Source organism: Amblyomma americanum, chromosome 8, assembly GCF_052857255.1.
Source record: "Amblyomma americanum isolate KBUSLIRL-KWMA chromosome 8, ASM5285725v1, whole genome shotgun sequence".
In the NCBI taxonomy this organism is placed as follows: Eukaryota; Metazoa; Arthropoda; class Arachnida; order Ixodida; family Ixodidae; genus Amblyomma; species Amblyomma americanum.
The window spans coordinates 96,787,745-96,931,767 of record NC_135504.1 but is presented as its reverse complement, the minus strand read 5'-3'; the positions used below and the strand labels follow the sequence as shown (position 1 = coordinate 96,931,767).

The following is a 144,023-nucleotide window of genomic DNA, read 5'->3' as shown; positions in this document are numbered from 1 at the left end:
GACTACAAACATCGGTACAAACTGTCTCCGAGCCTGGTACACAAGTATGGGGGGGGGGGGGGGGGCGAAACGCGTCGAAAAATGTTTTGATAACCTCACCTCATGCGGACCTAATATGCTGCCCAATGCAAATTTTCCACACAAGCTGCTCTTGCACCGTTAAAGATGAATTTACATCTTCAGGACGAAAGTTTTGACTCAAAGAATCTTAGTGACTGTGTACTGTTTCATTTTTCTTTAAATACTAAGTACGGGGACTGCAAGAAGACCAAAAGCGTTTACAAAGTTGATGAAATATTCATTATCCAACGTAGAAAAACCTCGCAAGCAAAGTTGTGCCGGGTGAAAGATTTCGGAAACCGTGGCGATCAGATGTAAAAAACGTATTTGTTTCAAGAGCTTCGTTCGAAAATCAATTTTGAACTGAATGCTTCCTGCTTTTACTTGATCGCCAATGGAAAAATGCAATGAGCAATAAAAATCTATAGACTCTAGAAGCAAACGTTATTTTGGCGTTTTATAAGAAACCTGGTAACCCCTGGAAAACTAAGAACAATTAACATTTTTCTTGGTCGCATTGGGACCACCACACGACTCTTACATTTCTCGCGAACCAGCTTCTCGGAGTTCAGTTCTGCTCTAGGTAGACTTTCTGGAGTTTTATGGTAGCTGGAGCTCCGCCTGTTAAGCAGGATGCATTATTTTAAGAGTGCAAACCTCCAGCTGCGTGTTGTGCCGGTATGGTCGTGGTTCGTAAACTTCAACGCATTGTTTTTTTAGACTTCTCTAGTTACGGCTTGACTTTCTTCTTGCCGTCATTTGACATAGAATGCACGCGTGGATTGCACGCAGCATTATAGATTCACTAATGGAAGCGTTCCCGTTCTGTAGCCCTACAGAGTTTAGGGAGAGAAATATAGTCAGGGTTGGAGGATAAAGTACTTCGATGGGAGATCGTAATAGAAAAAGTTGGAAGCAATGATTGCTTTGATGCAAAAGCACAAGTACTTAAGCCAACCTCGAAGTTTGTAACCATATAGAGAAATTCTTGGGGACCGCATTTTTAAAACGAAAAATTTACGAACGCATTTTTTTGAGCATTTAATAAGATTACACCACAACAATCATTATATCTGCAGATCACACATCGGGATGTTTGTAGTTTTCTGCTGCTTATTCTAAAAAACGCACCGTGTTAGTTGTGTAAGACAATCTTAGCGACTCGATGCGAGCGCAGGACGAATTATAAAATATGTATTTTGCAACGCATCAGAGGAGGAGGGAAACACTTTTATTGGCTGTCTTAATCTAGACGCCTGGAACATCGATGGCAATCCGGACCACAGCTCCCTGTAGGTCATCGTTGGATTCGCCAAGCAGGAGACCCAGGTAGGGGGAGAGGGATTGGGATAGTGGGAAAAGGTGAGAGCGAAGGGGAAAGAAGAGACAGCATTCCATGTCGGCGTAGAACGAAGTGAGTTAGGACAATATTGGTGCTGTAAATGTTTGTGTAGGTGTAGCCTATCGGGAAAGTAATTGGAATTGAATTCTACGGTATACGCGACTTTCTCGAATCATGAGGGATGGATGCTGCACATTAAAGATAGGTGTAATCGCATGCGTGTGTAGTGCAACTTGATGACCTTCTTGATGACCAGCGCCTCGTCCAGTTTCAGTGGCCTTGCCCATGGAATCGCTGGCGCCCGGTGAAGCATTTTGCGGGTTAGCTGATGCGCCAGCCCAATACCAGGTTCCCCATATGGCCAGGAATCCAGCGAAGGGTTACTGAGTGTGGTTTGAATTGCATGAGTGTATGATCTTGGGCAGTACAGAGGTCTGACAGAAGCTTTCTAAGGTGGAAATCTCTAAGGGCCTCCCGAGAGTCCGTACAAACTACGTAGGCAATGAATAGGGGATGACAAGACCGGATAACGTTAATAAATGTGGAAAGCGTGGGTGAGCCACCGTGCGTGATTGTGGGCGCCCGCATGTACAGTCCTAACACCAGCTTCATTGAATGCCCGGTTACTGCAGCAGGCCACACCACCATCAGCTGAAGGCATTCACTAGAGCTTACAGGTTTCTCTGATGCCAGTGCTGGTGAAAAAAAGCAACAGACAGCAGGCAACTCCCCAAAGCGTTACGAAACACTCCGACTATCATCACAATTTCGCACCACCCCATCCGTCTCTAAAATCAGCATTTCCACAATTGTAATGTTGTCAGTTTTACGGCGACAGCTCGTGAGGCCACGGTTCCCGGCTACACGGTACCGACAGCGGCGCAGTAACACGAAGTAATGCCAGTAAAAGAGGTTAGAAGAGACAAAAAACAGAGGTGCGGCACAGCACGCTGATTTTCCGGAAAACTCTCGCCTGTCGTTAAATAAGAAAGGCATCAAGCGTTTCAAGCACAGCGAGCTAGAGTTGCGTGACGGTGGCCGCAGACGTGCGTGCGTCAGGACTACCATACTTTCCTAAACCAAGTCCTTAGCCCCATAGTCCCCCTCCTCCAGTGGCAGGTTACACGCTTGGTTATTCCAAACCACTCACTGAAACGCATTCAATAGGCGTTAACCATCGGGGTGTCGATGCAAGAAACGTTTACACCCCTACCGATAGTTGCTTAGCACCCTGACATGTGTCGGCATTTACCACCTCTCGAACATAAGGATTAACACAGCGGTATAAACGCCTGGTAGAATTTTTATTAATTCACACTGCCAACGCTGTAAAGAGGGTCCTTACTAGAAGGAGCAGAACAAGAACATATGCAAAAACAACCAAGGGCACTAATGTTAGGCTTCACACTCTGCAAAGCACATATCTAAAAATCACACTTCATAGCTACCAACCTGTATGCGACACTCTCCAAAGAACGCATCTAAAAATAACTCTAAACCTAAACCTAAAAAAAGTTTTGAAAGTACAAAACAAAAAATCCCACTTTATATTGTCACAGGCCAGACGGAGAACAGTCGTAGACGTAGAGGGGGACCGCAGAACGGCCGAGGTTTTTTTTTAATCCCACAGAACAGAGCCAGCTCGAGCGCGCCTCACGCGAACGCGACCACTTCGTCCTCGTCACGGCTTAGCGCGCAGGTAGCTCGAGCCAGGTCCGTGGCATTAGTCCCCCGAAAAAGAAGAGCATCGTCCCGATGCGAGGGTATGTACAAAGCAGAAAACGAACAGGAAAAGCAGGAAGACAATGTTTAAAAAAGAAACGAACAAAAAGAAACAAATTAAAACGCAGAACCCGAACACAGTTTAAAGTGGAGCGTCATCGCTCTCACGCGAGAAGTATGGCTTAAGTCGCATTACATGCACAATGTCAGTCCGTGGTTGCCGACGACCGGTAGCCACAGTTCCACGTGGAACAACCTCATAATCCACGTTTCCAACACGACGGAGCACCTCATAAGGTCCGAAATATCGGTGCAGCAGTTTTTCGGACAATCCCTTTTGGCGGACAGGGGTCCACACCCACACACGGTCACCGATGTTGTAGGTAACCTCCCTGTGGCGCCGGTTGTAACGTCTGGAGTCCGTGTCTTGTTGAGCTGTGATGTGCAAACGAGCAAGCTGGCGAGCTTGCTCGGCTTGTTCGATAAAGGAGCCCGCATCTGGTGTCAAGTCATCATCCACGCACGGGAGCATGGCGTCCAGCATCATCCGCACTTCTCTGCCGTAGACTAGACGGAATGGTGTAAAGCGGGTTGTTTCTTGAGTCGCAGTGTTGTACGCGAATGTGATGTAGGGGAGTATTTGGTCCCAGGTTCTGTGCTCCACATCCACGCACATGGAAATCATGTCGGCCAGTGTTTTATTCAGGCGTTCTGTGAGCCCATTTGTTTGGGGATGGTATGCTGTCGTTGTTCGATGGCTGGTGTGACTCAGCTCAAAGATGTCGTGGACAAGCTGAGCTGTAAATGCCTTCCCTCGGTCTGTGATGACGACGGACGGAGCGCCGTGTCGAAGCACTATTGCACGCATAAAGAAGTGCGCAACTTCGAACGCTGTGCCTTGAGGGAGAGCCTGCGTTTCGGCGTAACGCGTCAGGTAATCGGTTGCAACAGCTATCCATCTGTTTCCTCCCGACAAGGGAAATGGTCCGAGGAGGTCCATGCCGACTTGTTCAAAGGGTATGTTAGGAGGCATGATAGGTTGCAACATGCCAGGCGGTTTCAGAAGCGGCGTCTTCCTACGCTGGCACTCACGGCAGGTCCGAATATATCGCTTCACACATGAGGCAAGGTTGGGCCAATAGTAGTTCTGCCGCACTCTGGCAAGTGTGCGCGTGAATCCAAGGTGCCCAGAGGTCGGCTCGTCGTGGCAGGCGAGGAGGATCTCGTGGCGGAGGGCGGCTGGTATAACCAGAAGGTAACTCTTACCACTGGAGGCGGAGTTTTTCTTATACAACACTCCGCCTCGAAGACATAGGGATGGCAGCCTACGAGCCAGGTGGGAGGGTATCGAGGGATGGTGACCTTCTAGATGCTCCATGAGCAGCTTCAACTCGTCGTCCGCACGTTGTTGTGCGATGATGTCGGACGACGTGACTGCACCAAGGAATGCTTCGTCTTCTGCGTTACCTTCGTAAGGTTGCACGGGTGAACGCGACAAGCTGTCAGCGTCGGTGTGCTCGCGACCAGACTTGTAGATGATCGTGAAGTCAAATTCCTGTAAGCGTAATGCCCAACGTGCTAGGCGGCCACATGGGTCCTTCAAGATTGTCAACCAGCACAATGAGTGGTGGTCAGTAATAACCTTGAACTGCCTACCATACAGATTAGGGGCGGAACTTTGTGATGGCCCATACTACGGCCAAACATTCCTTCTCAGTTAAAGAGTAGTTACACTCTGCACGGGAAAGTGCACGGCTAGCATAAGCGATTACTTTTTCGACACCGTTCGGACGCTGGACGAGAACCGCTCCAAGACCGACGTTGCTGGCGTCCGTGTGAATTTCAGTGGCGGCATCATCGTCAAAATGGGCTAGTACTGGTGGTGATTGTAGCCGACGTCGTAGATCGTCAAATGCAGTTTGCTGCTCGGCACCCCACAAAAATGGCTCCTCATCTCGTGTCAAGCGCGTCAGAGGACTGGCCAGCTTAGCAAAGTTTTTATGAAACGTCGGTAGTACGAACAAAGGCCTAGAAATCGTCGGACGGCTTTTTTATCAGTGGGAACCGGGAAGTCCGCGACGGCAGAAATTTTGTCAGGGTCTGGCCGGATGCCCTCGGAGCTGACGACATGCCCGAGAAACTTCAATTCAGTAAATCCAAAATGGCATTTTTGCGGCTTTAGAGTAAGATGAGCTGATCGGACGGCTTCTAATACCACTGTGAGCCGCTGCAAATGTTCCGAAAACGTTGTTGAAAAAATGATTACATCATCCAGGTATACTAGACATGTTTTCCATTTAAGGCCGGTGAGCACGGTATCCATCATTCGCTGGAACGTTGCTGGAGCACAGCAGAGTCCGAAGGGGAGCACACGAATTTCATAGAGGCCGTCCGGGGTGCAAAGGCGGTTTTCTCCCGGTCCCTCTCATCAACTTCTATTTGCCAATATCCGCTGCGCAGATCTACCAAAGAAAAGTATTTTGCTTGGCGCAGTCTGTCGAGGGAATCATCTATACGAGGTAGCGGATAGACATCTTTTTTTGTTACGCTGTTAAGTTTTCTGTAATCCACACAGAAGCGCAGCGTGCCATCCTTCTTTTTTACGAGAACGACAGGAGACGACCAGGGACTATTCGATGGCTGGATTATGCCGTCATTGAGCATCTCCTTCACTTGCGTTTGGATGGCCTCCCGCTCTCGGGGAGATACGCGATAAGGCTGTTGATGTATTGGGCGCGCGCCATCGTGCGTGACTATCCGATGCTTAGTGATGGGCGTCTGACGTACCTTAGACGACGAGGTAAAGCAGTCCTTAAACTGCAGCAACAATTCTTGCAATTGCTGCCTTTCTGCGGGCGGGAGGCCCTCGTTTATGTGAACGGCGCGTACTGCCTCTTCGTCAACTTCACCAGGCGTGTCTTCTAGGCATGCGAAACACTCAGCCACCTCTTGGACGGGGTCGACGTGGGCGATGGCTGTGCCACCAAATAAATGGCGGTGTTCATTACTGAAATTGGTCACGAGGACTTCAGTGCGACCGTCAGATAGAAAGGCGAGCCCTCTTGCTACGCAAACACCCATGGTGAGCAAAAGAGAGACATTTGGCTCAACAACACGTTGTCCGCAATGTGGCGCGTCGCAAGTGACCCTAGCCAGAATACTCGCCCGTGGAGGCACCGTTACGGCATCGTCGGATATACGCAGTGCGGCTCTGCAATTCTCGGGGGCGGGTTTGGTGGCAGCGAGTTCAGTTGAAAATGTAACCAATCGATTTAGAAGGTCTATAGTCGCACCATTTTCTCGAAGAAAGTCGAGACCGAGAATCACGTCTCGTGAGCATTCAGGCAAAATGAGGAACGTTGCCACGAACGTGCATCCGCGCACCGTAATTCTTGCCGTACACATTCCGAGCGGCGTAACCACGTGGCCACCAGCCGTACGTATCTGTGACCCTGCCCACGGCATCATAACTTTCTTCAGCACCTTAACCATCCTACCGCTCATTATCGGGTAGTCCGCACCCGTATCCACTAGTGCGCTAACCTCCTTAGAGGTTATGTCACGGTATGTCAAGGGAGACCTTGGTCTTACCAGATCCAGTCGTCGGCGCCGTCTTCGTCGTCATCGGTATCGTGGTCGTCGATTCGGGAAGGGTCAGTCGGCGCGTCGGTGGAAGCTTTTCGGCAATACGGCGTTCGGCGGCCTCGCCTCCAAAGGTCGCCTGTTCTAGTTTTCCCGGTGCGGGCTCGAGGACCCACGCTGTGCACCAGGTCCATAACCGGACTGATGAGGCGACGGATGGCGAGGTGAGGGCGATCGGGACGTTCGGCGCGGAGGAGGTGGTGAACCACGCCGGCGGGTGACGTATTCGTCAAACTCCTGAGGCTGTTCGGCATGCCGCGGACGGGGACTACCTGCAGACAAGCCTCGCAATCCCAGAGGCCGATATGGACACCGCCGGAAGATGTGACCGGCCTCGCCACAATGGTAACACAGGGGACGTCGGTCTGGCGCACGCCAGATATCGGTCTTCCTCGGCGCCTGTCCTCGAGCTTGCCAGTAGGGAACCGGCTGCTCGGCGTGTACTGCGGCTACCGAAGGGGCATACGGTGGCGCGCAGGGAACCGGCGCAGGACGGCGCAGCACGTCCGCATACGTCGCTGGCGGCCAAGCAGCTGGCTGTGGTGGCGGCTCTACTGGAGCGACGGGCGATCTGAGCGCCTGCTGAACTTCCTCCCGAATGGCGCTAGTCAGAGAGTCCACAGGAAAAATCCCCTGAAGTTTCTGCAGCTCCTCACGGACCACAGAACGCACGATGTCCCGAAGGGAGCTTGTATTGGCCCCCCGAAGCAGCATCCAGGGGTGTAGAGCCGAGATAGGGTTTAGCTGCCGGTCGTAGAAATTGTACCGTTGCTGGAGCGCCCTCTCCATGAGCACAGCCTCGGAGAGGAACTCGGCGACTGTTCTGGGCGGGCTTCGCACAAGACCGCAGAACAATTGCTCTTTCACGCCTCTCATCAGGTGTCTGAGCTTTTTCTCTTCCGTCATGGTCGAGTCCGCTCGGTTGCAGAGGCGCGTCACTTCCTCCACGTACATCGCTACGTTCTCGTTTGGTAGCTGAATGCGAGCGGTCAATTCACGCTCGGCCTGTTCACGGCGATCGCTGCTGGTGTAAGTCTCCAACAGCTGGCGACGAAAGTCCTGCCACGTCGTTAGACTCGTCTCGCGGTTTTCGTACCAGATCCGAGCGGCGTCTTCTAAGCTGAAGTAAACGTTCCGGATCTTAGCACTGTCGTCCCAGCCGTTGAAACGCGCAACGCGCTCGAACTGATCAAGCCAGTCTTGGGCGTCCTCCGAGTATCCGCCGTGAAAGGGCTTCGGGATCCGGGGATTTTGCAGGCTCACAAAAGAAGCAGGTATGAACGGGGCGCTGTCTGACCTTGCTGCCGTGGTCGTAGCCATGGGTGCGCTCTCTTGAGGCTGGAGTCCGAATTCTGGAGACAAGCCGCGGAGCCTGCGGCTGACACGATGGACGGGGGTTCGCACAAGAGGCACCGGGCTTGTGCTTCGGCTCTCCGAGGAAGGATGGAGCATCAGCCGAGAATACCCAAGCGACCTCCACCAGATGTCACAGGCCAGACGGAGAACAGTCGTAGACGTAGAGGGGGACCGCAGAACGGCCGAGGTTTTTAATCGCCCAGAACAGAGCCAGCTCGAGCGCGCCTCACGCGAACGCGACCACTTCGTCCTCGTCACGGCTTAGCGCGCAGGTAGCTCGAGCCAGGTCCGTGGCAATATGGGCAAATCTACACACGGCACTGCGAAAAGTGCACATCTAAAAATCATACTTGATACATGCAAACCTACACACCACTCTCTGAAAAGCACGTATATAAAATTCATCTAAAATCATACTCGATACATGAAAAGCTGCACACCACACTATGAAAAGTGCGCATTTAAAAATCATCCGATAATCATACCGGACATATGCAGACCTAACACCAGGCTCTGAAAAGTACGTATCTAAATATTACACTTTTTATATACTGGTTTACACATCGCACTTTATAAAACACACGTCTGGTGATCGCTGAAGAGCACGGCATTCCTAGCTTTAACTGCCCAATATTCAAGCTTCTAATTTGATTGCACCTGAAAACAAACTATAGATATCACATAGTGAAACGCGACGCGGGGCAGAAGGATGATTAGTTCCAGCAATATTACCGGGGGCTAGTGAATAAATAGATGTGAGTCTTTGTAATAATAAAAAAATTATACCTGGTCGTTTTTCCATCTTTAGGTACTTCTTATGCCTAGGCCACACGATAAAATTCATATTAAAATTTTATTCACTTCGTTACACATGGTAATGGTGTGCAGTTAATATTCAGTAGAATGTCCCAAGGTACAACAAACCGTAGGCGGCATTTCCCACCTCAGTGACATGCGAGAAGCAATCAGCCTATGCGTGAATGAGATTTGATAAGATGCGATTTTCATCGTCTTTGTCGGGGAGACACTTTCACGCATTTAGAGCCAATGAAATGGTCAGCTTGTCTGTAAATTCGCTCAAATTTTATTTTGAAACAGGGTTGTCTGGGCTACAGGCAAAAAAGGCAGTTCCAGCACTTAGCTAAGAGATACGCAAATAGCTTTAAAATGAGAGAGTTTTTACTCCTCTGTGTCCATACAAGCGCAGCTATCCTACTACTAAGTGAAGATTCACAACTTTCAAGAAAACTTTAAGATTGATGGACAAATTTTCCGGGCTCAGGGATTGACACAGACGCCGCCGCTTGTCATTGACAGTGACTTTACCAACTAAACTGAGCAAAACGGATAACAGATGGCGTGGTGAGGCCGAATAGATCAGCAACTCTAAAAAGAAAACGCGATTACTCCAAGGAGTTTAGGACAATTTCCTAGTGTGTAGTAAACTTCAAATAAGGACGACATTACACTTCAGCACTTGCATTGCTAGGGGATTCGCCCTAACTCATTTGGACGACGAAATTGATATCCATTTTTTAAGAAAATATAAGTTTTGAAACGTTCGTTAAACCACCCTCACTCTATTTTATTGCTCATGCAACTCGAAGGCTTTCAGTTACTAGCGCCTCCGTACTTCGGCTGCCATTCATGAATCAACGATTGCCATCGATCGAAGTGTCAAATAACCTGTTTCTTTTTTCACTGGGGTGCATAATATTTGACGGTATAGGCCAATGACATACTACTTGTTTTGCGCCAGGCACTCAAGGCAAGAGAGCTCTGAATTTGAATTGGTCCCATTACTTTACAGATGTCAAGTAATGGGACCAAATATTGAATGAGCGGTTCGAAGGGTCCCACGTTTGTGGCATTTTTAGGTTTGTAGACGACTTCATCGTGTTTTTAGAATGTGACAACCTCGAATTCGAGCAGCAGTTCCTTCATGTTTTTTCAGTGTTCTCTGAGTGCCTGAAACCGATGATTTTAACACGCGAAGTACCACTTAATGAATTTATCAGGTTTTTAGATCTCTCACTTAAATTCACTTCAACCCATGGATGTTGGGCTTTTGAGCCCCGTGGTCAAAAACCCATCCTGCCATAATCATCAGCTCATTCGAAGCTCATGAAAAAAGCAATTGTGCATTCAGTTTTTACAATGTTGTAAAGAAATCATGTCAGCACTGGTTGGAGAAAAGTTTCCACAACCAAGTAGACCGTTTGACGCAGGCTGGGTACCCTTCAGAAGTTCTGGTTTCAGTCGCAGGAAAATTGCAGAAAAAGTTGAGATCTGATGGCAATAGCAAAATTAACAAAGAGAAAAGGAGAAAAGTTGCCGTTGTGCCATATCTGCATCAGGTCTCACACAGCCTGAAGAGAATTGGAAAGCATGTGGGGGTTGATGTTATGTTTTCGGTACCTATTCGTTTGTCCAGCCTGGTGAAGAAAGTTAATTCGACCAACGGTGACCCACGCGGCTGATTGAGAAGGCATGCAAAACAATTCGTCCCCTGCCAGGAGGGAGTCATCTACTCTTTGCCGCTACCATGCGGTAAGCAATACATCGGCCAAACCGGCCGATGTATCAATGAAAGATTAAAGGAGCATGACTATAATGTCTCACGTGGCCCCACTGTAGGCCACGTAGCCGAACTCTACAGAAACTGCAAAAGTGATGATGATGGTGATGACGAAGATGACATTGATGATGCAAGACATTGTACAACGAGTGCGTTGTGATGGGTAGGAACCGCGACTCGCTGAAAGAGAAATTTGAGAAGCACACATGATAGCAAGGCTCCCAAAAGATTGTATAAGCGCACCCTCCGTATCGCTATCAGAAAAAGAAAAACGATACCTCAACTGCGGATCCTGACACGCATGTGCTTTATTTCGAGTTTTTATATATTTTTATGACTTGTGTGCATTGCCTTCCATTTCTGGCCGCCAGTCGGCTACTTATTTCGGCTGGCAGCTAATAATTATTTCAGTTGTGAGTCAGCGCTCTGTTGTGTCCCTGCCTGTGTCCTTCTTCTACGTCCCGTTCGTTGCGCTGTAGTTATGGAATATAGAAACCAACTCGCCCAACAACTTACATTGTTGACAGATGTGCCGTCTTGCCTTAACAAATACAGATCAACGGGCGTCAGCCTCTCATTGTGAGGGAATCAGGGGAAAGCCATAGCTGGCGGTAGGCGGTGTGCGCAAGAGAGCATATGGTGTGCAGATAGTCGGGGTCGAAAGTGGAAAGCCCCGCAAGGTCATGGCGCCAGCAGTGCCGCGACAGGGCGCTTAGGGGCAATCATATGATTGGTGTTCACGGTTACTCGCCACCAGGCGCTCGATGCTGGGCTGATGGAAAGCCGATGCGCTGTCGTGCTTAGGTGGCCACGGTTGAGAGACCCCGTGACAACCGGTTTCAGTTAACCGCCGAATACGCTGACGCGTAGTGATTATTGTGCATTTCCTTTGGTTTCAATGTGAATATGATGTAACAGGACCTTTTTCAGAACTCGAGAGTTTTAAGAGCGTAGATCTTACTCATCACGTTTCGAGATTTCGTGGGGTCTGCTACGACCCTTGATCACAGCGCCATCTGTGGCAGCAACTACTCATCACGTTTCGAGATTTCGCGACGTCTCCTACCACCCTGAGATCAAAGCGCCATCTGTGCCTGCAACTAGAAAACAGCACATCTCGCATTCAGACTTGTAGCGCCATCTACATTGTAGAAACATCCACTTGCCGCGAGCCAATGATGAGGTCACGGTCCAAAATGGTGGATAGGGGTGGAACTATGTGAGTATTACGTCAGGGGACAAAATGGCGGCATAGTTTCGGTTTCTCGAATCCAAGATGGCGGACATTAAAATTGGTTGTGCTCTCTTGGTGTGCGGTGTGGGGTATCCTCATCAACCCAGTCCCGCGGCTTCAGAGCCTGTTGTTTGCTGAGGTCTTCTGTGGAGTGCAGCTCGTTCTCACCTACCAGCATCACCCAAGCCCTACTTGACCAGATAATAATAATAATAATTGGTTTTTGGTGGAAAGGAAATGGCGCAGTATCTGTCTCATATATCGTTGGACACCTGAACCGCGCCGTAAGGGAAGGGATATAGGAGGGAATGAAAGAAGAGAGGAACAAATAGGTCCGTAGTGGAGGGCTCCGGAATAATTTCGACCACCTGGGGATCTTTAACGTGCACTGACATCGCACAGCACACGGGCGCCTTAGCGTTTTTCCTCCATAAAAAGGCCTTGACCAGATACGAAGTGCCGTTTTTTACGCCCCCTTCCTAGCCCCGACCAAAAGACATGACGATCAGAAGAAAACGCTAAATGACGCCAACACCAAGTACTGGCCCGACCACCTCACGAACCAAGACGGCTACCCCCATGGACCTCGGCGTTGGTTTTTCACGACCCGCGGCCCGGCAGGTTTCGTGGACCAGGCTTCATCCTCTCATCATCCGCTCATCTCTTTCATCGCGGCGGCAGGCTCTTCACTTTCTCTGCTTCACCGAAAGAAAAACGAGCTCCTGTCCTATACGTAGCGGGAATTAACGAGGCGCTTGCACCTATTTCTCGCAAGCACGACGTCAACAACGCGCACGTCTCCGCTGGCAAGGTGCGAACTGAACTTGTGAACATAAAGGACAAGCTCCCTCGTGAAAGATTTCCAGGTGTTGTATACGAAATTGGCCGCGCCGATTGGTCATCGGCATACATGGGTGAAACATAGGACTTCAGGTGACGCGTGAGAGACCACCAGAACGACGTCCGAAACCAAAAAGTAACAACTAACGCCATCGCCGAGCATGTGCCACGAGATTAACTGGGACGAAGTAAAGATATTGACAACAGAAGAAGAATCTTGAATCCCTTAACATCCAGGCCACGTCTAACACACTAAACAGGAACGATGGAAGTCTACATCCTATCTATGCTAAATCATTAAAAACGCTTCTGGGTGCTACAAAAGTACGGATGCGTGCGCCGGTTGCTTCATAGTGAACAAGGGAGCCGTAGTGCTCCCGAAACGCCTTTCCATCTTTATTTACCTTGGCCAGGGACCAGTACACATCTTCACAGACTGACATTCGCATAGATTTCCAACTCTTCCATAATTTTTTTTTATTTGGTTAGAAAGGTAGCTGTAGAAGAGCTTGAATCGCGAGATTAAAAAAAATATGCTACATATTGTCCTCCCATTCTGGCATCGTCCAGGTTAATTGGATATGGCCTATACAAACAGCTCTTCCCGTACGAAGGATTCAGTTGTTAGCCAGTGCCGCTAAGTACTGCCCCTTTCTTGGTGTGCCATCTTTCATGCTATTACACTACGGGGAGTACAGCTACTCAGGGCAGGCAGTGACCGTAGATCCGGACCATGACATGGAAATGACTGGAAGGATACGAATCTGGTGGGAGGGATTTCGCAGGTACCCTCAGATCGCGAATCGCAGTTTAACACTACCCATCAAATGAAAAGTACACCTTAACTGTATCTTACGAGTACACAATATTAATGTAGAAACATGGATGCTAACTGAAAAGGTTCCACTTAAATTTAGGGTAAAAATCGAAATATAGAAAGTGAATTGATATGTGTATCGTTAAAAGACAGGAAGAGAACAGGGTTGGTCAGGCAACAAAATCGAGTTATTGATATACTAGTCGAAGTCAAGAAGAAGCAGTTGACACAAGGAGGGCATGTAATGCGCATGAAAGGAGACAGGTGGCGGTTAAGGGTAACAGTCTGGATGCAAAGTGAAGGCAAACGCAGTGTGGAGCTCCTGAAAGTCTGGAAAGTGGATGAGATTATGAAGTTTTGGAGGATAAGGTGTTTGCGTCCGGCACTGTGAAGGATTGAATGGAAGGATATGGGCGTGGTTAGGCTGAATTTGATGATGAATATCGTAAACACAACAACTGCCTCATTCAACTTACCTTGTGGGAAGTCTGCCATGTGCTGCTGACCATGTAAGTCCGGTCATGAATCTCTCCTCTCCTACAAACAGTGCTATCTTCAGCCAGTAATCAACCATCGGCTTTGTACACATAATAGCGGCCGTATGTGTTCCCGACTCAATCTTTGACCGGCGCTAACGCCAGTCAGTGAACCCTGCACTTCTGCCCGCATCGACTGAGAGCTATGCTCAGTGTTTCTAAGTACGATATGTTCCAAGGTTATTTCACAATGCGATCAGCTATAAAGGGGTTCACGCATGGCGTTATCTTGTCCGCGTCGAGAAAAGCTGCCAACTCGTTCATATTTTTGATCTTGCCAGTGCGCTGAGGGACACTGCGGGATGCAGTGATCGCAGTTTGGATGAAGTTCAAAAGAAACGAAACACCGATCATCCACACAATAAGCAGGACTCGCACAGATGGTGCGCGTGGATGAAAGTGCGGAGGCGGGCTGCGTCCCAAGTAGGAGCTCACCAAGAAAGAAACGGCTGCTGACTGGCTTGCTGTTTCGTTCAGGAGAAACTGCTGTCGCAGCCACGAAACTAGAAGGAACATCATCGCCAACGGCGCCGGCATAATAGAGAAGTAAAAAACGGAGCTCCAATTACTCACGAAAGATGAACTTGGCGGGTCTCCATGATTAACCAGCATGCAGTGGGAGTTAGGAGACAGCGTAGCATGAGCGTACTCGTAGCACTCTTCCCCACACTTGTCAGTACAGCCTCACAGAACAAGGCCTACGCGTCTGTCCATGAGGGGAGAATTACTTATCCCCTCATCGCTACATCACCAAACCAATGTGTTGTTTAAATCTCGATAAGCGTATATAGAAGCGGCAACCACGTAATCATGATTTATTGGGCAAGAGCAGACAGGTCGGTCAAATATGGTGTACTGAAAGTTAGTGTGTTTAGGATATGTTCTAGCAGGCATTTCTGGCTCAGTCAGAGACGCTTCGATGGTTGAATACACACCGCGCACCTTGCATAATTTGTACCCATCACAAGCGACGTTAACCTCGCTCTTGGTAGCAGTAATTACATGGCACGAGTGACAAGACACTTTCTCAAGGACGTTTGCGTGATTCTGCACCGAATAAACCCTGTTAACATCCGAGTGATACTTTTCGAAACGCGCCACATCGTCGAACACCCTAGTGGGAAGAGTTCTGTGTGAAGGCACAGCACCATACCAGGCCTGGGAAATATTACAGGCGGAGCTACGTATCTGGAAAAGTTTCTGTAACACTCGTCTTCCTGTATGCGTGTCCATAATGTCACAGGGATGGGAAAGACCGATGTAAAATTCCCGAGGCGCACTGCTTCTTCACGAGAACTCAGCACAGCCACGCTGGTTGATGGTGAGCCAACTTTCGTCACAATTTCTACCATTAACGGGCCAATCTGACCAAATACCACGGCTAGAGAGACGCACATTATAAGGACAGCTTTGCCGTAAATGCGGAGCAACCACATCATTTTGACGAGTGCCTCTTGGGGCCACCAGATAAGAAGATGCAGCGTCCTTGAGGTAAGGTTGCAGAAACGGGACTACGTCCGCAACGAAACGTAACCTCCTAACAGTTAAGTCTTGAGACGGCTGAAAAAATTTGTAAATTGTGTTGGCATTGAAAGTGTAATGTCTCACACAGATCGGTTCCTTTCGTCTTTTTAACTGCCGGATATCATCTGGTTTTGAAGCGACGATGCAAGGAAGGCGGGTTAATTTTTATTGCTGCTTTAAAAGTCTTCTGGTGATCTCGCTTTAGTTGCTCCTACAAGCACGGAGTATCGTTAATTACAAATACAGCATAACTGTTAAACGCGTTTCAGTTTGCGAACATATTAGAGACAAGAAAACGACATTTTAGACCCCTTACTGGAGGTGTTTTCGTGTTGTTTTTCTTCTCAGTGTAGGAAGACATGGACACTGAAACAAAAAGTACCGTGTTCTACAAATAAAGCATAACTTTTAAATGCGGCTTAGTTTTCGGACACATTAGTGACAAGAAATCGACATTTCTGATCCGCTACTGGAGGTGTTTCCGTGCTACTTTTCGTCTGAGTGTAGGCACACAAACCTAATGGACTCTGGCTGATATAGTACTTGCTGAAAGACCTTAATGGCAGAAGCTCGTGGGTCTGGCAACATTGGTAACATGTGGAACTGGACCCAGAAAACATGGACAAGCACATTTTTTTTTGAACAGGAAGTTTTCATGAACGCAATCTTTTTTTGCATGTCGCAAAATTGCAGCGTAAAAAACAATAAACCGCTTATCTCGGGTGGTCACTCCGGTAGTTTTCCTCTTTTTTTTGCCAGAAACGCACCCCATTCCCTAATGCAAAAAAGAGGAAAATATGCTGCGCAAAAAAGCGCTTGGATGACATATGAAAGACAAACACAAGCGCTGACAACAACTGAAAACGTTTTTATTTGCGCGTGCAATAAATACCGTTGAATTAAGGAAAGATAAAACACGTGATAAATCACTTTGTGCTCTATCTTTCCTTCCTTCGACGGTATTCATTGCACGTGCAAATAAAACCTTTTTCACTCGGTGTCAGCGCTTGTGTTTGTCTTTCATCTGTCGTCGAAGCGTTTTTTGCGCTGCATATTTTCCGCTTCTGTGATGAACCCACAGGCCCAATTTGCCACCCTTCACCAGTTCCCTAATAAAAGTTTCCATTGGGCAAGTCCCATAATTTCATATATTTCCGCATGGATGTCACGTAGTGGTGACGGCAGTCGAAGCAGCGATGAATACGGACGAAAGGATCTTCTAAAAGAATTGTTTATTGGGCTGACTTGCACCCAAAATGGACTGAATCACTCGGCGGCGGCGAAGCGACAAGCGTGCTCGGCGGTCGTCGAACAGAATGCCCGCCGCTGTCGGCCGTGCTCAATTTAAAGCTGATAGCGAACATTCGAGATAAAGGGCGCAAAGTTACTAGAACATTCCGGAACAACGTAGAATCAGCTTTGCCTGGCTGCGATCAATCGAGATAAATCTAGTCGCGTCTTGCGTCGCAAACAAAGTGATAAGGTGGTGTCGCGGCAGATTTGAAAAACGAATAAACACTGCAAATATTCGCGGCATTACTCCCCTCTCAAAGAAGCATCGACCCGATGCATTAAAACAAATAATGCGACTAGTAAGGGAAAAAAAACGGATTTTGCGAAAATAGAGCATGGAAATGCAGCGGCCTTTAGCGCGCATAATACGGCTTCAGACGGACTACATGGACAACTTCTGGTCGTACGCGGCGTCGCTGGGATGCAGTCATTGCGTCAGGGATGACTTCATAATCCAGTTCACCCAGCCGACGAAGAACCTTGTACGGGCCGAAATAGCGGCGCAAAAGCTTTTCACTCAATCCACGGCGGCGAATGGGCGTCCACACCCAGACTTGGTCTCCTGGCTTGTATTCCGCGTTGCGTCTTCGTAGGTTGTAGCGTCTGGCGTCGGACCGATGCTGATCTTTGATCCGTAATCGGGCAAGCCTTCGAGCTGCTTCTGCGCGTTGAAGGTAGGCGGCAACGTCGACGCTCTCTTCTTCTGTAACGTTGGGCAGCATGGCGTCTAGCGTGGTCGTGGCATCCCTGCCATGGACGAGCCTAAAAGGCGTCATCTGGGTGGTCTCCTGCACTGCGGTGTTGTAGGCGAAGACGACGTAAGGCAGGATGACATCCCAGGTTTTATGTTCGGCATCGACATACATAGCGAGCATATCGGCGATGGTTTTGTTCAGGCGCTCGGTCAGTCCGTTGGTCTGCGGATGGTATGCAGTTGTCCTCCGGTGGCTGGTTTGGCTGTAGCGCAGGATGGCTTGCGTGAGTTCCGCCGTAAATGCTGTTCCTCTGTCCGTGATGAGCACATCGGGGGCGCCGTGTCGAAGAAGAATGCACTCCATGAAAAATTTGGCCACTTCTGCTGCTGTTCCGTTCGGTAGGGCTTTCGCCTCGGCGTAGCGGGTCAGGTAGTCGGTCGCTATGATGATCCACTTATTTCCAGATGTTGACGTTGGAAAAGGGCCAAGCAAGTCCATGCCAATCTGCTGAAAGGGTCTTGAGGGAGGTTCAATGGGGTTCAGAAATCCTGCTGGTCGTGTGGGAGGGGTCTTTCGTCGCTGACAATCTCGGCACGTTTTCACATAGTGTGCGACATCGGCAGACAGTCGGGGCCAGTAATACTTGTCTTGAATGCGGCGGAGGGTGCGAGTAAACCCGAGATGTCCAGCTGTCGTCTCGTCGTGTGAAGCCTGTAGAACTTCTTCGCGGAGACAAGCAGGTACAACAAAGAGGTAGGCTGTATTGCTCGCTGTAAAGTTCTTCTTCACAAGGATCTCATTCTGCACAAAGAAGGAAGACAGTCCTCGCTTGAATGAAGCAGGGGGTGAAGAAACTTTGCCTTCCAGGTACTCGATGCGGCATTTTAGGTCGGGGTCCGAGCGTTGCTGCTGAGCAAAAGAGCTGGGGCTAATGGGTCCCAGGAAGGCGTCCTCATCGTCGTCCGGCGATGGTGTATCTACAGGGGCTTGTGAGAGGCAATCGGCGTCAGAGTGCTTCCGTCCGGACTTGTAAATGACGGTGACATCAAACTCCTGGAGACGCAGACTCCATCGAGCGAGTCGGCCAGAGGGGTCTTTCAAATTCGCAAGCCAGCACAGCGCGTGGTGATCACTGACCACCTTGAACGGTCGTCCGTTAAGGTAGGAGCGGAGTTTCGACGTAGCCCAGATGATGGCAAGGCACTCCTTCTCAGTGGTCGAATAGTTAGCCTCGGCCTTGGAAAGGGAACGGCTAGCGTATGCGATGACCTTCTCCAGCCTGTCACTTTTTTGAACGAGAACGGCGCCTAGTCCCACGCTGCTTGCGTCGGTATGAACTTCAGTATCGGCGTTTTCATCAAAATGCGCAAGGATCGGTGGGGACTGTAAACGACGCTGAAGTTGCTTGAAGGCTTCTGCTTGCGGCGCTTCCCATTTAAACGGCACATCTGCCTTCGTCAGTTGGGTCAGGGGCTCGGCGATGCGCGAAAAGTGTTTCACAAATCGTCGGTAATATGCGCATAGTCCGAGAAATCTGCGCACTGCTTTCTTATCGGCCGGCGGTTGAAACTGTTCAATAGCGGCTGTTTTCTGCGGGTCTGGGCGTACTCCTTCCTTGCTAACGATGTGGCCTAGAAACAGCAGCTCTTCGTAGGCAAAGTGGCATTTCTCTGCTTTCAAGGTTAGGCCAGACGACTTGATTGCGTCTAGTACTGTTCGAAGTCTTTTGAGGTGCTCTTCAAAGTTCGAGGCGAAGACAACGACGTCATCTAAATATACCAGACAAATCTGCCACTTCAGGCCTGCCAGCACTGTATCCATTACTCGCTGAAACGTCGCTGGTGCGGAACAGAGACCAAATGGCATCACCTTGAACTCAAACAGCCCATCCGGAGTTATGAATGCTGTCTTCTCGCGATCTCTTTCGTCGACCTCAATTTGCCAGTAGCCGCTCTTGAGGTCCATCGATGAGAAATATTTGGCGTTGCAGAGGCGGTCCAGTGTGTCGTCGATGCGGGGGAGGGGGTAGACGTCCTTCTTTGTTATGTTGTTCAAGCGGCGGTAATCCACGCAGAATCGAAGTGCGCCGTCTTTCTTTCTCACTAGAACAACCGGTGCCGCCCATGGGCTGTTTGAAGGCTGGATGACGTCGTCGCGAAGCATTTCTTCGACTTGGTCCCGGATGGCTTGTCGTTCTCGCGGAGACACACGGTAGGGGCTTTGACGGAGAGGTCGGACGTGTTGATCCGTTATAATGCGATGCTTGGCAATTGGCGTCTGTCGCACCTTCGGCGATGTCGAAAAGCACTCACTGTAGTTTTGAAGCAGATTGCGGATCTGGTCTTGTCTGTTCCGGTGCAGGGCTGGGTTGATGTCGAAAGTGGGCGAGTTCTCTTGGTCAGGCGGATCTTCTGCGGAGGGGTCGGAGAGGGCGAAGGAATCTCGTACGTCAGATATTTCGTCGTAGAAAGCAATCGTCGTTCCTCTGTTAATATGCCGGTATTCTTCGCTGAAGTTAGCAGTACTTCGGCCTGGCCATTGCGGAAATGTGCGATGCCTCTTGCGATGCTGATTCCTCGGTCTAGTAGCAACTGCATGTTCCCCTCGATGATGGCTTCAGTGTTTATGGCTTTCGTGGCGCCTACGGTCACGATAACGCTTGAACGGGGTGGGACGCTCACATCTTCCAGGACACTTAGGGCAACGTGATTTTCCCGAGTTTTCATCGAAGCGATGGCTTCGTCCGTCGAAAGCGTGATCAGCTTGGATCGCAGGTCGATGATCGCCTGATGCTCATTAAGGAAATCCATACCCAAGATCACTTCGCGGGAGCATTGCGGTAGCACAACAAAGGTCGCAGGATAGGTATGTCCTTTGACAGTCACTCGCGCTGTGCATTGTCCTGATGGCGTAATGAGGTGGCCCCCAGCGGTGCGAATTTGTGGGCCGTCCCAAGCCGTTGTGACTTTTCTGAGCTGCGCAGCGAATGTTCCATTCATCACCGAGTAATCGGCTCCTGTGTCGACTAGAGCGGTAACTTTCCGGCCGTCGATAGTCACTTCTAGGTCGGAGGTCCTGGCTCTTGCATTGCATGTCGCTCTCGGCGTCGGGTCACGGCTTCGTCGCGTATGCGAGTCACGGGTTGGGCGTGTGGTCGAAGCTCCTCTGGGTGGCGGCGTCGATTTCAAGGTAGCTTGCGTCGTGGTCGAGGTTCTCATTGTGTGCGGCGTCGGTGCAGCGTCTTCATGGGGCGTGGTCGGTGGAGGATCTTCGGCGTTTAGCTCGTGAGCAACCTCACCTCCAGAGGTTGCTGCCTTTAGTTTCCCCTACGGGGGCTGGGCGACCTTCCTCGTACCGCGGCTGCGTAGCTGCGGCGTGGCGACGCAAAGCGCGAGGTTGACGGCGATGGTGAGCGCGAAAAGCGGTTCGGCGTGTACTCTTCTCGACGCAGGTACTCGTCGATTTCGTGCGGACGTTGTCCGAAGCGTGGTCGTGGGGCGTTAACGGCAAATCCTCGAAGACCGATACGTCGGTACGGGCAGTGACGAAGAATATGGCCGGCCTCACCGCAATGGAAGCACAACGGCCGGTTGTCGGAAGTCCTCCAGGCGTCGCATTTCCTGGGGCTTGAGGGTCGGTCATAGGCTGGGCGGGCGGGGGCTGGGAGGCGGCGTTGTGGACCAAGTGGCTCATTTCGGGGAGGACGGGGGGGTTGTCGTTGGGGCTGAGCAGTCCTTACTGCAGCGGCGTAGGTCATGGCCTGGGGTTCTGTGGCCGTCGGGGTGCCAAGTGCCTGTTGCACTTCTTCCCGTACCACGTCCATCAGAGTCGATGCTTGTGGCTGTGGGGAGGATGGCAGTAATCGGCGTAGCTCCTCTCGGACGATTTCGCGGATAACGTCCCGCAAGCTGTCGCTGGTGGTGGCCGGCGTGTCCGAACGGATTGCATAGGCAGAGGAAGGGCGGTTGTACTGCCGAGCTCGGACGTCGAGGGTCTTCTCAATCGTGCAGGCTTCCTGCATGAATTCCTCGACCGTTTTTGGCGGCTGACGGACGAGGCTGCCAAAGAGTTGTTCTTTTACGCCGCGCATTAAGAACTGAACTTTCTTTTCCTCGGTCATCCCGGGATCGGCGCGGCGAAATAGGCGCTTCATCTCCTCGACGTAGCTGCGGACGGGCTCATTCGGAAGCTGGATCCTGGACTCGAGGAGTCGTTCGGCTCTTTCTTTCCTCACGACACTGGTAAATACCTTCAATAGTTCTCTCTTGAATAGCTCCCATGTCGTAAGGGACGACTCGTAGTTTTCGTACCACGTGCGTGCGGAGCCATCCAATGAGAAAAAAACGTGTCCAATCTTTGCCGCATCATCCCACCCTTTCAATGACGCCACGCGCTCAAATTGATCCAACCATTCTTCAGGGTCTTCGCCTAGGGATCCATTGAAAGTTGGCGGCACCCGCGGCTGCAGCAGTATAATCGGTGTCGACATCTTCGGCGAGATTGCGGTGCTCGTAGCCGCGTCTTTTCGCTGTTACTAGAACATTCCGGAACAACGTAGAATCAGCTTTGCCTGGCTGCGATCAATCGAGATAAATCTAGTCGCGTCTTGCGTCGCAAACAAAGTGATAAGGTGGTGTCGCGGCAGATTTGAAAAACGAATAAACACTGCAAATATTCGCGGCAGTATGTAGTCAGTATGGATCGTATGGAGTAGGTATGGACATTATGGAAAGCACGTATAAAATTTTACGGACTCCACAAAACGTCATTCACATTTTATAGAAGATATATAAAAATTTATGTGGAAAGCTTATGGACTCCGTAAGAAAATGTACGGATGTTCACATATTTTTTCCCATCATAGGGACTCCATATTCCCATAATCGCATGAAAGCAACTGGTATGGGTCGTTTCAGTAGGGTTGGTTTTATGTGGCAGTCTTAACTGCTGGGTATGGGAACAGCACAAAATTGCAAAAGAACAGCTGGATGCATTGGTGTGAGAACAGCACAATGCGTTGCAAGATTTTGTAACGCATCGACGGACTAGACCGTTCCAATCAATATATTCACAACAGCATCTTACGATATTCCTCAGTTGCTTCGGTATTTTTGTCAAAGAGGCGCCAGATTGGGTTTCAATGGCCCTTTTAACTACTCGGTGTGACCAGAGGACAAACTTCAAAAGGAAAATTTTTCTACGCATCTTAAGATTAGACCCTTCCCATCAGTATGTTCATAACGGTATTATACGATATTCCCCGGATCTCTCAGAAATAAAGTTAAGTCCAAGAGAGCGGGATATGTGACTTCGTACAAGGAAGGCGTTGTACAACTTTGCGACTGACGGTTTCCTAAACTCTGCGAAAAAGAGGATAAGAAGTGGGCCGAGGGAACGAGTTCGTCGCGAAGTACTAACGCGAGAAAAAAAATTGAACTTGCACGTACAATCTGGTGTAAAAGTAGTAAAAGGACAGCTTTCTCCCGCGTTACTCCTCTCTGTTTGGAGTGGAGCATCCGCGCCGCCCGGCGCCATCAGTTACATCCTTCATCGGGTGCTCTCCTTTGAGGAGATGGTGTTGGTTTTAGCAGCGAAGTTTGGTATTACTCGCGTAGAACCTCGATGCACTCCAGAATGCAAAAAAAAATACGCCAGTAAGGAAATTGTATTTCACTTGGCTTAATATCCGACTCGTGGAGCACAGATTATTTAAAAATACTCTGAGGGCAAGTAGAAGTTTGCATGTATCGCTAGGGTACTGCAAAGTAATCACATAGGACTCTCAACAGAAGCGGAGAGTTTATAAGTTAGAAAAAAATGAAAGACAGGTGTCGCCACCCCTGCCCAAATTCGCAAATATAGTAAGTGCGTAGAGAGTACTTTTTGGGCACGGATCACTGGAGCTACACTACACCGCCATTGTTTTAAATTTTGCAGACTGTTTAGCACGGCTAAGCGCAGATTATCGTGCAGTAGCACTTGAATCGATTGTTGATTACGGTGATGGTCAAGACAAGGTTATGTAAGGAAACGTCAGAACATTCCAAGACATGCCCCTGTCAAGGTCGCGTAAAGGTCAAAGGTCGAGTCATGGTATGTAATCACATTGTATAACTGAGGTATGACATGGCATACTCTGCGATATGACTTGGTATGACTTAGTTGCAATTCGTCGTGTATCAGAGGCTTCAGGGAAAGGGTGGCCAGTAGTTATAGCTTACTAAAAATGATTAAAACCCGTCTTTTTTGGTAAGCACTTCGTGGGTTCGAATCAAACGACGGTAAAATTCCTAAATGCAGATTTTTTTGCGATAAATGCTCCTTCCGCTGCCGACACAATGTTAATGCAGCCGGAAAGAACCAGAATTTATGTTTAGGGAGGTCAGTATTTACATGGGGCCTCTCCTCTGTGCCAATTTAAGCCCGCATTGTGGTTTTCACCTTCTCTGACGCTGGCCTGCTCCGTAGCAGGTCTCTGTTCACATATGTCGCCGGTCCTTGCTTTGCGCACACAGCAGGTCCTTGCTTTGGGCATGGTTCTTGTCATGGACGGGCCAACAGAGGAGCTGCGAGAGTCGTTCAGTGTTGTGACGTTCCTTGTGTGTGCTACGAGGGTCCGTGTTCGACGGCGCGGCGTAGACAGAGCCCCTAGTGGCGGCAAAAGCACTCAAGGGAAAGCAATTCAGCTGGAAGAGAGGAGATCGGCGACAGCCGCTCTCGTTTTGGAAGCAGCCAGCACACATGTTTCTACTGTATATGGCTGCAAGCAACTTGAGTGGGATTGCTTTCGGGCCTGCCGCCATGGACCGCACGGAGAAGACCCAGGTGACAGCTGCGTCCAATTACCGAGCCATACTCGTTGAGAGTGAACGACCAAAACGAAGGGGTTTAAGCACAACCGGACCCCCTTTCCATAGTGTCGGCACGTGTCGAACGCCGCCGCCGCCGCCGCGGGGAGACGGGCGTTACCTTCCCCAATTGCCGTGACCGTGCCGGGGACAAAGCGCCTCGTTTCGGCGGGCCTGGCCCCGTGACAAGACGGCGGGCATCATCACCAACACTCCCGAGCACATCCTAGGACAAGGGACCACTTTTCCGGCCTTTTAGTGACCTCGCGTTCCGGCCTTGAGTGGCGAGTGTCATTTGATGTAGAACGGAGGTCGGTGACCCGCGGGAACCGTCAGCGGGCCAGAGACCGTCTACCACCGCCGACGCTACCTCGACGACAACCTTCTTTCCCTCGGACTCAACACGTGACGGGGGCGAGACCATAAGTGCGGTGGTGTGTTTGTGCGCCCAAGTGAAAGCCCTAGGCCCCTCCCACTCCGGCGTGGGCGTCCTCAACCTAGGGAATGTGGGGAATAAGAAGGATATAAAAATCGACATGGAGTACGGAAGAAAGAACGCTCAGGACGACATCGTTCGCCAAGGGGGGCCTTCAGCGCCGAAGCCCGACGGCGTGCAGCTTCTGCCAGCCACCGTTCGAGCTCAACTCCGGAGCCCCTCCATCGTCCCCATGAAGTCGTCGGCACGTAAGCTCGGACACCCCAGCCTCTGATGTATAATCTTAATCATGTATAATTATTGAATATATCTGTTTGTTTAAACTGAGCCATACGGTGTCTCTTTGCCTCTCCGTCCCGTGTGGACCTGCGCATTATGGGGGGTCGTCACATTGTTTTGCCAGGCTTCGCCAAGGCATTCCCCGACTCCAACAACGACACATTGGCGGCAGCCCCTGGATGGCCTAGTTACGATTCTCTTGTTAGGACTCTCCGCAACATCGTCGGTAGCAACAACAGACATTTCGAGCTACGTCTTCGTAGATTCCAGCTTCACTAGGCAAGGCGGCACCGCTGGCAACGCGGCCTTAGAAGTAGCCACTTCCTCTTTACTCTACTGGTGGGTAAAAAAACCTCACTCTGATAAGTTAAAGACGACCTTTCGCTGCTTAGGGGCGCTGCCTCGCTCATAGGCTTTCTTTCAAAGTGTCGTCGAGAGCTTTGATGTCTTGTGAATGCCAGTACTGATCCTTACTAGTGACTAAATGCGGATTTTTAGACACTAAAAATGCAAATTTTAGCATCAAAAATTGACAGTTAACAGAACATTTTAGGCAGTGAACGGAGAAAAATAGGCTGCATAAATTTTTGCAGAAGTGCAAATATTATCAGATGTGAAGAGTGGCGTGCAATATCTACGGCACAATAAAAGAAAGGAATGATTCAGGATTCCAGCAACAAAGGCGGAAAGCAGTTTTTTTTATGCCTATTCCACACAAAATACAATCACATGCTTTGGCATAGAAAACGGGACGATCGATTTCTCACTTGAGGAATCTTCGAAAAAAGCGCCACCAATTCTTTCAAAACACTTTTGACGCTCGTGGGAACAAGCGATAAAATGCAAACACAAAGGCTGAAAAATTTTAAGGTACTTAACAAAAGACGAGCTGTTCTATGTTTAGCGCCAGATTTGGTCGGCCGTACTACAAGACTAAACACAAGCAATGGACGCCCTAATAGGAGATCATGTGTTTTGAATTTATTACTATTATTGCTAATTGAAAGTACACCACACAAAAGCTCAAAACATTCCCTCACACAAGAGTTAAACATCTACTGTGGACATACACGAAGCTTCAACATTAATAAATGCGTTGCCGTTTATCTAAACAGTGTTTTATTTTTAATGTCTGAAGCCACACCGCCTTCTAATGGTGCTTGCCGTCAATAATGTCCGGAGACTGGAGATGCCAGATGCGAGAAATTGCATCCACAGAATATCCCGGTAAACACTAAAATAAAAGCACGAGCTTACGTACGTCGTTTAAGGTTCCGTGAAAAACGCTGTCCATCTAGAAATCGAGCTTAAAACTACGAAAACAGTAGCACACAAGCATTATCTCGAGGTTAATGAGCTCGAAGTTGTGCCTTTTTTCGCTTATAACAAGCTTGTAAGGTGAAAAGTAACGCTCTACGTCAGCGGATGTTACCGTAAAGTGCTTGTACCTCGAAGCATTTGGTGGCATTGCGCTCTTCGGTGTCCTAAAATGTTTGCCGGCAAGTATTCCCGAAACTTCCTTGAGGACTGGAAACTCATCGTTTTTGTCCAGGACGGACTGCAAGTTTGCGCGGATCTTTTCAGCAACAGCTCCGTGCTAGCAGGGCATCAGCTGGCTCCAGCAGCCGCAGGTTGCAACAGATATTGGTACCAGCAGCTGTTAGGAAAGTACTAATAGCAGAGCACTGTTGAAATCAGCGTTGCTGGACCAGTTGATTCCCACTTAAAAATTTCGCTTAGGATTACACTCAAGGAACAGTATAGTCAGACACTCCTAACATATATCGATTACATATGCAACAGAACATACTTTTGCTTTCAGTGACGCTTGGCAGTTGAGCGCAGTTATCCAGTTTTGACTGCAGGGATAGTGCATACGATTTTTGCCCTTAAGAAGATTAAGCTGCTGATAGCTCTTATTGTAAGAATCATACTAGTTGTAGTTCTGCCTTGTTTGAAGAATATGCAAATGTTCACATGGACACATTAGATGCAGTTGGACTGACCAATTAGATGCAACTGGCCGGACCAACTGAGCTCAACAGTTGCGAAATTCGATCAAATCGAGTGTTCATTAGCTACGTGACTTTCCAATTACACTGCCGCTGTGTCCAAATGGCGTTTTTTCACACTATCCGATTGGAGCAACTGTTTCAATAGGAATCAGCTGGAAACTCAATTTGTCCAACTGGGAGTCTATTTTGACTATCCAATTATAACACCATTTCAATTAGAACTGTTTCGAAACGCAGTTCTTCCCTCTGGCAGTCGAATTGAAACCAACCGTACACCTCTGTGTCTTACTGAAAACAGTTGGAAACGCTGGTCTGTCCTATCAACAGTTTCTTTCAGAAGCCCTTTGCGCTGTCTTTCAGACTTCCGTCACCACTACATGACAACAAGAGGCCGTCAAAAAATTAAAAACTGAAATCATTTGGAAACCCAACTCGTTTCCATTTTTATTTTTTTTTTACTGTCTCTTACTGTCATCTAGTGGTGACGGAAGTCTGAAAGACAGCGGAAAGGGCTTCTGAAAGAAACTGTTGATAGGACAGACCTGCGCCCACAAAGAATTGAATGCTCGACGATCGTCGAACAGAATGCCCGCCGCTATCCACCGTGCTCAGTTTAAAGCCGATAATGAACTTTCTAGATAGGGCTCGCAAAACAACCACCAGAGTCTGGAGCAACGTAAAATCGGCTCTCCATGGGTGCGATTACTCGAGATAAATCTAGTCGAGTCTTGCATCACAAATTAATAAAGCCACGGCTTTGAGCGCGAACGAACAGTACAAAGATTCGCGGAATTATTGTTTCTTTTAAGCACCATCGGCACTGCTGCTGCTGCTGCGACGAGGTTGCACTTTTCTCCCCGGGATTTCGAGACACTGCTCAAAGTTTCATCCCGATGGCTTGCCGGATCTCCAAACTCGCCGGGAGGCAAGCATTCAAGTCGTGCAACGGAGTCATAACCAGGACGTGCGCAAGGCTGCAGTCGCGTTCCAGTGCCTTCCAGAAAAATGTCTTTCTGTGGCGTGGTAGAAACGACCGGTGTAACTTCGACGGTATAATTAGCTAACATCGAGGTACAGCAGGAGGGAAGCGAGTAATCATATGGAAGGCATAACGCACAAAGAAAAAATGTGCAACGCTCGTAATAGTTTAATGCACACAGGTGTTCACAGTCAGCCCAGCAGGAAGGCACAATGGTGACTGAAACGGGTCGTCTGCCCGCAAGGTGTACCCAAAGGACATACCAACAAGCCTATGAGGTTTAAGCGATCGGAGAAAAACGCCTCGTAAAATTAAAACCACCACATAACCGGCGAGCGATGCTGCTTGAAGTAGACGCGAAGAAAAAGAATCTGCGCGAAGAACACGGGTATGTTGCTCAAATGGGGAAGGAACGGGAGAAGAAACCCGTCACGAAGTAGGAAATAAATAGGCAGGAGGGAAGGCGGAGCCGAAGGACTCCGGGAAGAGTGGCAGTAAGCGCAGGACTATGCGCAACAAAAGAACTTCCGTGGTCAACTAAGAATAAAAAGCGGCTTTAGACAGTTTCATTGAGATAGAGAAGAAGTGAGGTAAACGAAGAAAGAAAAGAAGGGGGCAATGAAAACATCACCATCATCATCGTCATCAGCCTGACTACGCCCACTGTAGGGCAAAGGCCTCTCCCATGTCTCTATAGTTAAGAGTAGCAAAAAATTATACCTTTCATGATATGAGAGAACCTGCCATATGCGCTCCACCCCATTCTTATCCTTCCAGTTTTTTTCCCTTTGCAGAGAAATATTTTCGTATTTGAGAGTTTCAGACCGGAAGCGGGCAGAGTGGGTGAGGTAGCAAGCGCGGGATGATGACATCCTAGTCGAAATGAGGAGATTTTAAAAATGGGCTTGGGCATGGCATGTAAAGCAAGACAACAGCTGGTCCTTGAGGCTAACTGAGTGAATTCCAAGAGGATTCAAGCGTAGCAGGGGGCGACAGAAAGTAAGTTGGGCGGATGAGGTTAAGAAGTCTGCGGGCATACGGTGGCCGCAGTTGGCAAATGAGAGGGTTCATTGAGGAGACGCGGGAGCGGCATTTGCTCTGCAGTGACCGTAGTCAGGCTGATGATGATGAAGAAAGATAATTTGACCCTGGCAAGTGTACGAAGAAGTATAACATACATATTTTACACTCGTAAATGACTTATTGACGCATCACAAAGAAAAAAAGAGGACCACGCTGATAAAAACAACACAAGCTTCAAACACTAGATAATTAACCTTCTCACGAAAATGTTAGGGCAACATTTCGTGCTGCACATTTAGTGAATCTTAGCGCTGCAAAAAAGTGCGTTGAAAACATTAGCAAATGTGCCTACTTTTTCGTTTTCTGGTCCTTTATACTCAAAATATCACATGATAAATCTTACCTGATTTCATGTTCCGCCTCCTCCAAATGTACAAATCATTATCCGAAAGTCGAGTGCTGTTCTTAGACGAAGCCGCCAACTTGCGTAAATATACATACGGTCATCAAACTTGTCATCAACTCTGGTATGTTCCAGGCCCTCGTACGAATTACGATTTTCAAACATTATATTATGCTTTCCCTACCTTGCTTAACCGGTTTGGCCTACCCAAATCTTCCGATCGTTTTCCTTCGTATTAACATATAAAAAGTTTATCTTTGTGAGAGCGCTTTTCACCGTATGTAAGTTTTTTTTTCTGTTCAGTACATAAAAGTCTGTACTGGGCTGACTTGCCCTTGCAATGTTTTGAGTGCACTTTGTGTTGGAATATATTTTTGTTCAAGAAGTACTTTGGTTTGGGTTAGTTGGTGCATAGCTTCTGGATGATGTCAGGATGGCGCGAAAAGAACAAGGACAAAAGAGGCACAAGAACAGGAACAAGAGGCACAAGAGGCGCCTGTCCTGTTGTGTTCTTATGCCTCTTTTGTCCTTGTTCTTTTCGCGCCGTCCTGACATCATCGAGAGGCTTTAATTTTGCGATGTAAAATATTATATATCATTTATTGTGCTCGTTTCAATTACAGATAACCTGAGTATACATATTATTCAATGTTTTGTCCAAATTGTGAATTGTGCAATTGATCTGTACGAAGCTAAATAGCTCTTTTTTATATCTGCCGCCGAAGTAGTTCAGAGGAAGGAAGCAGCGTCTAGCGGCTTTTTTCCTTTCACCTGAGCCAGGTGAAGCACATGCCTGAAATAAACCTGACGGCATGAAAGCAGCATGATTCGCTGCAGTATATTTCGGATCTTACGAATAGGGAGCAGGAATTACGAAACAGCAGTGCTTACGGCTGCTGTACATGCTGCCGAGAACTGTGGGCCGACGGCGCCCTTCTAGCCTGGAGCGCGCAGTCAGCAAGGATGCATCGTTAGTAATGGGAGGTAACTCAATCCACACTGTGTCTTACACTCTATGCCAGAATGTATAAGGAAGCCGGCTACGCATATAGTTTCTTTGTTCGTGTGCGGCACGTAGCGGTCAATGAAAGCAAAATAATTGAAGCAAAAGGGTGTACATGCTTTCTCATATCCCTCCCTTACTATGAGAGCCAAGGGAAATTTGCTTATAAATTACCACAAAAATGCATTCGCAAGATTTGATGTCTAAAGTTGCAGTTTTCTCGTTTTGCGTGTACAAATAACGTATCATCAAATATCCCCAACATCATTAACCGACAGTTCTCTATAAAGCCCTTCATCGTTTTCTAAATGTCAGATTTTAAGAAATCCGCTAATTTATTCACAAAATAAACAATTCGATAAAGAAATAATCGGAATTTAACCACCGCGTATATACAGCCTTCACAAATTGGTACAATCCTTACGGCTGATTGCAATCTTTAGTCCACATGCAGGCATAGCGTAATCAGGTCGTGAAAGAAGCCCAGATAAAGGTACTAGGCAGTATCTATAGCATATATTGCGGCACAGCGAGGATAGCCCTCCAAAGCGAATTCAAAAAATTCCCGAAAAAGAATTTCAGGAAGGGACACATGCTCTTCTTGATAATATTCTCTGCGTGTTTCAGGATCGACGTATTGAGATACATGGGCTGCGAAAAGTCGCGGAGGAAAGGTAAGGATTGATCCCCTGCGATTTTCCAAGTAATTCAAGGGGAAAACGGCAGAGAAGACCATAGGACCTAAAATACCAAGCATGGCAATGAGTTTTTAAATTTTAAACGAAGCAAACTAAAGTAAAGCTCCACCGTCTCGGAAAGAGATAATTCTGTAATATATTCAACTAAGTATAGGAAGTGTTAGGGAAATATGTCTGCTATGAGCAGGTAGTGACCGCAGATGCAGACCATAAACGAAAGTGACACTCTCGCGACCACAGGCTGGACCCCAAGGAGCAAAGGTAATCGGCCTAATATTCCAAATAGGTAGTTTTATATTGGTCCTTCGTAGGCTTTGCCAATACGTTCGCAATATTAGGCTGATTAGCTGTGCTGCTTGGGACGCTACTTGCGCCAGCTGCTTGGCTGCTCCTGTGCCTGTCTCCACTGCATATATTCCCCTCGTGTAAATACATTACGTTACGATATAACAAGGACAATAAGTACGGTATTTAAGAGCAATTGGCAGGTACTCCGAGGTCATTAATAAAGTAGCTTACTGATACCCCTCTAGAGAAAAGTGTATAATAGTGTACCCTGAAAGTACTCGCCCAAGAGAATGACATGGTCAGCTAAAGGGTTGAAACCTAAATTAAGGTTGGAGCAGCGAAATAAGGAACGAGAAATGAAAGGTTTCAGTTTAGGGGAAGGAAGTTAGAAGAGTGGGTTAGAAAAGGAAAGGAAGTTAAAGATATCCGTCGAAATCAAGAAATGTAAAAACTCGTGACAAGTAGTGCGAAGGCAACATAATCGATCGACTTAGAGGTTAACGAAGTGGATTTCAAGAGAAGGCAAGCGTAGCAGGGGAGACAGAGAATCTGGCGGGTTGAAGAGTTTAGGAAGTCTGCAGGGATGAGGCGGTGGCTGGTGGCACAAGTGAGAATTAGGCGGATGTAGGAGAGGCCTCTACCCTACAGTGGTTACGGTTAGCCTGATGACCTAAACCCAATCCTTGGCCGACTTGTCCCCCCCCCCCCCTACTATATATCATGAAGGAAGGAATAACAAACAAATTAGGACGAACACAAAAAAGGAGACATTACTGCAAGGATTTTTTGTTCTGTCGGACTTGTGGAGCAAGTTTTATTTGCTGCCAGGTACTGATTTACACAACATATTGCTTCGGTGGACACCGTTTCTATGTACATGCGCCATGGACAGAGCGGACGACCGGCCGAGTCAAAAAAAAGGCAGGGTGCTTAAAGTTCATCCGTTCTTGATGCGTCGGTCAGGAGTCCGGGCCCTTATAGCGGGCGATGAGATAATCTCGATGGTTGAAGGCATACTCGTATAAGTTAAGGCTTTTATGGCAGGTGTTGAGGACACGAGACATCCCACCGCTATAGCAGGATTGTGACGAACTCTGCAAGAAAAACAAATGAAAGGGAAGGGGAATTCATTGGCGGTTTACAGGCAGAAGCACCGTCTTTTGGAGTTCATCATCTCATTGGGCTCTTGCTTTTATATGTTTTACTCAGGTGGGAGCAAGAAAAGAACATATGTTGATATGCAGGCGTAATTAACTGCTGTTCCTTCTTAGCGCAGATTGCTGAAGGGGAAGCGTTAGGAGGCTAACGAAAATTTCGGTTTCAAATATCATGCCTTTCATGAGAATAATGTCACTTCCTTGGGTGGTGTGATGCACTCGCTCTCTACTATAAGCTGCGGGAAGACTGGCTGAACAGTCCAGAAAATACCCATGCAAATTTCTCTGGGGCAATATCATTCTCTTGGTTCGCTCCGATGACCAGAAAAAGTTGTACGTGCTAGAAGCGTTTGCACTTTCTTCGGAAAGAGAATGCGCCTGCTTAATTACCCCACCTGCATTAGCAAAAAAAAGATACACTTAAGAACGCTTACGTGTAAAAATGCGAAAATAATTAAAATGCTGAGTCACGCTATGTTGCAGAATAATGCGAAAGCATTAAAGAGTTGCGTCATGTTATGTTGCACAACGACTATGAATCATGAGTCATGACTACGCATACTTTGTACAAACTCTATATGCACATTACATTACGTTATTTGTGAAGTGCTGACTCATGCTACGTTACAGAAGTGCTGAGTCATGCCCGATGTATGACACCACCCATACACACACGCGACGTAGCACTTCTGCAACGTAGCATATATGACTCAGCACTTCGTAAGTAGCGTATTGTAAGGTGTACAGAGTTCGTACAAAGCATCCACAGTCATGCTTCGTAGTCGTAGGCATGGCATATAGTCATTCTGCGACGTAGCATGCGTCAGCACTTTAATGCTGTCACATGTTCACACCTAAGGAGCCTTATGTACCTCTGTCAAATTTTTTAGATAGACACCACCACCACTTCACAGCGTGATTGAGGTGTCCAATGACCCATGGCCAATTAGCTTCCTCCAAGCAAGCACTGAAGTCTGTGAAGTGTGCATGGAACGCGATCGGCCGGAAAATCGCAAGCCGAAGAAGTATGAGTATGCACTTAAGCATAGAAACGCCAAAACGGGCCTTAGAGACGCCATACCGGGCAGCCGACTGTGAAATTCTAAAATAGGCCTGCCACTCCAGACCTCTAGGCACCTCTCGGCCCGCTAATGCCAATCAGCTTTCGCTCATTAATGTGCCAAGCCAGTAAGCTTAGCCCCACAAAATTTTTTTGAATAAAAAGGAAGGAATTCGGTGCTGGAAGGTTCCCAATAAAGGTTTTGAACTAAAGTGAAAAAGAAATGGACGTTAATTGCGGGATTATGGCTTCTTGCGACTCAGTAATTTTTAGACTAGGCTTGGTCTTAAATTTGAGTTCTCGCCATAATTTATTCACACGCACCTTCGTAGTTTATCCTCCCGTCGTTGTCGATGTCAGTGGCTCGGATCATACTGTCCAGTTGCGTATCTGACATGGGCTCACCGATCATTTCCATGGCCAGCTTCAGCTCATCCTGGAGTGGGAGACGATGCGCAAAAGTTGGTTAGCGTGAGACCAGTTACCTTGAATATTTTTCGCATTTGACTAGGAGTTGTGAGGGGGGATCCAGCATGTCGCCACACAGCACGAAAAAATCCGTCTTATTATTGTAAATGTTTGTTTTTACCCCATTCATTTGTGGGACTGGTCTTTGCCAATATATTTCCGATATTGGCCCGATTACCTGCGCTACTTGGGATAGGACCAGAACTGCGACGCCAGAAAATTCTCCGTAATAAACTGGTGACGTATGATCCGGAAGTCCGGCCGAATCAGGGGCGTAGAGGGGGTAAAAAAAGACGTGGGTGTGGCCTGATTAAAGCATGAGGACAACAGCGGGAGACTGGCATTATATAGAAACAGAGCGTGGTGTAGGTGCTAGACCAGAGAAATCCTTGCTTTCTGGAAATTATGGTATGGGCTTTCTTCTGTGAACGCAGGTTTTAGTGAGTCCCTTGAAAATGACTGAAAAGCGCGCTGTAGTATTTGGCACCGACGACCTCATTTCGATTACCTTGGTGATATAGCCGTTGGAGTCCTTGTCAAACACCCTGAACGCTGCCAGGAGGTCCTCCATGACGTCATCCTTGATGCTGGTCTGCCCAGCCATCCATGCTAGGAACTCATCTTCGCTGATTAGCCCGTCATCTGCGAAGATTCAAATGAACCGATGGTAACATTTTCAGTTCAGTATACATCTGCTTCAGTAAGGTGCACACACCGCACTTACATTTTATCATCATCATCATCAGCCTGACTAAGCCCACTGCAGGGCAAATGCCTTTCTCATATCTCTACAATTACCCCTGTACTGTGCCAGCTGTGGCCGCCCTATCCACGCTTTCTGCCGCCCCTGCTACGCTTCCTTTCTCTTGTAATCCAGTCCGTTACCCTTAAGGATCAGCGGTTATCTTGCCTTAGCATTACATGCCCTGCCCAAACCTATTTATTCCTCTTGATTTCGAATAGGATGTCATTAACCCGCGTTTGTTCCCTCACCTACTCTGCCCTCTTCCGGTCCCTTAACGTTGCAGCTATAATTTTCCTTTCCATAGATCGCAGAGCTGAACCCTTTCCGTTAGCCTCCACGTTTCCAGGTTAGTACCGGTAAGATACAGCTGTTGCACACTTTTCTCTTGAGGGATATTGGAAAATTGCTATTCATGATTTGAGGGAACCTGCCATATGCGCTCCTCCCCATCTTATCCTTCTAGGTATTTCCCTCTCATGATCCGGATCAGCTGTCACTACCTGCCCTAAGTAGACGTCTTACTTTATCACTTCCAGCACGTCGCTACCAATTGTAAACTGCTGCTTCCTTCAGAGATTGCTGAATGTTGTATTGGTTTCCTGCATGTAAAATGTTTAGATACACCGTTCTCCTCTACCTTTCTAATTCATTGATCATGCTTCGCAATTAATCTCCTGCATGACTCAGCAAAGCAATGTCATCAGCGAATCGCAGATTATTCAGGTATTCTCAGTTAATTCTTATCCCTAACCGTTCCCAATTCCGGCCCCTAAATATGTCCTGTAAACAGGCGGTGAATAGAATTGGCGAGATCGTGTCTCCCTGCCTGACGGCCTTCCTTATTTAAATGCTATTGCTGACTTAATGGTGGACTGTGGTAGCTATACAGTCGTTGTAGATATCTTCCAGTACTTCCACATAAGGATCTTCTACACCGTCATTTCACAATACCTGCATGACTGCTGTGGTACACTTGAAGAGGGAACGCAAAGAAACCAGTGAAGCGGAGACAAATTAACGAGTTCGCGTAAAAAGGAAATTTGAGGAATTCAGGATATCGCTCCAGAACAGACATTCGGCTTTAACTGAGGATGACGACCCTAATGTTCAAGCAGTGAACTCAAGCAATAACGTCGCACCTATGATTACGGAGTGTGCAGTAAGAGTAGGTGCCCAAGCAGCACAGGTAATCGGCCCCATATTGCAACAGGATGGTCCCATCCTGGTCCTTTGTAGAGCCGGCCTTTGCCAATACGGCTCCAATGTTGAGCCATTTACCTGTGCTGCCTAGGCGGTAGGATGGTTCGACAGGCCAACGGCAAGCTATCTCAGGAGACCAAAGATTTGAATAGCAAACGGCAATGCATGAAAGCTTCAAAACCCACCGACAGAATAGAACTGGAAGAGCTATCAACGCTAATCAGTAATCTCAAGGTGACCGACATAATGAAGTTTATTACGCAGGTAATCAAGCAAGCTTTAAAGAACAGAGTACGCTTTCATTTTATGATCACGTATTGCTCGTAAGGAAACTCTTTGACCCGCTACTTCATATGCACGCTTAGGTCGTGCTTGCTCATGATTTTGATATAAACTTGAGCGCTTCGGAAAACGTGAACCGGAGATTTCCTCTAAACCACAGCTTTTTGCCACAAGTTGTATTTTGTAATATCATGTTCATTCCATTGTGCAGGTTCCTCACATTACTCTTGAAATTATGTGAGCACTCATCCCCACCATTTATAGATTTTACCGCAGCGCCCCCTGGAGGTCAAATGTATCTCCAATGTAAGCGTAACTAGCCATGTCCTTCACCAGCCTTGCACACTCTGCTCCCCCCCCCCTCCCCATACTTCCCGCAGCTCATCTCAACACTTAACTGAGTGCCTTCGCGCTAAGTTCCCATTACCTCAGTATCCACTGCTTTATACCCGGTTTTCTATTCTCTGCAGTATACTGCCATGTCCTCCAATATTTTATACTGCTCGTCCTAATTCATTTATTCCGCTCTATATCAGCTGCAGCATTGTTGTCTAAATCACGTTGTGTTCCATGTCGCAGGGTTAACCCAACCATTATTTCTATCCGCCCCGTTATATTTATCTGGGTGTTTCTTTTCTAGATGCGTGGCAAATTGCAGGTACAATGACTGAGCAGGGCCCGCCATTTACCGCTGCATTCGCAAGATTGTGAGAGAGATGCGGCCATTCTGCTGAAGTGTGTTAAGGTTACGCTTACGAAGAAGCCCTGAGACGTAGCTTAGTACAGCGTTCCTTGGCGATAGAACGCCGCTTTGGTTATCTCTTCAGGTGTCGTGGTGCTCTGCAAGGGCACGGTTATCAATAGGTTAAAAGCCCATATTTGCGATGCTCACTTCAGAAATGAGCGAGGAGCAGCTATTAGTATATAGTAATCCAACTGGCAAAACAGTGTGACAAGCCAGTTGGGTGGGTCCTCACCTCTGCCGGACGCCTGCGCTATGAGGTTCTGTATCATGGTGTCGTTCAGCAGGATTCCCAGGTTGTCCAGCATGTGCTTGATCTCGGCGGCGTTTACCCGGCCGTCCTGGTTCTTGTCCAGCAGCACGAAGGCAGCCTTCAGCTCTGCGTCAAAAGAAAAAGAAGGAAACACCATAAGATACACGCCATCATCTTCAGCCGCTCAACCTGACGACACCGCTCAATATAGCTTTTGCTGCGTTGGCAAACAAAGGACTATTGTTGAAAACCTGATGCTGCTGAAGATGCTTGTGCGCTGCTTAGAAACTTGCAGGACAGTGTAAAGGAGAGGATGAGGTACACTCAACGAACAGTCCTCTATTTTATGCTGTCCTGTCAATCTCAAGCTGCGCACAAATTTTTGCACCAGCATAATGTTATACTCCCTCGTGCCCTGATTCATTTAAACACAGGGTGTTTGATCTAAGACTTTACACAATGTTTAAAGGTAGGCTTTTTGTCTAGCCCCCATACACCCCTTTGTTGAAAAAATAATAACGCCCTACCACAAGGCGTTCGTAATGATTTCTCCATGCACCCCATGCCCCCTGGTACCTCTCGTAAAAGCGCCGACTTAACTGCCCACATGTATATTATGATCCAAGGTGGCACATTATTCACAGAGAAACTCAAAATGCAATGGTATATAGCTGTCACATCTTTTAGCCTGCTCCACTCACGATGAGTGGCGAGGACAGGCACGATTTTTTCCAAGTCCGCTCATAAATGCTATGCAGTGAAATCTCTTCCGTGGCTTGAGCAGAAAACATGCAGGTTGGTTCAAGCTTTGACGCACAATGGTCTCGTTGCAGAGCGGCAGGTTTTTCAAAAAAATGTACGTGTCTACGTGCAACAGGCTACTCCTGAAAATGAACACAAAGAAAGAAAAAATAGGAGCGGAAGATGGCACTGGCAGTAAGAACAAATGGGCGGTGGTCCCATATGTTCATCGGCTATCCCACAGATGGAAGAAGATAGCGGAGAGTTTTGGTGGCAAGGTTCTGTTTTCTGCGCCAAAAAATTGAGGAAGGTTCCGGCGTCAGTGAAACGCAAGAAAGAAAATGGTAACGCCACAGAAGGGTGTGGAGTTCGTCAAGGCATTCAATTTGTGCAGTGCAGAGTAGGAGTGGTATACAGGATTCCGTTCTCGTGTGGCCATTTCTATGTGGGCCAAACAGGCAGGTGCCTAAATGAACGCCTGTTTGAACACGCTAGATCTTTAGGAGGCTCTTGTTCGTCAAAGTTGGTTGCACATTGCAAACCTTGTCTGTGCACTCCGTACTTTGACAACACTGTTGTGCTGTATCATAATAAAGAGCAACAAGAACGGGAAGATGTAGAGGCTTATCATATCTTCACAGAAGGTGACTCGTGTGTGAGCAGCACTTCGATGGCCTTGTCTAAGCGTGATATATGGCTGTTGGAACAACGTGGGAGCCTGTAGGTGCTTAAGATTCAGCATTTGTTATTTCCTTTCTTTATATGCTAGTAAGTAGTTTGTGATGATGACGTGAGGATGCGACGCAGTGATTAGAGTTTATTTATATGTAGTTTTCCGATTAAAACAGTCAGTTGTAAGTCAGCGCTTGTCCATGTATCTCCTTTTCTGGTCCTTCGTTTTAGTTGCGCTGTTTCGTTCCTTAAGATACAACCCTTTGTGTCACCTGTGGACATGCTACAAAAATGTACGAAAATCGTATTTACAGCGCTGCTCAGTGTAAGTACTCAGACTTCAAGCTCGATACATTTTTCCCAATAACTGACTCAGTAATACTCCTTCCTGTTCATCTGAGAGCAATGAGATGTCTAAGTTTCATTTCTCCATACTCAAGCAAGAAACGTACAAGGTATAACTACTGACAAGCGGCTCATTTGCTGCCAAGATTCGTTCAAAGCGCCTATGACAAATTTCGATCGAAACTTATGTGGCGCTAACTAAAGCATTAGTTAGTTAGTTTATGGGGGTTTAACGTCCCAAAGCGACTCAGGCTATGAGAGACGCCGTAGTGAAGGTCTCCGGAAATTTCAACCACCTGGGGTTCTTTAACGTGCACTGACATCGCACAGTACACGGGCCTCTAGAATTTCGCCTCCATCGAAATTCGACCGCCGCGGCCGGGATCGAACCCGCGTCTTTCGGGCCGGCAGCCGAGCGCCGTAACCACTCAGCCACCGCGGCGGCTTAACTAAAACATTAGAACCCTTAGCATGAGCATATGGGATGTCTACTGGACATGAGAGGATGTACAAGGAGGATATCATCAAACATACGGAGAATGGGTTCAAAGGTGCCCTCGGCGCCAGGCTATCGAGTCAGAGCTGCTTGAGAGCATTCTGTAACCTTCGTGAGTCGTATACTGACCATTTCGGCATCATATTTAATTTAAATTTACCTTCACTGCCAGAGTTATTACAAAAGGGAGTGGTTCAAACATAATACAAAATGAATCAAAATTTAGGGGATATTGATTGGACAGATACCGAGGACATGCGGAAGAACTTTCATTTCCTAAATTATTGCAGTTATACTTCTATTCCGCTTCTGACTATATTCGAACCCTGATTGTATTATCTTTCACGAACCATTCTATTTCTGAAATTCTGATTTTATTTCACCTCCGATTCTGTTCAGATTCTGCTCCAATTACTTTCTATTCACATTCTGATTCGTTTCTGATTTCCTTCTCTCCGTAATCGGTTTTAAAACCATTTTTGGTGAGTCATTTTAGTCTCTTTCTTTTTGCCGAGTAATTCTTTGTCTGGCCTCTCCTTGCTCTCCACTCTAAGTGGAGAGAGAAAAATAACCCTGAACACTACCTGGCAGGTGTAGGCCAAACAGTTCTGCCTTTATGCCCCTCATAATTATCGCGTTAAACGCACTGAAACGTTAAGCATACAAGTTTCTCCTAATCATATAATGCTAGCTAAAATGTTTGAAAAAGTTCTTTATCATCGATCGTCGCAACTTCAGCGGGAAGGCAGCTCCATTCGCGATGTGTAAGATGAATATATGACCAAAAAAATTTGCATTAGAACGGTCAATGCCGACGTTACGAATGTGATCAATGCGATCAGGATGATCGAATCATTCTATAATTAGTTAGCTGTGGAGTACGAGATGGCGGGAAAGTTCATGAAAGGCCTTAAGCGCAAAGTTTTACGACCAGCGTTAAATAAGAAGTAGCGCAAGGCTACATTTTGTGGCTGATGTACTGGCTGTTCGGTTATAAGTGGAAAGAATCACTGAGCGAGTGTATTTTAGGCACGTTCTAGAGAATTAACGGAGAAGGATCGCAAGCTGCCGACGCTTACTTGATTTCAGGACATAGTAGTGTCTTGAAGAGTAGAAGTTTAAGAGAGGATGGATCGGTGGAAGAATTACGACGGAAATAACCTAGCACGCTATTAACGCACTGAGTAATGTAATTAAGGGGCCTCGTCCAGGATAAGTTAGCTGTTATATAATTACTAAGCTATTTGTAGAATGTATTTATTTTCTTTTGATAGCAAACGAAATAGTTTTCGCTCACAGATATGTTTCTTGAATAAGTTACGTTGTTTGATGTGACGACTATGCGAGTTTGCATAGAGACAACTATACTACTAAAAACTTTCAGGAAAATACAAAAAATTCAGCCTACGCTTCATCTTACTGCAGGCCGAACTGTTAAGCGGCCCCTCAATGTGTAGGCTCATTCTTAGGAACTACCTACAAAATCTATTTTGAATACTGCCGCTTGACGTTGGTGTAATTTCTGAGAGATCCAGCCTTTTCTTTAAGGCATAATAGTTGCCACTTGTTTTTCAATGACCTCCCCCTCCTTCTCACAAAAGAAGACGCTAAGCCTGCAATTCGGGGAAGAGAAGTGCCTGTGGTTTGAATGTGCTAAGTGACAACGCAAACATCGAATACCGGACAGAGTTACGATAAAGGCGAAGCACAAACCCACAGATACCACCACAGAATAATCAGCTACTACCTGTTTCAGATAGCAAAAGCGGTAAGCACACGGCAACCAGACCGTTCACATGAAGTGCGAATATCACAGGCATTCAGGGTCTTCACGGCCCGCCGTACACGTGCTCCCATGTATACCCAGGCATGCAGCCAGGTTCCTGGGGCGTAGCTCAACAAGCCCACAATTGAAGGGCGCTGATTGGCCCTTGCGTTTCCAGCTGGCAGCGCAACGACAGATAATGAGCTCCCACCTCCCCCCTCCCCCCCCCCCCTTCCCCCCCCCCCCGAACATGCTTACACTCTGTTCCTGGGCCGCAGTCGGACAATCGTGTCGGTGGCGAGTGGCGCGTGCCCCCCTCCCCCCGCATGCCCGCTATTGTTTCGCGCGCCTGTAGGGCCTGCGGCACGCAGACTAGATAACGTGTGGGGCGCAGTGATAAAGGGGCCCCTGGCTCTAATCGGCCCGACCCGGTTGTAACCGCATTTGCCATGTGACTCAACCGCGTTGTAACCAGGGTCCTTGATCACAAGAGCACGTGCTCGTCGACCTCTTCTTGAGGGGCTGATGAAAAAGTGACTCGGCGACTTCCGGGACTGTGTTTTCTTGAGTTAGAAGTATTTGTCCATTGGCGAAAAAAAGTGCACATTTTAAGATTTAACGAGCTAAAGCGACGTATGTGCTATGAAGGACGCCGTAGTGAAGGACTCTACTGATTTAGACTAGCTGGGGCTCTTTAACGTGATCTTGCATCACACACCGCACAAGCGTATTTGTGTTCGGCCTCCATCTAAATACGGCAGCCACTGTGGGAAATGAACCGCGACCTTGATATCAGCAGCCAAACGCAAAGCCACCACAGCGGGTTTCATTAAAATGGCAATATATTTCTTTGCTACAGTGGTTTTTCTGCGCAGAATGTTGTGACCTTGCAGAATAAATAAAATAAGGTTTCGTAATAACTTTGTATTGAGGGACTATCTCAAGCTCTATACAGAAATGAGTGGTAACCTGTAATTAGCAAGTGCAGCCTACAAAAAAACTAGAAACGAAAGAAAAATCTTTAGGTTCAGCTAAAAGGAAAATGCAAAGAAACATTTGTAAACATGAAACACTTTTTATCGACAAGGAAGTTTCCTTTGTCTGGGAAAATTTTCCTGTCTTATGAACTGGTAGCGCACTATATGCGTACAAAGGCACTCCAGACATACCACGGGATCGTGATCTTGATAGGACCCTCACGGTGACATCATAGCGTACATGTTGTCAGATCACACTCACGTTCTGCAGCACCTCTTTCATTTCGTTCTATTAAGGCACTGGTCAATAGGGCGAACATTTTTACTACAGGCAGAGGAATTCCAAAAAAATAGCCGGTAAAAACAAGTAGTGCAAAGTTGAGGAAACGTATTTCAGTCGGCTCGCAATTTATTGTGATGAGATATTTTTTAAACATAGGTTTTCTATTTTTATTTTTCCACTGCACTAATTTGATGTTCCGTAATTTTTAATGTGCGTTTATGCCTGTGCGAATGTCTGCGCGGTTTCGCTGCCTGTCGGGCTCTGCCACTCAAGCCCCATGAGGCTTTGGAAGGCCGGATTTCTGTGCATTTTTTTAAATATTGGACGCAGTGAAGTACTATTATAATTATTAATATTATTATTATTATTATTTGGTGGGTTGAGAATGAGAGAGAGAGCCGGACGGACGTGCCAAAAAATCTGTCACTTGTCATTTCGTGCGTTGGGCTCTGTTGAACATGCAAACATGCCGCAGAAGAGCACAAGCTATCAGGCAATAACGCTATCTGTATTTTACTAATCATAATTTTGGTTTCTGATTAGAAAATTGGCGAGCTAAGGTGTCCAGAGAGTGTAAATTGTTTATATGCTGTGTTTCTATATGCCGCTGTATTTTGCAGCCACTTTCATTTTCGATAAGATCAGCTGCGGAATTTCTTGATCAACAATGCATACCACATGGAGCGCGTTGTGTACTGAGACAAGTTTTGGTCCCGCACCGACAGCTGGTTTCTTAGCTCTGGTGTAGGAAAAAACGTGCCCAAAAAAAATGTCCCCTGAGAAAGTGCCCTCTAGGAAAAAGATATAACCAAGTGGAAATATCCAAAGAATTAATTATTTCGGAACCCACTTGACAAATATTGCCCTCTTTAATGCACCCTTCTTTGAATTTGAGAATAGATGTAAGCATGATGTATTTTGCTGTACCAGATCATACTACGGTCATGCAGTCTTCATTTTGTAAATAAATACTACAGTGTTTAAATCAATACAGGGACAAGTATCCATAGTACGATGTGGGTGCGGGTTAATTGTAATGCATTGTAAGACGAAAAGCGCGAAATAAAAGCACACGGGCGCAAGAAAGACGAAGGACCAGCGCTGGTCTTTCGTCTTTCTTGCGCCCGTGTGCTTTTTCGCGCTTTTTGCGTCTTACAAGTATCCATCTTTTAGCGCTCTGCATACCGTTGAAACACGTCTGCTAACCTGTACACTTGCAAGCGCAGGGCTGCTTCCTCCGGGCGCAACGCATAGGCTCCCATCTATATCACCCCCTAAGTATTGCATCGGGCGATGTGATAGCTTGATGACAGTGTACAAGACATGCGCAGTGCTTCTGTCAAGCAATCGTTAACCTATAAATAAGATGCGCAGCATTAAACGTCCTTCTCACCTAGTGTTTTACTGAAAACTTTCTGAGCCTTGAGCAATAAACCACTGCCACATTTGCGTTGCATTGACCATAAAGTCGCGTTCACAGGCCAGTGATTCGTTCCACAGTCAAACAAATTTGATCCGCCTGATGGCGTAAAGCCCCACAGGTGACACCTTCCGCATGCGAGGTGGATGCTCAAATTATCGTGGTTTACGAAACACTTCCTGACATCCGTTTTGTGGACATTTTTTGCTTACTTCGCAAATGGGGACTCTTTTTTTCGGGGACGTTTTTTCCGGAACCTGCTTAACTGAACGCGAAGCAGTCCTTTACTAAAGCAGCGTATAGGACCTGCTGTCACCGGACTGCTATTTGCCCACGATAGAAGCGGCTGACTACGTGCAACTGTTAAGCGCTACCGGCACTGAAACCGTCCAACACGCACAACAGAGTTCACTTTCCTTATCCTCGGCTTGCCATTGTTTCATAGTTAGGTGGTGCGACCTCTTCACAAGGCAGCAACGAAAGGAGTTGTTCTGAAAAAAAAATAAAAGCGCACACACATAAACATGCAAAGTGCGTATTTTCGCAAATTCTTCGCTTGCACATTGTGACAAAAACCTCACCGACTGCACAGTGGGCGCTGGAAGAGTATTAGACTTGATGCCGGAGGTGAAGCCCCCTCAGCAATGTTGCCAGTGAGTCGTATTCCTGCAATTTTATCACTGAATGCCGTTAATGCTTTAAAAGTTAAAATTACATAATCCATTCTTGTTTTGCTCTGTCTGACTGCGACAAACGCGAACAGCTGCACAGTTGTTGTTTTTTGGAATTGTGATTTTGTGTGTGTATATTCTTTTCGTTATGCTTTTGCTTCGTCTCCGCGCTACGGTTGTACCTGACCGAAAAAGCGCACGAGTCGTATGGCCGACAGACAGTCACGCACCCCCTCCCTCTCTTCAGTCCTAGCAATTAGGACGCATATCAGAACGTCGAACCCACTGTTTGCTCAATCTATTTCAAGTGCGCCCTACGGCGTAAATTTTCAAGAAAAATATTTCTACAAAGAAAATTAACCTTTAGGAGCTCAAGTAGCTGCTTTACTTTCTTCAAATAGTTTCCCACGAAAAATTGCTATCCGCTTGTCCTGAAAACTGTGATGCCATGTATAGGTTTCCACATGGGATTCTCCCCAGCTGCAACGTTTAAGCAGCCTGCAAATATCTGCAAAGTGATATAGCGGCACGGAATTTGTGTGCTCTTAGTGACAGTACGATACCTGCATAGATAAAAAATGGCCCCTACTGATGTGTGTATTTAAGTGCGACCGCCCTGTATTGGCTACTAAAATGCTTATTCTGACTGCGGCAAGGCGCTATTAACGCGGGGCGTATTTTGTTTCCTTGAGGAACTGTGTATATGCCCTCTGCGTGCAAGGCTGGAATGTGCAAAAACAAAGCTGGAGCTGAACTCGAGACCAGTCGTTGCAGAAGTAGACACATTCAAACGTGTAGCACATCTAACTGAGCTGTCCACATCTCTCTTCCCTCTTAAATTAAACAGATGCTTACATTTCTTATCCCATTTTTACTTCACCAGATAGGCTGTTACAATGTTACGCTCTGGATCCTATCGAGTGCGAAAACAAATTGCGGACGGTTGATGCGTTCCTTCCAACATCAAGCACGTCAAACATCAACGTGCTTTCGAACAACAGTGACAGAGCAAAATAGATTATTGGGCACTTCGTGTACTTTAAGTGATATTGTGGCTTGCAATTTCAATTTTCGATTGTGTTCTCTTATATAGAATGAGTGAAAGAATTTTTCTGTCATGTCTTGTGTACAATGTACTAAAAAATTTCTTGCAATTATCTGCATCTAACCTGTACATAAAGGTAGCGGGCTGTGCAGCGCGAAAGCCTACTCTGTGACCTTCCATGAATAAAAGCCGAATATTAAAATTTTGAACTAAAAATGACTCTTTCTTCTTATATGCGCATGCCTGCAATTTCACAACCGCTGAGATACGGTGCTCTTCTCAAGGCTGACATATATGATATCTGTTCCTGCTGCTTCATACATGAGTGTTCCTTGTGCAAAAATACAAACTGTTTTCTTTTGCTACTTTATTAAGCAATATAGAAAATATTTCTTGTTAGCTGGAGAACCGTGTACTGAGGGAATTATTTGCTGAAAAAAAACACAAATCCTTAGCTTAGCAGAGGGCTATTCACAATTTTATATCTGTCCTCCTAGCCATTGATCCAAAAATCTGGCAAATATGATGCCAGAAGGCGACACCTAAATTTATTGCATACACCAAAAGTATTTGAAAAAAAATCAGCAGCATTACAAGTTCCTAAGGGACATTTAGGTTTTTAAAAGGCTCTTCGGTTCGGCGTGACGACGTGAACGACTGCAGCGCGTTAGAAATCCCGCTTGACTTCCCTATGGAACTTCCGAAGGTTTGTAATTTTTGCTTTTTCATTTATTCATGCACCTACATTGCGCACTGAGGGCATTACAGCAGGGTTCCTCTTTAAGAAAAGTAACATGTGATCATTAGAAACAATGGAGCAATTTTAGGGCAAAAAAGTCAAAACATGGCAAGTCTCAAAGCAAAAGAGGAAAACACATGTAAAATGAGCAGGTGTAAAAAAATACGTGATTGGAAGCTAAGCACACAGTTAACGCGCAAGCAGTGATAGTTAAAAATCATGTGATAGTTAAAAAAATAAAAAGCATAGGAATACAATTTTTACACCGGAGCTCGTAGACGCCGCATCAGCAGAACAGGAAAAGCGGCGGCAGCTGCTTCGACACATTCTGTTAGCCGGGTCTATTAGTTTATTGAACGCAAGAACAACGACGGTTGGTGAACAGATGTGCCGCAAGCTATTTCACTTATTTTGGAACTGTGGTCTTTTTTGGCCGAGATAAACGTAGGCGTCATTAGGTAAATATTGCGGTCAATGCAAACCTTTCCTCACGCTACGCGCTTCAGCAATGTGAGCCTGGATATATAAGGAGCGGCGTGTTTCAAGAGCTTGCTATGAAAGTTCTGCCACTTCATGGCTGACTCGTGTAGCAACGGACCGGGAAAACTTCTTAGCCTCGAAACACTTCGTGGTGTTCATGAGGCAGAGGTTGTTGACAATGAAGCAGCCCATTTCACTCCGCATGAGTGTATAAAGCGAAACTGCTGTCGAGCTTCTGCCGATAAGGCGTACGGGCGGCGGACACCCTTGAAACCGGGGCGAAGGACACTAGTGCACGTGATCTGACTCCCCTCTGAAAGTGACGGCGGGGGTGCTTACGCCGCATTTTAAAAACGTGTAAGATAAATATGACTGCTGAGCCAGACGCCTATTGTCGAGGAACAACGCCTAATCTATAGTGCTCGTCCGTGCCTGAAACAATGAGGTACTCGGTGTCGAAGGCTGCGGCCCGTCGCGTATCAGCTGAGCAAGTAAAAGTTCACAATGCACAATGCAAACTTCAACTGGAGGCAGAGACCGCACAGTGGAGGCAGCAACCAATCGGCTGACGGCGTGAAGGGGGCTCGCGACAGCCGCGCCCATTACAACAACAGGGTGTGTCCTTGAAGCCTACAAAAACATATAAAAACAAATGCACACACTAGTGGACGAATGGCGGAAAACAAAGAGGAGACAAATAAGGCCGGGTGCGAGAGAGTGCTTACAACTCAGAAACAACTTGTAGATACACTTGACTCAACATGTGATGGTCCCATACGCGTGATGAGCATTTGTCGCCAGGGAGTGAGTCATACACATGGTATGACTTATTGTTGATCATTAACGACAGTGGGGGAAGAGAAAGAATACATCTAGCCGTAATTATAATGTGCAATAGCAATGCAGGGTGAACGTTATACAAACGAGATCCCGAGATGCATTATCAAATACATGTTTACTATCTCAACAACAAAAAAAACGTGTTTAACTTGGGAAACATTTCCTTTATCGGCGTTGTCTTTAAAATTCTAAGAATGCAGTTCTTTTCTATTTCCCGTTGAAGTTGTCACGACAGCTGAAAATATCGTTTATGCAGCATTAAAGGTTACAAGGAGCTGGGCTTTAAATTATCAAGGGTTGCTAGGTAACATGCCACAGCTTTACACTTCCTTTTGCAATTTCTTTACAACATCCTTGCAGAGTGGCGTGCAAACGAAGGAAAGGGCTGACTTGACATATACCAGCCATTACGAGGATCTTCCTAACTTAGTGCCTGAAGAGCTACACACCTTTAATGACAAACTCATAAAGCTTAGCGTGTCCGAGTCCCATGAGAGTGATCTGCAGTGCGTGTGTGCAAAGCCCACCTGGAACGCAAATCCTCGGGATAGGGACAATTGTGTAAAGACAGTCTTTGCTGGTACATCAGGTGCCTACGTCCGCCCGAAAGTTTCCCTGCTGATGCTGCAGTGTCGTTGTATCCATCAGAAAGTTTTAGCGTGTTCTTTGGGAATGAAACTTTGGTAATTTTCTCGGATTTCTGAGATTAGCTGTGTCTGTGACTTGTGGCGAAGCGCAGCTTGTTAGCCTTGGAGAGTCGCTTTATAGAGCCGGAAAAAAAGCGAGAATTGCTAAAGGCTGCCTTGGCTAATAGCCGCAATGGCAGTACGAAGGAGTGCGCTTTGCTCTCCTGATCAAAAGGCCTGTTTAACCTTTATCATGGCGGTCCTTACCGAAGCTGGACATCTGAACAAAAGACAGTCGCAACAGCCACACTGACGGCAATGCTGCTAATGCTCGAAGTGCTCATCTCTAACATGCGCACAAAGCTAAGGAAATGTAGCATGTTGAAAGTTTTCAACAGAGAGGAGAGATGGAAGGCCCCAATTTGTCAGCGGGTACTGTAGCGTTTTAAAAAGTTGAGCCGAGCGTGCGAAAGTTTATTAACAATTGACGTATCAGAAAGCCTCCCTTAGGCGCGCTAAGCGACATCGCTTCTTTTGTAGTGGTGGTTGTAATTGCAGCTTAAAATGCTAGAAGGTGTCGGAAAGTGTATATTCCTAGCCTATTTTCTCGTAGTGATCATCATCACTGTCAGCCTGCTAGCATCCACAATATAACAAAAGCTCCTCCCATTGATACAGAATTAGTCATGTCTAGTGTCAGCTGCTGCCTCTCTATAATTGCAAATTTCTAAACCTTATCACCCCACCTGACTCTGCACCGTCCTTTGATACACTTTTTTCTCTTTGAGCCCACTTCACTACACAAACGGATAATCGCTCAGGACTTCGCACATTTATATTGACCGCCCATGTCTATTTCTCATTATTTATTTCTGCTAGTTGTACAGGGATTGCGTCCCAGCACTTCCACAAAAAAAAATATGTCATGGGACCAAGGGACGAGGCACCGTTCATCAGAACGCTCCTAGCTGTCATGGCGCGTGAAACCTGGACCTCCTTGTCTTTTGCTACCACCTGGGGCCGCCAGGTGACAATATTAATAAAACGCGCTGATACCCTAATATAGCCCATCGTTTTAACGCAAACATCTAGGCAAATCAGCTTCGCAATGGTTGCGCAATCTAGAACACTGGCATCAACTAAGGGTTGAAAAATTACAGTGTCGGGACCAGCGCGGTTCCTTCTTCAGCGACGTCTAAGTGGTAGGTACGCAGCAGGCAGCGCACGTCCCTTCCTCACTGTTTGCCGTGTGACGTAGGCCATTAACGTAGGCGTATAACTTACACGTCAATTATAGAGTAATTATTGTGCCTCAGCATCTTACTGTCGACACACTTTGCCTAATTTAACAGCTCTACACCTGGTGTGATCCTGGGATTGGCGCACGTTATAAGGAGCATTGCAACTGTATCTTCGCACAGACCAGTGATACATACATTAATTAAGCGCGCAGGAACGTAGAACTCTGCACAGTGATTTGAAGTTTTTTCTTCATAAATCTGCCTGAAAGCATTGCATAAGCCCGCAAAAAAAGCTTGCGTATAAACGTGACAAATCATATCAGAAAAAAAAGGCGCGCAGGAGAACAAAAGCGTAGCTTTAGATAAAACAGACATCAACGCGACGGTGACCAATTTTGCCGGCGAAAGACGATTAATTCTTTTGAATTCTCAGGTTTGAAAACAGAAAATTATACACGGATGTATTGGAATTAACATTAGTAAGATTAAAAAGAAAACCATGAATGTGTTCTCGCGTTCTTGCTGGACAACACTCCATAGTGGGTGGTGGAAAAGGCCCGATATGATGAAAGTTTATCGAGGCATCGTAATCCAGTGAGAGGAATTGGTTTTGCACCAAGTTCGTTGCCCAGTGTCGTTATCAAGTCAGCCAGCTGGATTGCCTTGTGCAAGCACGGCTACTCATCAGTACTCCCCAGAAACCACAAACTGCAGCCTGAAACGCGGCAGCCAACATCCGAAATTTTCTGCAATAGCTACTTCGCCAGCTCGAACTTAAACAGTTTACGGCACCTGAACTCCAGTCCTAACATATAAAAAAAGACGGACATTTATAGTGACGTTCAAGTTTATAAAAAGACTCAAAATGTTATATAGTTGATTGTGATTGTTGCTTCTTATGAGCTGGTATTCGCGCAGAACCAATCTTTGATCTGACTCAGCTGTTTTTTTAAGAGAGAGCACTTATCTTTTTCGAAAACTTGCTTTCTCTATTGAGAGTATTGGCTTCAGAAGCCACCTACTGCTTCAGTAGCCGAGTTTGCGATTATGATTACACATAAGGTTATTATTATTATGAAGAACACCCTAAAACATTGGCCTTCAAACAAGAGACAAGTTTGACAACCGACCTTTCCTCTCCTTGTTAGCAGCGTTGTAATCAGGCACCAGAAGGCAAGTCGTGGAAGCCATGTCGACGAAAATGTCTGCAGCAGTCTTCTAGCGCGGAACCAGAAGCAGACACTACAAGACTTGGGGAGGTACTAGTATGAACTGAGTTCAGGTTAAAGGAGCGAAATATTGTGCGAAGTAGTCCTGTCAGTGAGCCATGGTTTCCATGTTTGGTCAAGCAAGTCTTCCTTGGTCAGGGTGCGGGTCCGTGAAGAACCGTCGACAGACTGCTCTCACAAGTCCGGCTGGAGTGACAGAAAGCGCTGTGGGCGCTTCGGCCGTCGGGAAGACCCGCGACTCTCACGACGTCCGCTGTGCTCAGCTCTGCCTCCACTACGCAACTGAGTTCTGCCGGCTTTCGGTCGGCGCTTATCAGAGCTAGCCGAGAAGGCGATAAGAGCTGGTCGTGGCGTGCGCATCGTGACCATCGATGTTTTTGCCGCGCCCTCACTAGGTCTCTCTCACTTGCTCTTTCTCGGTGCTTGTTGCGATACAGAAACTTCGCCTCGTGCTGTCACGTGCACTAAAGAGGAACAAAGGGCTGCTTTCTGGACGCTTCTGTTGCCACGGGCATTTGCTTATCCGATGCAGTTTTCGGACACTTCGTTTGCGAGGTTACTGTTGACGTGAGCGCCTCGTTTCACGCTACCGCATGTTTCTAAATATGTCCTGTCGCTTCTCGAACATTGTTGAGCTCGCATGGAGTTAGGTTCCGCTATTTTAGAGCCCATATGCGTGCGGCTGAGGTGAAGCCGCTTCGTAACATTCGAAATTCACTGATGGATTGACTGACCAAGCTAACTGTATCATGTTGCGGAAGGAAGACAAACATTGGACAAACAGCATTCCTCCCCTTTCAGTTGTACTGCATCCTCTTAACTTCCAGTCAATCTGGTTAACCTCCCTGAATTTACTCTTCCTCCTCCTCCTCTTAAGTTGTTATAGTTTAATAATTCCTGCCGATGTTTACAAAATTCAAACTCCCAAGCCCTTGCCCTCATTCGTTGGTGGTGTCTTGTAACGAGTCCACGTAAAGTCGACAGTTATTCTTCTTGATGTTCTTAAAAAAGAATAGATTTTTCGATAAACATTTGCTATGCGAGGAATCCTATCATCAAGAAAGAAAAAAAGACCGGTCGGTTGTGGAGTCACAAGAACAAACTGCCTGAAACCAATTGCCCTTAAAAGAAAGCATTATTAGCGAACTGCTGACTAATCCTCATCCAGTCACTGATATCCCGGTGCTGCGGTGGACTACCTTGGATGTTTTATACCTTGGAGGAGCCGCCGTGGTGGCTCAGTGGCTATAGTGCTCGGCTGCTGACCGGGAAGGCGCAGGTTCGATCTCGCCCATGGCGGTCGCATTTCAATGCAGGCGAAATGCTTGAGGCTCGTGTACTGTGAGATGTCAGTGCACGTTAAAGAACCCCAGGGGATCGAAATTATCCGCACCCGTCTAATACGATGTTCCTCATAGCTTGAGTTACTTTGGGATGCTAAACTCCATAAACATAAACCTTATACCTTGGAGGTGCTGAGATTTGCCGCACGGTAACAAAAATATGCAGGTCAGCTGTGCAGCATTGACGCATTATCGGTGCTAAGTCAGCTAAATGGTCATGATAAAACTCAACTTCTCTTCTGCTAATATTTCGTATAAAAGACCAACGAAACAAATTAAACGGCGAGTGAGATTAACTTGCATTGCTACTGATATGATGGAGTAATTACTCATTAGCACCCAGCCGAGTACTACTCTAGGGCTGCACAGAAAAGCTGTACAGCTTAAACAGAAAATTCGTATCAGAAGGAAATTGTCTCCATGGCCAACTCCTTTTCTCCTTGGAGAATTCCTATGACCGCATTGTATGGTTACTGATGTTGTTTTCAGTTGTTTTCGATCAAGCAAGAACATTTAAGATTTTGAGTCCAAACTTTCTGCAAATCAGTTTTGTGAAGTTGCGAATAATCTATAAAAACAAAAATACGAAAATTTCGAAGTTCTTGTTAATATATTTTCTTCTTAGTGATAAAATGAAAGCCTAAATAAAGTTCCTGCTTCCAACAGTAAGCACATGAAAGCAAGATCCATAAACACAATCAATGTTCAGCTTATAAATACAGCGTGTACTCCAAAAAAAGTTTCCGCGATCTCTACCAGGTCCATCGATTAAAGTGATTGGTCCAGGCTAAAGGTTCCGGAGCGATAATTATCTGCACCTCTTTTATCAGGGGCATCAGCAAATATCGTCCGTGGCGTAAAAACGTTTGAAGGTGCAATTTCGTCTCAATAACTCATTCCTGGCGTAAACAAGTAAAGCATTCTCACTGGAGTTGTCGAATCGGGATTCCTTTTTGATTCCATCTTTTGCAATCCTATTACGTCGGTTAATCTAAAGTATTTGTCGACTTAAACTGCGGTGAGGCGAAATCCTTTAGCGCGGTGTTGCTGCTTGTGTCACTGATGTTTGGTTAAGATGTTAATTAAGTACGCAATTGTTTGTCAAGCTTAAATGCTGGAGACACTGGAGGGCGTTTGGGAGGCATCCGTCTGATTCGACGCCTTTCTGCAAACACTCTCAGACAAGGAAGAACTACATATGCGTTGGCAGGAAGTAGCGTAGTCGTTAGCACGCTCGGCTGCGGAACGGAAGGATGGTGGTTCGTATCCAATCGTGCACAAAGATTTTTTTCTTATCGAGTTGAAGAGCGTAACGGACGCACGAACGCGAGCATGAGCCATTAACGGATTGCGCCTTAAAAAACGCACAGGGCGTTCTCGTGGCTGTACTGACGTCCACGCTATTTCGACGCCATTTTGACTATAATTAATTAACTAATTAATCTACAGTCATAAAAAGTGGCTTCTAGGTTCATTTTTCCTCCTCTAGCTGTAGTAACCATTGGTTTTTCTCCTATCTTTTTTTAGTTCCCGAGTTAACACATGTGACACCCGCTGTTAACGGACGGACGAGAGCATGAGCCATTAAAGGCTTTCGCCTTAAAAAGCCTATTTTTAAAAATTGTGTAAATTCTTAGGTGAAACGCCTTGTAGGCATAGGCCATGGGCCGACTCTGGAATAAACGTCAGAGTAGCTGGTGACGGAAAGTGGTTATGTAGTGAGCAGTACTTCTTAAGCCAGCGTTTAAAGATAATGTTAGTAACTTTTAATAAGCACTCCTATTAATAACTTCTTTCACAAGTCAGAGAAAGCTTATTTCTTAATAACAACACAGTAAATATTGCACTCAACTTTTCGCATACACATAAGTCAGCTGGTTAAAAAAATCAGATAAGCCTTTTTGGCTATATTGTCTTATTGGTTACAAAATGAATTCTTTAAGAAAATGAACAACTTGTGCCGCAAAAGATCAAGCAGCGGACTCAATTAAAACTCGTTTCAGGATTAGAATTACTCTTCTTTCTACTGCAATAGGTCAACATTTTTATCAGACTGCCACTGTCTGAAGAGACCGTTGACTTTGTCGCGAAACTGTCAGTATATGTATATCAGACGACATTATACGGCTGTGTAAGTTGGAACAAAAAGAAATGAGTTCATTTACACTCCAAGTTCATCAAAGTGGTGTGATGAACCTTTTTAAAAAATAGGCCCGCATCCTTTGATATAGCTTGCTTCATGGTCAGTGGAGGTACCTATCGTTATTCGCCTTATCGTGTGAATTCATATTGCAGCTGGATGGGTTCATCGCGTCTGTGCAGGCTGTCCTAGAGATAGTGGTACAGATAATTGCTTAGTTGCGGCGCGAATTGGGTCGGGGCGAAAATGTTCTACTTTGTCCCAGTCCGATGCTTTAGTGCATAGGCACTGCCAGCGAATATGAAAGGTGAAACGCACACTGACAAGTGAACGGACTGCAAATAATGACAAGGCAACCCTTATCTCCCGAAATTCACTCGGCGCAGACTCCACGCCCGCTGTATTCCAGTGGCCTCCTTGGCGCCCGGTGCAAGTGAAGGTGTTATCGTTCAAGTGCACGCAATCTCTGCAGCGCCTGCAATCGTTGCTGCGATGCATCTATCTCGACAGCGCTCCGTCTGTTATTCGATAAGAAGGAAGAGGTGGTGTGCAATCTGATGTTGTGCACAAATTTCTCAGAAAGGAATTAACCTTTATCGGGAAGCAAGCGTCATTAAGTCTTTGAGTGAAGGAACCGCACACAAACGTACTAATGGGAATCAGTTAATTATGACGCTGCAAATAAAGCGCGTCTGAATAACCCGCTATTTAAAAGGGAAATAAAGTGACAAAGTTTCGTGGAACACTAAAAAGGAAGCAGAACGAACGCGCGAGCAGTGGTGCAGCAAACAAGCAGCAGAGAGTCATTAAGTGAGAGAAGTAATTTTGGCTCATGTAAACCTAAAATCGAACAGAAACATACAGGCGCGGACTCTAATTAACGGAGCGTGTCATTGCTTTCTAGCCGGCGCGGGTGGCTCAGTGGCCATGGTGCTTGGCAGCTACCCCGAAAGACGTGGGTTCGATCCCGGCTGCCGCGTATACGCATTTCAGTGAATGCGGAATTCTAGAGGCCCGTGTACTGGGGGATGTCGAGGCGGGTTAAAGAACACAAGGTGGTCAAAATTATCCAAAGGCCACCACTACGGCGTCCCACATAGCCTGAATCGCATTGGGACGGTAAATCCCCTAAAATCAAATTAAACCGATTGATTTCTAACATTTTTTCACCCGTCGCCTAATTGAAATGATCAGTTATTTTCGATGTCTGCTGCGGCAAAATTAGGAGCTCAGGCATTCTGCCACAGGCATCCTGCCGCATATAGGTGGAAGTCAAATAGAAAAAGACTCGTATGCTGTGCAGTACGAGACCGTTACTAGGGTTTTTGCCATAGCCAAGCTGAAGTTTTGGGAAGCCAAACCCGCATACCATACCATAATATATCATACTATACCATAACATACTGATGCATATACCAATAAGTGTGTAGGAATATTGGAAATTTTGGAATAACGAAGAAATCAAATAGCGTAGGTTCAAATTCACTCAGCACTGACACCATCCCAGGTTTTAGATCGAGTTTTGAATAGCTGCTGTGAAGAAGCGTTGTAGATTTATTGGATGACTGTTTCGAAAACAGCGTTCACTCCTATGCGCCACAGCATGCTGGTGCGATCGCGGTTTTTTCGCGGGGAGGAGGCTTCAGCGCCACGCCGCCTGGAAGGCTTTGCGACACAGCAGTTTTAGCCAGCTCGTTTCGAAAATCCTGCCAGATGCCTGATCTTTGAGCCTTGGATTACAGCATACGTCTCTTATCAGCGACCCGGACCAGGAAAGGACAATAAAGTGTTTTCTCTACCTCGTCTGCCAAAGCGTAGCGCCATTTCATTTGCTCTCATCTTCTGTAGGAGAAGTCACTTTTGCTCTACGTATGGCTTCATAGAGTTGTGTCCCCTTAGTAGGGATCAGTAATGCGTCTTTTCACAGTTAGTTAAATATTCATTGCTTATAGCGACGCACCCCAGCACCGCCGCTAGCACCTCACTGTTTTTGCTACCATGCCATAAGTTGGGAATATTCGCTGCAATTAGCGAGTGTACATACGTATATTCGACTCATATTATATTCGTTACTTTCAGTATTCGATTCGTATTTGACTAGGTATTATGTTACACTATTCTAATTCGAATCGTGTTTCAATAACTGCTATTTCAAGACCGAATCGAATACTGCTCTGCCAACTTCCCTAGATTGGCTAGGGTCTAGGTTCTATCCCCAGACAAGGATGAGTTTTGCTTCAACTACCGCCGCCGTGGCTCAGTGGCTTCGGCGCTCGGCTGGTCATCCCAAGGTCGCCAGTTCGATTCCGGCCGCGGCGGCCGTATATTGATGCAGGCGAAATACAGAAACGCCCGTGCGCTGTGCGATGCCAGGGCGCGTTAAAAGCCACAGATTCTTCTAATTAATCCTAAGCCCTCTACTACGGCATCCGTCATAGCCCGTGTCCAGCTTCGGAACGTAAAATTCCCGTACCACATACCACTCTCACGAATTTTTCTCTAACTGCGAGGCTTCTTAGAAAGGTCTATAGCTGTTTTTTGTAGCACTATGGCGGCGCTCATGTGATAATGATGATGAATTTTTACCGCATAAGGACATCTGTGGTCCAAGAGCGCCACGACACAAGTTGTTTTCGTCTAATCAAGGTGTGGTGAATGACCCACTTCCCAAGGATTACATCCCAAAGAATCTGGGCACCGGGCGAGGTGAAAGCTTGTACCAATTCTATCATCGGTACGCACTCGGGCGGCGGTGGGGATGGAACCCTGCTTTTCCCGAATGCGAGGAGAGCACTCAAACCGCTAGGCCACTGATGCGGGGCTGCGCTCATGAGGACGACAGAAAGTTAGGTGGGCGGATGAGATTAAGAAATCTGTGAGGATTAGGGGGGTTACAGCTGGCACAAGACAGGGTTAATTGGAGAGAGATTGAAGACGCCTTTGCCCTGCAGTGGATGTAGTCAATCTGATGATGATGTCTCTCTACGCAGAATATATTCCCCTTTGCGGGTTTCCCAAAAATACATCAGACTAATACAGTTTCTTTCTTACAAGTAATCGAACCTTAATAATTTTGCGGTAGCTAAGCGCGCAGTAGTATGGCAAATTGGGCTAGTTGGGTGACGCTCATTTTCAAAACGCGCATTTTGAGGTTTAATTAACCGCCTTTACTTTCTTCAATCACTCTAGGTTTAACGTTTAAGGCAGCTGAGAAAACAATGTCCATGTATGTACAGCAGCAGACGTTGCAGCAGTGCCTTTGAAAGCAAAATTATTTGATATGTGCCGTGAGTCTTAGTAGCACGCTTATTATTTAAAAGATGCCCGTGAGCATCGTGGAAGTAAGAAAAGCACTTCAGCGCTACCTCACGTATTGAAAACCCTCAGCGCAGCCCTAAGAGCTTTTCTTCGGCGCTCTAATCGAGGCGTTTTCAAGTGAAGTCGCTCAGTCATTTCAACTGTGCTCACGGGGGGAATGGAATTTTAGATTGTAGTTGGGCATCGAAGGTTACCTGCATACAGGGTGTTTCACCCGAGATTTTACACAGTTTTTAAAAATAGGCTTTTTGAGTTAAAAGAGCGTTTTTTTCGGCATAGCCTTGTCAGCCGTGCTAACTAGAAGACTGGTTAACTAATATTCAATGTTAACTTTTTAACTATTGATGTTAGACTCCTTATTAGCCCAACGCAAGTAATATCCAACTCAGTTTTTATAATTTCGAAAACGCGGTTACCCTCGGCGCTGTGGCCCAACAAATTTTTGTTACATCACGCCAAAGTACACGAGCTTTCGAGACGTCTGCAGGCAAAGCAACCTCTCCAGTGCGCGGAACTCGTATAAATAGCCAAAATTTGTAGGGCCACAGCGCCAAGGATACCTGCGTTTTCGAAATTCTAAAAAATAACATGAATATTAATTACGGTGGGTTATACGCCTATCGATAATTAACAAGCCTAACACTAAGAGTTAAAAAGTTAACGTTTTAAGATTAATTAACCAACATGCTATAGTTAGCATGCATGTCTTAGCTGTATTGTAATGTACTACACCGCTGACAATGCTATGCCGAAAAAAAAAGCGCTCTTCCAACTCAAAAAGCCTATCTTTAAAAGTTGTGTAAAGTCTTAGGTGAAGCACCCAGTGTATTGATCAACGTTGTTCACAGGTATTTAGGAGAAACTCGGGCAGTAAATTTCTGGTAGCGGCTGAAGACGGGTCCAGCCCTTCGAATACTTAGAATTAAGTTTGGTTAAAAGAAGAAATTTTGTGCTGATGAGTAGATCACCTCATTTGAACGGCGGAAGAACGCTAACCGATTATTCGACGCTAGCCGAAGCACAAGAAAATGAATATCATGTTAATTGGGCTGATCAGGCAATGGCAATCCTAATTACTTTGGCTAATGACGAAGAATTCCCACTTCAATTTTTGTTTCTATGCCGCATGTGCGCAATAAAACGTGCACGTACTTTCTGTTTTTTCATTTTTGTGTTTGTTTGCTTAGAAGTAGGCCTACTAGTCATTCATTTTTCTTCCTGTGTGTGCTGTGCGTCATCATTCTGGGATCTTTCTGAGGCGGCAGGGTAAAATAATCCACTAATCTGGGATCTGGTTACACAACCTAGGTAACCATAAACGCGCCACGGCAGTACATGACTACTGTTTCCTCTTATCTGTTGAGTTATTCGCGTGTACCTTTGGCAATAGTACCACACAGGATGCAGATTATGTGTTCCATTTCATACTGGAGCTGCCTGTAATGTCCAGGACCAAGAGAGTGAGAGAGAGATGAATGGGAAAGGAGGGAGGTTGACTAGGCGACGCTCACTGTGCTACCCTATGCACGTGGGAAGGGGAATGGAGGTAGAGATAGAAAGGGGATAGAGGGCATGGAGATCACTCTTTCATGTGTCCTTAGGCCATTACTAACAGGTTGCACAGGGCACACACTGCAGGTCTTTAACTCAATCCTGTGTCCTTCAAGAACTTGAGAAGCGCCTTCACAGCATCTCTCTGCGATGAGGGTTTAGTCCAAGAACCCAGAATCTTGGCCTCTGTAATGGGGACGAGGATCTAAGCGGTGAAGCCTTCAAGCCAGGAGGACACGCTCACGCTCAGACCGAGGGCAGTCTCAAAGTATGTGCTTAATTGTCTCTTCGCACCCGCAGCTCTCGCATGCAGGAGAGTCTGCCTAATTGGGAATAGACATTTGTAAATGCCTACACTCGGCGACTAACGGCCGCTAGACCGGGTACGTTTGCTATCGGCCGCTGGTTCCGGAACACACGAAGAGACTGTTGGGCTTGGGTTCTGTAATGTATGCTATTAAATCACACAGAAAGACAGAAAAACTTTGCTGAGCAAGTGAGTTTTAGACCCAACTCGGTCCCTGGGCCACTGCGAGGTCCCGCACTGCCTTAAGTAGGTCATGCCGGGACATGACGTCGGCAGCCCGAGTCACCGCAGCAAGCTGGGATGTCGGGTCTGCAGACATAAGCAGGACCTCCCAGTCCCCCCCGCTCGAGATGGCGTGCTGTCCCCGCGGGGGAGGGTCAGCAGGGCAGCCGAAAAAGATATGAGAGAGTGTGGCGTGGGGTCACCGCATAAAGAGCATGCAAGGGATGTGCCGCAATAGTGGGATGAAAGCTGAGGGGATGACAGGGAGCGGGTCTGGAGTCGTCTGAAGAGGATCTGTTGGGAGTGCGTAAGAGAGGGGTGGGGAGGAGGGTAAGTCCGAAGGTCCAAACGGGGTATTTGCGTGAGCTCCGCAAAGGTGTGCGCCCGCTCCCTCGAGAATCCTGGATCGAGACTGTCCTGAGGCCGGCAAATCAAACCTAGGGCCACTTTATCGGCAGTCTCGTTTCCAGGGTTCCCAAAGTGAGTCGGCACCCACTGAAGCTCTACCCTGCGCGGTAAATTTTGGGTAGGGGCAGGATTCACGCCCCTGCCTGGCAATTGTTGCTATTAAATCAGGCGATGGTTGGATCACGTAGGGGAAGATCACTACTCGCGCGTCCTGGACACTACTGCGCCGAACAGCACCCAGCAGGAGCTGCAAAGTACGTCGTACACTGAATAAGAACTCCGAGGCACTTGCGCACGCTTACAACGGAACTCGTGTCAAAACATCGGCCGTGAGACGCGGAACCCGTATGATTTCATCGATCCTTCTGATTGCCTATAGGGAGCCTACGTTGCCAAGGTGGCACTGCAATTGTTCCATTCGGTGACTCAAGACTGCTTTTGTAAGCCGCTTGGGCCCCTGCAAACGCGACAACACATTCTGCGCTATTAGATACCCGCGTTTGGCTGACAGCATTCATTACCTAGCTTCTCTCGGCGTAGCCCAGATAGCTGACGCACGGCACGTGCGCCTTCGACAGAGCGCGGAGGCTCACGCCAATAAGCGCCTGAAGGTGGCGCGGAAAAGTACTAAAAGTACTACCCAAAACTGCTTGCTCTTCTCGCTAGGCAGTGTTTTATGGCGCTGCAATCGGCACCACAAACTTCAGCAAGTTCCACATACCACAGCATTCCTGAGAAGAGGGTGTTGTCAGACCAGAACCTCTCGCTTAATATGCATGGTTATGAATGAGACATTTTGCTTGCGAAGCAGCATGAAAGATCAACAACCACCGTCTATTCCGGTGAACCCGTAGTTAAAATAACTCACTGCACCTCGAGTGACGGCAATGAAGAACGCTGCCAGCGTGTGCAGACCTATTTATTGGAGCAAAGTGTCAAAAAAAAAACCGCGAAAGGTTCAGCGCGATTCAGCATCCGAGGAGCATACATCCTAGGAGCATACATCTGAAATGTTCATGCGTGCACGCATTCACGTACACATGCAGCGATTGCATCACTGTCTTGGCACTCTGTTTACTCAGTAGATTTTAATCAACTCGCCCAGCGGCGCACATTGATAAGAGCATAAAGCGAGTACCAAAAATTGCTAACGCCTTCGCCGCTTCAGTTCCCAATGCGTCATACCCCTGTGGAGCATTCCCCCCCTTGTTTTGTTGATGTTCCTATCTCCCGCTCATATTGCGTACCTCGTCATCACATCCTGTTTTTGAGCCGTTATCAAGTTCCGCACTTCACGCTTGCACTACGTGCTCGAAATTTCTGGACGCCAGTCGACAGTTGTTCAGAGCTGAACCTGCATCTTGAAGGGCAGAAACACCAAAGTTTTGGGTGCCCAGTTTTTTGCCACGAAAGAGGTCTACGGCCTAGTAATAATGAAAAAATGAGCTCGGAACACCTGTACGCAGCGTGAATAGCTAATTAAAAAAGGCATTGTACCGGCAGTTTCTTTTTCTGTCGGCGCCAACGCTGAAGTGCCTCTTGACGACACGATCGACTCGCCAACGTGGGCTACCACATTCGTGATGGCATCGGCGTTGCAGGAAAGCACTGTTTGTTACTGAGGACAGCGACTGGGTTCATTGGCGTCACAATATTTGGGGAAAGTGTACCTTGACCTCACTCGATGCGGATGGGTATGACGAGCGGCTCCTTAGACAACTATCACAATCATTTTAAATTGTGTTCTGCTGGACCCCTGCCACTGTAAGTTGCTTGAAGGCTTATCCACATGCCCATGAAACAAATCCTATTCTTTTCTATTTGGGTTCGAAATTTTCTGTCTGTACGTTTTGAAGGCACGGTATGCTGGCTCTGGATGAGGCAGTTTTCTTTTTTTGCATTTTAAAAATACTCCTGAAAACTTTCCATTCCGCCACTCTATTTTTAAAAAACAGCCAGTTAAAAAAAACGGATTATGCATCAAACTCTTCCAAGGAAACTAGTGACGTTAATGATATCCTGGAGAAGTTTTATGGTTAGTCATGCATGTAGTGTACATCTTGGGTGTGTATAGGATTAAGCGTTTAGGAGAACAAAAGCTCAGTGTGCATCCGCTTCCGGCGTGGCTCTATGGCATGACTGCTGCTACTGAAAACAGCCGTAACCTTTGTTCCTTAATAGCATTGTAAATTGCATTGCAGCGCTTATGAAAAAACTTCGACACAGAACATGGATGCGCAAACTGTCACCTGAACTCTGGAGTGCACTCCAGATTAAACTATCAGCTGACAGTTTGCGCGTCCATGTTTTGTGTGTGGTTTGGTTTTTTGGGGTTTAAGTTCCAAAGCGACTCAGGCTATGAGGGAAGCCGCAGTGGAGGGCTCCGGATAATTTCAACCACCTGGAGTTCCTTAACGTGCAATGACATCTCACAGCACACGGGCCTCTAGCATTTAGCCTCCATAGAAATACGACCGCCGCGGCCGGGATCTAACCCGCGTATTTCGGGTCAGCAGCCGAGCACCGCAACTACTCAGCCACAGCAGCGGCGGTCCTTGTTTTGTGTTGTTTCCCGGTTAGTGCCGACGTTTTTATTTTTTCAAAATCGCTACAATGCAAAAGCATAGTAACCTATTTGGTTAATTAAAAAGCCTTCGAGCGGCGAACTGAAGGAGGTTTGAAAAGAATGCCTTGACCACGTATTTCATTGCATTAGCTATTACTCAGGTACATTAAACGGCAGCTTTATTAATGTGAGTATGTCTGTTTGGTCAACCAGGTATTGCGCAAAAACGGGCACTGAGTCCTGCGATCTTCTATTCGGGGAATTTTCCCTTTTCAAGGAAATTTTTGTTATACTGTTATGCCTGAAAGGAAAATAATATTTTCGGCTGAGTCAGAACGTTTCGGGAGTCAGCAAGGAAATAGCGGCATTTTTTTTTCGACAATGATATTTTTCGGCCAAAGGTAAAAAAAAATTGGCGATGGTTTACCTATGGTTAAATCTAGAGTGACGCGATAGCTACAGCTGGCTGAGTGGAGCTTGGTCACGTGACCAACCACGTGATCAGTCATGGACAGCGCCGCGCCGCCGCCAGTTGCTCCGCGCCACGTGACCAACCACGTGACACAGTGGCGGCGCCGCCACGCTGAAGGCTCGAAATGCTACCGTAATGTAGCTATCGCTACAAAATCACGGCTAGGCCAATGCGCCAGCCTGTCTAGAAGCTCAGAAAATAGTGGAAGAGAAGGGCACAGTTGATTTCAGTGCGGAAAGAATTTTCTTGCGACCACCTTCGATTCACCTGTGAGCATGACAGTTACTACCACTGAAACTACGCGAAGATCTGCTCAGGAGAGCCCTGAAAAAGTTTGCGAGATAATGCGACACAGCAGTTACCGCTGAGGCCAAGTACCTTGTTGTCGCCACGCCCACAGTCCGTTCGCACTATCGTTGCGTCGTTGTGCGGCGGATAACTGCCATTTATATACGACCTCGATGACAAACGGACGTTTAGAGTGACTCCGAATGATTATTACAAAAAGAAAGCGATGTTACATCTCGCGTAATATCTCGCCGACTGTCGCGTATATCACTACTTTATGGCCGCCTTTGCGATGGGCGCTAATACAGCGGTGCCCAAGTTTACACGTTTCTTTGTGGGAGTTTCGGAGTGCCGTACCCTTCTCGGGCCGGCGGGGCGCGCCGTGGAGAAGCAGGAAAGCGGAAGCTTTCCTCCTTCCCCACGGGCGAGTAGCCAGATGGTCTGCTCGAGAGCGCTGCGCCGCCTCCTTCCTCAAAAAACCGGTCGCAAGCGCGCACCGCCAGGCGCCGCCGGAGCGGTCGCTGATTGGCCGAATATGACACACGGGCAAGTGCGCCGAGATCGGCGGGTACCGGTCGTGGCCGGGGGGAGACTTCAGCGAGCCGCGACAGCGAGAGGACGTCAGGTAATTACCTCGCTTCTTCCCTCTTTGTTGTCGCCATCTTGCCCCGTCAGCCGCACGACCAAGCCAGACGGCAAGGGTCGCAGATCAAGATTCAAGCAGCCAGCGACTTGGGAGAACCCAATAAACGTTTGGCCCCGGGCAAAGCGTCCTGTTCCGTGCTGTGTTTATATCGCATTTCTGCTGCGCCGCCGTGAGAACGGCCGCGCGTGGTGTGCGATACCGGGAGATCGGAGTTCACGGCCCTGAACAGCGAAGGGGCCGCGATTGCGGCTGCATCGCCCGGTTCCGCCACGGCCGCCGGCGCCATTACCGGCGGCCTGCCTCGTTTCCCGGCCCGGCAGGGCACGCCCGTGCAATGTGACCCGCTTGGTCACAGTTGAAACAGCGCACAGAGTTCCGTGCATGGTACAGGGACGGACGAGGCTGCTCTCGCGCACGGCCATCCGTGAGCGCGTTCCGAACCGGCATTTCCACCCGGTGACGCTGTCCGTCTGGAGGCGTAATCCCTTCGCGATCGTTTGACCGACCTTGGGAATCTCTGTCGGGCGGTTGGCGAGAGGCTGACCAGACTCCCGGCCGTGTGACCTCTGTTGCCCTAAGCCCGTATGAGTAGGGATCCAAGGCGCGATCCGAGACTTCGAAAAGCGCGCCATGAGCCGGTGCCCGAGCGGACTCGCTTCGTGGGCGGGTGCTGCCGTTCCAGGCGCAGCTGGGCTCCAGTGATTCCGATCCCGGAGCTTCGAACGCGGAGCGAGTGGAAAGGGCAGTCCGACAGAGCCACCCCACGTTTGCTCTCTATCTGCGGGGCAATCGCTGCGGAGACTTGAACGAGCTAGCTGTGGAAGCGCGCCGGGTACAAGCCGAAATCTCGGCAGCCCGCGCGTACCGGCCCCCACCACCTCCATCGGAATCACTGGAGCCCAGCTGCGCCTGGAACGGCAGCACCCGCCCACGAAGCGAGTCCGCTCGGGCACCGGCTCATGGCGCGCTTTTCGAAGTCTCGGATCGCGCCTTGGATCCCTACTCATACGGGCTCAGGGCAACAGAGGTCACACGGCCGGGAGTCTGGTCAGCCTCTGGCCAACCGCCCGACAGAGAGTCCCAAGGTCGGTCAAACGATCGCGAAGGGATTACGCCTCCAGACGGACAGCGTCACCGGGTGGAAATGCCGGTTCGGAACGCGCTCACGGATGGCCGTGCGCGAGAGCAGCCTCGTCCGTCCCTGTACCATGCACGGAACTCTGTGCGCTGTTTCAACTGTGACCAAACGGGTCACATTGCACGGGCGTGCCCTGCCGGGCCGGGAAACGAGGCAGGCCGCCGGCAATGGCGCCGGCGGCCGTGGCGGAACCGGGCGATGCAGCCGCAATCGCGGCCCCTTCGCTGTTCAGGGCCCTGAACTCCGATCTCCCGGTATCGCACACCACGCGCGGCCGTTCTCACGGCGGCGCAGCAGAAATGCGATATAAACACAGCACGGAACAGGACGCTTTGCCCGGGGCCAAACGTTTATTGGGTTCTCCCAAGTCGCTGGCTGCTTGAATCTTGATCTGCGACCCTTGCCGTCTGGCTTGGTCGTGCGGCTGACGGGGCAAGATGGCGACAACAAAGAGGGAAGAAGCGAGGTAATTACCTGACGTCCTCTCGCTGTCGCGGCTCGCTGAAGTCTCCCCCCGGCCACGACCGGTACCCGCCGATCTCGGCGCACTTGCCCGTGTGTCATATTCGGCCAATCAGCGACCGCTCCGGCGGCGCCTGGCGGTGCGCGCTTGCGACCGGTTTTTTGAGGAAGGAGGCGGCGCAGCGCTCTCGAGCAGACCATCTGGCTACTCGCCCGTGGGGAAGGAGGAAAGCTTCCGCTTTCCTGCTTCTCCACGGCGCGCCCCGCCGGCCCGAGAAGGGTACGGCACTCCGAAACTCCCACATCTTACATCAAAGCGGTATCAGCAATCTGCCATACGTGGCGCCGGTCACCTCAATAGCACGTGGGCAGTAGCGGCTCAATCGTTCGTTGGGCCAACTGTACGACATTCCAACCTCGACTTGATATTTTTTTCCAGCTCACAAATTTAGCGTGTGAGCTTCACGGCAGGACGATGACCAGCTTGAGAGGAAATTGGTCGTCCCCTGACGCTAGCCTCGGTCTTAAAAGTGACGTACGACATTCGAGTAACACTTTTTGACGAGCTATTTGTCTCACGATTATTCAAAAAAAAAAAACAATGGTGCGCTTAACAGACGAAGAGAGGGCTTTGTTTGTCGTGTATGTTTTCTCTCTCTGTTAAGGGCACAGTTGTTTTTCAAAAACATTCGAGTGAGTGCTAGTTATTTACGTGCTTTTTTTCTCTGCTTCCAATAAGGAGTGCACTTTAATGAATAAACGTTGAAAGTGAAGTCTCAGGTTTTTCTTTTAACACATAGGCTGATGGTGGCCAACTTTTCTCACTGGTCTCCTGTCTTCGAAATACGTTGTAAAGCATAGAAAATTTCCAGCGCGCGCAACGAGTAAAACTTGTCAAACGCTTCACATTTGGCCTTCGTAAGCGACCAGCAGGGAATTTTGAAAACATACCACAAAATAACGAGGAAAAAATGCAGGGATTTTGCAAACTGCTTCAGAAAAAAAATTCCCAAATTAGGAATATATTTTTTTTCTCTAGTAAGACACATTTTGGTTCTGGCACACAACATCGCTGTCGAGATAGTGAAGTCGATTCCATTTATTTCTGGTACCGTGTTTCAATTGCTCGTGACCATTATCGTGATGAAAGTAACGGGAGGTGACGGAACAGACGACCAATGACAGAGAGAGAGAGAGAAAGCGTCATTGGTGACATGTAGGTGATCTGCAGAAATATTTTTTCTCAGTTAATGGTCGTACAGTAACTTAAAGACAGTAACACGGATCATAAAAAATAATTCTATGTGAATCCGAGTAAAACTGTTCTAATGCTGAACTCATCCACGAGTTATGGAAAAGGACACTCGCTTTTTTTTACTATCATTATGCCTTTCAAATGAACGTGTAAGTAAATGCAGTGCTGGTCGTAACTTAACTATATTCGCCGACAGCTTTCTGTGGAACTGCAGAGAAGCCCACAGGACCGAAGCGCAAGTGTCATTCCGCGGCCGAGGCCGCCTGGGTGGCTCTGAGGTTATGGCGCGCGCAGCTGCTGACCGAGAAGACGTGGGTCTTTTGACTGAATTCAAAACTGTGGTCACAGAGACACCCGCCGCGGTGGATCAGTTGTTACGGCGCTCGTCTACTGAGCCGGAGTACCCGCGGGTTCGAGCCCGACCGACCCAGCAGCAGCAGCATTTCGATGGAAGCGAAGCACAAAAAGCGCCCATGTGCTGTGCTATGTCAGTGCACATTAAAGATCCCCAGGTGGTCGAAATTATTCCGGAGCACTCCACTACGGCACCTATTTCTTCATTCACTCCCTCCTTTAGTTCTTTCCTTACGGCGTGGTTCGGGTGTCCACCCGAGATATGTGAGACAGTTACTGCGTTATTTCATTTCGCCAGAAACCAGTAATTTCGATCTCGACGTCACAAGCTGGAACTAGGTGGTGGAAATATGTTAAAATCCAATTGTTTTCGCAAGTTCGCCTTTTTGTGTCTAACAAACATTATATCCCGAAGGGGCCATAGAATCGCTTTGTGTTTCCTGCCCTGGCACTCTTAACTGAATTCGAATGGTCGAGAACAGTGCTTTAAGGATGCCTCTTCAATCCACCCCTCCATGAAAGAATCAGTTCGGCCAGCCAGACAACTACACTGGAGCAAGTGGCGAACACTTCCCATTATCGCGATGCCTGCCTGGCTGCGGTTTATCAAGGCCTCGTGGGTCGATAAAAGGTGCCAACCTGTACGGATCAAAGGAAGGTTTGAATCGACCGGTTTCGATAAGTGCCGGCGACTGGGAGAGTGGATCTGATTCACGCGGGAGGAGTACCGAACAAGTGGCTGCCGACGTACGAGAGACGTAAGCTTTTGTTTACGTGTTAGTCGCGAGTAGAAGACTGTGGCGTTTTAGCTGAATTGCTTAGTTTGTGGGGTTTAGTGTATGAAAGATATACACGGGTTCTGAGAGAAGGCGCACCGACATTTCCCAGCACATGGGCGTATTCTGCATTTCGTACTCGTTGAAATGCGCACCACGGTGGGGATTAGATCTAGCGAGCTTGGGTTCAGCAGCAGACGAACGTCCAAGCCACTGTGGCACCGCGGCGGGCGTTTTGACTACATTATTAACACCATGCCTCGAATTTCGCTGAACCGGCGCAAGGCAAACCGTTGAATCTCATTTGCATGTTTCAATTTCAACATTGCTGGACAAAAAATTTGAATATTGGGAAGTTTTAAGGTATACTGTCATGTAAATATTGAAGGTATTGGTTCAATTACTTCCGCCGTGCAGAAAAATCTTTCATTAAAGTTTTTCCATCGCTCATGCAGCAGTTAAGACTGCCATACAAAAAATAATAGGAAATATTTGTCAGGATAGGAAAAAAAACGTTAGTAGCAAAACAGTTCAAGCCTGCCGACGGGATATCTGTAGATATATTTATGGTTATAATGAAATCTTGTGATATATTAAAAAATTGCGTTCATAAACTCTTTCCCGTTGCTTTTGTCAGGAATTGTTGGGCATGACTCTCAGAACCGCAGGTCCATTCAACCCAATGATAATGAACATTCCTGCTTAGGACGCAACAGATTGAAAAATTTTAGATTTCTTGTGAAAGTTTATGAAAACTGTAGGCTTGTTGTAGGCGTGTATTTGTCGGCCCGGCAGAGGTGCGGGCGGTAATGGCGCACATTGTATGACCGCGACTGTTTCACATGCACCGGACGCGTGTTATCCCGCTTTTCACCATTCAGCCGGGTAACAGCGGCGAGTGGAGAAGACAAGCAAGCCAATTCATGGTGATCGTTGAATATTTATTTATTTACCTACTTATTATTAGCATCATGAAAGGGGCATTAAATTAGGGATACGTTTGTCAGCAGATGTTTCTTTCAATCGATGGTCCGAAGGAACAGGGGCGAGATTGAAGCCCGACGGCGTTGGGTAAGTCATTGCAGTTCCTTACAATGCGTTGAAAAAAAATGATGACAGATGCACACATTTCCGAGCAAGGGGAGGGTTGCAGTCCCTCTCGCGGTTTGTGTGGCAGTAGATGTGGTGGGCAGGGGTGATAAACAAGCTCGTGAGGGGTGGATAGTAGAATTCATTAAGAAAGCACAGTCTAGCAATTTTATGGCTGCTTGCTATGTTAGCAGTACGAGCATTACGTTTAAGTTATATGTAGGTGCTGTACTTTTCAGTTTTTATTCTTTAAAAAATCGGCGGACTTTTTTGGTGTTGATTTCTCAACGAATTTTTTGTTTTTTGTTCGGCGAATACTATTTTCTGCGGATGAATTACAGGTTGTTGTTTTTTTTTCGGTGTTATAATGCGGTACTCCTGCACGGTCGGAAAATCACTGAGTACTTATCTCGGCATTTTTGTCATCCAGAATATTTGATTTACCAGTAATTAACGCAAAAATGGTCGTACTTTGATCTGTTCATGCTAAACAAGTACTATCGCCGATAAAAAAATAGGAGTGGAAGTTGCGTTACGTACCATCAGCAACGAATGAAACGCGAACAAGAAAACTGAAGTGAGAACATAAAAACACCAACGTATTAGCTCCAGGAAACGAAATACAAGCTAGGGTGATTAACTCTTCTGAAGACGAGTCTTCGCGCCTCCGAAGTTATTATAACCTGAGCTTGTGTTGACGTTCCCCTGGATAAGAGCTTCTTGCTTTGCTGTTCGTCGCTCAATTGTCTTTTTCGCGTTTAATTTGTTGCTGCCAGTACCTGTTAGACAAAATCGAAATGGATGCTCACTTGTTAAAGCTGTGTTGTCTTGTTATCCTTGGGTTTCTGCACGGAGTGGAGTGAGAGACTGGGACTCGCGGGGTCTACGTGCTAACGACAACGATTGCACTGACACTCAACCGTCGCCTTAGCCAGAACATAACACTGTTTCCTGGCGCTTGTGCATGTTTTCTCGTCAATGTTTTTACACGTTATGCTGGAGCCTAGATGAAAAAGCAACTGCTCTAGGCGAATGATGACAGCGAACAGGGTTTCGCCAGCAGACAACGTTTCGCGACGAGGTGTAGCCTCCCGGTCCGCAGAGGTGCCCAAAATAGAGGAGCAGTACTTAATAACGCACACAACTGCGATTCTTAATCAAAACGGAATCACTCCCTCCTGATGCCCCTGGAATCTGTAACCTGCCGATTTTTGTTCTTTGTCTGAGTGTAACTCCTACCCAGAAACCAGGCAGCTATGGCATGTATATTAAATATCCTGACCTTTTACTGATAATTTACAAGGCAGATGGAAAGGAGTAAGAAAGGGGAGTAATCTGTCCTCCTTCGCATTCCCTTTTATAGAAGAGAGTGCGCTAGGGGGAAGCTCACTTCCCTTTTGCAGGAGAGGAATACAGGAGTATTCGTGTTTACAGTGTGCCGATATTGCTACTAAGCTGGAGCACTTCCCTTCTTGTCAACTTTAAAGATCAGCAGCAGTACATTAGTAGCAAATTGTTGAGTCTTGGTGAAAAGTTGCCGGCTTTTTGGCGATTGACCACTGCACACGCAAGCTTCCCGTTTAGCGCTTATTGGTATAAAGCTACTTTAAAACTGCACTTCATCTGCCCGTGACGTTCATCAGGTTAGATCTGCCGCGGGTGCAATCCGCAGAAAATACCGTCGTGAAGTGTCGACCTACGAGGCTTCATTCACCGCAACATGGGCTCAGTACAACTTGCGAAAGTCAAGCTACGGCGATTGCCATCGAATTGAGAAGATGGCGTTATCCTGTGGTGAAGGTCGCATGAATTTGCCACTGCCGAACATCCCTAAAAGTCCTTGTACGTGTTTCAACAAACCAAACGGGTAGTTACATGTCTTTCTTTCACCAGGCAACATCAATAACGTAGCTAGATTGAGACAAAGCAGGTAGTGGTAATTTTTACGTCATACTTGAAAAAGTATTCAAAAAATGCCGTACAAAAGCAATCGCAGAGAGAGACACGCGCTTGGTGACACCACCAGACGGATTCACTTGGCCATATATTCAAAGATTCACCGACTAACGTATACAATAAAGGACACATTTGAAGCTGCTAGCATGCGGCAGACATATTAGCGGAGACGCATGCTGGTTTAATGTACCCCTACAGAGTACGCGCCGTGGCATGGGTGGGACCGGGACCGGAGCACGTCCGGACCTGGTCCCACCTGGACCTGGTTACAGGATAAGCGCCCGGTAAACCGCTATACGTCTCCGGTATGCTAAAAGCCTCTGTTCTTTTCTTCTCAGTGTTCGTGCTAGCGCCGATGGCACCCACAGGACAACGCTAACCATAAATCGGCGGCGGAAGAGGCCCAATGATGGCAGCTATAAATTGGTTAGAGCCACTAATTAATGCGACAGCATTACTAGTCCCATTACGAGACAAGACGGCGGCGTGGGTGTGTGTGTACTCGCAGATGCTGCAGGAAATCCCAGCGATGGCAAGCAATAAAAGGGCGACGTCATCAAGTGGCCATAGCGCACACAACAAGCCGAGCACTGCCACTTCAGAGAATGCTATACATGTCGTTCGTCTATATATACTCCCCAATGGCCGACCTCCGCGTTCCACCATTCATGTGGTGCCATTCGTACCAAAATTGCGACGCAGCCGTTTGTCGTACAGCGCGTTCCGGGTGTCGTCATACGATTTGTTGTCGCATACATCTTACATGGGCTAGTCAAGTTGGAGGCTAGCATGCAAAAGCGATTCGAACCGACGACATATACTCCTTCAATCGTATGCCTTTCAAGACTTTGTATCAAAATTGTGATGCAACCGCTCTTCGTACAGCGTTCTGGAGATTTAATGCATGTACAACCATTGCAAGTAAGGAATGCAGCCAGGGGCAGCAAGCATTCGCATTCCCAAACGTAAGCAGCCTGAAGTTCCCCTGCCGAATTTTGTTTAAGTAAACCAGATATAGAAATATGCACAGCAGGCGCAGCGTACAGCGGCCACTCCGTACGCGGACGCTGAATGTTGAATTTTTTTATCCATTATCCCAAGAGAGGAAATCTGATGCTTCCAGCAGCCATGAAGTATAATCACCGACAGTGAAAAATGCCTCGATTTTAATGGAACTGTAATTGATTCCGCAATGACCGCGAATAAATCACGTTATATAGTGAGCACCTCCACACTCTTTGGGAATAGAATAGTACATAAAGTTTAACCCTAAAAAGCTGCTCTTGAGATTGGGAGGAAATGCCTAGGAAATGGCTTCGGACATATTTCGATCGCCTACTGTTCTGTCACACGCCCTGACATCCCAGAGCGTCTTCAACATTTCGCCCCCATGCGGTTTCCGCGGCAGGGATTCCATCTCGCCACCACGCGGTCAGCAGCAGGACGTCTTAAACACTTTACCACAGCGGCGTGTGCCCTAAAGTATCTCTAGCGGGTCATGTTTTCTATACCCACGATTGCGTACAAATGATTACTTCAGTCAAGGTATTTCATTGGCTGCCAACCTCGCGTGGCAATGTGAACTCGATATTCGACTCGTCTGCGTTATTCCGCTGCCGCATTGCTGAACTGTTTTACGTAAGGTGTGAATTTCGACTGGGTATTTGTGATTTGGTCCAGAGGAAAAGCATTAAAGCGTGGCACAAAATATGTTGCCTCCGATGGTAGCTAACGTTGGTGTAAACGTGACGAACTTTGGCTCCAACAGGGTCACCATTTTGGCAGTGCAGTTCACTGTGAGCACCTACTGGAGGTATTTGCATCAGTGGAACCCAGCATGACTGATAGCTTCTGGTGATGCCTAGTTTTAACGGCGCTATGAACTTTATTAGTACTCAACGATCTGGCGTATGTAAATACGCCTCACGCCTCGCTGAAGCACTCTTGTCAGGACGAGGGAGAATGTTTACCTTATCATTATTGTTGGTTTCTATGACGCATTTAAATGGGGAAGAGTGCACATCCAACTTATAGGTTATTGTCATTTCTTTGTTCTTTTCTATGAAGCAACACTCATAGCCACAGGCCTTACCACTGTAAAGCATTCTCGTCTATTTGCGCACACGCACACCCTTTAAAGGGAAGCTTTGGAAAAAGTGAAAATGCAAACAAACGACCCGCGAGCATAGCCCGATGACAGCGCCAAACAAAAATAAGACGGCGTCGGGCCGGGGGAAGCGCTGTGGCAAGCGCGTGCTCCGGCATCGGGCCGCGGGCCGGCGTGTCAAGATCGCTGCGGCCGATCTTTCCGGTTTACAGCCGGCGACCAGCTGGCGGAGCAAAACAGGTCGCCCGTTGCACCACGCACCCTTTCCGCAACCTCCTCGACCATCTGTCACCCGGCGACGCCCGATTTAGAGCAGCTGGCAGCTCACCAGACCTGTTGCCAAATGCAGCTGATCACAGGACACGCTAGGTTGGGGGAGGGGGGGGGGAGGCTCTGGCTCAGAATGAGCACAGGAGAACGGAGTTGTAGAGTGCGGTTTCTGAACGGTAGTCTTGTAACCCGCCACGGTGGTTAGGACGCTCGGCTACTGATCCGGAGTACCCGGGTTCGAACCCGACCGCGGCGGCTGCGTTTTTATGGAGGAAAAACGCTAAGGCGCCGTGTGCTGTGCGATGTCAGTGCACGTTAAAGATCCCCAGGTGGTCGAAATTATTCCGGAGCCCTCCACTACTGCACCTCTTCTTCCTTTATTCTTTCACTCCCTCCTTTTTCCCTTCCCTTACGGCGCGGTTCAGGTGTCCAACGATATATGAGACAGATACTGCGCCATTTCCTTTCCCCAAAAAACCAATTTTCAATTTTAACCTATTCCTTACAGGGTGTCCCACTGTTTAGCTACTGCCTGTGTTAGCTCCTGAGTGGTGTAACCCACAGTGTCACCAATACTGCTAGTTCTGCAGACACTACAACTCGCTCGTCTTCAACGGCACCGGCATGCGTCAGGTAGCGCAGATTCCGCTTTTCCTGAAACTTATATCTCCTCTCCTGCTGCTATCGCCACTTTTCGTACCGTCTAATTGCAAATTAGACGCTCACACTGCTTGGACTTATTTTACTGCAGCTTATCATGCCAGTACTAACTCGAAGGATGCTGGTGACGACAGCCTTCTGTGACTAACACAGATGAGATCGCAAATGCGAATTCTTTACTTCTGTTCATACACTTTTATCGATCAATGGACAGGTGAGTTCGTGCTGTTTTAAACTTTATCGCGAATACTAACTACTGCGTGAAAAATACACCACTGTAAAAGAGTTCGCTTTGAGTCCTCGTTCATGTTTCTTGTGTGAAGTAGCTGCCGGCTAGTGGAGAGCAAGCAACTATATAAGCCGTTTCACAAGCTTGAGTCAATTTTTTTTTTGTTCTCTTGCTCGACGCCACGGTGCAATAAGAACTGAATGCTGAGCACGCACATTTAAATGTGGTAATGCGCTGCTGTTCGAATAACGCATATTTCTTCAACATCGTTACGCGCAAATTACATTTTGCGTACGAAGTGTGCTCAGCTTCCGAAATGCCATCTTGCCAACTGCCAACTTGGTAGCAAGAAAAGATGCTCGTTATGATTTGTTGCTACAGTGTGCTCACTGGTATATGAGGGAAGCTACATTATAAGTCTTGCATACGTGAAACGCACGAGAAGCAGAACGCGTCCGGCCTATAAGAATGTGCTAAGGCTCGGGCTCCCTGCGTGCACATTATTGCGTTCTTAGATTTTTTCTTTCTTACATTCCTAACATTACTATGCTATAAGCGTCCAGTTTTTCCGTGGAAGAAATTATTCCGCTACCAATCATGCTCCTTGTAAAATTTTTCTACGGAAAATGAGCTGCCACAACGGGTTTTATTCTCCTTTGACGTAGAATGACATATGAGAATACAGTGGCAACAGAAAAGTGTAAGCACAATTGAGCAGCGACAGGCACGGCAGAAAAAATTGGAGGGGACACTTAAACTCTGCCTTAAGGGTGAGACGCGAAGCGTAATGGGTTAATTCCCAAGTATGCAGAAGTTAATTCTCTACTTCACAATCACGGATCCCTGGGAGTCCTCATACCCCTCCTGGAGCCGTGGTTAAGCGGTTAAGCGAGGCGCCGGTGCTCCCAGCGGTCGGCCTTGTGCGACCCAGGTCCCCAGCGACCACTCACTGATTTAACTGACACGTGCCACAGTGGGCAGTAATCCGGTTAATCCACAATCTGGTGGGCAGGTTCAGATGACGCCGCAAGGTCACGCGAACTAGGTTGCCCACCAACCTCCTAGGTTGCTCTCCGGGGACCACCTGCCAGAGCTGTGTCCGTGATTTTTCGCTCACAACGACGACGCCAACATAGTCGTCACCGGATTTTCTGGCCAATGAGGCCTTTAACGGTACCGCGTTAAAAGTACAAAATTAAAATTATACGCACGCGATCAATATACGCTGATCCAACCTCTAGAATGAGGATTAGGGTAGGCCGGGTATTCTCGCCGTCAGCGTCATTGCAAAGCACAGCGCTGGGAGAAGCGATTGCATCACTCCGGTGACCGGCAACATGTGTTAGTATTTTAATGCGGTATCGTTAAGGAGCGTTAAGTACACGATGGCCTCTGTAGTTGGCGTGAGCGTCGTTGGCCTTGAGTGAAAAACATCCAGAGAAGCCACCTAGGTGGCAGGTGGACCATGTAGGCGACCTTGTGCTGTCATCCCAACCTACCCACCGGATTGTGAGCAAACTGCCCGCCATCTAAATGCCAGTTAAATTAATGATTGATCGCGAGGGGTTGCTAGGAAGAGCAAGTTGGGCCGGAAAAGCTCCCCTATGGCAGCACCTGCCATCGCAGGGCAGTGTCGCATCGACTAACCGCTGCACCACCGCGGAAGGAATGGTGCGAGGACTTCCAGCGATCTATGAAGGTTAAGAAAAGATTGAGCAATTACGCATATATAAGCATAAACCCACTAACGCTATCGCGTAATGCCCTTATAGGTGTATCCAGACGGCGGGCCACGGACTGGCCCACGGAACGGTCACGTGGGGTCGACCGCGCGTGGCCCGGCCGGGTCAGACCCGGCCGGCGACAGCATCCACACGATGGACCAAAAGAGCAGGCGACAAGGCGGGCCAAGCCTCTGTGATCACCCTGCAGCAACGCTCGTCTCACGCTTCGACATTCGGCGGCGAGAACAAGCGGAATCCGCGGCAGAGATTCCGCCTAAATACCCAGCGGAAAGCTCGATCGGTACGGGACAGATTTCTGCCGCGGTGAGGAGGAGGTAGCATTCCCACGGAGGCAAATATGGCGGCGCGCTTCGAAACTGGACCACTCGCTTCGGACTGTATTCATCGTTGTTACTGCCTTTTTTGCTGCGTTCAGTGGCAATAAATAGCGCACCCATTTCTCGCTTGGCCTCACCTCGCCTATAAGAAGACGTGTAAGTGAAATATTTGCTTTATTTCTAATTTAGACTGATGATTGTGCCCCTTCTAGGCTTAAGCAGAGCGTATGTTTGTTGACAGAAATAGTTACCCGTCCTAACAACTAGATGGCGCCACAAGGCTGAGCGTGTCCTTCCGTCTGTGTTTGAATACGCTGAACTAAATGTGGGAAATGCGAGAAATGCTGTAACGGTGCCGCAAAATACCTGCGTGTTGCGTACATGAGAGTGCATACGCTTATGACACGTAGACCGCGTCAATTGTTGTTTTATAACCATATCTGTGTACGTCGCGAGCGCCGACGTTGCGACTAATTTCGCTCGCTCTCGCCGCCGAATGCCCAATTATGAACGAACCATAAAGCTATACTAAGACTAAAAAGTAAAACGTAGCGTCGTCCGACCACGTTGACATGTTAACAGTGGAAACAAAACTACTTTCGCTGGTGTCGCCTCGACTGCCGGGAGCAGTGAGTCGGGAAAGGCCAGTGGGGTGTAGTTGCCAGACATAATGTGTGCGAGTAGGCCAAAAAGTCCGTGGTCCGCCGCCATAAAAAATGCTGTCGCATTTCTCGCGCGATCCGGCCCGCGGGCCATGCGCGGACCTCGTAGACCGGAAGCGAAACCCCACGTGACCGCTAGTCCGCGGGCCAAAACAGGTCCGTGGTCCGTCGTCTGGATACACCTTGAGGCGTAGCTTATGTGTCCCCTCCAATTTTACAATAAATGCTGTAAACCGCAGCGATTACGTGACTGTTTCGTGACCGATACAGGCGCCACACTAGCAAAGTACGTCGACTCTGCCGGCTTGCTCAGCAACTATCCTTGAAATGCGCTATAAGAACATGTCGTTAACTTTTTGCCTGATAAAAAACACAAGAACAATCAACCGATGGCGAACTTTAAATAGCTGCCGACGTTTCTCTGAGGTTTCTTTTTGCGCCGCGTACATTGAACGAATTTTGGAAGCGATGCCAAGGGAGTCGGCGGTGGTGTCTACGCGTTTTACCCGCAGCGACGCATGGTCTTGAGATGGCGCTTTGCCAAACATCTGCGCACATTGGCCGCACGCTGCCATAGGCCCTGTTGTGCCCTTTGACGCGGGAAACATTGTTCACTGGGAAAAATCGCTAGTTGATGCTAGAGGAAAACAGAGCCTCCATGTTCTCCCATTAAGGTATGACACCTTTGAAAATCAGTGTGTATTTATCACAGGATTTCGCAGTGCACGGTGCTGCAGTAACTGCCCTCTTATGCCATAATCACCTGCTGGACTACGATAATATTATCGAGGTGGATCGCGAAGCTGATTTTGTCCATAGTGTGCTCTGCATGATTGTGCCATCCAAATAGGCCTGGTCAGCGTCCGCCTTGGTTTGAACGCTTTTATGTGATCTGGATCGTATCACACATGCCGCCGAGAGTTATCAGTTGCGTAAAGGCTAGAAGGTGGCGAGTTTCTGATAGCGAAAAATTTCCGTCGTTCCCTTTAGAGCTCATTAATTCCTCTCTTTGCCTAAGCCTGCGCACATTGGCGCGACTTGCCGTGGCGAGGGGATGCGCGAGATGCCGCATCTCGGATCCTTAAAACCACGGTTATCGTCCAGCACTTAGCACTGTGACAACAGTATGACTGCTCATGATGTATGCTGCTCCTTGGCGAAGCCATTTCTCCCGTGAACCAGTACTGAACCAAATTCTGAAACCATTGCAGCCGTTCACTATCACTAGGAAATGTGGACAAATGGCGACTGCCGAGGTCGTGCGACGGCTGCGCATCCTTACGTGAAGGTCAGATGCAAGCCCTCTTGCTCACGTTGTTTTTGTTGAAGAGCTTTCGAAAAGAGAACTGCATATCCTAGTCGATCACAGCATATCCATTTTTATTTTTTATTTTGTCTATCAAAAATTATGTACCAAAAATCGCTTCAACCCGAATGTGGAAACCTCTTTGCGGCAGTGTGGACAGCACTGCTTCTGTTGTACATCTCAATATACATTCGATGAAAAAAAATTATAATTTTACCATGTTCCTTGATTAGTTTCTCTTCAGGTTCAATATCGTAATGCCTACAGAAACAGGCGTAACTCACATAATACTGTACACATGCTGGACACCAATAACCTTTAGTTTTTCCTGGGATGGAGGGAAGACGCGGCGGTAGTGTCTCATTTGACATTCATCAAGATTATGGCGATTATTGCAAGAGTTTCGCCTATAATATAATGAAGATATTTTCTTTATTCTGCCTTCCACCTTCAGGAAAATTAGCTGCTTTAATCAATTTATGTACAGACGACCTTCTTGAATATGCGCCAGTCGAAGAATATTGGTTAATCTGCCGTGTAGACTGCGACGTGAATCTTATTTCCTGAGTACGCGGAATCTTACGAGCTGATAAATTGTTTAGCTGTGCGCGTCTCCCAAAGCAAAATTAGTGCACCTTTCGAATAGATGCAAAACGTTGAGCAATCCTTCTTTTCTGTGTCAGCAATACTTACATGCGTTAGCATTATAAACTGCAACATCAGTGGTCAATGCCTGGCATATGAATACTGTTGGTTCCTTACAAAGAGAACTCTGTCTGACTGGCATATTTTGACGTGCCTCAGCATAGGAAGCTCGAGGTAACGTTGGTTCAGGATTGACGTACTGGGTAGTGACTGCAGTCCGGTTTTCAATGAGCACGCGGTAGATGGTTCCAATATTGAGTTCGACAAAATATTTAGTACTAAGCGCTTTAAATATTGCCTCCTATGGAGCATTTAAGTCGGGAAAAAAGGAAGACTAAAAAATTAACGGTTCATTTTCAAATTTCATAACGCAACCAATTCCTCTCAGGGTGTTTACAAATTCAAAAATCGGTTCACGGCAAAGGTAACAGAACCAAAGAAAAATACTGTAATTTCTTGTATAAAATAACACACTAAACGTATATAAAGGTAAAGATTTCGTACCTTCAGCACTATCTGCTGGTGCAGACTGTACAATATTTTTGTTTTCCGGCTTGTCTACCAATCATATGTCCCGTCCAACACAATTATCACCATCATGATGTACTGTTTTTTTTTTTACGGTAAAAGCCATGTTTCCGTCACCATCGCATTGCACACTGGTTTTACGCATGGTTACTGGCACTTACTGGCATCTTTATTTCAAAGAATAATGTTTCTCTGACATGTCTTTGAAATGAAACTAAAGTTCATTGCCGGTTATAGGCACCAGATTCCCATAATGCGTTAGAGCTGTGAGTGTCGCCCCGCAGGAAGGAAACTTGTGGAGCATATGCGTGTCTTAAAACCGTTTCGATGCTTCTGAAGAGCACAGTGTTCATCACAATTAGTAGTTGTGCGGACAAACGGAGGACAACGAGAATTAATATGTTCTTGTATGTGGGCCTGCAGTCTATATAACAGGCGAAATGAATATAGTAAATATTATATTTCTTTAACAAAATTCGGCCCTGAAAGCTATACACCGAACGCGGACTACAGTCTAGAAGTTGCTATATTTTTGTAATTTTTTGTAATTGTAATTGTAATATTTTTGCAATTGTAATTGTAATTTTATAGTAATGGCCTAACAACCTACGAGACAACGTAACAGACGCCGTAACAGGACAACACATGCGCACATGTGCTATTATTTTCGTGTGCCGTTGTCGTTGCGCCACCGTTCATTTCATCATGCACCAACTCGCCCCACACGCCATTATTCATGTGACCTGATTGCTGATTAGCCTTACTAAATAGATGCTCGATCTTATTTGTCCGCTTCTTCCATACATTTTCCCACCTTGGTTTAGAATCTAGCCGGGTTCTTTCTAAATTATTATGAGATGTGCAAATGTATCTGTGTGCTTTAGAGACAGCACTCAGTAAGAGAGACGGGACAAGCGCATCGTCTCTCTTACTGTGTGAAGTCCGCTTTGGCGCTATGCCATTTTACAAAAATATGCAACAGCTAGCCCCCTGGGAAATATTACTAAGCTAGCTTTCTTCTAGAGTGGGCCCTTTTCTATGTGTTCCTTCAAGACAACGGCATCCATAAGCGTTGTCATATTGCCCTAACCTCGCGAGGGTACTCGGCTGCATCAGGAAAGGCCTAGTGCCGCACGAGTTCTTCCTCATTTTTATTTTCACCAGACCTTCTCTCGGTCACGTCAAGAAAGTGTGCAGGTTTTCAACCGCGAAGCTTTGGCTGCAGATACGTCCGCTATACGATTGGCAGCAATTGAAAATGTGATTGTCTCGTCTCTTACTGTGTGCTGTCTATTTCGGCGCTGAGTCCTTTTAGGAAAAAAAGGTGCAGATATCTGAAAAATTGGCGGAAATGAACGGAAACTAGGAACCTCTAGAAATTTTTGCTGATAAGATTAACGCCTTGTATTCTGCCACTCAAGTAATACTGCTGAGAAATTTATGTCATTACGGTACCTGTGGTGCAGCCTCATCATTTATGCGATCATACAGTACCGCTCGTGAGCAGTACCTTGTAGCGAAAAGTTGTATTTTCCTCGGCTGAGCAAATCCTTTGTGGCGTGCCTCGGGGCAGTGCTTAATCCCCACTTCTGTTCCACGTGCATCAAATAACATCCTTTGTACCGAGGAGCCCACAAATTTGTGTTCCACGCCGTTGATACGACACTATTTAACATTTTTTTTTTATAACCGGCCCTTACTTGTTCTTTTCACGGATTAGGTTTTGTCCAAACTGCTGGAATAGTTCTGCAAATCTGCTGAAAAGTGAAGCACTCGAAATGTAAAAGTGTGTCAGTTGGAAACGAACATAAATAGGATGCACTGCTACTATGTTCATTGCATATTGACGCTGTAAAATAAAAAAAAGTACTAACAGTAGTGTTATGCTAATCAATGCCTTCAGATGCTTAAGTTGATATATTGATAATTGAATTATTTTGTGCTGTTTGTGGAGTATATTGGTAAAGCGGTGAATTTCCTGCGAGCAGTAACCTTCGAATTCACTGAAACTTTCCTCGCTAAACTATAAAGTATTGCACTTTAGTGCGGCGTATAACTACTGAGATGAACTATAGTCCAGTGTTACACCTGAAAAAAAAAAGGCTATTGGTGGCGTTAATAGCGTAGTTTATCCGCGACCAACGAGACTTTTAAGGGAGATACTCTAATGCGTATTTATAACTAACCTCTAATGTATCAGCATCAGGATTACCACTGTGACTAAGGTTTATGGAACCCACAGTTCTGAACTATTGCTCATTTATAGTGGTCACGTAAGCTATGCATTTCAGTTGTTAATATAGAAAGTTTGTAGCAATTTTATAATAAACTGCACAAATATCATGCTTGATATGCAACACTTTCACGTGTCTAACTTCGCAATATGTTTGTAACCGTTCATTTCAATCCGTGTATATGTCATACGAATTTGTTCTAAAGCTCTTCTTCCATGCACTTTATTTTTGTGGCATTTCTTGTATATCGTTGCCACGACATTGTTAGCGTGAGCTATTGTGTGCTCTCCTAAACATTTAAGAGCGGATTCTTGCCCCACTAAAGCTTTCCTTTGAGCTTTTTGTCAGGAGCACGATTCATGTTGCAGAAAGCGTCGAAGATAAAATTTTATTTTGTCGAATATAAAACTTGATTTGATCAAAAACTTCCTGGGAGGTCGAGTCCAATCAAGTGAAAAGACAAAGAATGAAGCGGCGGCACAGATTCTTACCTTTAATCTGTGAATCCGGTAGCGCGGAAAGGAGGCACTCTGAGCCCTGTGTGTTAGAGAATGAGGCAAAGAAACAGTTAGAACAATATGTACGAAAATTTCAATAAATACCGCAGGAAAAAGTGCTTTCATATCACAGTACTTAAAGAAACAGTGGACAGCAACAGATATATTGCGGGCAGCAAACGCTTTAAGAAAACATAGTAGAACTGCTGGTATTCGCAGTCTCATTTTTTATATTTTATGTTCCCCTTCACTGTTCTCTCCCTCTGATATCCCGCAACCACTCCATTGTTTCCTCCGTTACGTGAGTGATTCGACGGTGCATTCAGACGTTATTCATGGAGTGCCGAGTTAAAGATATATTTCAGAAGTGCTGTTACGTAGACTTTATCACGGTAACGCGATAGAACAGTTGCTAAGTGTTATTGCCTGAGTTCTGCGGTTCCAGTGATCTAGAGAGAGAGCTTTGGGAAGATGATATTTCCATAATCTAGAGCAGCGCTTGCGAGGTTTTTATCGATATGAGACGGTATGCCAAATATTTCCTTAACGTGGATAGCACTGCCCGAAGGGTAATTACCGTCTAATTATCAGCTTCACCATCTGTGTTGCACTGAGTGATGCCTTTCTTCTTCCTATGCAATCACAGTTGACAGAGACCTCTAGACGAGCATTCAGGGAAAGCACGTACAGTACTGAGAGAGGGAAAAACAATGATCGAAAAAAAAGATGTCACTAGTCATACCAACCGATGGCCTTTCCCACAAATAATGACCTTGCTTCATGGCTTTGGTGCACGGTTACACTGCCAGTCAGCGAGTGACGCCAACTGCTTACTCATGTACTGTTGGGGGTTCAGTTGAAGCGGAGTTGACATGCCAGATCTGTTGCCAACTGAGCGAAAGAATAGCTCTCGCGAGCATATTTCTCTGGCAGGCCTCAACGTGACAGGGAGGCTCAGAGAATAACGCGTTCTGCCATTAACCACAAAGCCGCAGGTTCGTTTGCGACCGCCGAGGCCGCAACACATGCTATGGCAAATTTGTGGTCCATGGCTTATGCTCGATATAAAAACCATTGTGCAGTGGTAATTCACTGCAAGTTAAATAAACATGGGCGCTGGAGGAGAATAATCCAGACCATTGAGTACTTCGTCCTCATGGGCTAAATATAACTAGGTGAAGTGCAAACAAATTTTTCGCGGCCACGCCCCGTGACGGCGCACTTCTTGTCAGGCATCAAGCCTGTTTATAAACTGATGATTTACTCGGACCAGAAGGGCCTATGTAATTACGAGACACTGTTTGCTTGTAAGTATCGTTGAGCACAAATGAATAGCGGGCACATTTCAAGCGTGAGCAGTTTGGGGCATGACTGCATGTACTAGGACTTTATCACGTCCTACGCATATGTTAATGTAATGTGTAGTGTTCATATTATTCGATTTCTATTTTATTCCGATTATTTTCATCCTTCATCATCCTTCATTGCTGAAAAATAAGAATAAGGTTCGAATAGAATCTGATGGGAAGGATTGTTTCACACCGGCCTTACATTTATTACATACCTTCCATGCAGTGCTCATGAATAGTCCTAGAAGCGAAAGGGGGGGGGGGGGGGGGGGTGCACCCAAAAAAAGCACGGAAAATGGCGGGTTTCTTTTTTTCCTTTCCACCTGCCTGGGCACACGATGTGATTGAATTTCTACACTTGCTATTAAAATAGCACATGGTGAATAAAATTCATTAGCACGGATAGACGAAAAATTAAAAGACATTGACTTCACTACCTTTCTAGCTTTCTTGTTTTGTGCGCAAGCATCATCCACTGGCCACTGCTTTCCTGCAGGCCTAAAAGGATAAACAGCGCTCTAAATTTTGTTCTTCTCGTATTCTGCAGCGGTCTTTATGGCTGATATCAGTGTTTTGAAACCAAACTGTGCGTCGACCGTATACCGCTTTGTTTTCACGCTGGACGTTTTCAAACACCACACGGTGTTTATTTCCTTCTTCCTCATTTCGTTCCTGTACACTCTAGAGAGCAGAAAGCGCGTTTGGCTCGCATGCGTTTGCCACCGTCGACAACAAGCGCGAGTAAATCGAGCAATTTCTAATCAAGAGCACTTCTTTCAGGCTTAAACATCGCCCTGTTAACTCGATTGACCCCCCCCCCCCCCCCCCAGGTCATTTGTATCGCCAAGTAAAGCTGTATTTAGATACGAGCTATGTCCCAGCGGGCTCGACAACGCGCTGATTATTATTTCGCAATGCGCCGTGTTTAACCACAGGAAAAACAAATCAAGAACGGAGACGGAAAGGGGAAAGCAACGGCAAACGAGTGCGGCAGTGTGTGGTATGCGTGCGAATCCCTCATACGTGTCCCAATAAACAAAGTGTAAGGCTAAAGAAGAAGATGCGTCTGATGATTTGAAAAGACGAAGACGAGATGACAGTGTTCTCGAGAGTTTTGGCCAGCGCTACGCTTGTGTGTCTTTTGCCGATCTGATCCCAGACTGCTGCCGTTGCCGTTCCCGTCGCCCCAGTACCTCGTAATAAACCCCCCGTTACATTTGGTGGAGGTGCGGGGTAAAAACATCGGCCCTGGAGCTCCGTAGTCGTGCTCTCCCGGCGCGCACGATGCCTGAGGACGTCCAACACCAGGCCGTACAAGTGGGCCAGGCTGTCATCTGTGCCGGCTCTCTTCGTCAACGGGACCCGACCATTTTCAGCGGGACTGACGAGAACGATGTGGAAGATTGGCTCACATCGTACGAGCGGGTGAGCGTATACAACAAATGGGACGATGTGACGAAGCTAAACAACGTCATCTTTTATCTCGCCGGTGTGGCTAACCTCTGGTATCGCAACCATGAGGCAGATATTCAAACCTGGTCCATTTTTAAGACTAAATTTGCAGACGTATTTGGTCGACCGGCTGTCAGGCAACTCCGAGCCGAACAGCGATTGCGTGAACGATCTCAGCAGGCTAGTGAAAGCTTCACTAGCTACATTGAAGATGTCGTCGACTTGTGCAAGCGGGTCAACGCTCGTATGTCGGAAGCCGACAAGATCCAACACATCTTGAAAGGCATCGATGACGACGCTTTTCAGATGCTTCTAGCGCGCGACTTGCGTACCGTTGCTGAAGTCGTCACGCTGTGTCAAAGCTTTGAGCAGTTGCGCAAGCAGCGGATTCTGACACGCCAGCGGCCATAGCAGGTTGAGTCGCTCGCTGGGCTCACGCCTGCTCCTGACCCCTCGCTGCTACAGCAGATTAAAGACTTCGTGCGGGAAGAAGTGGCACGTCAACTTTCCTTTCTGCCGAGCGCTCACGACCGACCATCATATCTGACTCCAGCGCTCCGACATACAATTCAAGAGCAAGTTGCTGAGGCTCTTCCACCGGCTCATCCGTCACCACCTGTCACGGTTCCGCTGACATACGCCGACGTTGTCGCCAGACCACAACCTGTGGCGGCTCCGCTCACATATGCCGAAGCCGTCGCGAGACCGCCTCCTGTCGCGGCTCCAGTGACATATGCCGATGTCGTAGCAAGACCGCAGCCGCCAATCTATAGTGCGCCTCCGGCGCATTTGCGAGGGCCAGTGGCTTACCGACGACCTACTCCAAGTGTCAGCGATTCCTGGCGCACAACGGACAATCGGCCGATTTGCTTCTTTTGTGGTCTCCCAGGTCATGTAGCTCGGCATTGCCGCCGTCTTCTCCCGGACGCGGAAATTCCTCCCCAAGCTCCTGGGTACTGGCCCCCACCGAGTCAGTACTCTGTACCAGCTGCGCCGCCGCAAAGTCGTACTTCCTCGCCGGACCGTTCTACCCTCTCCAGCCGCCGGCCCTCTTCTCCACGACGCCGGTCTATTTCGCCTATGCGACGTCGCCCCACCGCTAACCAGGAGGAAAACTAGGCGCCGCAGTTCCTGAGGCGAGAACTGCGTCCACAACGAACTTGGAAAGGCCTCATCCGTCAGCCGCTAACCTCATTGAAATTTCCGTCGACGGCGTTTCTGTCATGGCGCTTGTCGACACTGGTGCTGCCGTTTCCGTCATGGACGCAAAGCTGTGTAGTTCTTTAAGAAAAGTAAGGACGCCAATTGCTGGACTCTCACTGCGCACCGCCAGCGCTCAGAACATCCAGCCGTCAGCAGCGTGTACCGCTCGCGTTGTAATCCAGGGGACCATTTATGCCGTCGAATTCGTCGTACTGCCCTGCTGTTCTCATGCTGTTATCCTGGGCTGGGATTTCCTATCGCGTCATGCTGCTATCATCGATTGTGCTCGAGCTGAAGTCGAGTTATCTCACCTGCCCGAAGCTGTATTGGACACTGCCCCTCCTGGTGCCTGTGTTAAGGCCCTAGTTGCCGAAGACATTGACCTGCCTCCCTGCTCTTCAGTCCTCGTACCCCTCTCTTGCGGCCCTCTTCGCGACGACACTGTCCTCTTCACTCCGTCCCCTATCTTTCTGCACCGCAAGTGTCTGCCTCTGCCATACGCTGTACTGACTATATCCGCTGGCCTCTCCGTACTGTTCGTGTCTAACCCATTCTCGTTCCCCAACGCCTTGCGCCTAGGTGAATGTCTCGGCACGGTACAACCATTCGCGTCTCTGCTCATCCGCGAAGAGACGGACGACGCGCCGCACCTCTCCATAGCCGCACTCAGCCCACCTACTGCTGCGCCCGCTCCCTCCTCAACCGAAGCATTCCTTCGCTCCATCGACGACAACCTTCCAGCGCCGCAAAGGGCACAGCTTCTCACTTTACTTAATCAGTTTCGCTCATCATTTGACTCACATCAAAGTTCCTTGGGCCAAACTTCCACTGTCACCCATGCCATCGACACAGGTGACCACGCACCGCTGCGACAACGTCCCTATTGTGTGTCTGTCGCCGAGCGCCAAGTTATTGAAGACCAAGTCGACAAGATGCTCCAGAGCGGCGTCATTCAGCCCTCAAGCAGCCCATGGGCGTCGCCTGTGGTGCTCGTCAAAAAGAAGGATGGCTCCATACGCTTCTGTGTAGATTACCGCCGCCTTAATAAGATTACGCGCAAAGATGTCTATCCCCTCCCGCGCATAGACGACGCTCTGGACTCTTTGCAAGGGGCCGAACTCTTTTCATCTCTTGATTTGCGTTCCGGGTACTGGCAAGTTCCTATGAAAGAAGCCGATCGCCCCAAAACCGCCTTTGTGACACCGGATGGCTTGTATGAATTTACGGTGATGCCCTTCGGGCTTTGTAACGCCCCCGCGACTTTTGAGAGGATGATGGACACCATTTTGCGCGGACTTAAGTGGAAGACATGCCTTTGCTACCTCGACGACATTGTGGTCTTTTCCCCGGACTTTGACACCCACCTCTCCCGTTTGAAGCACGTCTTGACCTGCCTCTCTGACGCCGGCCTGCAGCTGAACTTAAAAAAATGCCGTTTTGCCGCTCGTCAATTAACCATCTTAGGTCATGTTGTCTCTAAGCAGGGCGTCAGTCCCGACCCAGCGAAACTTCGTGCTGTGGTTGACTTTCCCAAACCTACCTCCATCAAAGACCTGCGCAGCTTCCTGGGTTTGTGCTCATATTTCCGCCGGTTTATTCGCAACTTTGCGTCCATTGCTGCGCCTTTGACTCAACTGCTGTCTGGAAGTGCGGATTTATCACTGTGGTCTCCAGCGTGCGACGACGCATACACCACCTTGCGCCGTCTCCTCACGGCGCCGCCCATTCTGCGCCATTTCGACTCGGCCGCTCCTACCGAAGTTCACACGGACGCCAGTGGTGTTGGCCTCAGCGCTGTCCTCGCCCAACGAAAACCTGGCTTTGACGAATACGTCGTTGCTTATGCTAGCCGCACACTCACACCAGCAGAACGCAACTACTCCGTAACTGAAAAAGAGTGTTTGGCGATTGTATGGGCCATCGCGAAGTTTCGACCGTACATTTATGGGCGCCCTTTTGACGTTGTGACCGACCACCATGCGCTCTGTTGGCTTTGCAACCTGAAAGACCCCTCCGGCCGCCTCGCTAGGTGGGCCCTTCGCTTGCAAGAATATGATATCCGCGTCGTGTATCGCACCGGCCGCAAGCATCAAGACGCCGATGCACTGTCACGCTGCCCCCTTCCAGCCGAGATCGCCAGCCTTTCCACCTCCGACGCTTCTCTGCCCTTGCTTCGCCTCAGCGACATGCCTTCAGCGCAACGCATGGATCCCTGGATCGCTTCCCTTCTCGACTTTCTCGCCAACCCGACGGCTGCTTCACCGTCACGTGCGCTCCGCCGCCAAGCTGCCCATTTTGCGATCCGTGACACCCTACTTTATCGCCGTAACTACAACTCCGAAGGTCGCAAGTGGCTGCTCGTTATTCCACGTCACTTACGCTCGGAGATATGCGCATACTTCCATGCTGCCCCCCACAGCGGTCACGCGGGCGTTTTAAAGACCTACACCCGCATACGGCTGCGCTACTACTGGCGCGGAATGTACACCTTTATCATGAAGTACGTGCGCGCATGCATTCCCTGCCAACGTCGCAAGACACCTCCCCATCGTTCTGCTGCTGAGCTGCAGCCGTTACCATGCCCTCCACGCCCGTTCGACCGCGTTGGCATTGATTTATACGGTCCGCTTCCATACACTGCAGACGGCAACCGTTGGGCTATAGTAGCGGTGGATCACCTTACACGATATGCCGAAACTGCTGCCCTTCCGGCTGCCACTGCGACGGACGTCGCCTCCTTCATTTTGCACCGATTCATCCTTCGCCACGGTGCACCTCGTGAACTGCTCAGTGACCGAGGCCGCGTGTTCTTATCTGAGGTGGTGAAGGCGCTTCTCAAAGAGTGCAACACGATTCACCGAACTACCACCGCCTATCATCCGCAGACCAATGGCCTCACTGAGCGATTTAACCGCACACTCGGAGACATGCTCTCCAAGTACGTCGCTTCTGACCACACGAATTGGGATCTCGTCCTTCCGTACGTTACTTATGCGTACAATACTGCTACGCAGTCTACCACCGGATTCTCTCCTTTCTTCCTACTTTACGGCCGCCAACCCTCTGCTACTATCGACACTATCCTCCCTTACCGCCCTGATGAATCCGAATATCGGCCTGTTTCCGACGCCGCGCAACACGCCGAAGCCTGCCGCCAAATTGCCCGGTCACTCACCACTGACACCCAGCATCGCCAGCGCTCCCGCCTCGACCAAGACCAAACCCCACCGAACTACACTTCTGGTGCACTTGTGTGGCTCTGGATCCCTTCAGGAACTCCCGGTCTCTCCTCAAAATTTCTTGCGAAGTACCATGGTCCCTACCATGTGCTGGAGCGCACCTCTCCGGTTAATTATATCGTGGAACCCCTCACGCCGTCTCCTGATCTCCGCCGCCGAGGACGGGAGACCGTTCATGTCCAGCGCCTCAAGCCCTACTACGACCCCGCCGTCTTGCCATCATCCTAAGTCGCCAGGATGGCTCCTCTTGTCCCCGGGGTGATTGTAAGGCTAAAGAAGAAGATGCGTCTGATGATTTGAAAAGACGAAGACGAGATGACAGTGTTCTCGAGAGTTTTGGCCAGCGCTACGCTTGTGTGTCTTTTGCCGATCTGATCCCAGACTGCTGCCGTTGCCGTTCCCGTCGCCCCAGTACCTCGTAATAAACCCCCCGTTACAAAAGAAAAAATTGGCAGTGGCTTAGCTCGGCTGTGACAGGATATACGTAGCGAAAGCTAAGGCATAGCTTGGTTAGCCTTGGTAAATCTTGATTGCAAGTCCAGGTCAGTCTGGTTGTCTGGCTACTTGTTGTCACGTGGTTCGGCACGCGGTTAGTCACGTGACCAGTCACGTGGTGCGGTGCGACCACGGTGGGAGTGCGAGCACGGCGAAACTGCGAGTTCGTGGCAAATGTAGCTTTCGCTACAATAACGTGTACAAAGTAGAAAATAAATCTATTCATAGTGGCTCTTCGTCTCATGAACTGATTTTTATTTATGGTTGTTTAACGTCCCAAAGCGAGTCAGGCTATGAGGGACGCCGTAGGGAAGGGCTCCGGAAATTTCGACCACCTGGGGTTCTTTAACGTGCACTGACATCGCACAGTACACGGGCCTCTAGAATTTCGCCTCCATCGAAATTCGACCGCCGAGGCTGGGATCGAACCCGCGTCTTTCGAGTCAGCAGCCGAGCGCCATAACCACTGAGCCATCGCGGCGGCGTCTCATGAACTCATATATGTGTCCATGAATGTTTTTTTTCGTTAAAACTATTCAATTCAGAGACAACACTTAGTGTATTAACTAGCCCCCTTTGTGACTCTTCTCCAAGATGTGACTATGAAATATCCTTAATGAGAAGGCTGAGCTGCTGCGAGTGGCGGAGGTACGCAACCCAGGCTGAGCTCCCAAAAGTTTTCCCGCGACCTAGAACTCGCTTCGGCGCTTTGGCGCGGCCGCTTTCCCTCCTAGAGAGGCACCAGAAAAAAACAAAGAAAAGAAGCACAGACAGGCGGAAAGGAGCCAGTGTTTTACGACTCCCAAGGAGGACCGGAAGCTTCGCAGAGCCGTTAGCGATAGGCGCTGAAAGGGACAAAGGCTCTTAACGAATCTGCGGCCGGAGTGTGTCGAGTTACCCCTCTTTAGTTTTACTGCCGCAACGCTGCCAACGAAATCAGCGCGGAAGCGCTCCTCTGGCCTGTTTCGCAACGTGGCCGACCATAGTGAGCACACTGTCACCACCACTATTTCCGGCTCCGGCGATGGCGGCAACAAGGCAGTAGGCCGGGCTCAGCTCAGAGGCCCGACCGTGTTTGTGTCTTTCAATGTTCAAGCTTGCTGGCATCCACACCTTGCAGGGACGGTATTATTAAGCGATAATTTGTGAGATATAATAAATAATATAAACGAAGACAAAAGTATAACAGTTGATGGGATCTTAATTTATGTACCATAGCCACGCAATAATATGAAAGGAACAGTCAGTCCAGAAAACTCATAAAGCAACAGGGGAGTATTGTTATTGTGTTATAGTGATGTTTGCTAGAGAGCAAAAAATAATCGGTAACTTTAGACACGCGGTTATGTCACAGGGTGTAGATGAGAACACACGCGCTTGTAACCGGTGGGAGCCGAATCCACGACCTCAGCCCTCGAAATGCGGAGCTCTGCAAAGTGAGCTACAGCAGTCTCTATCGCCTTCTGTTTTTGAAATGATATATGGTCGCCGTCTCCACGTCGTTTGTCGTCTCCGCGACGTTCTACCTGTGCCCTTACAATGCGATCGCCCACCAGCGTCACATGCAACTTCCACGAAATAGACTTTTCAAAAATATGCAACCCGCAAGCTGCTTACGCCACCGCGGTGGCTGGTGCTTGGCTGCTGACCCGAAAGATTTGCATTCGATCCCAGCCGTGGCGGTCGCATTTCTGTGGATGCGAAATGATAGAGGCCCGTGTACTGTGCGATGTCAGTGCACGTTAAATAACCACAGGTGGTCGAAATTTCCGGAGCCCTTCACTACGGCGTCCCTCATAGCCTAAGTGGCTTTGGAACGCTAAACTCCATGAACCATGAACCAAACGGATTTCTTTCGGGTTGTGTTGTGTGGCTCGTTTTACATCATGAGCATTCCTGTCCAAGGATAGATTGAAGGTGAGGTGTTTTCTACCGTCTTCCCAGTAGTCACAGGCTTTTGCACCCCTCTTTCATGACACGCCGAGCACCATAAGCACTATACGCACAAAACACACCTGTTATTATTTTTTTGGTAACTTCAACTTTCTGTAAAGTGGTGCGATGCTGCTCCTATGCTAACACAGTGCGCTCCATCAAGCTCCCGTCCCTTCCTCTTCGAAGCTTAGGACCAGAAAAGGCACTAAAACAGTTTCACTAGACCTCTTAGAAGCAATGCCCGAGGGCTGTATATATTTGACGAAGGATGTGCGTCCAGCTACACAGTGAACGCGCGCGGGACGTGCCACTTCAGTTACCACGTCTCACCGGGCGGGGAACCGGATGCGAAATATGGTTGCTCATTAGACCCACATATCGATCATAGCATGTGCCCTCATCCATCACCACCGTAGCAATTAGCTTCACCGTCACAATTAACATCATTTTAGTACACGATGTTAATGTACTAAACATCATTTACATCATAACATCATGAAGTAACATCATCATGACATCATAATGCTGATGATGATTATGGATTTTTATAGGGCAAGGGCAGCTATGGCCAAAGAGCGCCATGTCACAAGGTAGTTTTCTTTTTCTCAAGGTGGGGTCAAAGACCCATTTCCCAAGCATTTCACCCTAAATAAGCCGAGCACCAGACCAGGGGAAACCTCGTACCCATTGTATCAGCGGTGGGTACCCGGCGGCACTGGGGATCGAACCCCGCGCCTCCCGCATACGAGGCGGATGCTCAACCATTTGGCCACCGCTCCTGTCACACACACATCATAATGCTAACATCATGTTTAGTACAGCCGTAGGAGCAGCCAAGGTAATTCGACCATGGAGCAAAGGCATGCTCCCATGACCTATAATCAACGTCCTCCACAAGTCCCCGCCACTACTTTCGGTAAATTCCGGAGCTGTTCACAGTAATCTGCAGCTCTATGCTGCAGTCGAATGCGGATGCACTGCTTCTGTTGTGTTTACGCTTCACCCAGCATTATACAGTTCGACAACGTCTATTATCTTTGCTTCGCTTCCGCGAGGATGTCATCAAGTTTCGCTTGTTGTCTCACCTGTGCTGATATTTCTTGCATTCTTTGCACTGGTTAGTCTTAGCATCATCGTAATAATTACCATCAGTGCAACTACATCTGAGGCCGGCGTTAGCCACCTCTGTCCTGATAACTTTCCAATCTTATTTGCCCACCATTCTCTATGCCGCCCCCTACTACATTTGCCTTCAGTTGAGATCCATTCGTTACCCTACGGAAGCATCGGCTATCTTGCCGTCTTCTTTGGTGCTCTGAGCGCCTCGATTGCCCCTTCGGATACCACTGACTTTCGTTTCTCGTCTAGCCAAGCCTGTTCTCTTCCTGTCACTTAATGTTCACCCTGCTAGCTTCAACCGCTTTTTACTGCGCTACTAAAAGAAACTTTTATTCTAACACCTTTCCGTTCTTAATTGCGCTTCGCTGCCTTTAAGAAACATCAGTGAAGAGATAATTCATCCGCTTCCGTGTCCTTTAACGAAGTCTCAGTGAGAGCGCAACGCCTATATGCCTGGTGCGCACAGCGCGTAGATTTCCAAGCCCGTCTTGCGCGTAATAAAAAAACACTCACCGAAGCTCTGGCCTTGACCGGCGAGGCGGCACGGGGGGCTACCGACCTGCCTGCTGTGGTGGCCTTCCGGGGCGGCGGAAGCGGCATCGAAACCCGCCCCCGGCCAGCACTTCCGGTTCCGGTGGGAGGACGTGCACGTAAGTCACCAGGTCGGAAGCCACCAAAGGGAAAAAGGGATGCGTGGAAGGAGAGAACACAAAGATATGCTTAGAAACCTTGCATGAAATTCCAATTATCATAAAGCACAGACAAGGAAAGAAAGAAATTGATTTCGGCACGATCTAAGGCGACAGCGCAAACATATCCCCTGACGGTAGAAGTAAAAGATGTCTAGCCTGAAAATGTTAACCAGTGGCTCCGATTTCCCCACTTCAGTAATATACTTTTCTTTTGCGCGCTTCGAACATTTTCTGAAAATTGTCCCCAATAGCCCTAACGATTAAGCAGACAGGCATGCAACATATCATCGCTTTTTCAGAAACAGCAGTTACAAAGGTTTCTAAAGGCGTTAAACGACGCGTTATGAAACAACACTCCTGATGTAACTTCGGATGTCAGATGGCTAACATTTCGGTAACCGATTAAAGAGTGCGGACCAATTTCTTTCCCTTAAAAGGGCTTCGTGTGGTAATGCTATTGCGCAGCGCTCGTGCATTCTTGCACTTTAGATATCGTACACGTGGTACTTTTCTCGGCATTTCACTTTTCTTTTGTGACTAATATCTACTGGCGCATGTAATAAAAGCGTCATGCACGACAATCTAAAGCGTGTCTTAGATCAGTTTTTTTAATAAATTATCTTAAAACTGTCCGTTGATTGGTCGACCCTCGCATCTTATGCGCTTGCAAACACTGAATGAGGACTATTCACTTCGTTGGTATTGTATTTTGAAAAAAGAAAAATAGGGCACGAACAGACGAACGACAATGATAAGAACCGGCACCTCAAGCGCTGACACGAAAGTAAAGATTCAGTAAGAAAGCCGGAAAGTGTATGTATTAGCGAAAAATCTGTGCAAAAAACATCACCAACAAATCAAAAGTTATGTCCGGCGTGTCCACCCAATTACATTCTTTTTCATGAAAGGCAGTGAACGGTTGAATAACACATGTGTATTTATTCTTCCGACACCACCGTCGCCCATCTGTTCGCGCTTTGTGTAAACAAAAAAAGTGTTCAATAACCGAAGAACTCTACGGCCTGAATGGAGGAAACAGTGTGATAGATAGTATGCGGTGTAAAAAAAACCACTAAGGACATATTGAGTTTGGCCTATAATCAGTGATCAGCGCGTTATAATGACAACAATGTTACTTTGCTGAAAGTGTAGCTTTGGTGTGGTAAGAAAAACTAAGAAGTGAATTTTACGCATCGCGACCTCATACCGCTTTTGCAAGCCAACAGTTTTTATTTGCTTATCTGGGGGAGTGGGGGGGGGGGGGGGGGGCGCAGACCACAACAGCATTTCTTTCAATTTTATTGCTACCGAGATTGTTTTCATGTCGAGGTCGCTAGTTTAAATCGATTGGGTGGAAAAAATTTTGCACTCGAAACTGGTTTTCCAAATCATTTATTCGCCTTTCGCTGGCTAAAACCGTCATATTCACAACAGCCATACAATAAATATTTACTAAGAGTAAGCGCTTGGTGAAGCTGTCCACAGTGTCCTTCTAACATGACTATAACACATGGCTATGAGGGACGCCGTAGTGCACGATTTCAAATTAATTTCGACCCTGGGGTTCTTTACTGTGCATGGACAACCAAGAGCACAAAGTCGTTCTTGTATTTCGCCCCCATCACAGTGTGGCTGCCTGTTGCAATGTTTAATCGATCCCTCAACAGTGCATTCAGCAGCCAGAGTTATGGCCGCTTAGTTAACATGGCGGCTTCATACACATGCAAAAGCATTTGTATTTACGAAGTCTATGTATTTACTAGCAAAGATAATATTGGCCGCTCATAGATCGGCCGGGGACAGTTATGGATTGCGGATAATAGCTCATGTCCTAAGGATATATTGTCAAACCAAAAGCCTGTCTTTATGACGGTTATGGAATCGTGTTTTCGCAATTTCAAAGGTTCCCTTCTTGGACGCTGAACAATGCTAAGCGAACGATATTGAGGCATGGACGGTATTTCAAGGCGTCCCTACGGCACACCTATTGGCTCTGCGATGAAGAGTCAATTATCGATTTTTTAAAGCACAGACCGCGATTACTAATGCATGTTCTTCTATGAAAGGACTGCACTGGCGAAAAGCAAGTCTTGCTGTTTTCTTTAGCGTCCTAACAAAGGAATACCGTCGTGTTCACTTATAACGAACTTGATGGTCATGCGAATGGCATTCGTTGTATTCGATGTTCGTAGTAAGTGGACTTCTGGTAGCATACCCAAAATATGAATTCCGACAACGGCGGCGTTTATTTCTTTTATTCTTTTGTTTATTGTAACTCATGACCCAGCCACGTTTGTGCCTATGGTGTATCCGGCATGACCTGAGCTCCTTGATGTTGGTTCAAACGATGGATAATGCAGGATGGCTTTCCTACTTGCCACATGCCTAAAAAATATCGAGGTTGGACTGCACCGCCTCCGGAACTATAACTATGTGTGGCTACAGCGAAAGATACCGATACCTACTTAACCAAGTAGCGAGACGTTCGAGATTTGACCACACAGTAGAACGGGACGGGAACCCTCGACTTAGCAGTGTCTTTCAATGTGACAAAATCGGCGTGCATTAATGCAAAGGGATCGTGCGCCATTCGGGCCACCTAATATTCGGGATTGACTGCGAAAGCTCCGATTGCCACCGAGAGGAGATAGTAGTGTTGTGTGCACAGCGGTTTCACCTTCTCCAGATAGAAATAGGGGAGGGTGGCATGGTGAATGACAATCTGCAAGCGTACTGACTATTCGAAGAATTTCTCTCCCGACCAATGCCGTAGTATAAAGTGAGAATGCGTTCCTACTTCCATCCTTTATCCTCGCGCCGCTTCCAGGGTCGTAGTAAAAACGCGCACGGCTTTTAACAGGACTGACATCGCCAGCCACTCTGTGCAAAATATAACCAGAGCTGTAACGCGTTTCAGCTAATCCTAATGGCACCCATTACAATCCACATTATGGACTAAAGTTGCTGTGTCCATCGGTGTCTCCATTGTAGGCAAGATAATAAAATACGAGAAAGTTCTCATGTTTTGGCGAAATTTTGACCCTCTTTATATTTCATTGCTATAGTGAATGGTGTGCTCTTCAGCCCAGTCGACATAAATGATGCCAGACATTGCTCTAGTCATACACACTTGTCACTCAGCTTCCAGCTACAGTCGTCTTTTGGAACCGTTTCTGTACTTGTCATAATATGACGTGTTGGAGAGTAGTCAGGTCAGCGACCTGTTCGGTTGCTGTTTGGTTCTGGTGTTTCCTTAAGGATCTGTATTTTAAACGACTAATTGTCAAGGACTGTATGCACAAATGGTTGAGACAAGTTATACGCAGTTGTACAGCGTGTAAATATCACGGCAATTGGTGTTAATGAAACTATCTACAGTCTCACATTACTACCTACCCACCTATCTACTAAAGCCGCAGCTGAATCTGCTGCTTAGTGCAAGAAAAGCTGTGTTATACTGTACTGGCTTCAGATAGGAAAAACAGACTCACAGAGTGCGTTGCGCACTGCCTCCTCGACCCTGAAGGACTCGCCGGTGCGTTCCAAATTGAAAACAAGGGAAGGAACAGCGTGTTTTTGTTGGCTGTCGGCACTCGACCCAAATCCTGTGGGAGTCTGTAGTTGGCGCCTTTTCCCTCTCAAGGTTTCGCCCAAGAACATATGACGCCGGATGTTCGACAACAACACGAACCGTTGGTGGATTGCCACGCCATTGTTGTTGAAACTCGAGCCAATGACAACATTGCAAAATCCAAGATAAGTGCTAGCGCGCAAAAAGTATTGGAAGACGTAGGAATGGCCGGAGCTTTTAGCTGCATGAAAATTGCGACTTTGCCACTGGCAGAACTACCCGGAATACATGGTGTAGATCGCACCTTAAGCGACAGTGCATGCCTTGTGCACAGGATTGATATCCGCCAACTTTAATATGCTTCGATGTCACTGAATGAAACAAATAAAAAATAAATAAACAAGGGCATTGTTCTTCGGTGGCAGCTGGGAACGAGTTCCTCCTGCGTTTTATTGCACTGCTATAAGCGACTTTCTCTAGTATGCAGCGCTTGAAATGAACATCAAATATGGGCAGCTAGGGTCGTAGGTTTTATTGGAACTGGTCAGTATGATGGCTTGAAGCTGTATATTAGCAAAAAGTCGTGTTTTTGCGTTACCTTGTGATGCAGCACAGAGGACACGACTAAACAAAGTGGACCAGTAAAGGTTCAGAGGCAGCCTCAGTGCACCAGCCAACGTTTCGGTAAAAAGGCTTGTTTTCTTCTGTTCCACCACACTGGTCAAGCTAATTTGAAAGGACATACAATTTTTCAATAGCGTCTCTATGCAATGATTACTTCCCCAGGAATAGCATGTGAAGTTTTCGTTTTCTCAGAGGCTTTAGCTCGAGATTTACAACCTCATAGAGATTGGTGAAATCTTGAGATATCAAGCGCCATGGATTTGTGGCCAAGGTCATGAAGATTGGGCTTCTTTTCAGTAGCGACTGTTTTTCTTGCTTTCCTCTTCGTGCTGGTTCACATATCGATATTTTTATGAGGGAGGTTAGAATATAAAGGGCAGTTCGAATTACTAAGAACGCGCAGTGTTAAAACTTGGACTAAACATGTAACGAAGAAATCATAAAATCCACATTAAAGCAATGTACTAGGCCCTGCTCACGTGTTTAAACCTTTAAGGTGGAAATTTTTCAGCAGCCCTTTTCTCATGTTTATCGCCCGTGCCTTCCTCTGCATCTGTTTGAAACATTGCCGCTATCATTGATATATTTGAAGTTTTATAAATTCCGCCAAAGGCAGAGAGAACCGCCTGCGTCTTGTCCATTAAATATAGGTATGTTTCACGTGCAGTGATTGGTAGCGTCTTACGTAGCATCGCAATTAAGGCTTTGTTTTTTGCTTTCCATACTTGCCGGCTACATCCGGGATCGGTTTCACAATTCTGACAGAATCTCGGAGCGTGCTCAAAGCGCAATTTGCAACCTCTGGACAGACTCCAACACCACTCGCGTATGACACGGCGAGAGGTCGCACAGTCCGGACGCATTATGCGCACCGTGGTGTCGTTAGCACATTCGTGGCGGCGCTCTGGCGCGCTGAGCGTTGCCAGCGATTCATTTCTGGCCTGGTCCCCTTGTTTACACGTGTCATAGCGGCCTGAGGACACAAGTGCATCCCACCACAGTGAAGGAACGTTACGCACGCGGGTGGCACGACCCCCGCGGTGCACGCTCCGAGCGCTATGGCTGCACGCGGACGAAGAGGGTCAGAAATGCAATCTGGCTCGCCGCCCAAAAGCGAGAATGACATGCAGCAACTCTGGCACGGGTTACAACGGGTAGACGCTATGGCGCTGCGTTAGCATTTTGGCTCGTATCCCGTACGCTTTATTTCTCTTTGTCCCGATGGTGTTCGATGTGCTGCTTACAACTCCGCATCGTCCATTCTTATATGCAGCCCTACTAGCATACGGGACCTTTCCTTGTGGAGCTGGCATGTGCAATTTGCGAACTATGATTGGAGAACGCTGTCTCCAGCGCGAACATGGCAGGTTTCAGACTGCAATGATGCTGCAGAATTGCCCACCGACTCTGCCACTGCCCCGGTTCCCTGGAGGCAGCTCTGTGCCGTCAGGAATGAGCTCTCCGAGCAGGGTCTAAAACCATTGGTTTGCGGCTTCAGCTTTGACCGCCAGAGGCCATCAAGCAGCTTTTCGGGCACATGAAAGCCACAGATTGTTTGTGCGCCCGCCTATAAACACACTTGGCTTATTTCTCTTATGACCGCAATAAAGCCCCGGACATAAGCACGTTGCACTAAACAACAAACTGAGTTTTCTGGCTGTCTCCTGTTCACTGGAGGGCAGCCAACCATGAATGTACCCTTCTACTGGGTACATCTCTTCTACTGGCGTAATCATCTTGCCGTCGCTGCCAGAAGCAGTAAATGGAATCTTCCACGCTTATGTGTTGCACAATAAGAGTGTTATCCAGTACAGCTACAAGATAGCCCTCTCGAGATTGCACCATCTGTGGTGATTTGTTCCAAGAAATATGTATCCTTGGTTTCAGTGCCAGCCATTTTATCAGGTTCTGGCAGGTCAAATCATCCCCTACCTACCTTTCAGTGGTGTAGTATTATTCGCCAGCCTTCGCGTCTCCTTGCTCCGCTCGTGTTTTGAGGGGGAGAGAGCACCAAATTACAAGCAACATAATACGAGAAATCGGCGAACAAAAAATCGTTCTTTCTTACTTCACTAGGTGGAGCTTTAATATAAGGGAAAGACCGGCAGCTATTCCAGCAGCATGCTGTATAGCCAAAGCCACCGCTGCCCGGCAGTGGCATCATATTGCCGCGAATCTTTCTAGTGTTTGTTTGTACCTTCTTGAAAGCTGGCGCCACGCCACTTTATCACTTGGTGGATGCAAGACGCGACCAGACTTATCTGGATTGATTGCATCCAGGCGGAGCTGATTCTACGTTGTTCCAGAATGTTGTAACTTTGTACGCCGTATCTCGAAAGCCCGCTATCAGCTTCAAATTGAGCACGACCGGCAGCGGCGGGCATTCTGTTCGACGACCGCCGAGCACGCTTGTTGCTCGCCGCCGCCGAGTGATTCAGTCCACTGTGGGCGCTAGTCAGCCCAAATAAACAGTTTTCTTTTAGAAGGTATTTTCGCTGTCTTTCTCACTGCCTGGACTCCCGTCACCACTACGTGACAATATCGTGACGAGCAAACGAACAGAGTCGTACAAAGGCGACCCATCGCGAAGCGAGAAGTGCCGCTCGCATTAAAAGAAAAAGAGGAAGCGTTGATAGGAATCACGGCATGGCCTTCGTGCAGCAGTTATGCGTGGTGGAGAATACCAACCCCAATTATACGAGCCGCGTGACTCTGTGCCACCCGTGAAGGAAAATCTGCGGCTCTGAATGAGCCGAAATCCTGAGGTTAGCAGATCGTCACGCCTACATTGGCGTTCGAAGAAACTGCTCAACACAGCTGCAGGGCTTTGCAGGGCGTTGCGGAGCGTTGCAAACGCCGCCAACAGATGGCGGCCTAGTTAATAGGCGGCTCCATCGTCTGTTAACATCTGCGAAATGGCTAGAGGGATTTAGCCAGGTTTCGAAGTGGAGTTTCTCAGTTGGTACGATCAAAAATTTACAGTGTAACTCTTCATGGGTTGTTACAGATGGTCAGGTGGCCATAGCTGAACCACAGGCGTGGCCTGGTCACTTGTGTTGTCGATTAGTGGCTCTTGGTGTAAACGCGCAATCATTTTTGCCTCTGCGGAGAGTGAGAAGCCTATGACTGCGTTGCTATCTCAGAAATTGTTACTTCCAACTGTTCAGCAAGCTTATGGGAAATAAAATTGCACCGACGCAAGCCATCGCTATCAAATGTTCTATCAAATGTCTATGAAATGTACTTAATAATTGGTTTTTTTTGGGGGGGAAAGGAAATGGCGCAGTATGTGTCTCATATATCGTTGGACACCTGAACCGCGCCGTAAGGGAAGGGATAAAGGAGGGAGTGAAAGAAGAAAGGAAGAATGAGGTGCCGTAGTGGAGGGCTCCGGAATAATTTCGACCACCTGGGGATCTTTAACGTGCACTGACATCGCACAGCACACGGGCGCCTTAGCGTTTTTCCTCCATAAAAACGCAGCCGCCGAGGTCGGGTTCGAACCCGGGAACTCCGGATCAGTAGCCGAGCGCCCTAACCACTGAGCCACCGCGGCGGGTTCTATGAAATGTTCTTCTTTTGATTTTCTTATTGCAAGGATGTATGCCCGGTCAGTTCTTTAGCCGTATCACCAGAGTGTCGAACAAACAGCCGTACGGCAACCTATGACAAAGGGAGGCGGCCGAAGAGCCCGGAATACGCATATGCGCGCAAACTTGTGTTCATCCTCATTCGGCGCTCCGCTTTGATGATGACAAACATTTTATTCCATAAACAGCTTCGCGCCCCCCGAATCGGGAGCCCTACTTAGAGGACTCTTACGGCCTTAGCTGCTTGATGCCCCCGGTGAACCTGCTCTCTCTGGTCCTCTAGGCTTGAGCTGTGCAGCGCTGCTTAATAATGCTCAATTTGTCGGTTTCGGATTTCCGAGGCGGCATGCATGCTTCAGCGAGCCCACTTAGTGTGATACGCCGTGGCGTGTTCCCCGCATAGTGGGCATGTGTGTGGGCATAGTGTTGGCTGCATGCAATGTAAATGATGAGGTGTTGGCATGCGTACGTCTGTAGCTGCCTCAAAGGTTTGTCACAGAGCGCTGCACATCCGTATGCTCGACACTGTTGTGATGCTCGTAAAGAATTTGCCGGGTGTACTCAACTTTTCTCAGTGTTGATGTTCATTGTTGCTGAAAATGCGCTCTTTGGAGAGTTTGTTCAGTATTCTCTACGAAAAGGCGCCAAAAGAAAAATCTGAGCGCATAGCAGAACCGTTGAGGCGGCTGCGATGGCCTAGCTATTTTAGCATCTGCCTCATATGCGTGGTGTGCGTGGTTCGATCCCCAGTCCCGCCGGGTACCCACCGCTGATGCAATGGCTACAAGTGATCCCCTGGACTGGTACCCAGCTTCTCTGAGGTTCTATGCTTTGAAAATGCGTATCTGATCCCACCTTGTGTGAAGAAAAAGTGCCTTGTGGCTCGGCACTCTTTGGCCAATGCTGCCCTTGCGAGAATAAATTTCAAACACCATCATGATCAGAAGAAGAGACAGAGAAAAGAAACACCTTTACACCAGCATATGTGTTTTGTGTGTTTCTTCTAAGGCGACAGTTTTTGTACGAACAAAATGTTCAGAGGTGCTCTGAACGGCTTCGTCAGTTGCTTCACGTTTTCCGCAGCTCTCTGCATATGCAGAACCAAACGCTAACTAGAAAGAAAAGAGTACATCAAACATATCAGTGATAAAATGCGTAATAGAATGCCCTTTCAACACATCGAGGCAGGTCACTGAAAGCAACCACCGCTAGATATTTTTTATGGTTATCAGAGGAGGTCACACGAATATGCAAATGAAGCACAGCATGCGAAGCGACAAAGAGAAGAAATATTGCCTAGGTTTATTTAATTTATTCTCTACTCTCTACAATAATTTATTCTCTAATCAGCAATCTTTGCTCTGGGCCGCGCCCTGTTAAACAAAAGGAAGTGCGGGAACAATGAACAAGTGATGCACTATACCAATCGAACTAAAACATAAAAGAAAGCGCTCATTCAACTTACTTAAATGTAGACAATATACGCTGCTTGTAGTAAAGAGAAGAGCTGCTTTAGTTTTAGGGATTGCGGAGGAAATAAAAAAAAATTAGCTGTGGTTTAAACTTTGGTTAATCCTGGTGAGGAGCGAAAGCTTCCTTTGCATGGCACACTGCAGAACGGATTGTCTGTAAAGCGTCGACGAAATGCACGTGTAGCCGAGTCAGATTCATTGAGTCTGATCACAAAGTCAGTCTTCCGGCGCTCCGTCTCACTTGCAACCATCTCCGCGTCCAGTGCCGAAGTTGAAGAAACCCCCGACTCTGTGTCGCTGGTTAGACGGGACGCTTCGAGATAACATAGCTCAATCAGCAGGTGAAGTTAAAAGGTCACATGGCCTCTCGGCCAATCATCAATTTAACCTCCACCTGCCACGGTAGGAAGGTTGCTCACAGTCCGATGGGGCAGTTTCCACCTGCTACGATGGGCAGATTGTGATGACGTCAGTAGGTCACATGACCTCTCTCAACCAATCAGGGCAGTTCAAGAATAAACTGCACTGACGCTGCCCTCTTGAAAAATTTGCGTAGTGAACCTTTCGCTTCAAAGCAAGAACACGCAGCTCAACCATCAATATATGTCCTTACGTGATGCATAAAATCGAACAGTGTTCGGTATGATTAAAAATACAGCCAAATATGGAACCTCACGACAGTGCCGTATCCTTCCTGTCTGGACGAGCAACCAAATAAAGAATTAGTGTCATTACCATCTTGATTGAAAACAGGCGGGCTTATGCTTGTGCGTGAATTATCATGATGACAACAATTCCTTTTCTCCAAATTGAGCAGTCCGCATTTCCCACCGCACTATGAGTCTTGCTCTTGGTGCTGCCATTCATGCTACACGATAGCTAGAAAGATTTCTTATGGCCTTTTCTTTTTCTTAGAAACAAGTCAGAAAGAGAGCTGTGAAGGCTAGAAAGGAGGCTTGTTTCTTGTTTCATTTATGGTTGCTCGTCTACCATTTGCCACCTTTGGCTTCGTGTCGAGCTCGTTGTGGCCCCCGGTGTGCGTGCGCTTTTTCCTGGTAGTTGTGCAGTGGTTCGGCGATTATAACAATGAATGCGAAGATCAGCGGCTACGTGTGCCGCCCATTTCCTGCCAGCGTGTTACTTCGCGCTTCTACGTAAGTGATGTGCCAGTACGTTAATCGTTCCATTTGATTCAATCAGGTATAATAAAACAACTTTCGAACTCCCCAAGGTACACCAAAAAATTTAAATTTTACGAGCGCTGCTCACCAACTACCTGCCAGCGATCTGCCCCTTGCGCTGGAGGACGTGCGTGCGGCCATCCACGACCATCTCCGAAAGCAGCACCCCGACCCACGCATCGCGGGAGGTGAGCGCATCGACAGTGTCACCGGCTGTCGCGCACTTACACGGTCACAACGTGCAATGATCCTCCGCGCGCGCATTGGCTGCGTGTGGCCCGGGGAACGACGGGTGCGTCACGGAATCGCGACGAGTGATGTGTGTGACGGATGCGGTGCAGTGGAAACACTAGAACATCTGCTCCTTCGCTGCTCCGCGTTCGCCGATGCTAGTCGCGATATGCTCGCGGCCTATAGGGCATACTACCAGACTCCATCAAGACGCTATTGTGGCCGCAGGGCAGTGCGCGCACTCGTGAGCGAATTTTGGTGAGCCTCTGTGCATTCCTCGAACACACGGGCTTGACGTCCCGTCTGTTCTCCGTCAGGTAGTTACACGCAGTGACCGAACGCTCCGCGAGTTCTACCTTGAACGATTAATAACTGGACGCCCCACTCCAGTTGTAACCTACCCAGTGCTGTGCGCGTGTGTGATTTAATTCCTCTAAAATGAACTAATCACGCGCACAACCTGGACACATTTCTCGTTGTGTAAATAGTTTGTACATATTACTTCTCCCCCTGTCCTCTATTCCTGTCCCCTCACCTCTTTCATTTCATTTCTCCATTCTGCCTGCTGTCCTTTATTTCCGCTGCCCCAGCTCAGGTGCTTCAGTATCGATGGCAGATGTCGGGGCTAACAAAAATCTTTTCCTTCCTTTTTACTATTATTTTTAATAAAACCACTACCACCACCACGCTTGTAAGGTATCTTGAAGACGTTCTGTGCATAATGCTGAGGTCCGACACGGTTGCAGTAACGAAGAGGGTGAGGGATGGGACGATATAAAGAAGGGAAAGTAAATGGCATAGGTCGAACGTGCCTTAGGCTCTACTTTCCCATAAAGTAAACACTTCTCGCCCCAAGTCACATGTTTAATTAAATTACGGCAGTCAAACGAAAGCACCATCAGTGATAATTTTGGTCTGGGCTAGTTGGTTCGTCGTTTGAGGGATTAACCCCGCGTTCTAAACGCTGTGTTAATGCGTCAAAGAAACCACGAGCCGCACAAGTTCCTTTGCGGTAGACTCAGCCCGCGTGAGCGACCGAGATGCGCTTTTCCTGAAGCATTTAGTGTTTTTTTCTCAATATGAAGCAAAAAAATGTTCAGAATAAAGGAAACACTTCGAAGTTGTGTTGTTTTGTGATTTCTTCTCAAATTCATCAAACGTTTGTTTGAAACATCTTGCGCTTTTCAAGCGAATGAAATGCTAAACACCAAATTTTATAGGCTTCATCAAAAACTAGTTACTTTATTTTGTAAACTTTTGCTTAGAAGTGCAGTGTCTTCTTAATAGCGGACCATTGTGCGAGTCCTTAAACTCACACACAGTGCGGTCAAAACAAATGTGGCTTGGTGGAGAACTCCACGCGAGCACCTGTTCAGCTGTACTGCACGAAGAAGGACGCTTTCTAGGACCGCGAAGCGGCTGTCATTATGCTGTGAAAGCCGAAGCGTTTGGGGTTGCCTTTTTTTAATTCTCTTTTTCTTTGGTAGTAAGAGGGTTTCTCTGCAATACTGCAGGGTAGGCTTTCATTCGAGGCTACCGTAACTTCTCGAAAACATGACATTTCAGCATGTTTCTCTTTAAACATTATGTTAGTTGTAACCTTTCGACATTATATAGTGCTTTCATTCCTTGGATCTGACAAAATTTGTTTTGTTGAGAGGCTTGCTCATGTCAGGCACTTTCACTCACCTACAGCTTTTGCCGCTTTTGCTACTGACCTTTCTTTGTTTTGTTGCCCCCACCTCCCTTCCTGCAAATCCACGTCGCTTGACGGTACAACAAAATATTGCTTGGGTATTAACGTGCTTAAATCTAGCAGACTTGCGAAAACGTGTGTTTAGCCTGGTTGGCTCATGGTTTTTCTTTGATGGGTCATCGGCGCATCTTGCGACGATATTAGAGTCTAGTTGAACTCTAATTAAGGCTAAGCTTATGTGACCTGTTCGTGCTGCAGATGGAAGTTGATAAAGACGACAGCGTGCAATGCAAAGCGCTAGACTGTGTTGCAGTTTGACACGAGACGTGTTCAGCTGCAGTGATAGCCTACTTAATCGTTCGTTGTAAGATGTCCCAGAAGAAGATAGCATCAATGCACAGCACAAAACAATGGTCAGTTGTATCTGGTACATTGCACAGGCGATAATTCACCGTCCATGGCGCAAGCATCTCCTTAGCATGAAGCCATGTCTTCACAGGCAGCGTTGACGTGTGCAGCTTAAAGAGTGTTTTCGCGGCAGAAGAAATGCACCATTAAAAAAGACATTGACATCACACCCTGCAGTATTCGTTTTTTTGCCCGCGAAGAAAAACACTGCTGTGCCATGTGATCTATTTATGTTGCTAGGACTATTTAGTCTCTGCAAGAGCCGCATGATGGAACGCCACGCCGAATCACCACGGTCGTCGAAATCTTTGTTTCGTGAACAATGCGCTTTGGTGCGGGGAGTGTTTGCTGCCCTGCAAGAGCCGCCTAGCTGGCTCCACTGTCTAGATTCATGTGTGTGCCTCCCAGACTTTTGATGTTTTGGTAGGAGGGTTCATACAGGCGTAAGGTGTCCTGGTGTTTTGTGGCGTAAGCGTGCTTAGACTTTTCTTTTCGGCACTATTTCCATGCAATAAAGAAAAAAACTGCAGTGATAGCCTACTGCTCTCGCGCAGCGGCCTGCGAACCTGATCTGTTCGTGCCTCCGGGGGTTCGACTCCCAGTCATGGATATTTATTTGAATTTTTCAACATAACATCGCGTCGCTGCTGCTAGTGACTGGCACAAGAGAGATTGAGACAACATTCATGGTCGGTGTTGGTACTTTCGTATTAATAAATTAGTCCCAGAAAGACCGTGTCAGAAGTGCAGTTCGTTGCCCCCCAAAAGACATTAGCGCTTCTCGCAGTTCCCGGTTATGGTTCTGGACTAATCAGCTGGCAAACTGCTGTTCGCTTTGTGACCACACAACAGGGAGAGACACTTCAGTTTTTTTCTGTGCAATCAAACCTTGGCGCAGTGCGGTGTGGTTGCGCGAGCATTTTGCTGAAAATCCTGTTGGCACCGGTCACTGACATCCTGACAGTGACGGAACGGAGTAGCGACACAATACCTCTGCCGCTCACTAGCGCATACACACGAAGCTCGTACTAATTTAAGCATAGCATTGTTGAGGAGTCGCCCCACTCTTTCTCTTAGCATGCCACTGTTTAACTGAGTCGGATGTCGTCGGCACGAGGCGTGATTGAGCGCAAGACATGGGGCGGCAGACAAGAAAGACAGGCCGCATCTGTCAACTATGTGGCCTGTCCTTGCTCCTGTCTGCGCTCCGCACTGCCTGGCACAGTTCGGCGTCCATCAGTCCCTGCCAAGAGACCGGTTGGAGACAAGCCATATTTGTCTGTGCGAGACAATCAAGAGAAACAAGCTCCACAGTGGTGCGCCGTGCACTCCGAAGCTGGCATTAGACATCAGGGTGTGTTGAGAGAATAAAAACTTGGTTTTGATCAAATATCTTGCAGAAATCGAATACGCGTCACAGTGCTTCTGTTGCAAAGGCTGTCTGTTCTTGCAGTTTGTCTTCGGCGTTGTTTAATGCCGTACTTTGAAAGGTTTTGTTTGATAGTTATCAGATCCGTTGTTATTATTCCCACGTGCAGCATGGGAGAAGGCATTGCGGCAAAGCTCTGAATAGCAGGGCTTGAATGCTGGCGCATTCATGCAATACGACACGAAAGAGATCGCGAAATATATATATATATATATATATATATATATATATATATATATATATATATATATATATATATATATATATATATATATATATATATATATATATATATATATATATAAAATACATACTTATTTTGACCTGGAAGCAAGAATACATTGCTCTCACGGGTCCCGAGAATTTTGCAGTAATATGCCACTCGCTGGCATGCTGAAAGCGCACCGCTCGCTAGGCGTTGCTGCGCCTAATTTGCTCCGCATCGTAGCAGCCGAGAAGGGTGCTTTGGCAGTATGCATCGCCTGTCATAAGGTGTCGTATCCTGTTACCTCTACACTATAAATAAAACAGTCTCATTAAAATCAAGGTAAAGTTGATTTTCACAACGGCTTCGGAAGTGAAGTTTAAGGAAACACTCTGGACGAGGGCCGTCGCTAGGCTTTACTTGGATAGATTGGTTTCACCGCATGACAGCGATGTGACGAGAAAAATCAGTGTAATAAGCCGAAGGCCACCATCGGTAACACCCTGCGTTCGCATCGTCACACGGCTTCACACCGCCCGTGCTTTCACCAGGTACTGAAGGTCGCGCTGCCGAGCCGTCTTTCGTTCGTTTGTGCTGCTGACCACTCGTACTGCCAAGGTTGGGAAAAAATAATACGCGGTCGTTGCCTTCGGTCCCCATTCTTCGAAATTACCGAATATTCGGCAGTTAGTCAGGACCACTGCTGTAGTGTCTTTTCTTTATTAACGTCTATCTGCCTGCATTCAACAAGTTTTCAGGCACTGAAACCTCCGAGACAAAATTCTAACTCACCAGCATTAGAAAACAACTTTTCTGTTGGTAATGTCGCTTTTTGATGGTGCGCCACACTTGCTGTAGAAGGATGTCATCCGCCTAGCGCTCCATTTGTGTGGCGGAAAGGTCCGACTGAATTACGGGGATTACTACATTTACTGTCTCTGAACTCGCTGTTTATTTTCTTCTGTTCTGGCGAAGACATGAAATTAAAAATAATCCTCGAATTGTCTGCTGTGCTCCCTGCTAGCTGTCAGTGCGATGGTCACTTATTCAGAGAGAAGTTAGACAACCGCAAAGTTAAACTGCCTGTGCTTCTTCTGCTCGAACGCGACAGCATTGCAGCTTAGAAAATTAAATTTATCCTTGAGGGAAGGCTGTCGCCGACTTCAAAATATATATCGACAATGCAGATGCTTCATAAAAGCGTCTGTGGAAAGCGACCGGGCCATTCCGTGATTGGCGACCGACCTCACCATTGGCTGGCATTGACTCCGATGTATGCAGCCACTGGTAAGGTGCATCGAAGCGTTCAGTCAACAGCAGGCGACCGCACCTGCCCACTGGTTGCCATTACTCTTCCCCATTCTCGGGTCGCTTTCCACAGACGCTTGAAAGCCGCGGGTATACCCGAGCAGGCCAACGACAGCTAGAGGACCGGACGGAGGCGAAATGGCCATTTTAAGATAATGGACAGCCTGCGGAATACGACCCCTAGTAGTCGACCCGTTGTACGCGAAACGATCAGCACACAGCGATCGATAGATGTTTGTGGTGCATTGCAGGTCAAGGCGCTCGAGCGCAGCAGAAAAGCGAGCAGGCGTTTGTACGAAGAAGTGTCAAAGGATTCAACGAAGGAAATGTGTGTAATAAAAAGTCAAAATCAAGCTCGCAACCGATACATGAAAGAAAAACTCCTGGTCGCTTCGCGAGTGAGGCCAGTAATGCGGCAGTTATTAGTAATCCAAAATTTGCGTTTATAGACGGGTAGTGAACGTCGCGGCGGATGGAAGCAAAAGGTGAAAAAATGTTCTGTTCTGTTTTAAAGGCGTTGATGGTATCAGAAGACATGCCACTATTTTAAATTACAATTTCACATAATTCACCTAGCTGTGATGGGTGCTGGAAAGGCAGGTGAATAGTAATGTGTGCGACTGAGGAGGCAAGCACAATTTCTTTAACGAGCTGTTCAGAAAATGTAAAGTACGCGCATTAGCGGCGAATCGTTGAGATTGCAAACTAAAGCGTTTCAACGAAAGAAAGGGCCAAGAAATTATAGAATTACAGGAGTCTCTTCGATTAGCTATCGCTTGGCTCCTTTAATTGATTTCAAAACTAGAGTAAATCGTGTATTTAACAGCAACGAGAGCAAACGAAATTTTCAACCAATTGAAAATATTATTACATGACGTTTGTCCATAGCCTTTGTTTGCGAAAACTGACAAAAAGTGAAAAATCCAAATTATATTGGGCAGGAAAGGCCCATGTCACGCACAAAAGAGACTTTTTTTTTCCTCCTTTCAAAGCAACGCGAAGCTATTTGCCAACCCATCCAGAAGCCCCGGCTACTATATGCGAGTACGGCACAATTTGAAGCATTGCATGTGAACGTCCTCACCGCGATAATGGTCATTTCGTCGGGGCAGTAGCAACGCTTTTCTGTTTAACGGGGGAGACAACACTGTGATGAACGCGATCAAAAGAACTTTGTTGTCGAAGGGTGAAATGCCAGCATTACCTTTGCCTTCATAAACTTTAGCACCCTTGCCCACAAAACAAATCACAGCGGCTGACGTCGATGCTGCAGCATTGCAAAAGCGGCGCTTGAACACAATACTGACCCTTGCAAAGCTTGAAAAGCGGCTTCCGCTTGCCGAATATATCAAATATGTCATCCTGGGGTACGTAGGCGTTATTAACGGCGTGCAGGTGCGAACGATTGCTATGAAACGAATATATATCATCAAAGGCGCCGCGGAAGGCGTTTTACCATCACCTTTATCCGCTGTCCAGAGTTTTGTTAAATTTTTCCGCAAGTAGTGAAGGGCCCGTTGCGTTGAGGTTTGGAGAATGAGTCAGGCTGTGTACAAGAGTACTGGTCTTGAGTGGCACACGCATCTTCACCTACGCAACCCCGGCTGATGCAGGAGGTGAGAGCCCTCTTTTCTGCATGTTCGGATGAGATGTTTACAGCAACGACAACTCACAGTCATCACAACTAGTTCCAGTGACTAACGGCGGCTGTACAAACCATTCGTCGCCTTGAAGCTTGCGCGTAGCAACGCAGAAGCAGAACACCCACACTATAAACAGAAAGAAGTAAAAACGGGAGTAAGCCGTCCTCTAGCCTACACCCTTTTATAAAAGCGTGTGTGCTTAGAGGACACCTTACTCTAGTCCTATATAGACGTGTTCGGGTTTAGAGCGCAAGACCAGGTCGTTGTTTGTTTCCCTTTATGATTATTCTGCTAGATTGCCGATCCCATTCACTGTTCCTCCCAAGTACGAGAAGGGTAATGAATATTTTATAAAGATTTTTTTAAAATGCTTCAGCTGGAGAAAAAACTCCATCAGCGTGCTGGTTTTGGTTTTAAACGGGAATGCTTTCAGTTCCCTTCTCGGCAAACTCGGGTGAACATCTTCCCCGAGCTGCGGTGAGCTTGAGGTGGAGCATGAAGCAAACTTTGCGAAACTTTGTGACCGGACGGTTGTGAGCTTTGCGTACCCTAAAGGATCCAGCTCGGAGGCACGCGGTGCGGGCTCTCGAAGGCTAGCCGAGTGGTCTTCGGCAGAGCTGCAGCACAGTGTGTATTGTTAGGAACGAGCTGCGCACACATAAAAAGTGAACATAGGAAAACGATGAAGACGGAAAGGGCACTGTTCATGCTACACAGCACTGTGTGCGCTACAGTGACTATAGCTCATCGCTCGCAAGTAACTCATACGTCAAGTCTGCTTTGCTGTGTGCCCTTCCTTGGGGCTAAACAAAACCCAGACGCTAGGATTTGATTCTAAGAAGAAAAAATGGAGAGCCAGGGCGCTGCTTAGCAGACGGGCTAGGGCCCGCTCTTAAAGCCAGAACACCACCTCTAGTGTTATGGATGTATTTAATTGCTGTTCTGTAAAGTTGGCAAGCAAGCGTGCGTTTCTGGCTGGTTCTGTGCCTCGGCAAGGTAGGCGGCAGGAGTGCTTTGTGGTTGGGCATGGCGCAGCATGAGTGGGACGACATCCATTAAAAAAAAAATGCGGCTAGCACCATCTATAACTCGTCCTTCGCAGTGCTGCCTGGGTTCAGCTCTAGCATTTCGCGCTTAGATCTACTCCCGAGGACGAAAGAAACTGCATTTTTTTGTTTTGTTTGGCTTATGGGTGTTTAATGTCCCAAATCAACTAAGACTATAAGGGACGCTTTAGTGAAGGGCTCCAAAAATTTCGTTGAATCAGGCGTTTTCTATCTACTCCTTTTTCCAAAACTTTTTCTTTGACTCACTGTTTACTTCATGGCATCTACTTAACCTGCTCTTCAGTTCCAAAACTTCGCAACTGTGCCGCAAATCACTAAGGACAGGATGTTTAACGGTCTATTTTGATCGCAGCGCCCTTCGTCTGTAGATCATGACACACTTGCAAAGAACGAGGCATATCACTATTCGCGAAACATGAAATCAGCTCTAAAACTAACCACTATATCCACCGTCAAGGAACAGTTTTGCACGTAATACGTCACTGGTCGTATTCTATAAGGTGTCCATTTCAAAATGGCCATTTCGCGTCCATTTGTTCCTCTGTCAATGGTCACTCGGATATACCCATGGCTTTCAAGCGTCTGTGGAAAGCGACACGGCCATTGGGTGTTTGACGACGGGACGTCACCACTCGCTGGCATTGAATGAGATATGCAGCTAATGATCAAGTGCATCACAGCGCTCTGTAAACAACAGCCGATTGGAGCTGCCCACTGGTTGCCATTAGTTGCGATATGAAGCCAACGGTGAGATCCGGTCGCCTTCAACATACTGGCCGGGTCACTTTCCACAGACGCTTGAAAGCCGCGGGTATATCTGAGTGACCAATGACAGAGGACCATACGGACGCGAAATGGCCATTTTGAAATAGACAGCCTGTAGAATACGGCCCCAGCCTCATCTAGAAGAGCCAGCCGTCATCGAAACCCTGAAGAGCGTAGACGAATTTTTTTATGCTCTTCAACTGTATTGAAAACTAGTAGCTCATTATGTTTTTTTTATAGAGGATAATTTACCAGAAAGCAGAAGAAAAGATAGGCACATGTCGCTGGTGGGAACCTAACCCACTACTATGGCATGTTGCATTTGGTGCTTTGTAAACTGCACTGCAGCGGTGGCTGTCTGACCTACTTTCGACAATACCGAACGAAGTGAACAAGGGTTGGGGTGTGAGCCTCAGTCTGGTATCTAACGTTTCATCAAATGTGAACTTGCCTTCGTCACTTTGTCGAAATATTGGCTTAGCGAACTCATCCCCCCCCCCCCCCCCCTAAACCCTTGTTTCACTTTGTTTCATTTGTCAAGAATCCCGTTTTCCTGCCTTTTCTCTAACTTTTACTCTCGAGTGAAGAAAAAAAAATTCCCCTGTGGCTCTTTAGGTTTCGGTGGCTGTTGGCTGATTTTAGGTGTACACATGCGGGCCATTCTTATTTTTTAATCTTGTATCTCGTAAAGAATACATGGCCAAGTATGACGTAAAGGAATGGCCAGAATAAGAAACAAAACATGAACTTTGATGCCAATGGAGACTTGGGCTCCGCCGTACACATCTCCTCCACTCAAGAAAACGAATTTGAACCCAATCCTCAGTGCGATCACAAATAAGGGTACCTGCCGGGCACTGCTAACAAGGCAGCACAAGGGACTTCGGAGAAAACGGCGCTGGGGTGTGTCTTAACCGAAAACTCCCCGCCATACAGCTCTTGTGCACTGGGAGCGTTTCCCATGTGGCCCTGCTGCAATAAAGAATACGTTGACATTTAAGTGGGCGCGCAAGCAAGGCACCACCTCTCAAATCACCCAGTTCACAGATTCTAATAATTTCTTCCATTCCTCGCACATTCGCACAAATTTCGATAATAATCTCCAAACCACCACTAGTTTCCCAATCAGCGCATAACATTAAAGTTTTCTGAGTTAAACCTACGTCGAAACACCTTTGCATGGATTAATGAATTCCTCACGCATCGCATTGCCAGTCCTTTTCACAAATAATAATTGTTAAATCCGCTCCCATTGACTGGCGACGTCGCATAGAACTTCATCATCTGACCTTACCATTCTTCTTTTATATTAGCGACAAACCTCTGGTATCAAGAGGCCCTCCAAGATAGCGTAAACCACGTGCTACACTTTTGTTCACAATGTACTATGACTGTCAACTCCAATGAATTTAAAAGCATATTTTCACCACAGCCATTACCTTTTTTTTTACATTACATGTTTTGGAACTCTACTGCTGATCTCATACGCTTGTACAAAGGTTCGTGTATTAACGTTTGTAGTGACTTATCCTGGCGTTTTCATTTGACTGGAGTAATATCGCCCACTAAAAAAATCTTTTCTTTCTCGAAAAAATCGTTTGTGTTACATTCGCAGCAGACAAACAACACGCGTACACATGGGTCACCTGGAACTGTAAACCATCCATAAGCCCAAGCGTACCAGAAACAGTACCGAGCACTGCCACCAAAGTCATTCACTTTTTAATATTGATACAAATTTAGAATATCATCTCTCAAATTGCAACGTGGATGGTGTTTTTTTTTCGGTGCGCTGACCTGTATCTATCGGTGCTAGTGTCGGAAGCTTTTTTATCCTTCATTAAGGAGCCCCCCCCCCCCCCCCCTCCACCCTCACATCTCCCGCACAGGTCACCCACTTCAAGTCTTACGCCGAAATGCCTTTTCCACCGACTTCTTTGACCCGGGTTGAATTTCATTAGACGAGCCTTGTTCAACGGGTCACTGTCCCAACGTATGCATCGAATTTCGTGCCTCGTGTAATAAAACTGAGTCGACCAATCGTTCAAATAAACAGGCCAAAGGTATCATTCAGGGAAGTAAAGTGATGTGATGTGATGTGCGGTTATTCGGTTCAGCTGTCGTGTGCACACCTTTAAGGGCACTCATGCAGGTCCACACTAATTACGGCAAAGGGTAGGGTGCATACCTACTATCCCCCCCCCCCCCTCCCCCAAGGATGGGCTAAAGCTATGAGTTTTTTCACAATTTACCGTTCTTTCCGCTTTCCTTTTCAAACAAAGTAGCTGCGTAACAAGACGATCAGAATTTAAGAAGTACCCAATAATTTCAAGCTTACAGCGGTTGCGTGGTCTACTTGGAGGGTAAAAATAAAAAACAGCTTGTGCGTTTCTCTATTCGCTTTTCTTTGTTTTTTTTTATATGGGTTGCGGTAAACGCGGAAACACGCGGACTCGCGGCAAGCACATCAGTTTTCCGCAGACAGCTCTTTTGCAAGCAGCCGTGTTCATTTTTCAGCCCAGTTACGAAACGGGCGCTGGAGAAAGCAAGCCTCTCTCGAAGGTGGTTATTCGGGAACAAGGTTTTCCACACACTGCGCGCAGCTGTGGAATGCGAAGTTTCTTCACTACGATGAAACTCTCGGCGAGTTCTTTGAGAGCCCTTATTGATTCTCAAAGAGCAGGGGGTAGAAAATTACGTTTTCCAGAAAGCTCTTGAAGCACGCTTGTGCAACGTGCGTACGCCGCTAGCCGCACGTCTGGGAGACTGCTCCTTGCTTGCTGCGGCAGAAGCGAGGACGGCGCCGACAGCAGGGCGCACTGCACCGCACTGACAGGATCACGCTGACGGACGGCACCAAAACAAAAGCCAAGGTCGGTGCAGCGAGAGCCGATGGTCGGGCTGTCCGGCCTTCGATCAGCGAGCGCCTGCCGCCCCCCTAGTACAAGCGGGGGGTGCTGTCCCCGGCACTGTCCGTCACGGGCTGCCGTTCACGCGGGAAGCACGACACGACCGCCGCACGCGTCGCGATAGGCGCGCGTGAACTGAATCGCCTCTCACCGCAGCACGTGTATAAATGTACGTGACCCGCATTGGTAGCGAGCGACAAGATCAGCGTGCGCAGCTCTACAGAAAACAGCGTTGTGACGGCGGTTCGGAGGAATCGAAAGGCGGGCGTAACTGGGGCTGATTGAGTAGCGTAAAATGACTTGGTTCGCCATGCGGCCCGGAGTATTTATGTGTACCTTTAGCGGAGTGTACCTTTACCGGAGTATTTCTGTGTAGCTTTATCAGGATGGATTGGAACTGTTGAGGCGAAAGCACTGCGGAGGGCGCCAATTCATGAAAGGTTTGCTGCGGTGGTCACTTGGCTTCGGCTAAAAAACGATTAAGACCTCGAATTGGGCAGGTTGGTAAAGATTTATGTTTCCTAAGGAAACCAGCACAAAAAAAAACAAGGGACAAAGAGGCGACAAACAGAGTGCTGCACGCTTAACTTAGAACGTTGAATGCTAGAAGGAAGCAGCCCATTTACTTCACCAACACGTGCATGCTGAAAACGAGCGTTCGCTACTGAACTGAAACAGGGAATAAGACAAGAAGCACAAAAAAGAAAATGTTGCGAGGACGGCGCTCTGTTTGCCACTTGTTTCCTTTGTCTCGAGGTTTTAGCGCTGAGTTTGTTCTCAAGCTTTTACTAATGAAGCTCTGTCGTACAGTTATTTTGAAACCGACACGAACTTATCGAAGTGAGCCATAGTACACATTTGTGCTGCTTGAAAACTTTTTGGCTGGAAAAAGTTTTTCACTAATAAAGTGGCCACTGGATTTGCCCCTGCCATGTATTCTAAGAGGCGTTCCTGACATTTATTTCTTCATTTTTACTATATAATGTTAAAATATGCACTAAATTTAAGCGGGTGCATTCATTTCCAGCTGGAAGTACACGTCAGATATTGACTTACGCCAACCGTATGTACACGAACTGGAAGTCACGCTTCCTTACTTAAACGTCCCGCAGTACTTCTGTTGTTTCTGATGTGTTTCTATGCAGTTCTGAATTCATACTGTTGTGTTCAATGTTTTTTATTAGAACAAAAAGACATTATTCCTTAGTTCTGTTTTTTTTTCATTACCCAAAGTGAGATCTTTATCTTTCCTGCTGAAGCGTCTACTGAAGACGAATAGTAACCGAAGCTGATGTGTTCTGTTGGTTGTACTTCCTCGATACATTCCAAAAAGCTTCCGCATTCTGCAACTCTCCAATGCCGTTTTCTTTTTGGCATATATGTACTCTGTCTCTTGTTTTCACACACGTTTAATGCATTAGCTTTTTCGGAGAAATTGTGCACTAGTCTCACCTGAAAAGCTTGCTTCTCTGCACAGCTAGTGGCGTAACCTTCCTCTTCTCGCAAATATTTCGCTGCAGAACGTGTCTGCCGTAAATAATGTTTTCAAGCGATGGAGACAGTTTTTCCATTCGCCTTGAAATGCAAGAGACCGCGATTATTATTCAGCTGCCGCAGTTCGGAAGAGGCGTTGAACCTAAGAAAGCACCACGCCCAGGAATGCCTACTGTATGCTTTTTGTTTGAAAAGGACACACTTTTCTTTCCTCATGCTTGTAGACTACAACGAGCAGTTTTTTCGCCTGTGTATTGGATCGAGTAGCTGAGAGTGTATGGTATTATTGTAGTGTAGTAGTAGTAATCTGCTTTACAATGTATGCAACAAGGCAATTTACGACCTGTTAGCTTCTCGTGCTACTGACCCTTCCTTGCACAGTCGAAAAAAACGTCAGAACCGTGTCAGAAATACAGCAAAATGTTTTGAATTTTTGTCGTGACGATTCATTTTCCTGTTGTTTTTAGTATTTTTTGTAGTCTTGTAGTTCCTTATGTAGCCCTTCTTTTTAGTCTGTAGTTCTGCAGTACACTTTTGTAATAACTGTAAAAAATTCTTTGATACTACAAAAATATCTGTTACAAGTTTTTGGTCAGAAACATTACAGAAGGCCTGTTGTGTGTATAGAAACTTTTGTGTCGTGCTTTTCGATTGGGTGGTGAAGTGACCAGTTGCATTTCGGAGGTTGTAAACGTAACGTTACTTCCCTTGCTCTCAATTAATTCGTGCAGAAAACTTCCGCGTTTGCGATTTTTCCTTGCCTTAGAAATAAGTTGCTTCTGATAGAAAGAAAAAAAATCGGCGCTTTAAATCTCTTTGTAGCGTTGTGCTTGCCAATATTGCGTGGCAAATTATTGCTTTTATTTGTCCGTAGTTTCCTGTGCAGGTAGCAACCAGTCGATGTTAGCAGGACAATGATTAAGAAAGTTCTTCCAATGCAATCAGTGTAAACGCATATATTTGTGACTATGCAGCAGCAGTGATGACTATGAAATTGAGTTTCGAAGCGCGTGTAATTGATAAAAGTTCTCCTTGATGGACAAAAAATGAGCCAGCAAACTACAAGTTCTGGAAAATTGCTAAGCGCACGTAAAACAAGCTAAAATAACGACACTTGTTTACAATCGAGAAACTAATGTATCGTTGCTTAGTTGTGCACTGAACAGATAGAAGGAATGGTAACACAGTGTTGATTAGGCAATAAGAGAAGAACGATGTGTTAGTACGCAAATGTACGTTAAAGTTCGTCTTGAGAGAACAGTGCCTTAACGATGCCTTAACAGGTGGATCGTTATGTATACAATTGTGCCGATTTCGCTGTTTCGTTGCTTATCTAAGATTCATTACGATGCACTATAAAGGCCAAGGAACTAAACGTCAAAGACTGTATGAGGAACGCAAAAGAAAAAAAAGTTTACTCTGTGCGTCCTCAGGGCGCGTCCTCCTCAAATCCTGCAACGATCGCATAAGCACCGCCGATACAGATCTCCTCAATGTAACACATTCGTTTACCGCTGCGCACTGCAACTCAGCACCGCGCACAAACATCAGTTACTCGGGGGCGCCTCCACCCCTCCCCGTAACTGCGCCGTCGCTATAATGATTCCGAAGATAGGGGGTGACTACAAACCTCCGGGTCACCAAATAAACTCCCCACTCTACACCCAGCCCGTCCGACGCTAGCCGTGTTTTACGCTCACCTGCCCCGCATCTGGCCGCACCGCTAATAAATGTATACCGCTCTCTATATATATCGCCGGTACAAGCTATACGCGGGGGGCTGGGCTATCCCCGCTCGTGGCGCCGGGCGTATTTTCAGTGTGACCCCGGGGCGCGCAGCCAAAAATGTTTCGAAAGCAACGGGGACGGGGCGTGCAGTTGCTCCAGCCGGCTTGTTTACGCCCAGAGACGCACCCCGTGGACGCTCTCCCTGTTTCGTCTGAGCGGCCGTAGCAAAAGCATCGTCTGCTATTGTGCAGGCGAAACTCGCGCCGGCGCCCTTTACTACGAGGCCGGGCGCCTGCGAGGGCCTCGTGCTCACGCTGACGACGGTCTGCGAGCACCAGGGTCGCCGGAAGTTGGCGAATGGTTAAACTAATTGAGGCTAAAACGGGGACCTCAACCGAGGCTCAACGAACTCGCGCGGAGTGAGGTTCACATTGTCGGCGCTTGCGCTAGCGCGAAGTGGAATTCACTTGGGGTTGGGCAATGCGCTGAGGCTGTAGCGCTCTCGCTTTCTCACCTCTGCTCGGGCTAATTCAGACATGCTGCGAGGCGAGTCTGCGCCTCGAGGTGATTTTCAGCATTGAAGATACAGTGATAAGCCCTTTTTAGTTTCGATGTCCATGGTCTCCGTCTATTCAAAACCCTCGTCTTTTTTCCGAGGACGTAACATCGCGGGGATCATCGCAATGACACTTTTTGGGTGTAAACATGTTTCTACACGTTCTAAATAGCTTCACCACTAGTTATAACGGGTATATCTAAAATAGTATCCAGTAGCCTTCTTACTGTTAACACTCCCACATTTCCTCTTACCTTCCCTCTCTTTGGTTTGGTTTATGGGGTCTAACGTCCCAAACCGATTCAGGCCATGAGGGACGCCCGCCGCATTGGAGCTCCGGATGATTTTAACCACCTGGTCTTCTTTAAAGTGAAGTGATATCGCACAATACGTGGACCTCCAGCATTTCGCTTCTATCCAAGTGCGACCTACGCGGCAGTGATCGAAACCGCGTATTTCGGATTAGCATACAGCTAAGCCCCATAACCACGCGAGGTTGCGGTTGCCATTTGCGATGTTACAGCTGTTGATTTAAAACAACCACTTTAGTTCAGATGCGAAATGCTAGTATATTCGGATACAACTGGATAACGAAGCGGCCTCACCCCGTCAAAGGACCCCCTTCCAGCCAATGGCTTCGGCCAACTCTCATGCCCCTACCAGTAACAATGCAGGGAATGGCTGATAAAAGGGGATATTCCCCTCCTTCCATGGTCGGGGATAGTCTCGTGCTGAATTGTCACGCCGCTCCTTGCATTGTCACGCTAAGGGGTTCATGAGAATCGGCCGACACAATTGGCTGGAAGGTGGTCCTTTGATGCGGTGAGGCCACTTCGCTCTTGAGCTGTATCCGACTGTAGCTCTAACTTCTTCTCGGACATGTGAAATACATAAACGTTAATGAAGTAAGTGCCCTGTGGGTGCGCACGCGGCGCGATGCTGTTCGTGAGCTGTGTTTGCGTTGAATTTGATTCCTCAGTTCTTTGCGGTCCGAAAATTTGTGCAGGTTAAAAGACGCCCAAGTTTGGTTACTTGTCTTCTTGTAGCCTGTACGACCTAAGCCGCCATCGCTTTGCTCTCTGAGTGGGCGATTTGGAAGATGGCCACCTTGGAAGATTAGCACTTCATTTTTGGATAGGCCAAAGAGCAGAGTGCAATGGGTATCTTGCGGGCACTAAAAATGTGACACTTATGCAAATACGTACGGCACATTCGGTTAGCATGGCTGTCCCTATTGCAAGGAGCCTGTATTCCATATTACCAGAATCCCTTACTAGATTCTTTTAGCAAGTGCCACCCTTTTTTATTACGATAGCACGAACCACAAGAATGCTCAGGATTGATCGAAGTAATGGGCGCTTGGCACAGCCTTCATAGAGGATAGGGGAAATAAAACTACCACACCATAACTACCATAAAGTTGGCCCAGTTAAACTCACCGTAGTTGTGAGGGATGTAAGGTGTGTGATATAGATGCATCAGAACGCAATCAGAGTGCAGTTTTCTTCACACTATGCGGTTGGCATAAACTTGTGCGTTAAACTCAAGCACCCATGCGTTCCATCAGCGCTTCATTAATTCTCGCTTTGAAGAGACGACGCGAGCCTTCACGGTTTCATAGGAGTTTTAGCACACTCCTCCTCACCCTACGACTTCACTATAATTTTATTTTACCCCAACGCAGTCTATACTCGCAGACCTTACATCCAGGATCTGTGACTATAATCGAGAAGCACTGACCTTGTTAAGGAACTGGTTACAGAAAGCAAAACTGCTTTATAACGGTAGCGCCTCCCGTGACAACTTCGTAGGCTACAAAGGAAGCCAGTGGTAGTGCATGTTTAGGACTACAGAACAAAATCAGGAAGAGATATAACATATTCCCGCCTTGCGTTTCCTCAACGCTTGATATGTAATGGCTGACGCATAGAGGGCGCATTAAAAATTACAGAAATCTAATATTTTCCGCGAAAAGAAAGCTAAGATTCACCCTTATGGCCTGGTGAGTGCTGTCGGAGACTTTTACAAAGTGTTTTTGGCGTCTGTTAAAAATTACAAGTGGTCGAAGGAAGCATGAGGTATTCAAGGAAGTGGGAAAAAAAGACACCCTGTGCTTTGCTTGAAATATTTTTTAGTTCGACGATTTTCGCGTTAGGATTACGCATGTGGAAGTAAGTGCCCAACAGGGAGCCCCTAGGCAGACAGACAATTGTATCTCGGCAGAGTGCGCCAGTGTGCCGCGTAAAGACTTTTCACACAGGCTGCTAACAGCGCTTTATTCTTGTTTACTTAAAACGTTACAAATAAATGTTATGTTAACCTTTCTTTGCTCTGCGCCCTGCTGGGAAACCAAAACAAGGTCGGCTACCAAGAAGGATAACGAAGCGATGACACTCAATTAACTAGAAGCAGAGTAAGAAAACACCTCGCTTGAACAAACACATCTGTCCATGAAAAAAAATGCTCGACAGCAATGCTACACGCCAGCACTTATGGAGTAGTTTAAGTGTCGATGTTTTTTTATGCCAAAGGGAGCGCTTTGTCACTAAGGGGCTCGCCCATAGCGAAGCAGTTACACTTGCCTGTACTTTCTTCGTTCCTTCTCTTTAAATGCATAAATACGACTATCAATAATTTTACTAATACTAAACTAGCGCTCAGTTCCATCTCAGGATATTAAAGGCAACCTCCTTTTTTGCAGCTTTAATGCAAAAGGAAAAAAAATTCATCTTTGGTTGCGGCGTAGGTTTTTGGCGCGTTTATTATCTCTCTTTTTTTTATCTTCGGCTACACGGAGCAGATAATACGCGTACCCACTGAGTTTTTGTACGAAGAAATCATTCTTGTTTTCTGCTAAAGTTCAAAATACCTTCATCAAAATATTGCTCTAACACAGGAAGGCCGCATCCAGTGATTCAAAGCCATGGCACATTGGAGAAGCCGGATTACGTTCATACTCTTAAAACCATAGGACCAGAGGCAAGATAAGAAATAACAAAATATGTAAGGGTGAAGTGCAGTCTGAAGAAAAGCCGTTAAAATACGAATGCTTAAAAACGAAAAAAATGAAATTAGTTGCTAATCAAACTAATCAAACTAATCGCATGAATGGCCCTCGTGGACGCGTTCAACAAGTATTAATCATTATCAAAAAATTGAAAACTTCGCGACTGCGGCAAACAGTTGTTAGCTTCTCGCTCTGTGCGTCCATTTTCATTGTTCTGCGGTAGTGGCGCAAAAGTGCAGAGCCCGTCAAAAGCAATCTTACGTACAACCAACAAGGTCCAGTCCTCGCGCTCTTAGCTTTTAATGCGACATAACTTTTTCGTGCTGATCATCCAGTCGTTCCACACAAAGCACTCCTGCAGTTCCTAACGGCTGCCCATGAGTACATGAAATGTTTTCCAAAAAAGTTGTGATTTTTTTTCTTTCTGAGATTGAATAAGCTGAAAAATATTGGTTCAGCTAAGTAGGTTCTTTTGAGGGCTGAAACTTTCAGATACGGGCGCTCTTTATACAGTGCTAAAACAACAACCAAAACCTTTCGATTGATGTCGATTAAGATATATGCTTTCGCCTTGAAAGAAACCCGTCCAGTGCGCATGCTGACTAAGCACAAAATATGATGAGATGCATAGGGACATGGTCGAGTGCCGATAATGGGGTATTCTTCCTCCGCTAAGATCCGTTAGTCGCGCGTCACTCTACTGCTACAAGTTCATCATTAGCAAGATTAATCAGTAGCACTGAGATTGATCGAATCTCGATAGCTTCACACCGCCATCAAAGCCATTTTCTTCATCGCCTTAATAACAGACACATGCAGGATTGTATGCACGAAGTATGAGTGAAACGGGGAAAACAGACGACAGTGGTACTCACCCTTCCTCCTTCTTCTCAATCTTGATCGAAGGGCGAAACCACAGGCAGGATTAAAAACGCGCACTCGCGCACACGCAACACAGAAAAGCACGGCACAATGCACTCAACAATCTAGCGAGCACCGAGACAGGAGCACTTCCCTTTCACCGGGGCCGGACGGGACTACGAAACTAGCGGGACACACGGGCAAGACGACAAGAAGACGGTGCGACGAGAAACGGGGACAAGTCGTGCGTGCTTGGCGGCGAACTAACCCAGGCTTTTAAGGGTGGTTGAGGTGTGCAGGCAGATAGAGAGAGAGGCAGAAAGAGAGAGAGGGCTACGACGGGACGGTTGGTGGGTCAGAACAGAAGCACCTTGGCGGGGCAGACCGTGAGGCAGCAGATCACTCTTCGCAGCAGGCGACCCACGGCGGAGCAGAAGAAGCAGACGCACAGCGACACGCTGAAGCAGACGACGGCCGTCGAACAGGCGGCCACTAGCACGGGCAGCTGCCCGTCGTCTGCTATGGTTGGGCCGGTTTTTGCGAAACCACGGTGGACTTCAAAGTTGGCGGGACCCGCTAACGCTTTGATCACACGACGAAAGTGCGCTGCGGAGCTTGGAAGCCGGAGTTCAATGGGCACCACGCATCACAGCGAAGGCCTTTCGGGACGTCCGGACGGTGAGGCGGGGGAAGCGATCAGCGTGCGCTGCGTCCGCTCGTCGGGGGCAGAGGTTTCGTTTTGGAAGGCCCGGGTCCCGGCCACGAGCCGCGTAATGGCGCCGTCCAAAAGTAGCAGACGACGGGGAGAGCTGGCGCGGGAATCGACGATGGAGTTGCGGGGCGAGGGGTGCTCGGAGTGAGGAAATGAGGAGGGAAGGGGTTGCGCCGGGAATACACGTACGCACTCCGGGTGCCGCCAGGGTCCCGGAGAAAAAAGCCGGCCCGCCTAGATCCTCAAAGTCTGCTGGAAACACTGAGGGGCCTAAAGAACCAAAGTGAAGGAACGGGGTTCACAAGAGCGGCCGCATCAACAAGAACATCAATGACTACAAAAAGAAGGGAAAAAAAAAGAGGGGCAAGCCGGGACAATTCTGCTCGCTGGGCTATTTTTACCCCGGCTGAGCCGCTCTTGAGCTCTGCGTGTGTTTTTCGCTGTTTCGAACTGAGCCTCACTCCGTGAGCGTGGATAAGGATTGCCAGCGGCTTGTCACCCCTTGTGCCCATCCGCTATGCTCCGTGCTTGGCATCAAATAACAGCGAGGGTGCAAGGAAAGCAGCACTGGGGCATTGTGCTCTCTCCCCCTCTCGTCTGGCGCTCACAGCAATGTGCCACGTATCCATCATCGCGAAGAACGCGCGGCGACTCGCTCCTAGGATAAAAATAATCACCAGGACGACCTTTGTTGGTCGTCGTCGTATGCCCAGCAGTGCAACATGCCGTGAGCTTTCAAGGCATGATGACCAAGTCGCAAGTAACGTCGGATCGTAGAAAGCGGCACATCAGTCAGATGGGCTTGGAAGCCGTTATCTTTTATTGCCTTCAACCGGGAACTACCAAGAAACCCCTTAGGAGGAAAACTTTTTTTAAGTTGTCAGGTTTTCGTATACAGTCCATGCGAATGTTTCACAGAACAAATTTCCACCCTCGAAAACGATTAAATCGGCAGTTTTTGCCCCGAGCTCGCAAGTACGTTTCGTGAATAAACACTGCGGCAAGGAAGCCAGTACGCTTTAAATACATTTGTCATAACAATGCCTTAGGCAAACAAATTGTCGGGTTTTAAGTCTAAAAAAAACAAGCAAAGGAAAATACAAACTTCCTTTATTCCTCGTAAAACACGGAGGCGTCCGTCATGAAAACATTTTTTTTTGCGTTCATGGAATGCCGCTCATCAGACATGACCAAAAGGTTTCGAATGCAATTTTCCGCCATTCATGGCGCATTTTCTTCCAAGCTGCAGTTGAGAGGGAGCAAAATGAACTACCTGTACAGGTAGTTTACCTTTGAAATGTGTTGATGTTCCTGTGCTAAGTATAAAATCCCTACTAGATGCTACTCATCGAATATAAGAACATTTAGCAAACAAAACAAAACTGTGCATCCTGCGCAGTAATTATTCTTTGAATGCTCATAACCTTCGCATTTCGTATTGCCGTTATACATAACTAGGCGACCTGACCAAAGGGGATTCTGCTACAGTTCTAGGCAGAAAGGAAAGCATACTAATCAGAAACAGATGTCAAAACATAATCCTCAGCTGAAGGCTAAAAGCCTTCCCAGAATTGTGTTCCTTACGCAAGACGCTTCGTACGATATACAACACTCCATTCTGGACAAAATGAGAATGTCAACGCCACATAGGACACCAAATTACCGTATTTACCTTTCAAATGGCCGAAGTTGGCGTAGCGGCTACCATCCAAGCAGTAGTGGGGAGCTCTGGATGATTGAAAACACCTTGTCTTGTTCGAAGGAACAGCGGGCTACCGATTAATGTCCCCTATATCGATTACTACCGTGTTATAACGCTAAAAACGCCACTTTGACGGAAAATGTTGCCTTCAAGAGCTAGTGCAGTCTAAAATATTAAATACAGGTGTCACGTGCACCGGTCAAATGCGCAAGCAAACTTCGGCGCTTCGACAAAGTTTATTTGTCATGGATCCTAGAGGCTTGTCTCTACCGCTGCTTAGTAAAACTGGTGATCACAGAGTCATCCTCAATGCAGACGACATGCGAGAAGTTTCTTAAATGCAATTTTCTCATAAATGAATGCGTCTTTTGCTCCCGTTAAAACATCTGCATAACCATGAAAAGCTAAAAAAACGGATTTTACTGAGTAACAATTCATGAAACTGTTCTAAGTGATTCCATAAGGTTCACTGAAGTCTCAGCATGCAGACATTTGTGTTTCCTCCGTCTAAATGCGTTAGCCGTGATCGAAATCTAGCCGCGATTTGAGGCTAAAGTGTTAAGTATACTGTTGGGTACTGTCTGACAAGCCTCACTGGCTTCGGTTCAACTGTAGAAATCATCATAATTTTATTTTGTGTTCAGTGACTGCATATGGGAATGAGTGTATTAGGAGATCTGGCGCCAGACGCTTACATGCCGTATTTCTAGAGGTTCGGGAGGAGCTGACTGACTTTCATCAAGCCAGCTACGCAACGTGTTCCATTGCCGATGGCCTCGTCAACGTGAATTGCGCCTGCCCGGACTTCATTGATGCCTAGTTTCACTAAAAGCCACTGGACTCATCAGCGCTGCCAGCTGTCGATAGCCTCATCTGCTGGCCACTCTGGCCCTCGAAAGAACCAAAACTACTTAAGCTGCCACCTCTACTAGCCACTTCGGGATCTAGCGCCGCCAAGGACTCCAGACGCTTGCATGCTCGATTTCTACAGGTCTGTTGTTCTTATCATAAGATATATGAAAGAGATTTCAGGAAACTGGCGTCAGATCCCACTCTCAGTCTGTGAAACTTTGTTCACGACTTAACTTTCTCTTCTATTGTTTTGAGTGCTGATGAAGTTTAGTTGTCATTGACCATGGTCGAAAACAAATGACGTTTCGGGAGCGCTACGGCTCCCTTGACTGTGCTGGTGTTGTTAATCGCTTTGCTTTGCTTTGGCAATGTCGAGGAAATTACTGAGCCTCCTTCAGCCCAGCAAGAGTAGAAGAGCAGATAACATCACTGGAGCAAAACACAGTCACACATTTTTGAGGAAATTCGCTCGCCTCGGCCTGACTAACCTGCGATAGAACAAAAAGTAACTGACCTAGACGCCAAGGTCGAACCACCCTTAAAACCCCTGCACCCCCTCCCCCTCGCTTCCTGTAAAACACGCTATGTGCAACCCTTAAAAGACGCAGAAGTTCCACGCGTGTTAAAGCATCCGTTTCCTCGCCTGCGGCTATGCATGAAAACCTGGATGACTTAGAAAACAGATTACGAAGGAATAATCTTAATATCTATGGCCTTCCAGATGCCGCGAATGAAATATGGGCGGAATCAAAGGCAAAAATTTTCTTTTTTTTGAGGAGCTAATTATTTCGGTCAGTGCGGCATCAATCAAAAAAGCGCATCGACTAAGACGTTACACGAAAGGAATATGGCCGTCGATCGGATAATTGTTGTCATTTAAAGACAAACAGCGAGTGCTTGCTACTTCTCCAAAATTAAAGAAACGCATGTTTATATCAGTCAAGTATACTAAAAAACAAGACAGACTTGCTAGGAAAAAGTTGAATCAGTTTGCTCGTGCATGTGGTAGTTCCCTTAAATTGAATTTTAGCAAGCTTAGCATGAGTGAGGATGTTTTCAACTACGACCATGCGAATCATATAGTTACTAGAACGGGGCAACAGGCATTACTGAATGCTTGCAAAACATTAATACAGCCGACGAACAACCTGAGGCTTATTGTCATCAAGTCGCAGTCTTAAAAACAAAAGGAAAAATGCGTTTCACTCTCATATTTGTTTAACCCACGTGGTCATTGGTCTAGAATCATGGTTAGACAGTGCTATAAGTCACAGCTAGGTATTCCCGTCAAATTGCACAGTGTACCGGAAGGACCATAACCGACACCGACTTGTTTTTGTCACTATACACTGTAGTTTCAGTAGCACACCTATAATATAGAGATACCAGGTCATGTTAGACAGTGTGGTGCAAGGCCGTCTGAAATGACGGCTCTTCGATGGCAAGTGGGTCGTTTTACAGGCCACCAGGTTCCAACACTCCTCAACCTTTATTCCAGTTAAGTAACCTATTACAATCCGTACATTCAACGTATATTGTTCTCGGAGGTGCCTTCAACCTACCGAATGTAAACTTTCTCTGTCTTCAGCCGAGAATCAACACTTCGTCACTTATTTACTCTGCCTTTCGCGAAATGATCAAAGCTAATCCACTGTTCCAGTTTGCAGATAGTCCTACCAGAGTAGCCCTCAATGGCTCAAATGTGTTGATTTGTTTAGTTCCGATCGAGCGCTCCTTTTTCCGTTGATTTAACCCCCTGTATAAGTGACCATGAAATTGTCGTTGCACAGTTATCAAGCACTGCAACGCGTAGCCGAAAGCCACCAACGCGTAAGCAACTCCACTATGATCGAGCGGATTATGCTTCATTGACCACCGGGCTTGACTAATTCCTGCCTGACTTCAGGCAACCTAGCTACCTCTACCTTTGATGTGTATTCTGCATGGCATTTACTGAGAACCAATTTTCTATTACTAATGCAGTCATACGTTCCAACCCGTGTTCGTTCTTCCAATATACGACCCGGTATCTTCGGTCATTGATCAACTTCTGTTCCCTGAGGAACAAATACTATCATGCTGAACAAAACAGTGACGAATACCAAACGTGTTGGACTGCTTCATGGCGGCATTTTCTAGCGCTGTTCTTTGTTTATTAGCGTATGGAAAGACAGGTTGAGGCTCTTTAATGAAGACATTATTTTTAAACCACCACTTTCTTCTGGATAAACAAAAAACTTCTGATAGTACTCTCACAAGAAGAGAACATAAACCTCCTACTTCACTTCATATATATTTTTGTGGCGCGAGCAATCAAAATGCATGAGGGACGATGTCCTGGAACATCGACAAATTGTAATCAACCCCGAGTGCTGGCAGTTATTTCACACCTTTTCATAATTCAGGGCTTCCAAGCAAGCATTAAACATTGGCACATGAACATTCTGCCCTCCTTCTTAATGAAAGCTGACTGCTGTGTTTATTTTTATTTATTTATTTATTTATCTATTTTATTATCAGTGGCTCTATTCTCCGGCATGAGCCTAGGCGAAACCTAATACGGCAGATTAAGGTAATCGAAAGCATTCAGAACACATGCTGGCGCAAAAGTGCCGCATTTAATTCGAGGAAACGCCTTTCAAAAAATTTTGAACTAGAACCGAAACAACACAACACAATGAAAATGGTGAGCAATTCCTTACATAAGTGTGAAAGGGCGAAAAATGAATTGTTGCAGTCGTGTTCCTACGTGGTTTTGGTGGATAAGTATCCGGTCTATTTATCACAGAGTGTTATGAATGAACGACTTTTGTGGACCTCGTTGTTACTGTGCATATTAAAAGCTTCAACTAGTTTACGTGCTAGGCGACCACCATGTTAAGTGAACATGGCAGTGTAGCAATTCGGGGCGTGTAACACTGTTCGATGATCAGCAATCTGATACATAACCAATAATTCTGGACAACCCTAATTTTCAATGGCAAGTTGGTTAGTGCTGTTCAGTTCGTTAGTTGTTTAATGTTCAGTTGTTGGAACTAGTTTACGCGCCAGGCGACCTCCATATTAACTGAAGACGTCAGTGTTAGCAAGTTGGGGCTTTTCGCTTATGTTAAGATAGCACCATGATGGTCAATATATCGGCAAATCCTCCCTCGGGGTGCATGTAGTTTTTTGCTATCTATATTTGATTTTTCGTTCGGAAGGCCCGTAGTGATCAAAGGTAGCAGTCATACCTGGTGCTTTATAGATCAGAGATATCAAAATTGATTCGTTTCTTGCGATTAGTCAGCCTGCACCGGATCTGGCGATTGACATTTGCTGTTGGGCTGTATCAGTCATGTCGCCTAGGTCACAATTACGGATGGTAGATGGGTTAAAGGTTCACTAAAGAGGAATCTGAACTGGTATATTTACAGCGGGAAATCGATCTACACGTTCCGAGCGTTCTTAGAAACTTCGAATTATTGTCCTGTGCGGCTGATTTCGCTAATTTAAATCGGATTAAACGTCCCGACTCCCGCCTTTTTTTTTTTTTTTTTGAACTCAACGCGTGGAGTGCCTTTCAGCCAGTCCAGTGGCGGCTTGCCGCTCTGCCATCGGCGGAGTGATACGTAAATGAAAGAGTTCACGCGTATTTTTATTTCTGTGGGCCTAATTTGCTGCTATGTTGCCTGCGGCTGAAACTGTTTATTCACAGAAACCTGAAACCAAAATAACTGCGAAAGCGAAGCCGCCACCGGACTGGCTGAAAGGCACTCCACGTGTTGGTTGACTCCTCCTACCTTCAGCGTTGAGTTTAAAAAAAAGGCAGGAGCCGGGACGTTTAGTCCATTTAAAGTAAAGAATTCGGCAACACACGACAATAATTCGAAGTTTCTAAGAATGCTCGGAACCTGTGGATCGAGTTCCCGCGGTAAACAGACGAGTTCAGATTCCTGTTTAGTGCACCTTTAAGGATTGAGCAGTGATGAGAACATTGCAAAATACGCCCCAACTGTTGTCAGAAGTCGAATATGCGCCTTGTAGCCACATGGACGAAACATTAGCCTGCTTGGCATCGTAAAATTTTCTGAAGTATACTTTCCTGCCAATGAATCTTCGCTGTTGAAGCTTACACGCTGTTCTCTAATACTGGCTGGTTGTAAAATGAATTGTTCCTTACAATCGGAACGTGTTCTGTGACGTAACGTTCGACTTGTGCTAGTGCAAAGTACGAAGGCAACTGATTTCTGAACCGTGAAAATTAATTTCAGACGAGCACGTACTAATCCTGTCTGAGACAAACAGCCACACCTTTTTTTGAAACCAGACCAAGAACTGCCTCCTGTTGAAACGAAGCCATACTCTCGCCATGTATCGGTACCCCACGAAATTAGCCATATAATTAGCTGCGTCAAAGAATCATCAGCTAGATTTCGAAATGTAAGCTTCCGCACACCGTAGAATTTACGCAAGGCTTCAGTTGGCGCTTTCCTGGTAAGAATGATCAATAGCAGGAACGGAAATTCATATTAATGCTGGGAAACAGTTCCCTCTCGCTGCTGTGCAGTCTCCTCTACTGCTTCGAAAGGACTCGTAAGCAGGTATGCAGATCAGCCTCACTTCTGTTGATCTGCATATGCTATGAGTAGAAGATTAATGAGAGTAAAAGTGGCTGAGCTCTCGGTGAAGAGTCCTGAGCAATCTTTCGAGAGTTCCCGTTCTGCTGGGGCTGATTTTACATTGAGGTATGATGGGACAAGCGGTTCCGTATGAATCGCAGAAAGAACAGCAATATCTTTCTGATGAGAGATCAAGGCGTCAGTGTTTTGAGAAAAAAACATTGGACCTGCTGTAGAGTGTCATAATGATTCCTCTTTGCGAACATTCCACTTGTGTATGTGTACGCGACGCGCTGCGTGCTGGACGGATTTAGTACTCTATATTGCTGTGGTCCAAAAAGTTCAGGTAAGATTTCAACTGCAACGAAGAAGCGCGCGTGGTTTAAAAGGCTAGAAAGTAGGAAGGCTCCTGCGAAAGGCTTTAGAATGCGAATTCAGTTTTCATCTTCGAATAGCCATTGTTAAACGCGTTCCCTTCCCTTCATATTACCCATGAAAACATTTTAAATTTATCCTATTTTCAACCGTAACAAGCTCTGCTCACAAGCGCAGGCTTGTAGCTGCTGTATACAGCAGCCTTTAAAGCTTTAGCAGACGAAGCTAGTGGTGTTTCCAAACCGCCATGACTTCATTCTTTTTCAGTCCTTCTGAATACTGTAGTCTTGCTGTGCTCAGAACGCAATAAGGATATTAGGCTGCTGGGATAGAACAAGCTCACTTCAAAGACGCAAACGCTTCCTGCATGTTGCAGCTTTAATTGGAGAAAAGCAACATAAAAAATGGCACGTATTTGCACATGAGAACACTTAATATATTTGCCTTGCTTTGCTATCAGCGGACACTGCCCAAAGGATTCCCTTAGGCCTCACTAGTAAGATGTCACAAGGAATAGTCTTGCTGCAAATAGGGCACTTTTCACTGCGTGCGTCCGCTTTACGGGCAAAAAACCGTGTGGTAGAGATTTATACGAATACTCGAACAAAGCCAAGAAGCGTGTGCACAAAAATGACGAAAACTAGAAAAAAAAACATGCTTCAGCAATCTAGTGGTGGTGCCACGTTGCAATGAAACGCGAAGGAAAAGTGTCGACTGTACGCGACCAGGTATCGGCACAGGCGGGCAAGAGCACCTTCTTCACCGCACAGTGTGTGACAGATCCACATGTAGAAGTACTGATGACTCGCTTTCTCCAGTGAAGAGAAACCGTTTGTATCGCTGGCGTCCCGACGGTGTGCGTCGGCTGCTGCTAACGCCACGGCCAGGGCCCACTGCGCAGAAAGCAGGAGGCGACCTTCTACGTCGCTCAGTTTCTCATCGAAGATTACGGATACAGACTCGCGTATACACCCGATCCGCGAGCCAAGGGTGGCCGGTGGTTCTGGAGCTTCCGCTCGTGCGAACTCGAGCCATTCGAGCATCAGTCTCGCGCCCAGTGCGGCGTAGTCTGGCAAGGGCTCTGAGTTGTCGCCGACGAAGACCTCCACTGCGAGGAGGTTGGCCGGCACGGCGGCGAAGTGGTGACCGTCACGTTCGGTAAAGACCAACTGGCCCCGAAGCTGCTGTTCCGTGGCGTCATTTCCGTTGTCGGCATCCACATCCTCGCGATTCGCTCTGACGAAGTTGAGCAGAAAGTGGTCGTCGTAATGGATCGGATGGGAAGAGGCGCGCTGTGTTTTCCTCTGTTTAGACAAGTTGCCAGAACCTGCGGTGTGGGCAAGAGTAGGAAATAGAAAACAAGAGTAAAACAAGCGTCGCTAATTATGTAAGTTATTTTAAACTCTACGCGTGTTTTCCTTTTGTGGTGCCTACGCATAACCGGGAACAACACAAGACTATAGATATGACATGTACCCCTGCGATAAAACGCTGTGAATGGCTCACTACCAGCGCTACAAGTGACGTTGAGCAGAAAGTGGTCGTCGTAATGAATCGGATGGGAAGAGGCGTGCTGTGTTTCCCTCCGTTTAGTCAAGTTGCCAGAACCTGCGGTTTGGGCAATAGCAGAAAGGAGCAAACAAGAGGAAAACAAGCGTCGCTAATTATGTAAGTTGTGATTTTCTATAATCTCCATGCCCGGTACAGCAGCTTCGTAAGGACGGCAACAATACTCCGGCAATATACAAAAAAACGGCATTTCGAGGTGCCCGAAGAAAAAAAATCTACCACGATTGTTGGCAGTCTGAAAGACTGCTACTTTTAATGGATAGTGAAGCGCACACAGTTTTTCTGTCATCGTGCGCGTATTATTATCCTCTAAAAAGGTTTTGTTTATTCCAAGTCCAGAATTCTCGGATAAAAACTGTTAATATTTGAATGCCTTAAGGTAGTTTTATGGAATTATTGAAGGTTATGGTTCATTCTTCTGATGTGTACCAAAATATTTCGAAGTGTTTCCATTGCTCGCATCCAACAGTGAACACTACCACAGATATCCAACGCTGAAAGTTATTACTATCGTAAAAATGTTAACAGCAAAAGAATGCAAGCCTGTCGGGGAGATTTGAAGATATATAATTGTTGTGAAATCTTACAATATATAAAAAAAATTGCGTTGACCAATTCTATTCCGTTCAAAAATATTTTTGTCCGCAGTTGCTGGGTATGCTCGCCTCCTTGTTCCTAACCGAAGTCTAAGCGTGTTTTGCGTTTAGGGTCCCTACGGATAAACGGGAACAACGCAATATTATAGATATGGCATGTGCCTCTGCGATAAAACGCTGCGAGTGGCTCACTGTCAGTGCTACAAAAATACAGCAACAAAATAACATGTTAGATCCTAATGCTAAAAATGTTTTGAAGGCTGGCAGCATGTTCTATGCTGGACTAAGTTTTGTTGCCGCCTGACGAACGCACCGAAGTGGTTTGCTCTCTAATGCAGTCTTTCGGCACACTTATGCATGCATTAGCTAAGCTATACAAGGGGCTCCCTTATAGAGCAGCCATCCCTGTGATTATAACTAGGCAGCGATCTGGATTACGCTTTGTTCCTCTAGATGATTGCATTAGAATACAGGAAGACGCCAAACTACTTCAAGTGTTCCTAGTCACTTCTCAATGTATAAGAAACATTCGCGATCTCCATGCTCACAGGCCTCATTTCAGAGCACTGACAACCGACATGAGCGTTCATTAGGAAATAAGCTGAAAACAAATAATATCCCATACCAATTATAGATATGTTCAGGTAGAAGAAGTCGCTAACGTTGATAGGCATATTCCCGTAGCTGGCAGAGGTTGCGGCAGCTGTGTCTCGCAGATATTTCGCCATCTTCCAGAACCTTTCGACTGCAGACACTGGCACAATAGTCGCGGTAATCCAGCTTGGCAATATATCTTTGAAGTACAGTCCTGTGACATTCAGGCATGCAGCGACGTCGTCCAGCTCGCTCTTGTTAGCAGATCGTCCGCGGAAGTAATAAACGTACTTCATCACCTGCGCCAAGAAAACCGCGGATGCGTACATGTGGGCCTTGTGCAGGGACACGCGGGATAACAGAGCCATGGCCTCAGATATAAACGCCATTCCTCGGGAGTTTACTACACTCTCTAGCGAGAAAAATCTGGCACGTCCCGCGTGGCCTTGGTTGAGCGCTACAGCCCAGCTGGCGCCAGAGACAGGAGGGGGCAAGTCCATCAGAGCAGACCTAACGTATGGTCCTGAAATGTTGATTTTCGAACGCCGATTATTGATTTCAACGTCCAAATTGTACAGATCATCGATGTCTTGCTGGCCACCCCCCATGTGTCCAACGCTCGCACTCAACAAGTCCAGTATGTCACGCTCTTCAAGCGTTGAATGAAGTGTTGCGCCAGCGTCCAGAAAAACCTTTCTGTCCTTTAAAGTAACTGATATGAGAGACGCGAGCCCGTTCTTCATACTGTTGCTCACGACGAAGTTCAGTAGGTCTTGAATGCCGTATCCAGCTCTGGTGTTTTCTCTGTACTTCTGGTCGAGACCCAATGAGGTGATTATATCTGAAATGCGCACAGTATCGTTGCGTCCTTTGAGGAATTCGCGACAGGTATTATAGAATGCCGCCATTTTGGCCACCTTTCGGTTGTGAGTGCTCGGGCGTTGGCTTCCGTCTTTAGTAAGAGCACGTAGCAGTGCGTCGTCGATAGAACGCGTGTAGTTTTCCACGCTCTTGGCGCGATAACTGGGTCTGCGCGGGTTGCCTGCCATCCAGCGGCCGCACACGAACCGATCGAACTCGATGCAGGTGTCAGCGGCCAGGTCTGCCGAGTACCATATGGCGTCCACGGACCGACGGCAGGCCGCACTGTTACCGCACGCCTTGGCGAGCTCCGTGAATAGACGAGTCTTCAGCGCCGTCTGTGGACGAGCAGGCCTTTTAGAGAAGAACAGGGCGACTAGGAGCGACAGGGATATCAGGAAGGGTATCGCCAACACCGACACCAGGAATCCAATGTGCCCCTTGCTGGCTTGCTGTGACTTGTCCGTAAACCTTGACGGCCCAATAGCTATGGGATCTGAAACAAAAAAGTTACATTATGCACTTAAGGGCCTTATGTGCTGTCAATGCGAAAGCGTTCTTTGACCTAAAGATGTTTACATTGAAGACCTTAGCCATAAAGCCCTTTGACCTAAAGGCCTTGAACTTCAGTGCCTTTACCACCAGGAAGGAATTTTCCCCGAAAACTTTTAATTTAAAGGTCTTTACAAGTGGTTATGGTGCTCGGCTGCTGACTCGAAAAACGCGCGTTCGATCTCGGCCGCGGCGGTCAATTTCGATGGAGGCGAAATGCTAGAGGCCAGTGTTCTGTGCGATGCCAGTGCACGTTAAAGAATCCCAGGTGATCAAAATTTCCGGAGCCCTCCACTATCCTCATAGCCTGGGTCGCTTTGGGATGCTAGACCTCATAAACCAAGGCTTTACAATAAGGTCTTTATCACGTAGCATGCAGCGTTGTGCCCGGCTCCAGAAGAAGACGACATACCACAGCACGCTCGGCGGGCGCGCACAGACCAGACTTCGACGGCTACACGATCGGATCTGGGCGCTCCATCTTCCCGGCTTTCCGGCGGCTCCGCCCCCTCCTGGCTGAACGAGTCCTCATAATAAATTCGTGGACACCAGACACCTTCAACTTGTGTCTGGGACGCTCCCTCCACAAACAGGTGATTACGGACTTCGGAGCTGCCCCTCCTCTGTTCCCGGCCTGCGCCTGTATCAGCCTATGCCTAACGCTTCATGGAACTAGAGACCCCAGCTGCCTTCGACGCCTGCCACAGATCCTGTAAGCGATGGCAACAGCTTCCGCAAATGCCTCGTCACTTCTGTTGTCCTCGCCGAAGCCACCGCATGAGCACGTCTCCGCGCTCCAGCTGCCCGAATTCTGGCCCTCGGACTCGCAACTCTGGTTCTGGACAACCGAGTCCAAGCTTCGCCTGCGCGGCATCACGCCTCGGCGGGACATGTACGATCATGTCTCGCACCTGTCACTGCTACTGTCGTCCGAGACATTCCGCGCTCAGCGTTTGCTGATCGCCCTTGCGACCGTCTGCGAGCGGCGCTCATGCGGCGCGCTTGTGACTCGGAGCAACGTCGCCGGCAACACCTGCTTCAGGTGGAAGAACTCGGCGCCCACAAGCGTCGTACGATGCACCTGACTGCTAACCATACTCCGTCTGTGGACGCATCACTGCAGCGGGATCTGTTCCTGCAACGCCTTCATGAGCGTGTGCATGCGGTCCTTAGCGTGTTGACAGCAGACATCGCCTCACTGGCCCAAATGGCTGACCAGCTCATGGACGCCTTGCGTGTGGTTCAGTGTTCCTCCGCTCCCGTCTCATCTGCTCGATCAGCCACCGGCGACAGCTTAGACCGGCAGCTCGACCCCATCGCTGCGCTGAACCGCGAGATCGAGAAGCTGCCTTCCGAGAGTACTGTCCCGTGAGCGCATCGCGCTGGCGCCTCATCCCAGTATCGGCACTGGGATGACCGTTCCCCCTGGTCTCGTCGCCGCTGCTCGTCCCAAGCGCACTACTATTCCTACGCTCGCCACTGCTCGCCACCTTTTCGAGCAGCCACCGTGCTTGGGATGTGTCGCTGTACACGGCCCCGGACGACCACTTCATGGCAAGTACAGCGGCATGCCAGAAGTCTTTCACTGCTCCGACTTCGCTGCGTTTCCGATCCCGCTGTGAGCCGCAGGTGACTACTCAACCACCCGCGTCCACAACTGTGGCAGCCGTTCAGTCGCTCGTGCCGGCTGCCCTGTCATCATCCTACGGCCTGCCACTGCCTGTGACGCGCTCGCATTCCTCCGCTACCACTATTGAGGAGCCGCCCGACCCGCCTACTTCTGCTTCGAGCTCCTGTGCCGAACCAACAGCACCCATTCAGTCTCGGTCAACACCCGATGAGTGCTTTCCCACAGCCCTTGAGCCGCCTTCGCATTTCGACTCAATTCAGCCAGGTTGAACGACAGCTCGCAGACGGTACAGAAATCCCCAACAATTACAAGAAAAATAGGATGACGTCATAAAGCGGCTGTAGGACACACACAGCGAGACGAGCAGTGCCATTTCAGGGAATCGTATGTGGTGTTGTTGCTGCGACTGCAAGAAGGATGAAAAGGAAAGAACACGAGCCTGCCCACTGGCTCAAGCTAAGCCACAATCGCTGCCGCATGCAGACAGTAGGAGATATTATTCTTACTCTGTGGTTAAAGGAGATGTGAGAGTAAAGGCTGAAAGAAAGGACGCGCGTCGCAACAACCGCGTCAGCTGAAGCGACGACGACCACCCCCGGTGACAAGGAGCCCTCGCCACATGTGCGAGAGCCCCTAGATGTCAGTCCCGTAAGGCCAGGAAGCCACCTCCCGTTCCCCGCAGGTAATTGTATAAATTTCGTTCGCCCATATATACCCCCGCCCTGTCTGACCTCACGTCTCGCCAGTTTTTCCAAATACATTCGTATCAAAATTGCGAGCAACCGTGTGTCGCGCAGCGTTCAGGGTGGCGTCATACGATTTCTCGTTGCATATATCTTACACGTGCAAGCCAAGTTCGAGGCTAGCTTGTGCCAGGAATTCAAACAGACGACATATGCACCTTAAATTGTACGCATTCGCAGACTATCTCTTTCCTTGAGGCGAGGCTGAGGTGCCCGCCGAGGTGTGGGGCAGTTACTGCGAAATTTCCTTTGCTCAAAAATAATTTTCATATTAAAAATTTGGAGGACGCTTAAGCTTCGCCTTTAAGAGCAGGACGCGACAGCGTGTTGCAGCCTTTCCAAGGAATCCTCGGAACGCCATCGTCCTTCGGTGCGACCTCTTGCCCGGACAATTTAAGGACAGGAAACATATATTGGTGGACACCCGAACCGCGTCGTAAGGCAAGGAAAGCACGTAAGCAGTCTTACGTGCCTTTGACTTTTTTTTAATTAAAGGTTTCATCATGAATTTCTCCCCCTTTGATTCATGCAGAGACTGAAAGGGCGGGGGCATTTGGATGCTTTAAGGACTTGTTTTCAAAAACATGTCGAAAAGTCGAAACTATCTTAAAGACCAAAGGAGAGACAGATCTGAAGAGCAGCATACGAAGCTCCCTAGGGGAAGACGTTTCCAGATGCACTGCATTTGCTCGTGTAATTAACGCGCTCGCATAATGAACGCACCCCGCACTTTGGCTTTCGAGAGCTGCAGCCTTTCTTAACGGCCGTAATAAACGCGCCCCTTTATTTTGGCGCATTTTGCTGGCGATGATGGTGAATTCCTGCGGGTTCCTGTTTTTCTGATTGCCGAAACAACTACAGAATATTTTCATCAAGCGTGGTCTATCGAAGGTGACGTCTACTATACCATACAGCACGAGAGGAACAGCCAATAAGAATATTTCACAAACAATACAAACACCAATACACGCTCCTGGTCACAGAGGGCGTCTGGATTCATTTTGCTATATTAAGGATTGCAGGAACCTATTCCTGTTGGGCGGCGTGCGGAACACTTTGAGTTGTGATGGAGTGAACTCTAGATGTACTGTCTTTGTACCGCATTGTGGGCCGCTACGCGAGTTATACGTACGGGTTTATGATATATCTTAACTAGGCTATGGAGAACTAAAACTGGGCTGGAAGGTTTGTTTTGTTTCACTTAGTAGGTGAGTCGTACTGGTTAATTACTCCTTTTTCTGAATAATTACGCAGCACATTCAATGCGCCTCCAAAATTTTCCAGACATTTCGCAAAATAAAGAATGCGTTAATTACGCGAGTAGATATAATAATAGGCTATCTAAATGCTTTACGTCTGGCATATAGCTAATATCTTCCAAACTTCGAGAGCACCCATTTCTGTAAGGATTGACTGGGACAACTCTTTCTTGATAGCACCTGTGGTATTAACCAAGTATCGTTCAGAACTCCGGGGGTAATGCAAGTAAAAAATGCGTTTATTGATATGAGCTCTCAGTCATATCAATAAACGCATTTTTTATTGCATTAACCGGGTTCTGGACCTGTTAAACCACAATCTACAATAAATGCGCGCAAAGCTTACCGCGAGACCGCAGAGTCCAGACGGCCCCTGGAACATTATACTCGCCCTCGATGTCAGCCATCTTCTCGGCAGTCGAAGCCTGGTCGATGCTCGCGTTAGGCATCTTCCTGGACTTGCTCGGCAAGGACGACGTCAATTGGGAATAGGTGGTGGCAGCGCTCTGCTGCTCGTTTTCGTCTTCAAAAACCCAGCTGAGATCATTCGAGGGCAAAAGGCCCTCATGCGCTTGGCCCAGACAACTGAATGTCGTGTCCTCGTCCACTGGAGCCGAAGTTTTTCTTCGCATCTGCCTTTTGAGGAAAGTCAAGATTTCGCTTTTCCGCGGTGTGGAGTCACCGGTCAGATCGTGTTTTATCTGTGAGATCCAGGACCTGCCCATAGACCTCATCTTGGACTGTCCAGATGACGTGGATTCCGAAGACTCTTGCTCTGCCTGTGGCGAATGGCCGGACTTACGGGGTTTTCGTGCGAGAGCGAATCCTTCACCCTCTTCAATAGTAGCGGACCGGGCAGAGCTCGATGTTGCCTCGGCAGCGGCGTCCGCAGCGGCTCGAGCCCCATGCACGACCCGCCTATTCCTCCAACGCTCTCTGCCCGCACAGAATGAAGCCGTGTCGGCGTCTGCTGGACTCGCAGTCGCCCTGTGCTCCGCGGTGAAAGCGCCACTCTCTGGCGGGCAGAGAACGGGCACTTCGACAACGGGAGCTGGCGTTTCCCGCTTGGCGGCTGTAGGCGCGTCTGGGCAGTAGTCAGCGCTATTGTGATTTTGGCGCTGTGGCGCGGTCTGGGTTTTTTCAACTCCGCTGGTTTTGAGAGCTTCTATCTGGACGCCGCCCTCTTTTTCCTGAGTTAGCTTGAGCTTCGCTTGGTCTTGCTGAGGAGCTTCGTGTTCTGTTTCAGAGGAGCCTTTATCAACTGAGGTGCCATGGCTCGACGCCGAACTGCTGTACATGGTAGCGCCTGGGGTTCCCGCCTTCCCTGTGGGAGTGGTCCCGCTGGTGTCTTCTCGGTGCTTCTGGGCCCGCTCCTTCGAAATCCGGCGCTTCCGTTTTGGCTGCCGCTTTGAATGACTCTTGAGCGAGCTTGGAGGCAAGAGGGGGACGTTTGAGGTGGTGGTGTCATCACTGAGGAGGAAGTTCCAGTTCAGGCTCGACTCTTGAGTAGCGCCTTCCGATTCAGAGTGCAGCGCTTGGTCACTGACGCCCGGAACACCCTTGTGCGCTGGGGCGGGCGGTCTCTTGTAGGCTTCTAGGTTCTTCTTGGGCTTCGGTTTTGCCTTAGGCTTCTTGTCGGGCTCCATCTCAATTGTAGCGCAGCCAGAAACGTCCGCAGCTTTCACAGGAGTGGTGAAGCTCCACCGCTCTTTCTCGTTCTTCTGCTTCTTCTGGAAGCGCACGCGGCTGCGCGCTGGAGTACACTTCGCGGTAGGGGAATTATTAAAAAGAAAAGTACAATATATTTTTATTCACGTTCATCAGGCTTGGCGCCGGATGCAGTTTACGTACTAAAAGACTACTCAAAAATGAAGACAGGCGCGGCACGTGCGGCTAGGTTGCCCTTTTTTCGCTAATACAGAATATTCAAGATATCTTTTTCCGCGCTATAAGAGAAGAAAGACAGTGAGGAAGTGTGGGATCATTTAAGTGTACAGGTGTGGGTATGTGCCATCGTATTTGAGGCAACAACAGAAAGTGTACAGGAAAATAGCAAATCTGGGCCTCCCGATGTATGTGTCATCTATAGTGCCCTGTATATTGCTACAACAACATGTAGTGCTGCTTTCATTCATTTCATCGAACACTGAGGCAGCACTAACCACGCGACTCGCCGTGGTTAATGAATGTTCATAGCTGTCGGCTACTTGTCTCCAAGGTCGCGTCATCGAATGTAGCTCACAATGGCCGCATCTTGAAAGAGACAACGCGCAAAAGAGCCAGTGTTCTCTTCGATCTCAATGCACGGTAAAGAAATCCGGTGGTCGATATTAGATCTGGACACTTCACAACGCCCTCGTCTCATAGTTTGTAAGTCAGCGCTCGTCCTTGTGCGTCTTCCTTCGTCCCCGTTTCCAATCGCGCTGTGTTACTCTCGCATACAAGCCACGCGCAATCGTGAGCGCTAGTTTATCATGGTTTAAGACGTTAATAATGTGCGCTAGGCACGATATGGCAATGCGGTTAAGCGTCCCGAAGGTGTACGTTAGGCAGAGAAAGAGTATAAGACTCCGACGAGATTCCCATGCGAAAACCGGCGTTTCGGTGCCACTTCGACAGCTCCTTTAGAGCTGAGTGGGTAGGAGCAGATGCGCTTTGAGGGCGAAAGCCTTTAATGGCTCATACTCCCGCTCGAGATCCTGTCCGTCGGTTACATCGCCGACCGGAACTCACGAGAACGGAATTGACGTCACAACGTCCGTCCGTTACGCTCTTCAACTCGATAAGAAAGCAAAAAACCGTTCTGCACAATGGGACTCGAACCACCATCCTTCCGTTCCGCAGCCGAGTGTGCGAAGGACTACGCTACTTCCTGCCAACGCATATACAGTTCTCGTTGTCTGGGACGCTGGAAAGTGTTTGCGGAAAGGCGTCGAATCAGACGGATGCCTCCCAAATGCCCTCCAGCGTATCCAGCATTTAAGATTCACAAACAATTGTGCACTTAATCAACATCTTAACCACACATCAGTGACACAAGCAGCAAAACCGCGCTAAAGGCTTTCGCCTCACCGCACTTTAGGTCAATAAAGTGCCCCCTGAATTTTATTCACCTTTTCAGTTGAGCGAAAAAGTAGAAAAGCGCGCCTCTTGCTTCAATTCAGTCAACACTGAAAAAGTTTCTGAGGCGTCAATTCTCCAGTGCGACATTCTGTCGGACGGTCAGAGTCTTTTCTACCTAACTTGCCTCCCGATCAGGCAGATCACTGCCGAAATGTTCTCTCTCCGAAGATCTAAAGGGGCTATGAGACGAATGCTGGCCCAAAAGACGGCTTTGATCCCGGCCGTGGCGGACGCATTTTAATGGACGCGAAATGCTATAGGAACGTGTACTGATCGATGTCAGCACACGTTGAAGAACCACAGGTGAGCGAAAATATGTAACAGGCTCAACTAAATAACCCATATCAACAATCACAAGAGGAGACATACATACTAACAACCATTGAAAGGGGCAACAGTGGCGTCATTTACTTGTGGCTGTATACTTTAGTTCACTTCCCTGCAGTTCGCTAAACCTTTATTTCACCTAAGGGGGCTCCTTAAATAACTGCATGAAAGCAATTGCAACACTAAGGTTAAAGTATGACGTGCTTGATGTGTAGTTGAAGTCGAGTTCACGCAAGCAATTCAGAGGACATTTTTCAAGAGATATTTATTACTGAAGTTTAAAAGTTTTTCATGGCAAAAGATTAGCTAGTAGTACACAGTAGCTAATCTACTAGCTAGTACATACATGTACCCTCTCGGATGACTGGAGCGGAACGTGGTTTTCAGGGCATCACAAGATATAGAGAGAGCAGCCTTCGTAGCCGTTAATTTAATGCATTGCATTAAATTAACGGCTACGAAGGCGAATGGAAAGCAGCGTCGATCGGGAACATCTTCCCTATATAATATAAAACTGCAAAAATAAAATGGTCTTACTGGGGAAGTTTGGCATTCGCACTGCCTTTGGCTGTTTTCCTGCACTGAAAAGGGGCATTGCGACATAATTTGCGGAATTTTTTACTGGTCAGAAGGTTCCTCACGTTTTCATACACCAACTAAAAAGTAAATATTGAAATAGAAGCATGAAAACAAATGACTGCGCCTTGCACACACGCAGG

The 144,023-nt window shown here is 47.5% G+C and overlaps 1 protein-coding gene across 1 annotated transcript; it reads right to left on the bottom strand.

Moving 5' to 3' along the window:
- Positions 1-32,383: 32,383 nt before the first annotated feature.
- LOC144102015 (calcium-binding protein E63-1-like) lies at positions 32,384-124,446 on the bottom strand. Its single transcript, XM_077635276.1, is given in 10 exon segments — positions 32,384-32,693; positions 32,695-32,705; positions 34,153-34,264; positions 34,805-34,938; positions 37,501-37,644; positions 82,574-82,619; positions 93,885-93,993; positions 111,970-112,038; positions 123,823-123,842; positions 124,179-124,446. Coding segments are annotated over 7 exon segments (657 nt in total). The 5' UTR covers positions 93,972-93,993; positions 111,970-112,038; positions 123,823-123,842; positions 124,179-124,446; the 3' UTR covers positions 32,384-32,570.
- Between the last annotated feature and the right edge of the window lie 19,577 nt (positions 124,447-144,023).